This window comes from Corapipo altera, unplaced genomic scaffold (assembly GCF_003945725.1).
Source record: "Corapipo altera isolate COAL_440 unplaced genomic scaffold, ASM394572v1 69, whole genome shotgun sequence".
NCBI classification, from domain to species: Eukaryota; Metazoa; Chordata; class Aves; order Passeriformes; family Pipridae; genus Corapipo; species Corapipo altera.
In genome coordinates, this window is record NW_020884908.1 from 8,192,568 (window position 1) to 8,336,746 (window position 144,179).

The following is a 144,179-nucleotide window of genomic DNA, read 5'->3' on the forward strand; positions in this document are numbered from 1 at the left end:
TAGGCAGCCTGGGAAAATAATGGCCAAATTTGTTTAACATACTTTACAACAATGGTTTTTCACATAATTTTAAGTGAATCTTGTTCATTAGAGGCTGAGCCTCTGCATTCGATGCTGTAGAAGGCTGAGGGAATCGCAAAGAATCTGTCTAATTGGCATCATGCATGAAGGCTGCTGAAGCATTGGGAATGGCTAGGTCTTCCGCACCAGTAATGATCTTATTGCTATAGTTACAGTTGTCTGACTCTCCTTCTCCCTGTAAGTTGACAAATCTCATTAAGAATATTTGCAAAAACTAGGATATAAGTAGTTGAACAGCTGCTTTAAAAGCCAGTTCTGTCTATGCTCATGCCCGATCCTACTTCAGCTGTTGGGGGAACCCCTTAATTGTTTGTAAAACCAGAACATCTACTCCCTCCTTAGTCCCGTGTACTGCCACCCCAGAGATCCTTGATCATTGTGGATGCTCGGGGCATGCTGAGCCCTATGGAGGGCTGTGAGGAAGAGCAGACATTTCTTATGTGCCTTCCTTCTTAGGGAAGGGAATAAGTATAATACTTGTGAACCTGTTCAGATCAGGAGCCTGGGTTAGACATGTACGACCGGACAAACACTGAGATCAGGGTGAGTTGGTCTTGACTTGTCTTGGCAAGGCGGAAATGTCTCTTCCTTCTATGAGGTGTGAGCACTGATTCCAGCCGCCTGTCGAGCCATCTTTCATTCTCTGTCAGGAAGCTGTGCTCTACCTGAACCATGCAGGTATATAAAAGTACCGGCTGTGAGCAAGAGCCAGAGCAAGAGCATTCATCACTTTTGATTAAAGAGCCTCAACTCTTGTTCTGTGAATTAAAGAAAAAAAGTCTCAAAGGAACATGGTTACTAAACATGTTAGTACTTTAAATGCCAAAACCTATTCCAACCCTTCCCATTTGTATCCTTTCCACCCCCCCCCCCCCCCGCATCTTCCTGTTAGCAAGCAATAGTAGCTTCTTTTTCCATTTTTTCCATTTTCAGTCCCTCTTGTCTCAAACTGGGTGCTAAACAGGGTGGCCTGACCTAGTCAGGTGCCTAGCAGATATTAAGAGGAATTTTCCCTTCCAAAGCACTTTGTCTCAATTTCCTGGCTTGTCTGTGTGATGATTTGGGTAGTTTCAGCATACTCTACAATTCACTGTCTGTCTCTCTCTCTCTCCATGGAAAGAGTGAGGATGTCATTGTCTCATGTGGGCAGCAACTAGACTCCAGGCATTCTTGCATGTATATTCTCCTTATTTTGTAAGCTGACTTGATAAACTAAGAGTGGGTTTTGTACAAACAAGTGGGCTAGCAGACTTCAGAAGAGGCCCTTCCCTAGGCTTTGCTACAATTAATGGGGTGGGCAAAGGGTCTTTTTGTCAAGCACACTGTCTTTGTTTTCATCTGCCACCTCCTTTTGTGGACTCATTTAAGGGAAATCTGAAACGTGTTTAAAGTTTCAGGAGAAACATCCATTTGAATTGAGATCAGAAAAGCAGAAGCAGAAAGCAAACTTGAAAATCTGGAAAGGGTAAAAAATGTCATGGATCTGAGGCAAGGCTTATTGTAAAGGGATGTGGGTCTGGTGAGAGGCAGGGCATGTCTTTGGCTGACAGGTTGCTGTAACTTTGGTGGATGGTGTCAGTGAACCTCTCCCTCCCTCTCAGGGACAGAACTTCCCCTCTGGACTATGCCTACTCAGGGCTCTGAGGCCACAGCAACTCTCAAAGAGGGAATTTTTCAGCATCTCATGGGAAATGAAGTCCACCAGAAGCCCTTGACTTTGATGGAGTCCCTGGCACAGAAATACCCATGAGGAGCCACAGCAGTATTCCCAGTTAACTGACAGTGGCACTTGACAGTTTTCAGTTTTCAACGTTCCATTAAAAAAAAAAAAAAAAAAAAAAAAAAAAGAAACTCTTTTCAGTTGAAAATACTTTTCTACTTTTTTTTCAAGCCTTTGCTATCATCTTTTGCACAATTTAACCTTATTATCCAGTGTGGAAGGGATGAACTCTATATATGTGCAACGTGCTCCACACTAATGGCATTAGCCTCTCCTCCTTGACCATATGGATTCAGGTTTTGGACTGTGACCTGTAGCCAATTTCATAATGGCCATTAATAATATTTCAAAGGGTGTGTGTACTGAAAAGGGAGGAAAGCAAGCACTCTCTTAGTTGATCAAACAGCTGCATCATCTGGGCAAAGTGACTATTTTGTCTAGGACCATGGGTTGGGTGGTTTTTTGCCTGTTGGGTGAGTTGACTAAGATTGCATCATGCATGATTTAGAAAGCATTAGACCAACAACATACAGTGACTTACACTGTATTTTGCCATTCACAAGTTCTTTGAACATTAAGTCAATAGTTATTAATAGTTTGCAATGAGAGATCAAACTGTGGTCTTTGATATAGTTTTTAAGTTGAACCCTACTGATTTATTTAACTGTGCATGCACAAGATATATCTACAATTGCATCTTCAATTTTGAGTTATAACCAAGTTGTAGGAAATAAAAACTCCATACTGATTAAATTATAGAATACTTTATTTTACCTAATCTTGCCCAGCAAGCTAAAATAAACATGCATCCTTAGATGTACCAGTAATTCATGTAACCTGTTAATTACTCAGTGTGCAGTCATTATATTTCCAGTAGCACTCATTACTCCAACAGTTCTGAAGTGTTTCTGCAGCAACACTTGGCTTGTTGTTATAATGATACCATTTCGCAAGTTTCTGAAGGCATTTTTTTTACCCTGAGTTGCATTGATTGCATTTCATTTACCTTTTTGCCCCTGCTATTGTTTATTAGCAAGCACTTATCAATTAGCTTAGTTGAGATCCAAAAAAACCCTAGTGTTTCACTCACTAAAAATCAATAAGGAAACTCAATAACTCCTTCCAAAACCCAATAAAGAAGCACCAAATTAAAGCATTTGCAGCAGATATGTGCACAGGGCTTTGGTTGAATAGTTTATCTGATGAAAAAATTATGGTTTTTGTTAACTGTAACTACCCACCCAATGCAGCCTGAACCTGCAAATAATTTGTTCCTGCCCCACCCTTTTGCTTTTGCTTCAAAATACTGAAATAAAGGTGGCATTTTCAAAGAGAAAGTATTTTGATCATTTAGAAATCATATCTTGAGAAATAGGTTATAGAAATGTGAAAGTACTACCATTTTTGAGGGTTAAAGCTGTGCTAAAACCAACCCACGATGTTGTTTGCAGGGATGGGATGGAAGAATCTTCATGTGAAGAGGAAATGCTGCTCAGCTCAGACCAAAGCAACCACTTCTTGCTTCTACTTCCAGTGTGACTTTGAAATTGTTATTTTGACCTCGGTGGACATACATTTCTCATGTTTAAAATAGGAGTCCATCTGGAGTATATTTCTGGGGACATAGACTAAAGCTCATTTGTTCTTTTTATGCTGAGACTAATGTAGTAACCTTCATAGCAGAAAGCCATAAGAAATTATTTTGTCTTGTAGTTCGAGATAAAAAAATTCAAGAGGAATATATCTGATGATGAACTAACTAATTCTAATGCAGAAGCAGTAGGGGTTTTCAGCAGAGTTACAGCAGGACCAGTTTTCAAATGCCCTTTAGATACGGCCAATAATTCTTACTCTTTATACTACTGTGGCAGCAAGAGGCTACCAGCCAAGCCAGGGTCTGGCATACTGTGCAATCCTGTATTGTTTGTGCATACAGCACAAGACATTCCTGTCCCAGAAGGTGTGCTAAAATAAGTAGATAAGGCAAAAATACTGAGGGAAAGAAAATATTTTTTATTTTTGCTTGATCAACTCAGGAAGATATGGGAGAAGTTAAGAGATACCTTCTGATTACCCATGGAGTTGCAAGCACAACCCTGAGGCAAATGCTAGTGCCTTCATTTCCAGTAGGATACTTTAATCTTGTATTATCCTTCATGTGCACAAGAATCAGAGCACAGCGATTGGGAAACATTATGCTTCTCAAATTTTAAAATGGTCCGGAGCAAGCTGCCGGTTTTGCGTAACAAAACTGCTTAAGGCTTGTCAACAGTTAACAACATGTGTAGAAGGGAAAACATATATTTTTAAAATCTGCTTCACTCTGATCAGATTAGAAAATAATGTCAAGGCAATTAGAGGAAAATAAAGAAGGATGAAACTGTTCTCAGAGTAATGGAAAAATAATTATCAGTGTGCTAACTGATTGCGTGTTTTCCCTGCTGGATGCCAGGGGAGAAACATCTATTTTCAAAATCCTCTTTGGGCCTCATCCTACATTGTGTTCAGCTTGCTCAGTTCCCATATGATATTGATAGAAATTAGAGGCACCCAGCACCTCAACAGCTGCCCTGAGCACCTTCCAGAATCAGCCCACCATAGACAAGAGCAGCTCATGCACTGGCAATGAGAACAACGCGAAGGAGTCGAAAACACAACAAATAAACATAAAATGTATTGAAAATGTATTGAAAAGATGATGGCATTTAATCATGATTTATTAACATGGTTGCTGCCACATTTCCAGTGATTATCTGTGGTTTTGGAAAAGTGTCTTCTTGGATGTGCTTACACATTTGTGTGTGTTTATTGTGAGACAACTCCACAGAGCAGTTCAGCAGCTGCGAGACTGCTGGTATACGGGAAAGTGCATGCATCTCCTTGAGAAAAGTCCTCTGGACTTTGGTGAGGAGAGGATGGAGGTTATTGTGGAAAGACTTTGAAACCTTGTCCTCCTGCTCACAGTAAGCTACTACTAGACAGGGGAACTGAAAATAAAACAGGAATATAGGGATGGCTCTCTCAAAAGGCCCCTAGAAAATCTCTAAATATATTCAGTCTCTATTGACAGGAAAAAGGTAGAGCTCAAGGTTTTGTTGTGCTAGCTGTTGTGTAAGCATAGTGATAGAGCCTCAGTAGATGGACTTTTCCTGTGCAGGCACAATTATCAGCGCAGGCACTGGTGCTGCACAGGCAAGGTAAAAACTGAGCAGTGAAATTACTTGACCCAGGGCCCTAGTGTCAGAGGCAAAAAGCATTTGCAGGTGAAATATGGGCATTACTGGAGTTAATGGCCCTTAGTTTGAGCTGCATCTCAACCCAGTATTCAGCAGTCCCACTCTGCCTTAGACCGACATGGATACTCACATAATGACCCTGACTATGATTTTAATGACAGCTTTAGAAAGGTTGACATTTGCTTGGATGGTCTTTGGTTAACAAACTCTTGCAGCAGCAAAGAGAGAGCTCAGAAGTAGTACCGGAAAAGAGAGCTAGCATAGCTGATATTTCTCATGGCAGGAAAAAAAATAGTGAAATCCATTAAGCAGTTGGGTTTTATTCTGCCTTGCTGCTATTTAGCAAAGGTAAATGCCTTGTGAAGATCGGGGCACAGCAGTCATATGCTCTGACCTGTGACATGAACACATATTGAACGATTCTGAAGGCTTCCCCTTCCTGGCTAAATAGACGATGGCAGCAGGAGAGCTTACGTCTTACCCTCCTGCTCTAAATGTTCTTAGACCTTTATAAGTACAGCCAAGGGGAGGACTTTCTTAATCAACCTCACTGGTGATCTGACTGAAGGTCTTTAGCAAGGTTTATTATTTTCTTCATCTTTGGCCTGAGTTGGTGAGATGGGTAATTAATTATAGTTTATCCATTTGTCAAGATGATTAAAGCAGCTCTGCTATGTAGCTTGACCTTCAGGTAACCACAGTACTCCTTTCACTTAGCCCTACCTACCACTGCATGAGATTTGTGCAACCTTCTGCACCTAATATTTTCCTCTACATTTTTCTGAATGTTTGTATTCCTCTAGTAGAATTTTTTTTTTTTTTAACTAGAAAATGCACAGAATAATTCTCATTAGGGTTGGGAGAATTCTGGGACCTACAAGAAAACTCACATTGAATATTGGTGGGCAGTCTTGTAGGTTTATCAGCTTCTCTACAGATCTACAACTCTTTTATTGAAACTAAAATATAAAACTTTCCTACCTCTTAGTGATTCATTCTCTCTCTCTTTACCAAAGATAAAGATATTTCTTTTGTGATCCTACTCTCAGAGATTTCATTGAAAACTACACTTTTTCTTATAGAGGATCCTGAGAGAACAAGTTTAAATGACTACCAGAGTGGTGGAGGGTAATGAGGTTTTTGTGACTATGAGTCCAGACTGATGCTGGAAAGGGTATTCCTTCAGTCAAACTCTTGCTTGTGCTGAAACAGTAAAACAAACTAAGAATGCCTTTCAGATTTTCTTTGTCTTTTCCATTACCTGACTTGAAAAGTATCTCAGTTTCTTTCTCTTTCCGGATTCTCTCTTTTGACTTGCCTAGCTAGACAACTCCAGCAGATGCTCCTGTTTCTGTCTTGGGAAGGACTTTTGGTCTAAGATCCTAAACCACAGCAATACAGAATTGGCAGCATGATGGAGGACAGTAAACCTGATTCTTGGCCACCTTCCTTCTGGTGTGCTCTTGAGAAGTGCCTGCTTTTTATACCCTAGTGACTTTTCTCACTAAACTATTGTGTGTTAGTTCACTGCATGTCAAAGGAAAATGTTCTAATTTAAAATACAATAGTGTCTGATGTTGATACCGTAATTGCATATTCATATTCATAGATTACTTCAGAAAATTCCGGTACTTACCAGAGTAGAGAAACTGTGAGCAAAGATTCCGTAAGTCATGAGATTGCCTTAAAATCCTGAGACTCCAGGACTTTGTGTGTGCTTGTGTATTTCTCTTGGGTATTTCTTTAGGGTTTATATTTTCAAACTTTCCCCTGCCAGCTGAAAAGCAAGTCACTTATGAATAAAAGAAAAGCTGAGAATTTTTTTTCCTGTTAGAGGGCTTCAGGAGCCACAACTTGAGCATGAAATGTCACTGGATTTGTAATGCAGTCATAGGAGCTGGCAGGACTACCAAATTCTGTCCTTTGCCTACTCCTTAAAAACAAAACCCTTTAAAACTGAACTATTGTTCCTGGAAAATTAAATATTACTGTCTTTTAATGCATTCCCCCTGTTCTGTGAACTCATGTTTAATTATTTTGCAGTAAACCTAAGATTAACAGCAGAGCAGAGGTGTTTAATAATGATAAATAGCTGAGAATTTAGTGTATATCATAGATGTGAGTCCATCTCTTTTTTTGTGTTGTTGTTTTTTAGCTGCAGTTACACATCTGCAATAAAACTGTAGTAAGTACTTTGAGGAAACATTTGCATTATTCCTTCCAAAAAGATTTTTATCCACAGCCCAAACTTTTGTAATTTAAAGCCAAACATGTGCATTGTCCGCACATTTCAAGAGGCAGCTGGATTAAAACCTTTTGGATGAGATTTTAATGAATTACTGTGTTCTCTCACTGAATCAGTGCAGGGAGTAAATTTTTAATGACTCATCAACAAAGTTAATAGTTTTGAAAATCATTACAGTGCTATTCTATTATTTTGTTTCTTTTTACATTGTGCGACTAATGCTCCATGCATCATAGTAATGTTTTCCTTTTGGTGCTTCCAGCAGAAGTTGTTCTGACTCAGAGCTTCCTCTAGGAAATGTGTTACGAAAATGGCAATTTAGAAATAGTCTGAGATGTTCAGGAGTTGGATTTAAGATCCCAATAGACCTACTTGAAGGCCAGACATCACAGACCATATGGGCCCTTGAGGAGGAGATACATACCTACTATGAATTTCAAAAGTATTTTAGTAATCTAACATCTTGATTTAAGTATGAATCAGAGGCCAAATCTCTGTAGGTACCCTATAAGATGCCTAGGAAAACTAGCTTAGTTTTCCTTCCTTCACTGTCTGAAATGTTTCAGATGGTCCTAGGTCTGCATTCGTACACCCACTGACCAGCAGCCCTTTGCCTGGAATAACAAGAGCTTTATGCTCAGTACTGTATATTCCCTTCTATCTACAGGCAGCACTTTATTTTAGCTATATTTTATGTGCAGATATATCTTTTATAGGAGCCTTTTTGCTACAGCTGTCACCATGAAAATCATTCTGTTGGATTCAGTTCAGATTGACTACTTCCAGAGGATAAAAAAATACCTAAAATTATTTTCTGTAATTTATCTCTTAGTCAAATGTCTGTATAGTCCATTGCCCACTGAGTGAAGAGAATTTATAATAAGTGTTAGCTAACAAGCTTCTTCCTTGCTAACTAGAGCATTAAATTCATTGACAAATGTTGTCATGACTTGGTTTGTGAGCAAATAAATGGAGTTCACAAGTAAGGAGAAGAAATATGAGGCCACAGAAAGGGACCTGGAGAAATGTGAAAGCTTAACACTTGTCAGCCTTAGAGAAGACCTTTATCCTGACAAAACCATAGAGGGCAAAGTTTTATAAAGTGATTAATGGAGGAGGTAGTATGGTCCCCCAGCCCATACTGAAAGGTATATAGGTATTCAGAAATATCAAAAGGGGTGAGTTTAAAACTAAAACAATGATTCCCATTGATTTGAGAACAATTTATGATGCTAAATGAGACAAACGTAGCGGATCCTATTTTTTATGAAGATTGTCTCCCACATAGGCTCATGGCCAGACTTCCCAAGATGTCTGAAGGTATCAGGAGATGGTATTTACCATTTTGCAGACAACACCAGTATTTAAGCCTGCACTCAGGACAACTTACTTGGGCCTAAATGTAAAATAAGCATAAGCAACTTCCCCATTTGGACTCCCCTCTTTCCTATCTAGCCCCACCCAAGTATTGTGCAATTTTCTCACAAGATCTTTGGAGTTGAGGAACCTATGCAGCCCATACCTCTACTGAGGCCTTGATATGCAGCCATGGGAGCATTATATTTCTGAAAGATGCCAAATTGTAGGACACCTTGTTTCTGTCTTGCACGTTTCCTGCCGTTCCTAACAGTCTTACTGCAGGCCTGCATCATTGTCTTCATATATATCTTTAACATGATGGGGACCGTCATTCAGGAGATCTTCATGGATGATACTTCCTTAGTCTGCAGGCAATAGACCCTGCAATAGTCTCAGTCTGGCTGTTTTGAAGTGACTAAAGCCTGCTGTCATAAGAGTGAACCAGGTCACTGACAGAAATTAAGTACTTTCATGGTCAGGACTACAGGGAATCAGGGTTTTATAGGAATTTTTAAGAAACACTATATCCATTTGCTTTTACTTACTGATAATAAAAATATGTTTCTTTGGCTGCAGGCATATAATCTTGCTTGTCAGTTATGTGTGATACTCTATTAACCAGTGTATTTAGGGTTGCCATTAATTCAGTACTTTTGCTCTCCTTCCAGTAGTAATATGAGGGCACAGTACCTTCTCAATGTGCCTATGTATGTAAAGCTCTTTTGAGCTAATGGAAGATATATGTGGCTACATTCATGCTAAAAGCACCTGAAGCTCTTCTACCTCTTGATTCCCCACAAGAACAGGAGACCCCATTTATTTAATGAGGTAATAGAATATTTGCTTATGAACCAGGGTGAGAGAATCTTGTGGTTTATCACTGAGCAGGGCTGGGGAAGCTGGCTCCCAGGTCTGAGCTGGGCTACAGGCTGTTCTGGTCTCTGGGTATAATTGGTGTTGGCTGTGTCCTGTCGCTGTGCTGCCTGTCAGAACCACGAGCTCAGAGCAGTGAGCTACTGCATAGGCAGCGTTGCCACCAAAGCCTTGCCTTTGGCAGCACCTTCCATTGTTCTTTGTGTCTTTGATTAGACTTTGTGGGGCTGGAGGATGTACAGAAACACAGAGTAACTGTTCAGAAGGCATCTTTCAATGCATCAGGCTTGCAGTAGGGGTAAGGTATGGTCTGCATAAAGAGTATATGGATTTCTCCAGACCTTCCTGAGCAGGGTCTGAGCAGAGCACACCATGTTTCCTACCTACCCAAGAAGTGCTTGCAGATCCCACAATGGCGAGTCAATAAACTAAGCAATCCCAGTGGAGATGAGAAACTGGAATCGTTTATTCATACAAAAAGTGGTATTTTATGGGTCTGGGGTACTACAGATTCATGGCAGGCTTTGCATATTCATCGGAGGGTTGGCTTGTTACAATTAGGGGCTTTACAGAGATGAGGTAAAAGAGGAAAACCCAGGTTTACAAATTTGGGGGTCTTAACACTTACACCACAGGGGGAAAACCCACTTTATCTTAGGGGAATTACAAGGGGGTGGGGAAAGGTATTCAGATTTACAGAATACACAGGTTTGATGGAACTCAAAAGGAGAGATAGAGCACAGTAGATCTTCTACAGAGGCTTGATAACATCAGGGTATGGTCTCTCTGTCTTGACAGGGCACTTCACACAGTGAATATCACAGAGAATATCTTATCTGCTTCTCAAACTGAGGGTTTTTTCCCAATTTTCGAAGCCCATGGCTTTTTACTGAGACCGCTCAAATTCCTCTCTGCAGATATTATATTTTGGGATCCAACATCCCACCATTTCAGTCATAAATGGGAAGGTACCTATGTGTCACTTATCCAATCTCACTCCTGCTCCTGATGTCCCCCAGGTTTGTTTCCTTTTGACAGAGACACTGATTTCCTTATCAGGCTCATGGTGGCAGTGACTAAAACTCAGAGCTGGCCCTACCTCTACCAGGAACTGAATGGGTCTTCAGGTAGTTTGGTTTCAAAGGAAAAAGTTTATTTTTTACTTTGGAAATGTCCCCTGATGATAAAGACTAGAAAGAGATCCATGGGAAAAGAGATCCCTTGAGGTGCTAGACAGCATGGACAGATAAGAAAGGGAACCCATATTTTTGGGCACCAGTCTGCAACCATCAGGCCTTGCTGTTTCTGCAGGTGCTCTGTAGTTACTTTTCAGGTTATTGCTGAATTATTGTAGTTGCTGATACAGGTTACAGTCAATCTACGTAAACAATCCTAAAATTTGGATTTAAGTGCATGCATATTTAGGTTAATGTAGAGTCAGCGTGAGCAGCATGGAAGGGAAGCTGCTTAGTGTGTGGTGCCTGTTACCGGACATTTAATTCCAGGGGAAGTTCAGTGTGCTTTGTCCTCATAAGAAATCAGTGAAGTATGCTGTATACTAAAAATGCTGTGTAGAGTTCTTAGAAATGAAAGTGCTGAAAAATAAAATGGACTGATGGTATTGGCTCATTCGGCATTGCAGTATTTTTAAGACTACTTATCGCTAATATACAGATTCTAATTGGTAATTCCCACTTTTAATTATCTTACATTTAGTTACAGCAAATGGTCCTCTTGTTCTTTAATGTAAATGAATTTGTGTGAGCATGTGTTTAATGACCTCTTTCATATTTTCCTTTTAACCAACACTGGAATTTATTCTACTTGAGCTGAGCACCTCCATATTTTGTGGCAGTTTACTTATATATCATTCTATCTGAAAGTATCACAGACAGGATAAATGGATTGGCACCAATTTGGTACTTGGGTGATTAGTGTGAAAGCTATTTCTAAACTATTAGCTTGTTATACATGGCATTTTATCTTTATTTAGGAAAAAATGCACTAGGTGCAGATGCTAACTATAGATTAAGCAAACTTAATTCATTTTGAAATGTAATAAACTTTGGAGAGGAGATTGCCTCCAAAGATAGTGTCCTCGCTCACAAGTACTCAGTGTTAAATAATTTTATTTTAAATGCACTTTTACTCATAAGTTTGAGGTGACTGTCTGTCTAAATAACAATGCACTTCAGAAACATTGATTTCTGTTTTGTTTAAAAAAACTAACACCACTACCACTACTCAAAAGACGTTGTTAGTCCTGCACATCCCCAGCAACTGAGGGGACTGAATAATTTGATATTCAAATTCTAGTATCAGATTTTGTATATATCACTTCTGAGTGAAGATATTTCATCCCCAGCAAAAACTGAAGGCTGTCTTTTAGTGCTCTTTTTATTGATTTAAGTTATGTATGTGATTTTATGCCTGTATGCACCCTGGGTAAAGGCTGGGGCCTGGGTCCTACAGGGCCTTCAGTTTTACCAGCTGCAGTTTCTACTGAAAGAAGCAAAATTTCCAGCCGGTTTATGAGAAACAATCTTCAGTCCTGAGTGTGTAGCTGATCAGTGCTTGTCACAATGGTCAGCTAAGAGTAACACGTATTGGAAAACTTTTGGGAAGGAATGATTCTGAGTGATACAAACTGTAATACGGACACACAGTCAATATTTACAGTATGGCACGTGAACTTTCAGACTAATAAAACAGGGAGATGGTACTATGAATTACCATGGGGAGGGAGAGATGGTCAATAGTGTGATATTAATGAGATTCATGGTATAGATTTCCATTTGTGGCCACAGTGCTGCTGATAGAGAAGTAATAACAACTGTGATGTCTCTAATGAAGGTTACATTTGTATGCTGTCTATTTAAAACACAAGGTTTGTACCCCAAATCAGTTTTTGGTAACTACAAAGTTATTCAACAGCCCAAAGAGAAAGATGTGACCCTAGTCATTAACTAGCTGGGAAATTTAGCTTAGAGTGATGTCCATGGCAAACCAATGTTGTAGTTTGGAATAGCACACTGTGTTTGGGCTTCTACCCTTAAATATTAGTTTTTTCCTTCCACATTGTATCTACAAAGTATTTTATGACTTCACTCTTCAGGGATTAATATAGCCTGATTCTTGAAAGTGTTCTCCTAGCAGCAGCCAGGGAGATTGGAGAAGAGTGCCACATAATTTGAAGACGTATAATTAGCACTGTCAAGCACATTTCCCCAAGGACAGGCCTTTTTAAAAGCCCAGATTTCCAGGAATCCCTATGGAGATCAACTTGTGTGTCCCAAGCATCTTTGCAAATTAGGCTGCATATGTTGTCAGCGAGGTATCCTTGTGCAAATTTGAAATGTTGATAGTCATGTATATCAGGTTTCTGCAGAGTTTACACAGTGACCTCCTGTGGATTTTGGCCATTCAAATAACGCAAGAAATATTTTTGTGTCCTATGGTTTGTCTGTCATGTGGCATCTCATATCATAGTAACCAAGGATATAATTCTTCAACTGAATAGAAAATAATTTTGCAAAATGAGAGCTAGTGAGAAAGAAAACTTGACACAGGAAGATAGAAGACAGCATGATGGAATTAATAGAGTAATCTGTTCATCAATTATACTTTGAAGTATATGTCAAGTTCTTTTCTTTTGATTTGTATCAGATGGATCAGTATTACTTCCAGGAATAAACACATCATCATTTTGTTCCCTTTGCTTTCTTTCCTGCCTAAGGCACATAATCAATATCTATAAATTTCTTAATTTTCATTTTTCCAATATGAAATCTTTTTTTAAAATGCTTTTAGGTAAGACTTGATAGGCAAAACGGTGGGTTTGTTTGCTTTTTTTTCCCAATGAGTGCTTGAAGGAATGTTGATCTTCATTCCTACTCAGCACTTGCAATGAAAACTTCATCTGATAAGAAAGGAAAGACCAATCAGTGATCAAGGCATACCTTTATCTTATACCTCTACGCAGAAACCTCTTTATTCCTGGGTAGGAAATGCTGCAGGTTTGTTAACCACACAGATTAGAGTATCCTGAAAGCACCAACTTAGTTTGGATTTTGACTCTGACAAGGCCCGCTGTGCAGGTGTAATGAGTAGCCTTTTCCTTTTATGGTGTCTGGGTAGAAGTGGTCCCATTCTCCCAGACTGAAACTTTCTTTTCCTGATGAACTGCAAATCTTGCATAGCTGGGACCACCTTTCTGCCTCATTTGATGTGATGTTAGCTAATGCATCTGGATTTGTGAATGGTTTTCAGAGGATGGAGAAACTATTGATAGGCTCAACTCTGTATTGCAGGAGCAACAAGACTGGCTCTCCTTTCTGTCTCATCCCTCCAATGTGCCAGTGAAGGAAGAATGATCTCTGGGCTAAAATGTATGAGGAAAATAATAGATGTGAACAGAGGACATGCATGATGATGTGGGCCTGTTATTTATAACTAGATTCAAGATTTCAAAGCCAAATAAGATGGTTCTTTTGTGACCTTCAGTATTACTGATAGATCAGAGCTCAGAGTCTTTAGTTTTGGCAGAAATACTGTCTCTCCTGAAATGAGACACTGGATCCTCATGTAAATGCTTCAAGTGGCAAAGAAGCCCATGTCAACTTTTAATTAGGTTGCATTTGTTAGTTAAATTCTCTGCTAATTAGTAGCGTGCAATTCTCTCCATCATGCATGCAGCTCAACTTTCAGCCAAGCAGCCCCACTGTAGTGTTGCTGGCTACATGGAGAACACCCTAGCAACCAGTGATTTCCTCTATTGCTCTGTGATTAGGAACAGCAGAGGAACTTGTGTCATGGACCCTAAGATGCAGTTCGCATTTCCATCATTCACTACTGGTTGCTGCCTACCTCAGCATTTCAGTGTGGGATTTGGTACAGGGGAACAGCATGTTGTATGGGCATACCCCTTACTTTGTATTGCCTCAAGGAGTAAACTTGAGCAGCTGTTGACAGAAGTGGGATCTGTCAGTGCTGTGAAGCTTGTGCTGTGACTGAAGGTTGGGAGATCCATTGTGGTGCTTGAAAATGTGTCAACCAGTGGGCTGAAAATTATTCATTGACATTAAACCCTCTGATAAAATATCTTTTGTCATGTTAAAGTAGATTGATATACTAGAAAAAATTTTAATAATATTTTTAATAATATTTTAATAATGCCATTAGAGTAAAAAAAAACATATGTTTCAGAAGATTGATGCTTCTTGTTCCAGGCCTTTAGTGGCATCAGCGTTACTGGATTTTTCTGGTTCTAGGTTAGCCACTTAGGTGAAGAATTTTTCTGTGACAAACTTCACAGAGGAAAAAAAAGAAAGAAAAATAGCAGGAGAAGGTGCCACAAGGATTGAGGGTTGTGAGTAGCCTTGATTGTAGTCAGAGCTGTCAGTTTGATTGTATTTAGTAAATAATACAAATGTGTTACTTTCTGGACCATTCTTTTTCCATCTTTTAGTACAGGCTGCAAGGGTAATATATCCAGGCATAGGCTTGTGATACTTTGGTTCGTACTGGCACAAAAGTGAAGGTGACATCACCTGTTTCCTGCAGGATCAGATTCATATTAACAGATCAGAGTGATATTGAACTGAAAACACATTTCTGAAGGGTGTTTCCTGTTTATTTAACTAATTTATTTATTATCTTTTTTTTTTTAAGAGCTGACTATGAAGCCACATTCTCTTGTTCAGGAAAAGAAAAGGAGCTGTCAGAGTCACGCAGTCAGTTGTCCTTTGGTGAAAAAGCACATGATTTGCATACCAGTGACAGCAAGGAGGCCTAAAAGGCCTGGTGAGTCCATGACTACATAGCAGGCAGAACTGCAATGGCAGGTCATTCTCAGCATTTAAAGTACATCTGTGGATAGTCAGATGCCTTATTATAAACACTATCAAGTAGATATGGAATTATTTTTCAATGAGCACCTGGATTGGCAAAGAACACATTACTAAATAGTCATAAGTATTGAAGACTCTGCCTGAAAGAGTTGGAAATGTTTGCAGATTCTGAAACTACAGCACATTTCAGCATAAATTGAATTACCTGCATCTTTAGCGTCTTTAGTGTCCACTTGCTCCTTGTTGTTTAAGATTGGAATATCTACTACTCAGAGTACTGCAGCAGAAACCTGTGAAGAGATACACTGAATTCTGAAAGGCATAAGCTATGAAAAAATAAACAAAGATGCTATGATCAATATTACAGGGCAGAAAAACAACAAAGCTAAGTATGGAGCCAATATTTCCCTTCAGTATATCAAATAGCAGCTCTCAGCAGCACCTTGTAAAGTGCCTTCATTGTTGTCTGCTATTTAAAATGTGATAGACACAGTCTGCCAGCAGCAATGCCCAGTAGTTCAAATATCAACCACATGGACAGGCAGCAGCAAATGTCTGATGGGAAACGCTAAGAATCAATGAATATAATAATAAAAACTTTTCTCAAAATTTTTTAGAAACAGGAAAGTGAGCAGAGGGATATCAGGTTTGCTAACAAAGATACAAAATATTTGTGTTGATTAATATTTGTAATAAAGTTCTGGTAGTTATAATGGTAGATAACAGTAGATAAGAACAGGCAATTTCAACATCCCAAAGACCTTTTTCTACCTTTCTATATTTTTATGAAATGACTGTGCCTCCAAAATACTTGAATCACTTACCCCTCCACTGCTTGGGTAGGACAGGAAACTGTTACTTGCTGTCTGGCACACAGGAGAGAAGCTCCATGCAAGAACATCAGCATGAGAAAAGCTTCCTGGCTATCATTTATGTGTTTTGGGCATGATATTCTATTTGTAGAAGTGGAAAGAAGAGTCTTACAGAAGAAGTTTAGTTATCAGATGCCACATAGTGCCCTACTGACTTGACTTTGATTTCTGTTGTCATGTTTTCTATGGCAGCCTACAATGGCTGAAGGAGGTGGGGTATTCTGAGTCTATTTGCTTTCATAGTATGTGACTTCACTGCCTTCACCTGAGCCATGTTCTCTATGGCAGCTGAAATGTTATTGTTTAACAGTAAATTTATCCAAATTGTATGTTCTGCATCTACGGCAGGGCTTCTTTTATGTTGTTTTAGAGAGAAGGTGGTTTTTTTCTCCCTGAGATGGTGGCATACTTGTTAGAGATAAAAGACAATTACAGTAGATATCTTTTCTTAGGCATGCTTCCCTTCTGAAATTATTTTGAAAGCTCTGACTGTACTGAGAGTTACTCATATAATCAAATCTATTGACTTCAAGGGTTGAATTCTTCCTGCTAAGAATTATGCTCATTACCTTTGGATTGGTGTAGTTTCAACATTTTTATCAGAGGTGGTTAAGAAATTCAGTGCTCAGAATAATTTCAATTTCCACTATTTTTTCTATTATATTTTAGGATTTTTATTGACAAACTGACAACCAAACCATATTTGCCTCACTGTATGTATTCCTGCTTTTGGTAGGAATCATACAATTACAGAATAATTTTTGTTCAAAGGGACCGTCAACACCCCTGCCATTGGCACAGACATCTGTCACTAGATCAGGTTCCTTAAAGCCCTGTCCAATTTGACTTTGAACACTTCCCTTGGGACACCTAGAGCTTCTCTGGGCAACTTGCTTCAGTGTCTCTCCCCACTCATTGTAAAAAATATCTTCTTTATATCCAATCTAAATCTACTCTCTTTCAGACCTGGAAGTTTTGAATCTTTGCATTTGCATTCTAAACTTGAACACATTTAATTAAAATAAGAACAAAAACATATTAGCACTTTCAGTTACTTGAGAGTCATTAATCTTTAGATTAATTTTCTTTGAGCAGCTATAATTTCTATGCCATGCTATTTGATTGTGGTTGTCTGGACTGTTGAGTCTAACTAGGTAGCTGCTGCAGGTGTGTGGTAGATGAGAGCTGGAGCACTGTTTGGCTCAGTGAACAAAACCTGAGTCATATGCTTGGCCTGTTGGGGAGAGGAAATCAAATTGAAGAGCATGCATTTATTGCATTGTGGAATAGAAAAGGGGAAAATAAGAAAAGAGAGAGCATGAATATGTGCATGCCTGCAGGTGTACTTGCATTCATAGACCTCTAACTCTAGAACTACTGCATTCTTTGGTCATGATTTGGATATTCAGGAGATCTTGGAAACATCATCCATGTCCCAGCTGTGAGGTAGCCTGTGTTCATTGCATCCCAGTGGAGAACTTGACCTACCAACTTGAAAACTGAGTTGCTTTTTTCCCTCATCCCTTTATGTACAGCTGAATGCATCATTAAATATTCCTTGGAACAGAGAAAGCCTGTTGCTCCCTGGCACATCAGGTCATTCCTAATTCATGCCATGAGAACAGCTGGGAGACCATTTGCCTGAGAAAGGACTGCAAGCACACAAAAATTCTCTAGTTACTTTATTTCGTGACTGTTTTGTTTGCTTCCTGTCCTGTGTTCCATCAATATTTGAAGTTTTCATTGGGCTCAGTTTCCACTCAGGATTTTCCTCAGTGTAAAAGAAGCAAAAATTACTGCAAAGTTGTATAATTTCTTATTGATATTTTCTTCTTGGGGAGGCAGTAGCTTCAATGTGAATTACTTGGAAAAGGCAAGATCGTGACAGTATGCCTAAGGGCTGACTATCAGACTAGAATGAATGAGAGCATAAATGCATTAGCTGTGTGAAACACTGTAGGCCGAAAGTATATGCTTGTGAGTTTGTACAAGATATACAGCAGGCTTGCCTGGATAAGGAATTACTGAGATTTTGTATGGGGAGCTCTTATGTGCACTGATAGCTGGCTCTGAAGCTATACTGGGATCTTCTGGTTTGCAGTCTGCAAGAAGTTCCATATCCTGCTTTATCCTGCGCTGGAGCTGCGACACCACTGAGATTATAAATGCAAACATAAATGAAAAGGGAGGTGGAGAAGTTCTTTGCTGTAATTACGTGGTCTTTTTGCTGCAAGGGCTGGTGTCAGGTCAGCGTGAGGGTAACACTTTCCTCTTTTCGCTATGTGTGTCCAAACACAGTCCTCGTCAGTGGCTACATTACAGGACTTCTCTCATGAAAAACTAATTCACTGTTGCCAGTCCCAGTACATGGGCTCTGAAGGTGGCATTTACTGGTCACATCTTCTGGGATCTGTGGGGAGGTCAGGTGCCACAAAGGAATGCATTTAAGTAGTAAAAATAAAGATCAAGTTATCAAAGGCGCTTTTTTTTTTCCATAATATAACTCTTAACTGCAAATACAGACTGTACCATCTGAGTATGGGGAGGTTCATTTATATGTCTGTGTGAATGTACCTCTTAAGTAATCAGGTCAGCTGCACCTTGGGTAGGCATGGCTTGGTTCCAGCTCACATTCGAACAACCTTCAAAACAGACCTAGGCCAAGAAAAAAGGGGGACTTGAACAATCTAATTTATAATTGGATCTGACTTTCAGGTGCATGTGGACGTATGACATCATTTTTATCATTTTATATGTGGGCTGATCAGAGAAGTGATAGATCCCTTACTGTCATTCATGGAGCACAATTTCAGGATGCAGCTCAAGACACAGTGGCTGCTGGGAGAGAAGGTGGGTCTCTGCAGCAGATGAGAATCAAGCTGTAATTTTAATTTCCCCATCCCGGGCCATCAGCCCAAATTGCAAAGGGAACCACCACAGGCAAAGGCTGCAGGGCCATGTGGCTGCTGAATTAAGAAGGGCTGGAGGAGAGATCAGCTGGGACAGATTCTACATTACACCTCCCCACACTTTTTCAGGGGGTTGAGTAATGTTTTTTGTGTGACTGAGGCCCCTATACAATCTTGTTCAGAGTTTTCAACTTTGATGTAGTATATTTACACTGGATCCTGAGAAACTGGTTTAGAGCCATATTATAGGAAATATAGTTTAGAATTCCATATAAATAAACCACACTTCTGGTATGGTACCAGTTCATAGGTGCTCACAAGACACTTCTGCAAAACAAAAAGAATATGGAACCTTTTTTAGAAATACATGGTTTTGATCAAGAAGAGAATGCAATATACATTTAGCAGCATTTCATTTCTCGATTTGTGAAGGCTGATGAGATCATTTCAGTGTGAATGTTTTTCGAATAGGCAACAATTGAAACAAGATCAGGTTTACAAGAGATTTATGATTCCAGAAGTAATTATAAAGAGTGGTACTAAGACAGAGCACCTAAAATAATGCAACTGAATTAACTCAAGATATATGTATAACAAATCCTGTCAAGAATAATTAAGGTCAACAAACACATTGAAAAATCTCACTCAGGTAAAAAATAAGAAGGTTCTTTAGTCATTAATCCCATTCTAAACCTGAAAGATGTTATAAATTCAACAAGAGAGGAGGGCAGAAAGTACAGGAATGAGTTACCCACAGAGCACAGAAGTTACAACGTGGAGTTTGAAGTTTTCAGTTTGGAGTCACTTTCATGACAGTCAGAGTGAAGCATTTCTACTCTTAACATTGCAGCAAACTTTACAAGAACTGAAAATGCAGACATTATCAGTATCTTTAAAAAGACACAACTTTTGTGGGTAAAAATACAATGTAAAAAGGTCTGAAAATAGTGATCAGCATCAGTAATGATGTTTGTCTGCTGTCTTGACTGCCTTTTGCTCTCCTGGAGTCCACCCATGATAGTGCCATGTGCTGTAGCATCCACTCTCCTATCTCTTCTCCATAAAACATGCCTGGAGATGTGGAAGCTCCTTTTTGTCATTCAGGTCAGGGCTGCCCATTGGTTAAGAGCTTGTGTCTCGGAAGGGACAGCTGACAGAATTTTTGAGGCAATTTCCTAGCATCCTGGGATTCAGAGTCATCTGGGGCAAGCACGTGGCAGCCAGTTCCTTCTGCGTCTTGTTTTCTTTTGTTCTGTAAATTGAAAGTCGTGCTATTTGCCATCTCCTGCATTCCAGGTGTACACCCAAGTAATGCACTGTGTAGGCGCCAAATATCTTGAGTCAGTTGCTTGGCTATAAATATTAATAGACCAGAATACTTGACTTGGTGAACTAATATGGGCATTAACTCAACAGGTTCACTGCCAATAGCATTAAAATATGAACTCCTTTAAAAGCTTGACCTCTTAATCAAATACAATTTTGCAGGTTAAATAGTAACCTTATGATGGGTGGGAGAGACTCAGGATGATCTAGGTTGTAAAATTCAAAATTGTGTCTTCAGTGGCAGCTTTTCATTGAGCTTAGCAGATCCTCACCTGCCCTAGCTGACAAAGAAATTTTTTTCACAGTCAGAGGACATTCACTTTGTGTGTTAAAGTGGTCAGAAGCTCTGCAGTAAAAAGCAGTCTGAGAACATCACTGAGATACTTGGATTTATCAGTGTAGTGTTGCTGAATAATTACAAAGAGCCTCACCTGAGTTGACAAGTTGCAAAAGGAAGTAGAAGGTTGTAGAAGAGCATTATGATAGGCTGTGTTGTGCTTAATGATGTTATATTTTGAATTTGGGAAGGTCATAATCTGATATAGACTTTTAGTGATACTAGCTAGGATTGGTGCTTCTAAATCACCGTCAACACATCTGAGTTGCGTCTGGTCCCATCAAACATACTGTAGCTCTCGAAATGCAGCTAAACACAGAAATTTCCCAGACATGATCTGAAGATGTCATTACAATTATTTACACTTCGAACTAAAAGGAACACCATTTTCAAAAGACCTCACCACCCACCAGCTTAGATAAGAGTTCCTCAGTAAGAGTTGCAAAAAAAAAGAACGTCATACTGTCGTAGCCAGTTTGATACCTGTGAACAGTGGAGTCTCTTTTTTTGCAGCAGACTCCATATTTTATATGTACAAATAAGAAATGTGTCAAAATGTGTTTTTTCCACTGGAATAGTGCAGTTTCAGCAAAGCAGAAATTTTATGGGTACATTTACATTTTGATGGCTTTTTTCAGTTGGAAGGGGTGGAAGCAAATAGCTTGTTCATGTCATTTAAGTAATGCTGAATTGTTTGTCTCAATTAGTTAAAACTTTTAATTTTCATGCTATTTAATTCCATTGGGACTTTTATACTATAACATTCATATTATGCTAAAATGTTCTCTACTTTCTTTTATATTGCTTCAGTGTTGACTTAAAACATTCTCTTCTCTTTTGAAACAAAAAAGATTCAACTATATGAAAACACAGCTTTTTGGTCTTTCACAAGTTTCACAAGTATTTTTAAGTGTTTTTAAGGTTCACAAGAAATATCAACTTTTGTGCTATTTTGCAATACAAATTCATTTCATAATGACATAAGACTTCACTGAACAGAAATATTTTCTTCACGGTTCTAGTCGATAAATTGCTTTTGGACTGTTACAAGTACTGACAGGAGGTATTATTACTTCTGCTGGGTGGTATTTCATCATTATGTCTTCAGTCTGAGTTCTGTCTAGAATGTGTTTAAGTACTCATCATATTGATCTTGTATCACAGGCTTGCTCTTTACATTTAAGAAAAAGAGAGTTATGCATTATTCAGTGTTTCAGTGATTGTGACCTCACACTGTATATAAAGGAGGTGGTTGATTACTTTCCAAAAAGACATTTATGCAATTCCTATTCAGGTTATCCTAGCATAGCACTCTTTGCTGTTGGGTTTTTGTGGTTTGTTCATTGTTCTTTTGATTAGGATTTTTTTTTTTTTGTCTCTGGATGCAAGTTATTATTTCTATTCACAAACCAAACAACTATTTCTATTATTCAGCCATCTGGATTTTCTGTTTGTTTGAGGGTTAGGTTAGTCACTCTTCTTGGAAAGGGTTTGTTTTTGTTGTTCATCTACATGAATTTCTTAGGATACCTGGGGTAAATATGGTGAATGGGCTAGTTCAAAGCAAACTTAGGCAGCACAGCCAACAGGTTAGCCTGAGCTAACATCCAGACCATCTGGATGTGTGTGGTCTGGAGCCTACAGTCAACTCAAAGCCAAAGACACACCATTATCAGCAACACAAGTAGCTTCTGTAAAATGAGCTTGATAAAACATACCCAAAAAGTAATAGGTCATTTTAATACCTATGATGATTGTGATGGTGATTGTGATTTTTTAGTTTCTTGTCTGTAATTTATGCTGGTGACATGTGGCCTTCATTTGCAGATGATGTTTGCTCCATCCCTAAGGACATGACTCTTGATTTCAGTTTGCTTCTACTGCAAATGTCTTGCCTTTGTGAATCACGCTTCTGTCTTAGATAAACCTGATCAAATGTCTTTAGTTTCTCACTGAGGCATGTGATCTACATCCTAAGCAATACTCTTTTGTCCTCTCTCAGATCAAAGATAATCAGGAAAGCACTGAGACAGAGTTGAGACACAGTGCTTTACACAATGCAGCTGTGCAGAACCAACCGTAGTATGTAGGTATGCACTAAGCTGAACTGGTGGGCTCTTGGTAGGTTGCCCAAGGTTAGAGCCATAAAAATAACTTTCTTTTGGACTGCTCACACATAACTTTTTGACGGTTTTAACAGTTTCAGAATTGATTTTAGGGTTGCATTTTGAAGTTTAGTCTTCATGCAGTAATTGTGACTGAAGATTTCTGCACTGATTTAGATTTGTGGTAAACAAGAACATAGACTTCTCCCTTCTCCCTGCTGCCACAGTGGTTGATGAGAAGCAAACCTAAGTGAGGTGTGCTACAAGTATACTTTCTACCCTTACTTCTACAATCCTTGTAGTATGTGAACACATTATGACTTTGGGTGAGGTACATTTTGATCATACTGCAATTATCAAGAACGGATAGATCTGCTCTCCTGTATGATTCCCAGAACGAGAAAAAACATTACACATTTGTTTTCTCTAAAACTTTCTCAGAGCAGTACAATAAACCAGGCTTTCACAGAAATGTATAGCTAAATGTCCAAGCTTCTTTAGGTAGCCTTTCCCCTGTATTCCTGCTGTGAATTCATCTCTAAGCCTGCTATGTTGAATGGTAGGAAATAGAACGGGGAAGAACAGTGGCTATGAATGGAACTGCTTAACAGAATTTGCAAGCCTTCTCTCCGCTGTCAAAAACCAAGAATCAGAGGTGATATGCTCCGTGGTTATTGGGAAATTGTTTTCCCATTTATTTTATGCCCTGAGTGGTCTTAGAACTGTATCAGTACCGTGCATTAAAAAGGAAGACTAAAGAAAGTTACAGTATTTTGCTTGACTTGTCTCCCCTGCTAACAAAAGAAGCAAACAAGAGGTCATAGCGTGCATAAAGCCCACAGAACAACATGTCTCTTACTCCTGAGGTTCTGCATGCAAACCAAGCATAAAAAACCCAACAAACTGAAATGTTAAAATAAGCATTTCTAATGGTGGTGTTAAGGGATCGTTTGCTGTTACTATGACATTTCAGCAGCAGTTCTGAAAAAGGTGAAAGATTTCTTGGCCATGCTGGTCCAGATATTTTGTGGCACATTTTCCATTGCAGATGGTCATGTCAGAGCTGGAAGTAGTCAGGACAAAGAAAAAGAATGTGCTATCCCCCCAAATTATAGTTTCCAAGGCTACAAAACTGAGAAATAAAATTAAAGGCATGACTGTCATTTGGTGACACTGAAAATGTTTGCTAAGTGTTCCAGTAAAGATGATACAGTAATGGTGTCACATTGTGCATTTATATGTCACAATGCTTTTTACAGTAGCTATAGACTTTCAGATGCACTCCTTGATAATCCGGCAATTTTATCATCAGGGAGTGATAACCTCTCAGATATGAAAGCTGATGTCAGCGTCTTCTGCCACTTTGATCTGCTCAAGCTGATGCCTTGAAAATTAATGAGAACACTACATATGAAATCAAAATCAATCTACTGTGGATTTTTTCCTCTCTCTGCCTTTCCAGGAGAGCTGGCAGAGGGAGGGGGTTGGTGGGAGACATGCGTTATCAAATCTGAAGCGTGGCAGAGTATAAAGGCTGTAATCTCATCTCAGGATTCTTATGGCTTTAATAAACTCTTCATGCCTCACTCTCGCAGTTTACTGCATCATGGGGACCCCTCTGCAAAATTGCAGCCATAAATTTTTGCTTCTTCTGGACAGATTTTACTCCCTTGCTTTGGTATATGTGTCATCCTGCTTTCAACAGAGTCGAGACATGACAAAACTGATTAAATATTTGTATTATCTTTTTCAAAATATACAGAGAAAAACAATTTCTTACAATAAGGGAGAGAAGGCAAAAACATTGTTGAGTATAGTTTGCAAGGACTTCTTTGTGCTTACAAACACACAAAGAAAAGAAAAATTCAACTCCTGTCACCCCTTGGGATAAAAATTCCTTGTTACTGGATTTAAGATTGGCAAAATATCTTTATTACCATTGGCATTAGTCAATCATCCAAAAAAGCATTATTGTCCTGCCATCTGTTCCCACATCTGCTTAAATCCTGATGGCCCCCAAGAAACTGTCTGCCATTAGCAGTGATCCCTAAAAATAAAGTCCTTTTTACTATGGGTAAGTGAGCTAAGTAGACCGTGTTCTCCCTTAAGATGGTCGTCTGGCTGTGATTGCACATTAATTATGTTTGGGGCTGACAGCTGTAAATTGCAGTAATTGTTTGTTGGCTTCTGCTGGAGGAATATGTAGGGTGGAGGCTATTTCATCTCTGTTCTTTCTCTCCAAGGCCCAGGCACAGCCTCAGCTCACCCTGCTGCTGGCAAAGCTTCCTCCTGTGCTTCATGTACAGCTCGCTGGGGCCAGCTTATGTGGCACAAGGCTGGCAATAGCAATTGCTGTTGAATTGAGCACAGCAAGGTGTGACACCTCTGTGCCCCTGCTGCTGTCACCCAGGCTAAGCCAGTGATCTTACTGCAGGGCCCATTCCCAGGAGGCAAGCTCCGAGGGCTGCCGTTTCCTCAGCCAGGACTGTCAGAGCTGTGTTCTGCAATGATGGGATATCTGTGCCTCCTCTGTTTTCCAGCAGGGAAGGCCTCCCCAGAGCTGCCAAGAGAGGGAAATTGCAGAATGCAATTAGAGTCAATACAGCTGGCAAGCACCTATGACAGCAGTTTGGTACACTCAAGTGAGCTAGCACTTGGAACTGGAGGAAGGCATCTCAGAGCACTCTGTGCATGCATTTAGGTTGAGGTCTGCACTATAAGGAAACTGTACTTACAGCCAGAAGTTTTATGTGTTTGGTCTTCAGTGGATACTCTTTTCAGCGTTGAAATGGGATGACATTGTGACACTAGTAAAAGATTTACTTTATAATGTTTTGGCCGCTAGGAAACAAACTAATCAGAAGCTTTTGTGGGGGAGGAGTTAGATGATCAGAGAAGCTTTTACCTGGACAATTACTTTAAGAGCTTCATCTCTCTTTTCCTGAAATTCGCAAGTAAGATGCAGAAAAAGGTAGGATACTTCCATTATGAAAAACTGCTTAGTACTAAAACTAAAGAGTTAAAAGCATTCCCCTTACTTTTCATTTGTTTCAGGGACTTGTGTTCAAATAATCATGGCATAATATATTGAAGGCTCTTTTACTGATAATGAAAAATAAATTTAAATAACCCTCGTGCCTTGGTATAAATGGCATGAAGTTTGAAAATGCAAGTCTAGTGTACCAAAACTCAAAGGTCTTCAAATTAAGAACCAATTTTAAATTTGCATTTATCATGCTGGTTTCAGTGGGAACAAGTCTAAAAGGATGTAGTGCATGAATTGAAAAAGTAAAGATTTACAATCTGCATTACCATTGCCAAAAGACTCTTTTCCTTTTTTATTCTTAGTGGCTCATATTAAGTCTCTACATTCCTAAGGAGAGGAAGAAAAGACACTACACCTTAATATGAAGACGCATGCAAAATAAACATTTCATAGTTAAGGAAGGATGTAAGATGAGAAGGATGGATAGACAATTACTGGGAGTTTCTTCTGCCCTTATTTCCTCTTGTCCTAAAAATCTAAGAACTCATTCTGATCATCTACATCCATGGTGGGACCCATTAGTGTGTATGGCAGCAGAGGTGCTTCTGTAGATTCCTGACCAGGTCTAGTTTTATTTGTAATTTGTAAATGAAGATCAGTGATTAAGCCATTCTGTTTTAGCTGGATGTAACCCATACTGAAACAGGTAGCTCAACAGTTAGCTTTATGTATTCACAGTGTTCCTAGAAGCTCTGCACTTCCATAAAGGTGAATAATTCAGTGTGGGGGAGAGAGAGGTTGTGGTGTGGTTGGTTTGGGTTTTTAATTATTTCCCAGTTCATTATTTTCTTGCTATTAGCCTGGGGAAGATTTTGAGGCATACAGTTTTCTACAGCCCCCTTGCTCAGCTCGTTACAAGCATACCCACAAGGAGCACTTTTGCAGTGTGTTGCACCTCTGGTCTATAGGACACTCTTGTTACTTGTAATCCAGAGTGCTGAAGATGGAACATAAAGCCCTCCTACAGTGTGTGTGTCAGCTGTATTAAAGGCCCTGAGATGTGCATGATGAAAAGACCTTGAGGACCTTTATAGTGTCTCACTGATGTTTTGCCTAACAGGTTGTAACAAAAAAGATGATTGAAATATGGAACACCAGATTCTTGTTCTCAGCAGATAGAAAAAAATAAAATGAGGCTTTCCAAAATACTTATGGGATTTAGGAAGACTGGTCTCTTAGGAATTCATTAGGAATTCATAGAGCTGGACAGGAAATTGATATCCAAAAGATATTTCAGCAGCAAATTCCTGCTGGATTGTTAAAGGCATTCTATTTCCAGACAAAAAGCTGAAAAGTCCATTTCGGGTCACTTTTCATCTTTGAATTTTAAGGATCTATGGAGTTTCATTCCAAGCTAATTGGAAAAGAGGTTAGGGTGTACATTATTCTGGCAACTTGTATTTCGAGCCCTCTCCATCTCCTCTGGACAGGATCTCCTGAAGTACTGGTATTTCCAGTGTGACACTGTGCTAAAAGATATGTGACCGAGCTGTACCTCACAACCTGTCACCAAGATTGACACAGTGCTTTAGGGAAGATGTAGTTCACAGAAGGATCTTGGGCCACAAGCAGGGCAAAGAGCTACAAGTTCCACAAGCCACGTTGGGGATCTCAAATGAAGAAGCAGCCACCGTAGCATTGTTCTGTCAGTTTTAGCCACACAAGGACTATGCTCATTAACCTTCACATCACTTTGCAAGGTCTGTTTGCTCAAGACTTTTCTTGAAGGAGAGAGGTTATATGCTGAACCGATCTGACAATAAAAGCATCAATGTCAGTTCTGCAATCCTTTATGAACTCATAATGTTTTAAATTGAAATACATTTGTTCAGAGCCTGCCCTGGATATATATCCATCGGAGAGGAAAATAAAGTATTGTGCTATTTCTGATTCACCAGCAGCTGTACAGAGGCTGCTGTTCTATGCCAAATGTGCTACTTAACCAGGTGGAACAGGGGAAACAAAAGTTTTCACAGCCATATCCTCCTTCCACTGTCCTGCTGTGTTGCACTTCCAAGACATTGGGTTCCTAGTCAAAACTTGCCTGTGCACTGCAAATTTTCAAAGATATCCAGGACAGCTCATTGTCCAGCTCCCACAGCAAACCCTACACATTTCAGGATCAAGATATGAGTCTACCCAGTTAATAAGATATTGATTCTTGTACGTTTCTTCAGTTCCTGTAGCTGTACATACAGGAGAAGAGCAGGATTCCAGAACAAGTCAGTGCAGGCGCCAAGGGAGAAATGGACGGATATCTGCTAAGTAAGAGGGTGTACAGGAGAATGTATTAGCCCATTTACTCCCCAGTATTCTGATCATACCTGTTTTAGTGAGATTTGTGATCTGTGCTGTGTCCTAGAGCATCAGGACATCAGAGGATTCAGTCAGTGTAAAGCAACTTCTTGTTCACAGGAAACATTGCACTATCTGTGCTCTTGAGCTGGATATCTCAAGAGCCAAAGGCAGGCTACAGATGTGGTAGCAGTGTTTGGATTGTTTTCTTTTATTGCAATGCATTGTCCCTGTCACTTGGCATTTGCTAGTTTTCTGCCCATTATGCTTGCTCAGCTACTTAATCAGTTCTCATAGCAGAGCTGCAAGAAACAGGTTAAGCTACATATTAATGTTTCAGTGCAACACTGCAATTTGATAACAATAAACAGAAGCTTTTATGAGGCTGTAAATGTCTCTTCCATTTATAAATATTGTACTATAACTGCAAGCTCTAGGGTTATCAGGCAGTCAAACCTTTCACCAAAGCCAAATAGTTCCTAAAGTACCACTCTTAAAAACCTTTTGCAGGCATTAATGTTTCATTAGTTCTCTCAAATGGGTCTCCTTGGGAATTTGTATGGCAAGTAAAATCTAGTTCTAGCCCATGGAAAAATTAACTGCATATTTAATTCCTTTCTTCAGAATGTACTCCACATGGCTTGTGGTGGTATGTAGCTAGTATTCCAAATGCACTCAGTTTAAAGGGTAGCTGTAAAATTAATAACATATGTATAGATGTACACTGTACCAATGTGCACTCACCCTCCAGCCAGGTTTCTTTCTGACTATCCAGCTCTCCATCTATCCCTTGCTTTTTCACTGAGGGGGGCTGTGTCTACCCTGAATATGTGCATACTCAACAGAGCATATTGTCAAACCTGCTGAAGCTGAGTATGCTTATACTACCATGCAGCACCCCAAGGGGGTAGTCTGCATCTTGGAAAGTGTGTCATTTAGCTAGTGAGATACAGCCCTGAAGTCTGAAAATCTGTCTATGCAGGATATGGCTCTGCTGCTGCTCGTTCTGGATCAGTCTCATTTTGCCCAGCTGGGCAATCTGCATGGGGCTGGGATGTGCATGGACGGGCAGGTCTGCATGTGAATCTCTCCAAACCCAATGCCTCCTGTCTCTGTTCAGCCAAGCCAAATTTACGGAGACTACACTGAAATTGCACCCACAGTGCAACAACCAAGGAAGCACTGTCCAGGTATTTGATTTATTCACAGATTTTCAGGGAAGCAGGGACTGCTGTGATTGCCATAAATGCACATATTTTCTGTCTAATGTGCTACTTGAAACAAATTGTGCCAGTAGCACACACAGCCTGTGTATTCGCCATTCCTTTTTACCTCTAGCCTCGTAGAGTGCATATCCTCAGGTCCTGCCCAGTGTTTAAATGTGTGTAATTGGCAACCTGTTGTTACCACACATTGGCATGGAGCTTTATAATTGGTGTGAAAGAAAATCATTTGGACATCTGTAGTGGCTTTGTTTTTTCCAGTTCATATGTGGCCTTCCAAGCAGTGTTTAATTTTGTGTAGCTTACCTGGTGGACTTTTGATATAAAGATCAGCCAGAGTGCAAGTGGGTCAGATTGAACCTGTATCTTTCAATTCACAAGTGACTGATTGTTTATCCTCTGTGGGAAGGCTTTTGGGGGCTGTCAAGGCCTGAATTGATCAGCTGATATGCTTTGTAAGCAATTGTGGTCTTATAAGGCCTCTTAGAGGTAGAAAAAAAAGGAAATGCCAGCATGCTCCCTTTGTTGGGATGTTGGGATTTGGCGTGATAGGCACTGGAGGGAGGAGAGAAGTAAGAGAAGGCAGGAACATGTCAGGGAGGTGTATCTCTGGGTGCCTATCTGCAGGTGTGGAAGTGGGCATGAGCATGTGAAGTCTCAAGGTTTATACTGCTGTCCACATCGTTGGTTTGAGTAGGGTTGTAGTTCAAACTACAGTGAGCTGAGCTGTTCCTTACTTGGTAGCGTCCAGCTCAGTACGACCTTGGCTCTTTCACTTAAGAGAACCTTGGATTTGGGGATGAAATGAACTGTTAGCACTGGGCAGAAGGGTGAGTCTGGTTTTGAGAGTAAGCTCCAACATGGTTATCCCTGATGTCATCATGTCTGTAGATTTCTGCAAAATGTCTACATTCATCTCATTCATCTCACATCTCTGTTATTGAACCAATTGCAAATATGTCTACTGATACCCAAAAGCATTAGTAACCAGGGAGTCAGCAAAAAATGGTCTCATATCTGAAGGGTCCCCCAGGAACCTGATTGGACTGATTAGTCTACAATATCTGTTTCTATGGTCTGGAAGAAACTGTCCAGTCTCTCTCAGGAAAAACAAACAAACAAACAAACCAACAAACAAAAATGATCAAAACTGAAAATTATAGAATTAGTAGAATGAAAAATAGTAATGGATATGACCACTTTGTATGGTCCTGTGAGACCATGTGGTACCATTGCTTGATTTGAACTACCCCTTTAGCATAGTTGACAGAAGATTATACATCCAGAAAAGTACACTGTAGGTCCTACTGGCTCAATGGTATTGAATATCTCACAAAATGGTGTCTCAGGAAAGGAATTGAGCATTGCAAGAGTAGCAGCCAACACAATGTGAGCTGATGACTTCTGCAAATATCTGCCTGTGGCAAATCATTATAATAGGGCACAGGAATGCTTTCCTGGTCCATGTGTTGAAGGCACTTGTCCTGCGATATCAATGATCATTTGCAGTGAGTACAGAGTCTCAATTTGTGAGTTCACTCTCCAATTTTTCCCTCTTTTTTTCTCTCACACTTCATAAAATTGCTGTCTGTGGCAGTGACAAGGCAACATGTAAATACCTTTCAGAAGGGTTATTCATCATTAATGCAGGCAGTTTGAAGTCATAAGCAAACAGTATTTGGCAGAAAAACTTTTTAATGAGAATGGCATTAAGGAATTTAATTTAAAAACTGTTAAGGGATTCTTCGCACATGCCTCTGGCTTCTCAGCCTTCCACTTCTTTTTCTGTCCACTAAAGATTTTTTTCTTTTTTTTTAGAAAAAGAAAGGCAATTTGGGGTTCATTGATTTCACATAGCATCTTTACCACTCATCTCCTCACAAACAAAAACTGTAAAATGACTTTAGACTCAGGGAGAAGTGCATCAGGGATTTTTTGATACTAGAAATCTCTAGGGGGAAAAAGGTATCATGAAAATAATTGGCTGGAAAATGAAACTGGCCAAAATGAGTATATAAATAAAGTGGAAATATTTAACAGGGAAGGAACAGCAAACCTCAAGTTGGGGTGAATGATCTTCCTGTGTTATTGCTCAGTCAGGAATTACAGGGTCAATGCAGAGATTATTTGGTATTGATCTTTGGCCTGGCTTTATGCGGAGCATAAGTCTCTAAAATTACAATGGTCCTTGCAAATTTATTACAATAGGTTAAAATTTGTTAATCACTTTGGAAATGCAGGTCATGGACTCTGAACTAGAATAATAAAGCTCTAAGCCACTACCAATTATCTGAGAAGTTTGTACAACACGATGGTTCAATTACCCTGTGTGCAGGTTTCCCAACTAAACTGCAGCCAGGCCACAATCACCATCTGTCCTTTCCTAAGTAAATGACGTTGCCAGCCCTCCCCAAATTAACACCATATCCTACCATTAAGAGTAAATTCTCATTAGTGAGGTATATCTGCAAACTGTTACAAGGATATTTAAGTATAATATTATTAACAGAATCAAAATATGCCAGACATGAGAAATGGGAGGCATTAGAAAAAGCTATGGGTATGTATTACTGTTCAGAGGAACAGCAAGGGGATGCTTTCTTATCTACACAGTAATAATGGCTGTGCTGTCATATCCCATTGCTCCTGATAAAGGAAGAGGTCATTGTTGTACATATTTTTTGACAGAATGAGGTCATTGACGTTATCCCTGATTAGTTGAATAATGGTCATGACAGATTCTTAGTTGTCTTACCTTAGAAATGACAGTCTGCTTTCCTATCCTGACCTTTTTTTCTTAAAGGGAACTATACTTGCAAAACAGTAGCAGAAGTTAAGAATTGTGGGGGATGGGAAAAACCTCTCTCCTTGTGAAAGAATAGTGGAAACAAAAGGTGAAGAACCTCTACTGGCTGCTGTAGCAACAAACACTCCTGTTTATCTTGTGGTGCACTGCATATGAAGGATATGATCTCTGTGGCAGAGTTGCTGGTGGCAGAAATTCCTCCACTTCAGCCATGGCAGATTGTTGCCCCCCAGATGAGGAAGAAGAGACCCTTGCAAGGTTATTTTATTAGATCATCTGCTTTGCCCTCCATAGCATCTCAGCCCTGTGCCCTGCTAGCAAGCATAACAACGTGACTAAAACACCTCTTAACATTTAACAGCCCCATTAATTTTCCATTGATGCACCACTCAGGCTAAGGGATTTGCACCCTTGACCTTGGGCATCTAACACATAAAATATTAGATTATGTTTTTGTAACTCTCTTGTAACTTTCAGTCTTTCAGTGCTGGGAGCACAGACATTTATAACCAGCTTAGTCAGACAACATAAAAATTTAAACTTTTCTGGCATAGGCAAGGCTAGAGACACGGGAGAAATTCAATGTCCTTGTCTTATTAATAAGTCTTCAAGCTTGAAAGTGTTATTAAGCATTCAGAAAACAGAACATGACACACTTCGAGAAAGTTTGTGGAAATTACCTTTTCTCTTTTTTTTAATTCCTGTTGAAGTCTCCTTGAGAAATGAGAACTGAGAACAGAATTCTCATTTTTGGTGCCTTACAGTAATTTGGATTGAATGTGAACTGTTTTCTTTTCCTCTCCATTCATTTAGCCAGCAAATGGAAAACATATTTTGTTTGAAAAACCTTTAGGGAATGGATGGAAATGAAGTTATTCTAAACAACCACTGCATTAGAGAAGTTATATAAATGAGGTTCCATTTTGCTGTAGAACTTTTCTTGAATTTGACCTGAAATGCAGTGAACTAGATCAGAGACACACACTTAAAGGAACAGATAAATTATAGAGAAGAGAAAGGAATGCTAAAGTTAGAGTTAGAGCTGACCTGTACCTATTCTCTGGATCATCCTCCCTTCCTGCCCACCAGACTTGGATATATTTGAAGTTTTTAGTGTATGTTTTTAGCTATTCACTTAAACAACTCATGGGAACTAATAAATCACTGACTTCATGAGGGCAAACTTCAGTGAGTTAAGTGGCTGCTTTCCTAGAAAACTCCTTCAGACACTTCTTTATTTCCAGCAGGGAGAAGGGTGAGATGGAGATACAGGGTGTCCATAAAGCATGAAGAAGCTTTTAGGTGAAGTGTGATGCCGTATTTCTGAGACTGTTGTGCCACATCTTGGGATTTGGCAGGAAAGCAGGGAGGCTCTGAGACCCTCTGCAGTGTCTGTGCTGGGTGGTGTCTATCCTAATCTCTTAGGCACTGTGAACCTTCAGATGACATCCCAGTGCAAGGGTCTTGGCATTTACAGGGTTTTCAGATCACTTGCAGTGGAAGACTGTTAATTTGAAGATGGTAAAATGCCTTCTTTAGGAGCAGGTCTGTTTTCCACCTTTGGGGCAGCGTCAGAACTCATCTTTGGTGTGAGATGCGGAGCACTGAGATTATGGGATGTGGGTGCAGGCATGTGAGACAGAGATGGCATCAGTGACCTGTGAGGGTCACACAGGCATTTCCCAGACTATAGCAACACATTTTCTGGGGTGGCACCAGCCAGCATCTTGTCTTCTGCAGCAGGGCTTGGTTTGCTAGCCCAGGCCAGGCCAGGCCATGCCAGTCTCCAAGTAGTAGCCAATAGGTGGAGTCCTGGAAAGGGAGAGATGTACCTGCCATGCCATGGGAGCAGGGTGAACTTTGAGACAGTAGGTCTCCTGCTGCAGGTTTTTTAAGGCATGTTCAAAGCAACAACATCTCTGTTTCTTTAAATTAAATGACTTCTCATTTTGCATCCTTTTAGGAGGCTAACTCAAAGAGCTATAGAGTATCCAGTTCATGATCCTCTATCATCTGCTACAGTGAAAATGATGAACAAGCCCTTAGTAGAAAAAGAGAGGGGGCAGTCTGGGATGGAGCAAAAGTAAGCTGACAATCTAAGGTTATAACCACAAACAGTAAGGCAAAATAATATTTTCTGAGGTTGTTATCAGGGAAAGTTAATAGAGTTCTAATGAACATTAATTTGTATTCATATAGATTACTAACTTCTGTGCTTTTGCTGACATGGTGAGCAGTCAGTATTTAAATGTCTGGTATTTCTTTTGATTTGCCACAATTAATGTTTCATGGCATGTATGTGAGCTTATAAATTAAAAAATTTAATTACAAGTGGTTATTCTTGGATGTTTTTTGTAAAGACTGGATGGCCACAAAGCCATGCCATACTCAGAATCGGAATGCTGATGAAATATGAGTAGCTGATGCTAACAATTCTGAGTTATTTTTTTAATCTCCTCATATTTTGAATGAAAACATGGTTTTAAATGAAAATGCTCATTATACAAATTAGATGGATGTTATTACCAAGCACATTAATCATTTTTTTCCTCCAAATGTTCACTTTACAAATGTAATTATTTTTAATCATACTGGTTCCACTAAATTAGAGATTTGGATCCCTTTTTACACTCAAATTCAAGGTCTCTGTTTTTTAAACCACATTATTTTTTTATAGATTATTTCCTGCCATTTTACTTCAAAAACACCTAGTAAAATTTCAGTAAATGTGATTAAACAGCACAGGAAAGTTGCCATGGTATTTTTCTTCCTTTCATCATCATAAAATAGCTGGTTTCTCTACAGCAGGTTTGCAGCTTCACAAGAGTGTGGATATATAATTAATCTGAGTTCTTAATGTGTGTATTAAAAACATATTTTCTTGCAGTTCAGTGACTGATAGTAAGCTATTGAGTATTTAGCCCTGGCAGAAGATCAGGATAGGGCCTCTATGGCAATCAAATGCCACCTATAGCTTATTTTAAAGAGTCACAAGGTACTTAGTAGACCTTGTTATCACCTCAAAAATAAACGTGAATATTATCCCATACTTTAAAAAAATGTCAAATCCTCAAATCCATGGGAGATTTTGTGGCCTGCTTTTCCCCTAGTAGTTTACAGCAGAAAAAGCAGCACAACATCTTGTGTTATCAACAACCATCTGGCAAAATTTCATTGTCTGAGCTTTTCAACTGCTTTATGAGGAACAACAATTAAACTCACACTGAAGACTGTGCAAGCTCACAACCAGATCCAGTCATTTTCAGTACTGCCCCTCTGTTAGTCTGTATAATTAATATGGACTTTGAGACATTAAGCAACAAATTCTGTAATTGGAAGATATTTCATGTGCAGATTAAGAAGCGACCATCTGCCACCTTCTTTGTGCATTACTGTGCTTTATTTTAGAAAGAGAAGAAAAATCCCAACATATTCACTGTTTTGCAAAGACCAAATATGTTCCCAAGAGAACCCGGCTTTGCCTTTGTTGGAAAAGTAGTTCAGCTACAAATGTAAATACACATTCTCTATGCACATTTTCTATGGCAATTTTACTAATGTGTTAAGGAATAGTACTTCTGTGAGATTCTGCTTAACAAAAAGTTTAGCAGAAATAAAAAAAAAAAAAAGGAAAAATGTTACTTACATTGGCATCCCATGCTTTAATTGCAATGTTGTGTTCAGTGCAGCAACACTCCATGTCTGATCTTGTACTCTACAGTGGTTTGGTGGGTTGACTCCCAAACTGCACTTCCCCATCCAGCTTATACAGTCTCCGTACTTTTTCCCTTTTTAAAAACAAAACTCCACCTAGCTCCTATGGTCCCTGATTTTGATGTTGGTTTTATGACCAAGTCTGCCTCTCCACAATTTGTCTACAGAAGGGATCATGAAAAAATGCAGATGAAGGAAAGAGATTAATCAACGGGCAATTGTAATTTGCCATGAAGCAGAGATGTCCTGTAAATATTTGTAATAGTTAACAGGAGCATAGGCATTCATAACCATGTGAAAGAGAACGTATATTCAAAAACTATTCCCTGAGAAAACACTGCTCATCTCGTTGTGTTAGCAATTTAATAGACTTTGAAAAATAGTATGAGAGATTGTTCTTTTTTCATTCATTGTACAGCAGGCTGATGATGTAAAGCATGGTGATGTAGACCACGTAGAGCATCATCGTACTGATGGTTTGTGATTTCAAAGGCATTTTTGAAAATTGACAAAACATCTATACCCGTTCTGTAAAAATGACCAAACATCTGTCAAAAAGCAGGATCAGGAAAAAAAGACATTAAAGACATTGGAAGGAAAGAGGAACAGTGGTAGCTATTACTTGCAATGGCCCACTTGTAAACTGTTAAATGCAAGTCCCTCCACTGCGAGAAGGTGGGAGAGAGTCCCAGAGGAATGGGCACTCTGCCTATGTCCTCATCTATGTTCTTCTGCAAGGACCTCTTGCTGTCAAGCTCAGAGGTAGAAACTCACTCCATAAACCTTGGAATTGATCCTCAAGGGGCATGAAAGTAATTCCTGGTTTGCCTTTTAAAGGTTTTTCTGAGATAGTTGTCTTGGATTTCCACATGAAGTTAAGGAGTCAGGGAGCTGTGTTTTACTGAGTTATGCTTGTCTCATAGGCTTTTGTAAGACCCCAGGAGAAGTATTTCTCTTCTGCAGTTTTACTTACAGTGTAAAAATCAATTTTCTCTTTCTGCTCCATAGAGGGCATAGAGGACTCATCTACTCCTTGTAGCTCGAAATATAAAACCTCTGGTGAATGACCACAGAAATCCAGTACCATGAACAGTCAGTGCAGTAATTATTTTGCCAGTGTTTTTGTACCTCACTGGCATGTTAAAGAGCTGGCAGCTCCACGGGTCATGGGATGAATTTAGTTTGGTTTCCTATGACTTTTTGTGCCAGTGTTGGCTTCTCAGAGGCTGATGAGGGTGACTTGTCCCTATCTGTTCCTTCAGTCAGAGACTGCTAACACATCTCTCTATTAGCTTTCCCAGTTCTGTGAAAGCTTTTAGGAATTTACTGTCTTAACATCTCTGCCTTTTTGTCAAATTTGATGGAAATATTTACATTTACTGCAAGTAGGATGGAGGCGTAGATGCGCACACACATGCAGCACAGTTACCTAGCCTTTGTTTCCTTAGGGAAGCTGGATACAAAGTGTCCATTGCATCCCCAGTCCCCCTCAGTGTACATCAGTGAAATGGTCTTTCTTGAAATGCGTTTAATTATGGCACAATTTTAAAAGAGCATGAGTGATGTGAGTGTGTAGTAAATGGGCTGGGGGGTTTTTCAGTCTTCAGAATCCTTGACATATAACCTTTTGCTTATATAAAACACTTCAGCTGTTCATTCATATGTTTAACTATGCTGAAGACTATCCAGTGGAAAGAAATCTTATTATCTCCAGCTTAATATTTCATTATCTGGCACAATATGAGGATATTAGACTTTGATTGCTGGTCCTCTTCAGAGATTACAGCATTTAAGTTCTTATTCCCATCTGCATTTTAAACTTTATCTTTTTTTATTTTTTTAAAACTGGTCACAATTATGTTGCATTTAAATCTTGTCTTTCAAGTTTTCAGGGTAAAAAGTTTAGGTGCAAAATATTCTAATTAGGTTTGTCTTAAACTTCCCAAACTATTCTGGTGTTCGCCCATTCATTTTATATCCTAACAATATGTAGACAAAATAATGGACATCGAGGAATTACAATGACCATTCACTACACACCAACATCACACATCTGACCAAAAAAAATCCCTTCGAAAACAATACGATGACCTGATGCACCTAAACGTTTTACAAAACTAATAATCTGTGACAATGTCACCCAAAGTTACAGTAAATAAGTTATTGAAGTAGTTTTACGGGTCACAGTAATGTTTGGAATCTGTTGTACTCAAACAGACATATACTTTTGCTGTAAATGGATCTTCAATCTCTGTGAATCATTTTATTCTTTTTATATACGCTATAAAATTGCCATTTTTATGGCCAGGCTTGATGTACGATATGGCTGAAGAACTGTACGAGTTAATTAAAGAATAAAGGGCTGTCCCTTCTGCTGTATATTTCTGTTCATGATATTAGTATCTTAAAACCACTGTTTTGTACCATGTAGAGATCTGACTTTAAGAGAATCATATAGGTTGAGGCATGTGTACTCTCACACTGTGCAGGAGCATGAAATTTGGTCCAAAATTCAGAGGCTCACCTAGTAGGGCAAGCATCTGCCCTACTAGGACATCCTTACATGTCTTTGAAAGCATCAATAACATCCCAGACTGCAAAGCAGAGTAGTTTCTGTAAATGGTAATCCCACCAAGAAAACGAATGTGGAAAATAGGGCAGGAAAGGATCACTTAAATTCTGTCTGCTGCTATCACAGATGGCCAAAATGTCTCATCCCAGTTAGGCATGCATCAGAGCTCAGTCAGATCTCTCTTGACCTCTGTTTTGCTAAGCTAAGTAAGACAAACACTCTTAGTTCACTCTCAAAAATGAACTTGTCATTTCTTTGATCATCCTTTGCCTATGCCCTCTTGGGTTTATATTTTTGCACAGAGATGGCAAGAACTGTCCCCTGAACTTCAGTCAAGGTCTCCCCAGGTTATCTTCTAAGGAAGATGGTTCCTCCTGGAAGGAGGGAATTAGCATCACCAAAATGGCTTATATTGCATCAGCTTTCAGAAATGGATGTATGTACCCAAACACCTGACCCTGGACTTTACACTAGCCATGTATTTCCAGTCAGTAGCTCTTATCTCATAACAGACCAAATATGAGGAAAAATCCCATAGCCAGGGAGTATATTCAGTTTTAATTCTTTCCCTTTGAATCCTGGCTGCTGTGCATTAAATGAGTTATTTTCTTTCTTTGTAACCATGTGATGGAAGTTCCCATGAGCACTTTCCTTTTCATCAAGAGGATATTATTTAGACAGCCAAAAGAAAGGTAATTGTAGCACAGGATAGTCATTGGAAAGAGAAAGGAATGCCTCCTTATATTTACATTTTAGAAAGCATGACATTCTGTTTCACTTGCTCATCATTATCCAGTATGAGCTAAGACACTTACAGAATATGCGCTCTCGAAAACAATTTTAAAACGTAAAATATTCTAATTGCTGTGAAGTGTAGAACAATTTTTTTTCTCCATATTAGTCTTAGAAAAACAGCATGAAAATGTCAGGAACTGTAACTCATTGCTGTTTTTTCACATAACTTAACCAAGCACCTTCATTTTAAAGCCCACATCCAATAATGCAAGTTCACTTTGAACAACACCTTTAAGAAATCATCCTTCTTCTGCAAGGTCTATATTAGTGCTGGGCCCCTTCTGTAATTTTTTTTCTTCATGTAATGCTATTATACACGCAGATCTTTAATATCACATTGATAACTAAGTTTATCCTTGAGATAATTTTGTTCTAAGAAAAGAGCTATAGTCCTTAGTTTCTGTTACAGGCAGATCATCTCATTCACATCAGGCACTGGTTTGCTGAAAACAGGCTAGAAAAGCTGGAAGCACAGTTAGAGAAATGAACAATTGAGATGGCAAAACACTGCAAGAAAGGTTTCAAATGCCATACAGGTTATAGGGTTTTAAAAGGTATATTCTGTCATATTCCTTCCTACAACCCAATTTTGGCTTCAGAAATATGACATATTACTATCATTCCTCTTACGTATTAGGCTTATCATCTCCTTGCCCTTTATGACTTTCCTCATGTCCTCAGCTCTAATAAAATTTAATCCATAAGAAAAGGCTCAAAAGACCAAGCTCAATTAGTTCTTTGATTAACTTTATAATTGAGCAATAAGCCACTGAGCCAGACCTTCCTCAGCTGAAAGGGACAACACTCGTAGTGACAACATGTAGAGCCTGCTCCACGTGCATTTCAGCACAATTTTATTTATAACACAGTCTCTTATAACTTAAAGCCTTTGTTCTTATTACCTGAGTCTTCATGCATTTTTCTTTTCTCTCACTCTGTCTTTAAGCCAACTGTAAGGGCACTCTTATAGCCTCTCTGTGTCTCATCACATGTGGACTTCATTTAACAAGGATGCCAGCCCTGTCCACATGGCATGAGCTGCTTAGGACCTGTAAATATAACTTTGCAGAAGTGAAAACCATTTGGGAAAGAAGCCCGAAGTTTCTCCTCACACTTTTCAGCACAGTGGGAGGGCTTTGTGTTCTAAGGAATGCATACAGAGCTTAGGGGTGTATACCTTGGTTAACATCAGGTAGATAGACCAAATAAGACTACAGTTTGTTTCTCTTGCTGTGCTTGGAATTGGGCAGATGTGTGGCAACTGTAGTCTGCAAGATGCAGATCTTTTAAGCAGAGTGTATTTGCCTGGGTGCATGTGCTATTACTGTTATGTGTTTTCTGCCCTAGAAATGTTTTGGGGTTAACTCTGGATTGTAGAATGAGCCTTGCCTTCTACCATGTAGATACACCTGCTGAGTCAGTCCAAAGTCATATGCAGTCACTTTGTCATTATGTTTCTCCTCTGTCCTCCTTTCTGGATGCTTTTGAAAACAAAATGCCAGAATAAATGGACCTTTCATATGATGCAGGGTGGCCATAGCCTTGTGCTCTGCTCTGGACCAGGCTGCCCACAGCTGTGCCCCAAGCCTTTCATGGGCTCATGACACTTTGTGACATCGTCACATTTTCATTTGTAAGGTAGTCTGGGTGTAACGTGGGCTTTTATTAGGAACACCAAAAGGTACACAGCCAGAACTAGACATTATATTTTAAACCTGTTTTTCTGGGGTAAGAATATTCCCCTGCAATGTACTGCAGAAATCTCATTGGTTTTGAGGTAGGTCTGTAAAGAAGCATTGTATTAAAGAGAGTGAGAAACTCAAGGATTTAGGCTGGTCCAGGGATACACCAGTATTTGCAAGTAAAATCCAGGTGTTTGTTCCTGAAGGGGGAAATATGTCTTTCATTAAAATATGTGGAGTTTTCCACGTGTGTCTCTATGTTGAAATATCCACATAGACAAGACACTACAGGTGTTTGAAGGTGAAACAGAGTAATACATTTTTAAGGACTCTACAAACAACTCAGATTGGTTTTCAGAAGGTTCTCTGCAACTGAATATTCAAAAAATTCTCTTGCAATAAATGTATGCCCGTCTGTGATATTCACAGCTTGTTTTAACTTTATGATACTGGAGGCAGACCTCTAATCTCAGCGGGTGCATTCTCACTGAAGAAATGTTCCTATAAAAGATAATGGGTAATTAATATAATAAAAAAATCTCTCAGTAATGACTGGGGAGATCAGAACTTGGTTCATATTTCCTTTTGGGACCCTGGAAATTAAATGTTATACTCTCCAGCAAAAAGGTTGATCTTTCTATTTTGAGTACTTGTATCTCAAAGTATACATGCAACAGCAAGTAGTACACTTCCACAGTTATATAACACTCTTACTGGAATTTGATTTCTTCCTTTACAAGTTAAGGAAAGAAGATCTGAAACATCCTCAAAGTCTAACAAGATGCTAATGTGCTGAAAAGAGCCTTTGAATGAGCTTGTTTTAGTCAAAATATTGCAAGTTTGTTAATTCTAAGACCTTTAATGGTACTAAAAACACTCATTGACAAATGCCTCATTTTCTCTTAATAACACTTGCTTTAATGTTGCTGTAAATGGCATCAGCTCCACCATAATGATACAGCACTAGCGCTTACAGTCTACCTTCAGTGGTTATTTGTATTTTAAATGTTGCATTTTCATTTGAACCCATATGCTTTTGACAATGCTGGATTGATTTAAACCCAGGTGATTACAGAACATCGAATTAAAGCAGAATCTCAGGTACATTACAAAGGCAAAGGAGCAGCTATAGTTTGAGCAACACCTGAGCTAATGCCTCTTTTCTAATTGAGTGATAGTCAGGCAGTTTGCAGTGCCAGCAAGTATGGTTAAATCAAATTGACTTTTAGTGTTAGACCAATGGTGCTAATAGACTGGGTTCACTGTCTATAATGGATATGGAAAGACAAATACATTAAAAGCAAAGGTCATTCTTATCTTTTGCTTTTGACAGCAAAGACTTAACTGTACAAAGTTCGTTTCCCCTCCAAGAAAATATCGTTCCTACAGTTTATCTCAAATGAGATTGGTAATGAAAATCTAGAAGGATTTTTTTCTTTCCACATTATCCTCCATAACTGAAGATTTATCACTCTCATACCTGGTTGCGTTATTTGCCTTTTCTCCTCATGCTCAGATGGGAGTAAGGGATTGTTTTCCTTTTTATTTTTGTTTACAGAGCCTAGCATAATGATGTCTTGATCTTTGCTTCAGGTGCTAATGTAGCAACTAATAAGCAACAGCGGGTCTAAGTATGGGAAACAGGAGGAGGCTTTGACCGGTCTGGGGGAATGGAGCATGTGGTAGGAAATATGGATCATTGCTTCCTTCAGCAGTCAACAGAAAGACAAATAGGCATCTTGGTGAACTTGAAACACTATTCCCCTGATGAGCTCATGAACTTTTTGCCAGTGCTAAAAGAATGTCTGTTTCACATAGCTGAGTACTGTGGGCAGGGAAAGAGTTTTAATACTGCTTTCAGTGTTAAATGTCAGATCCTGAGGGCTGCAGAAGTCTTAGCCCATTGATTTGTGTGGGGCTTGCAGTCTGCTTGGGGTTAAGTATGTGTGTGACTGTGTCTTGGCTCAGGATGGCAACCAGAGTGCTCTGAATGCCCATGTAATGCAGGTTAATAACAATGCTGGTAGCAGTTAGGGTACAGAATAACTACCTTCAGCATAGTGAAAATCACGCATGTTTACAGCTGAGTGTTTGTGGATGATGATAGAGTTGCATTTCAGTAGGGACCTCAGCAAAAGACAGCAAAAACATTTCATACTAACAAGTAAGAGCAAGATTTTGTCAGTAGGATCCTCTACCTATTGATCATGTCTGAAAATCCTGCCAGCATTTTAGCAATGTCTAATTTGTGGTGTTATGTATCTAGGGCTTCCTGCCCCATAACAGCCTGCTGAGAGCCATCTGGGCAGTGCATCCCCCATAACAAGTCAGAAATGCAGGAGAAATTCTCCTGAGAGCCTGATCCCATCAGGGAATCCGTATGGGATGTGCTTCAAATCCTGCCAGTGCCCATAGGGTGGGGCAGGAAAGAGTTCTCTTACTTCTGGCTTAGAGCTATCCGATGTGATGAAGTGATGGCCATGATTCAATGGCAATGCACCCCTAAGTGCTGACTTAACTAAGTGCTTCTTTCTGGTCTCGAACTCCATGGTTTGTGGCACTGTAGGGTGCACAAGGAGGGAGAGGCTTCTGCACACTTGGGTTTAGTGAGCTGCGAACTCACAGTGCTCTGTGCAGTGCTGCTGCATCCAGGAGAGGTTTCGTCATCCTGCCTGTCCCTGTGACTTTGGACAGTGTACAAATATAAGTACTGGGGAGAACAGATGCAAGAGGTCTGATGTTTGAGAGCACGTAGGACCAGAGGTTCGTGTACTTTTTACCTTCAGCTATCGTCACTTTCCTCAGAGCTGGCCAAAGTCATTTTCTGGAATGATTTTTGTTGGAAAATGCTCTTTTGTTGACATCTGAAAATTCTGTAGGAAGATATCCAACAGAAGAATTCAGACAGAGCACTTTTTTTAAAATAGTTTCATTTTACTCATCAATAGTACTGCCTATTTGTATTAGTTTGGATGATTAGTAATTTTTAAAGGCAAATGTCATACTCTGCAACCCTGTGAGTAGCAGTGATTTTACCATGTTGCAAGGAAACATTTTGACACTATGACAACTAAACTTTCAGTCAAACATTTTTGACATTCACAGAGGTAAAATTTTACTATAGTTTTCATGGTTTCACTATAGACCAGGTATAAAATTCTGCTCTGTAATATATTGCTCAGCGAGCAACAAATGTTTCTTACCTGATTTAGGGAAAGCAGAGTAACAAGCCAACTAAATACCAAAAATCTGGAGTTTCTTGCAAGGTGAAAGTACCATGGTTTGTTTTCCACTAATACCAAGAGAAATAATGTTTATCTGAAAGTACACAGAAATTCACTTTTATAAAATCTGTTCTCCACAAGGCCATGAAATCCTTAATTTGTTTATTTCTCTCAGAAGAATATAAATCACTGTTGCATCACCCAAATGTTTGTGAATTTATCAAAAGGAGCATTTATTCAGCATTCGTTCCACTCTGTCATTAAATCCTCTGGATTATATGGCTGTTGTTTTCTTTTAAATTCCTGATAAATATGTTGCCGACAACCAGCTGTTCTTTTCAATGCATCATAACCAACCTTCCTAGAGTAGATCATTAGTCCGCTTGCATTCATCTATTTTATTTATGTCACTCAGGGAGATTACAATGGCCATCTGCACTGTGGACAGCTTTTGTTCTGGAGAAATGCACCATCAATGGCAAGAGAACATGAGGGACAAGGAAGACTTTCCAGGATATTAGCTCACTTGGAGTGATAAGCTTTGCTTGATCGGTAAAGGGACACTTTGGTGTCTCTACTGCCTTTGGCCCTTCTTGCCCTGAGGTTGCTCTGGAGCTGTGCAGACTGGTGACGGAACGAGAAGCCTCTTGGGGCTGGATCCCCAAGTAAGGCGTGGGGAAATGTGTGAACAATTGCACCACCAGGTTATCCCTGGGAGCCAGCAGGTCTCTGAGACCTTCTGCCTCATCAGACCCTCTGCTTCTTCCTGGCCCCTAGCTTGGGTTAAGGAGAGAGGCAGCCTGTTTCTTACCCATTTCTCTTGCATCCATCCCACAGATGGAACAACCTGGATAGTGGCCCCATGTCTACAGTTCCATTTTGAGTATAAGGGTACCCCATTTTCAGAGCAAAAATTTGGGTATACAGTAAGTCTCAGTTATGGCATACTTTTACCCCTCATACTCTTATGCCATATTACATTTGTTAAATAAAAGGTCAGAGCTTTCCAGCTACGTTTGTTTTCCCCTTGGCAGCATGCTGAATCTTCCTGCTGGTGCTTTTGACTTTCCAGTGGTCTGAAACATCAGGTTTGGTTCACTCACAGTTCAAGCTATGTCAAACTCCCATGTACAAATCAGTCAGAGTATGTTTCTGATTGGGAAATCAAACATTGTGTTTTCCAGTTTGCAGCGTTCAGCCCACATGGTTCTTTCTCAGAAAACAAGGGAATGCTGCCCCTTGCACTTGTAATTTGTAGTAATTAGCAAGGAAATGATGCTTGATTGAAGAGAAAGAAGCACTGTGAGCAACTCATTCCTAAAAAGAAGGTTTGTAAAGGAGGCTCCCACTGGGAACTAGTACATTTTGATTCCTGGTATAAACATAAATATGCAACACTTTGTAAATCAAAAGTCAAAAAGGAGAAAAGTAGTGATTTTTTGATTGATTGAACTTTTCTCTCCTAGCTTACACTGAAATGCTTGGTACTTCATCTATGTGTGAAATGCACACAAGCTGATAGATTAGTTGTATTAATTAGAAAAAAGGAAAAAAAACCTAACCCAAAAAAATCCTAGCTGAGGCACTGCATTTTCAAAGAACAGATTGCTTTCTTTACTTACATCTGTAGAATATTTTGCTGCAACATAAAGACATATAGCATAGCCTCTGGGGATGAAGGAAAATGAGATAGAGAGAAAATGTGTTGCAGGGAAAATCATTAGAAGCTCTAGAAGTGATAGAAATACCAGGCATGAGTTTTGGTGCCGCTAACCTTCATCGGCTTCAAACGACAAGTCCTACAGGGCTTGCCTGAGATCAAGGCATCAGCAGGACCCCTACTTGCCCTGAGTTTTGCATCCTCCTGCTCATAAAGACACCAGCAGGAGAAGCCTCATCCGCAGACATTTCTCGTGGCAGAGGACATTTTTTATGTTTTCTCTACCAGCCTGTCTGGCTTAACCTCTTGACCATCCTTCAGCCTGCCTCTTAATGTGATGGTTTTATCAACAACTGCAGTTAAAATGGCAGTCGGTTTAGCCAGCTCTGCTGCTGCTTGAAATTTTTATGTATTGTGACCTTGTTTGTGCCCTTAATTTCTGCTGGAGATGCTCATCTCCTTGCACTGTAACCAATGAATCAATTTTATTTTCTTTGCTGAAAATGGGGGGAGTGGGAAGCAAAGTTTCTCCCCCAGCTCCTTATCTCGAATAAGAAAACTCCTGCAGTTTTTCTCTCTTTGTAACTGCCTATTGATTGTGTATGTCAACCATAGATTTGTGGGCCCTGAAGGATTTGCTTTTATTTCTGTTTGCTCAATGATGTCTAAAAAGTGAACTGCTTGAAGGGCTGCTGAGAAGTGGGGATCTTATCCGTATATTTTATAATGTGTTATTTGCATATAATTACAACATAACTATGTGATTACACAAGGTATTTCCTTTTACTTGCTTAGATATCCTTTCTGAATGACATATGCATCTGCAATCCCAAGGCCCCAGAACTGCCGTAGGTAAAACTGCCCCATATTGCCTTACACTCGCCCAGATTTAGTGCTTTTATATGAATTGTTTGTCAGTAAATAAAAGCAGTCATTTTTCCAAGTGTTTGATAGCAATGGATGCTGTGCTCACTTCTGTTGGTCTGGGCAGTCCTCTGCTGCTGATAGTAAGTCAGATGTGAGCCTTAACGAAACACAGGCTAGGAAGGACCACAAGAATTGCCCAAGGAATAAGAAATTACTGATCAATTACTTGCTCAAGGTAAAAAGATGTTTGGTGGGCTACTTATTTATATGGCTAAGCCCATCTTGCATTTGGCTTCAGCATTCTGACCTTGCACCTGCAGCACATCTCCTAGCACAGCTGTGGCAGACTCGTGACACTTCAGGTCTTGAGTAGTTCCAAGAGGACTTGTGCACTGAAACTTCGTGACAGGGCCAGGGCTGTCAGCAAAGGAACTCTGAGAAGGAGAAGGGCCTGAGGTGGGCTTTGGTCCTTCATGGGCTCAGGACCAGCAGCAATGGATTGGGGCAATCTGTGGGGATTCTTTTCTCCTATCTATCACTTCTGAACTCCCTCTGTGAAGATCACACACACTGACACCCTCAGTCAAAGTCTTGTGTCTGCCCTAAGGATTTGGTATTGCAATTCAGAAGGGCAGGAAAATTGGACACCACTGCACTAGCAGGAAAAGCACTTAATTTCCCTGAGAAACAATGAAGACAAGTATATATAAAAACAGAGTATGCAGTAATTCCCTGTGTAACTTGCATTAGTCTGTTGTTACGAGCTGCCCCTGAATGCAAGGGTAACTGAGATTATTGTTAATAGATCCCCTGGGGCAGATTAGAGTGAAATGGCCACTGTTTATATATATATATATAAATGTGTGTGTGTGTCTATATATATATGTGTGTGTGTGTATGTGTATATGTATATATATATGGCAGGTTTATTTTAGAACAATTTGGTTGCAATGGAGAGGGTGTATATAACCATTTTGGTTATTATCTGTAGAAACATAGCAATAAAAAAGTATAAAAATGTCACTTCAGAAAATCTATAAGGAAAAGAAAGAAAGAAAAAGAAAGGATAAGAGTAGACAGTGCAGTGGAAAGATACCACCAGCCATGGATCCAGTGACAAGACTTGATTGTTGCAATTTCAATGCTCATTGGTCAAAGTGATGGTCAAAGTCTTGATCCCTCTGATGTGGGGAGAGCCCACATAACATAAAGTTCAATGGCTTAATATACATTCAGGTTCAGGTGGGAATGCCCAGGGGCCTCCCCTTAGGTGAGGAGTATTACACTGTCTTATGCAACACCTTGGGTCACGCGCAGTCCTCTGGTGGAAGGCCCCAGAAATGAGTCTGGGAGCACCTCGGGGATCTTTGATGGTTTATGACACCTTCTAAGACATGCAGCTGCCTCTCTCATCAGCATAGTTGACTCAGATATGCCCCATCTGAACGGATGAATACCCTCAGGCCTACTCGTGAATGACCCAATACCTTACCTGGGGGGGGGGGGAAATTTACACCTGAGCCAGTCATGTAAGGGAGGAAGCTGACATGATAAAAAGCATTATCCCATCTCGCAGGATCTGCTTCTTATCAGCCTTTTTTCCCTTATCTGATTCAAAAATCCATCTTGTTGCTAAACAAAGGTCAGTCTCTCATGGTCATCCTCCAGTGGTGGGTGCACACCCACTCTGCACCTGAGCATTCTTAAGCAGATCAGAGGTTTCGTCACCACACACCCAAACATTCTCCTCCTCTCCTTCTGCTGGAAGGTGCAAACTTGGCCTCCACAATCACCCTTCTGCTTTTGCAAATGGCCGATTGATCCATTAACACTTTAGCATTTCAGTCTCTCACATTCCGTGCAAGTCCATCATGTGATTATGTGTGAGAATTATTCTAAAATTAGTATTTCCAAACCAAGTGCAAAAATGCTTGAGGTAAAGCTTCTAGCAAATATTTGCATGTGATCAGAATATATTACCTGCTTATTTAATTTCAGATCCATAATCAAGATCGCCTTTGTTAGATTGCAGTAAATCTTTATTGCGCTGCCTTCTCCTGGGATAGGTGCCCAAGGCACTGAACCCCTGAGGAGAAGCCAATTCTCTAATTACTACAGCCCTGTTCAGTTTGTCCCTGTATCCATAAAAGCACAATATCCATCTTTGTTTTATCTATTAGGGCCTGCTGAATAAGAAAACATGTCAAACATGTACTTGAGAGTGTTGCTGCTTCTGTTGTTCAAGATTTATGATTTCATAGTAAGATACTGATGCAAACCTGGAAGAATTACACCTGTGCTTTTGCAGAGAGGAGTCCTGAGTAGCTTCAGCCCTGCAGAGGTTAGGAGCAAAGGAAGCAAGGAGAGGTGTTTTGAAGTTAGGGCTCAGGTAGTGCCAGGTATTGCAATTCACTGCACCAAGATTTAATTCTGTACTTTGCACCTGGATTAGGGTGGGATGTTAGGCAAGTCTCTGAACATGGCTGAACGTTGTTCTTCATGTGGCTATTGGAAAGATATCTAAAAATGGCAGCAAAATAATCACATATATGTGGGGCAACACGGCTGAAATTAGTTTACAGTGTACAAATAGATTCTTCATCCTCAGTGTTTTGAAATCAAGTTCTTTTCCTCTGACATAGCTGTGTATATCAAAGCTCTAACAGGTAAATAATTACAAGTTTGAATGAAAGGCTTACAAGTCCAGTTCAAAGCACCTTCTGCAAAGAGATGATGTAAACCAGAAGGTGGAAGAATACAGTGTTTGTATATATGACAAATATTCCCTCTTGGTTCAAGAATAGGTACTTTGTTTTTCATTAGATGCGATATTGGAGATGTGTCATCTTTAATCCATTTCTTTCAAGCTTGGTTGTCAGAAAGAGTGAAATTTCTTTCAAAAAGACATAGCTGCTAATCCCTAAAAGCACACTGCAACCACAGTCTTGTTCTTCCAGATTTCTAATCAATGTTTCCTTCTGCATGGATGCCCTTGAACCTTGGAAATGGCCTCATATTATTAGTAGAAAAGATAAAAAGTACCTTTTATTTCTGTTCTTGTCTTGAGGAGAGGGGCACCTTTTTAAATATTTGTTTGCTTTGTAGCAGTGTCACAGTTTCACCAGCCAACTGAAAACTCATAAACTTTTCAGTATGAATAAGAGGAAGAAAATGATTGATGTGGTCTGTTTTCTCTGGAGCCTGTCCTGTAGTGCTTTAAAAGAGCCCCCAAATGGTGGAACTTGTCATTTTGAAGCAAAAGCCTTTTCCCATTGAGTATGGCCAGGTACTTGAAACAATGAAAGGGATCACTGGTAGAGATATATTACTTTTTCACAGGAAGAATACTGTGTATTAGGAAGAAACTGACTAACAATCAGATTTCTTTGACAAAAGAAGTGTTTTGCTTTTTTATACATAGAATTCATTAGTATTATTAAATACTCTTACACATTTCTTTTACCTGTAAATGATTTCCTCATACTTGGTTCCTCAGTCTTCAAAGGCTTTAGAAGTTAGATAAAAGCAGGTACATGTTAGAAGCCTGGATAGAAGCCTGGGAGGTGTTACTTTGTGGTAGATTTTTTTTAATCTAAGCACACATATTACAGAAGCCATTAACTTTTCTTTTTATAAGGAGGTGTTAGATTGACTAGTACATTCCAAGGAGATTCAATACGGATTATTTCAGTCTCACAGTGAACAACGATCCTCATCTGGACAACTGTATGTCCAGTCAGACAAGAGGGAAAAATGAATGTTTTCTCAGATGTCCTCACAGGGCAGAGCCAGGTGAGAGCCAGTCTCTGGTGTGCCAGACAAATGAATAACCAAACACCAGGACCACAACCAGGACCAACTGTGGGACAGCTTGGCTCTTGGTTCTGGTATCCACAGAAAGAATTTAGGTTTGAGTTGCAGACGGCTGAAGATGTGCAGAGACCATTAAAATCAACATTATTCTGTGATGCTAAACATGTGTGATGTGAGAAGCCCCTTAAATTGTAGCTATACGGCAGCCTCTGTGCACTCACCTATGATAAACCAGGCCTTTCATGAAAAAATATGGTTCATATAGATACCAATCTGTGTTCAATGACAGCACAATGCTTCGTCTACATTTATTTATCGAACACTGGGATAGGCATACAGTTGTTTCTCTAAGAGCTTCCATGAATGTTAATGACAGGGAATATCACTTGTAGACAAAACTTGTGCCTAGGAAAATATGGAAAAGGAAAGCCAATAAAGCATCATGTGAAAAATATTAGCTTGCTGGAAAGCTCTTTATGGTTTGAATTAATTTTTAGCTCAGCGGCACTTGTTAAAACTATAAATAGATAAATATTCTCTTGCTTTCCTATAGCTTTTTTCTTCTTATAGTGAGCTTTAGAAATCTTCACATTCAGTGATTTTTATTTTATTATATGTAGCTATCACTGCAAGCTCTCTTTCAAAGAACTACTTTGATAGCAGGCTGTTTTATCTCAGTTCCTAGTGTGATAAAAGCCAATTTAGAGTCACTTATTTTATACAAAACAATGGAAAATACAAGATATTTTGGTGATAATAGCATCTTTAAAAAAAATGATGACCATCTGCCTTTATTCACTTCTCCTGCTTTCAGTGTCCTTTCAAGCTCCCCTTTCCCTATGGAAAGACAAAATCACTGAGATCATTTTCAGACCTGTCAGCTGCGAGGGTATGGTAACCATCTTATAAGATAAACATATGGCTGGGTCTTAAGGGCTTTTTCAAACTGGGAATCCAAATATAGGCTGCCAAGTTGTGTACAGAAGCATCTGCCACCTCGGTTCCCCATCACAACGCCTCCCTGCACCACCAGGAATCCTGAGCTGGTGCCTGCTCTTTTCTAGGTTGGCATTTCATGGCAAGAGCTAGCCACAAATATCCAAGTGTGTATATCTGAAGGCTTAAATTTAGGCTCAGCTTCAGGCTCCTGAATTTGAAAGTCTTGGGAATAATTTGGGAAAGATGAGACTCGCCCATCTGGAGGGTCACAGCAGAAACACAGCTGTAAGCTGCAGGGTGACCTGACATGGAGGGACCTGGATATTGGGCAGTCTCTCCAGGTGGACTGGGAGTGATTATTTTGGAATATGCTTTGAACCCACTGGCTGAACAATGCCATTCACACAGCCCTTATTGGGCAGGCCAAGAAAGATCTGTTCATACTCCATCTGATTTATTTTTACACAGTTCCTGACAAAACTGTTGCCTAGTAGCCACAAAATATCTGTATCTTGCTTTATTTGTGGTTTCTTGGCTTAGATGGCTTAGCTCCTGAGGACTGTTAAGCAGGAATTGCTCCAATACATGGGACAGTACAGCTCCTCACAGATACCAGAATGTGTCTCCAACTTCAGCCACTCGATTGTTCTGCTGTACAGTGTTGCTGCCTCCTGCCTTTCATGAGAAATGCTGTAATTTGCCTCTACAAGGAGTTAGGAAAGCTTTGGTCCTGACAGAAGCCACAGGGCAGCTCACACTGCCCTGGGAGCAACAGCAAGAGTAGGGCACCATAGGGAGTGGATTCGCTGCCCTGTGGTCAGTCAGCTTTCCGAATACAAAAACTGAGGAAAGCAGCATCAGAAAGGGATTTAGCTCAAAGGGACAAATCAGGTTTTGTTGTAAGTAGTGGATTTCATGGCCCTCATGGAGAAGCAGTATTTCAAAATATAATTCACATTGTCCTGATTATTTTCCCTTCTCCACGGACACCAATGCCTTCAGTTCACCAGAGTGGTGCCATCCTTCTCAATGCCTTAGAAGCAGCTTCACATGAAAAGTACTGAGTTGCATCTGATGGCCCATATTGGAAGTTGACTCCTTCCCTCTAACCTTGAAACATGGCAGCATTCTGGCAGGGGGGTGGCCTTACCCATGCCTACCTTCTACTGAAGGCTCTGAAAAAGGTAGGTCTGTGCTTAAGAGGAAATACAGCCAAAGGAATTTGCAGTTGACCATTTACTTCCTCATCAACTCCTAATACAAGAAATACCAGTATAGAGAGAGCTTAATAAGGCATTCTTCCCAGGTGATCAGCACAATTATGACAAACTTTCTCATGAAAAAGTTTGTGTGAGGACAATTGTTTTCATTCAAAAGGTGCATGGTGCTCGTGGACTTAAATCACTGTTCATCGTAGGTTTTTATATAGTAATACTTATTTTTTTGCCTTTTTTTTCTTTTTTTGCTTTGCCTGTGCCTTTTGTGTTTTGGGTTTTTTGTAAAAGCAAGGCATCCAATGGGTTTAGCAAAACAAAGACCCACCATTTTTATATACTTTTAAAGCTGAACATGCCCCCCATGCCAGGAAGTTAACTTACCTGTTCTAATCACGTGAAACTTGCCCTGAAAATCAGAGAAGGCAGTGTAATAGAAAAAGATTTGTGAAGGTGCAAGAAGTTAGATTTATTGCCACTTGTGAAGCCATTTAACCCTGTTCAGAACAGTTTTAGCTCATCAACCCCACACTGATAAATCTCAAAATATCATGTGTATCTGAGACAGCCTTCTGCAGCTCATCTTCACTTGTTCTTACTTAGCGTTTGCTCTCACTCTTTACTTTACTTTTTACCTTACTTTAAAATTTCAGTCATTTACTACAAGAGCCAAAACCCTTCTCCTACCCACCCCATGTACTGAACAACCAACTAATGAACAGGGTGAACAATTCCTGAAGTACTTCCTTTGCCTAAGCTAACTGTAGGAACCATATTCCTAGCCATCAGAATCACACTGGAAACATGCTTTGAACAGACTTAAAGCTGCAGCCATTGCAATCAAAAGATAAGTAACTAATTTTGGTAAGTTGCCCTCCCACATGGACTATTTTAATTTTGAAGATTGATAAAATGAGACATTTCATAAATGTGAAATTAAAAGAATCCCCAGTAGCTTCATTAAAAAAAACAGACAACAGTCTTGACTCAAGCATCTAACACTGTCTGGAAAAAAAGTTTTAAAAATATTGTTGTTAAGTATGTGATTATAGAGTACAGAAAATAATTTTTCAAAAATAGATCTTTATTAGCACTCTGGGTTAGAGAAGTGGATATTCACTTTGATTAGGGTTTTCCGTTGAGAGGAATAAAAATTTTAGGTGTTCACAGGATACAAGTTTAAAAATATGGAAAGTGATCTATTTACATTACAAAGATGAAATCGAGTTACAGTGGCTAATAGGATAAGTGTTGCAAGTTAGACATTAAAAGAGGGATATGAACCCAATTTACTGGGCAAATTAACTTTGTCAGAACACCTGAGCTGGTGCAAAGATAATGGCGCCTTTAGGAGACAAACTGCCTGCCTTACCTGTGTACTCTACAGTGTTTCTCTAATGATTATAAAGTTCTTTAGGCAAGCTTTTTCACCAGCCTGAGGGAGCCAAAAGACATTGATAAATGTGCAACAGAAATAGAATGAAAAAAAGGACTTAATGCCCTAACTCTCCATATCTTAATACCTGCTGAAGCAGCTCTGGTTTTTCTGCTCTGTGTAACTAAAATTGTGCTTCTGCATGACACGGATGCCACTGATTTGCAAATGGAGCTACATAGTGTTTTCAGGAATTGAATACAAGCCCAGAGAATCCCTTAGAAATAATGTCCTGGAAAGCAAAGATAGAGCCTGACCAAACTTAAGGGGAGCTGAAGCCTTTCAGCAGTGTCCATCTGAGGCAGTTCAAACATGGAAAGAAATGCATGTGGCAGGATCTCTTTCCTTTTTGATAACAAGCTGTACTTTGGTTCACCTTGTGCCCATAGATTTCACAGTACCTGATACAAGTAAGGTGAATGGTGTCTGGACGCAGTCGGGCACTGAACAAGGGGATCTTATAATGCTTGTTAGTGCAGAAAGTCTTCTGCTATTTCCAGGCTGTTCAATGGGAAAGGGAGATAGACTTAAATGATGTACCCAAGGTCATGCCTCAAATTAGTAGCAAAATGGGAAGCACCTCACAAACAGTGCCCTTCTGAGATTGTGGAGCTGATCTGCCTATCTGAAAAGAAAAGAAAAGAAAGCTAGACCTCTTTGCAGTGACCAATTTAAGCCAATTTGTATTGAACAATTTGATATGAAATTTGATTAAGAAAAGAGAGAAAAGAAAGAAAAACCTTGTGAAGCTAGACTAAATGGTGTTCACAGCAAAGCGGTCACCCTTTGATGTGATGGTTTAGAGGAGCTGAGGCAGAATGTGCTGATTTTGTGCAGTTTAATAGAAATAAGGCTGTGAAACATCTTCTAATGCAAAAATCCAAGACTCTTGTCAACATATAACTCTGAACCTTAAAATTACCAGACCTGAATGCATGCAGATGAGTCGTGTTCATTAATTGCAACAGCATCTGTGCCCACTTACACCAGCTAAATATCTAACATTCAATATAAGCAGTTTTCTTGTCCCTTTCCAATTAGCTCCATTACAGAAAATCTAATTAAATCATATCTTTTAGCAGGAACCAAGAATTCAAGAGCTGTATTTTTGCACTTAATTAAAAGCTCTTTGTCGTGAATTGTTAATTTTCTGAAAAAGATATCCAGTAGTTCTTCCTCTGATCCACTTGGTTACTCAATGAAATGGCTCTGAGTTGGCTCTTGAACTGTACACTTGGACTCCAACTCTTATGAAGATCTCAGAAGATGATAGGAATCATAGCTGCTTTTCTCCGCACTTCTGGATAAAATCTCTTCAGATACAGCTTGTGTTTCTTTTGGGCCCAGAGAGACATCTGGATGACCATCAGGAAAGCAAAAATGCCAACTACCAAGGAAGAAGATTTAAAGAAAAGGATCATGTGTCTTCTTTCCATGTCTGTTTCTGTGAATGCAATAGGGTTTATGGAAATGTTTGCAGTCTCTTCTGTGGGCAGAGACAACTCTGTCCTTGCTCTCAGCTTTGCAGTTGCTCATATACCATAGCCTGAGGCTCATCTTCAGCATGAGAATTCACACAGATGATGTTCACATCTGTTAGACACACCATGTATCACCTACAACTGCACCATAACTCACAAGGCCTCCTTGGCCATGGTGCCATCTCAGCATAGAATTACCCACGGCCTCTCTCAACTATCTTTCTGGTTTGGTTTTGGACCATAACACTTCTTTGTTTTTACCTCTGGCTCTCAACCATAACAGGGAGCTGTGCTGTAACTTCCTGCTGTGTGGAGGGAGAGCTCGGCCTTGGAGCAAGTAGGCAGTAGCTGCCTGATTTAGCTGCCTGGCAGTAAGGTCTCAAAAAGCCCAAAATCTACAGACTTCCCAAGACCCTACTGTGCTTGTCAGGAGCCAGTAAGTGGATCTTAGGTACCTCTCCCTTCAGGCTGAGTGGCACCAAATGGGGGATGATTCTACTGCTGCATTTTGCAAATTCATTATCCTTTCTTCCTTTAAATGAGATGGTGAATCAGAAACATTCATTTGGCATCTGCTTGAGTTATGTCTGGGACAATTACAGCAAGGATGAGAGTGCTTCATATGTTACTGCTCCTGCCACTGTAGGGACAGCCCTACAATGTCCCCAGACTTTCAGATAATTTCCATATCAGAGCCTAAAGCACAAAAATGTTTCATCTTTTCACACAAAATTTAAAGTTTAATCTTTGCATGATATAGTTTAACCCACTTTTGAAATTCATTGCTTTTTCATTTATAAACCATGTGGGGCTACTTTTTGCAAGTAGTTTTTATAGGTTTCTATTTTGAAATGGAAAAATAATTAAAAAGTGACTGGTTTAGAAAGCTTAGTTCCAGGAACCATATTTTTATGAGTATTTAGGTCTCTAAGGATGCAGGAAAGTACTGAACAAGAGTCACAAATGCTACTAAGCTGCCTGCAGTTACGAGCTGGCTACCTAATACAAGTAAACAGGGAAATGCTACCAAGAATATGTTGTCTTTCCTCTTTTTGAAATACTAAGTGCATGGGGTTTTTTTTCCCTGTTAGAAGTATTATTCCAGGTTTACAATGCAAAAAAATTTTCCTATATCGAAAATGATTGACTGTAAATGAAGAATACTGACTTATTGTTTTTCTAAACTTCAAAATCTGCTTTCACTCTGGAAATGGAAAAAACAGTAATATGTCACAAAAAGCAGAGAGCTGGTTCTGATCAAATAAGGTGTTGCAGTGGTGTTCACGTTCTCCACAGCTTTCTGAGGGTAGCACTTTGAAGATTTACACAGATATCTCACAAGAGGAATTTGATGGCAATATTTCATACGCTATAAATTTTTTTTGGCAAATTTTAGATTTCCAGAATTCACTTCCACAAACACTTTAGATGCTGTCTTCATTCTGTTTCAAACTTACCTGGCAGAGTTTGTGTCATCACTGTGAAACTAATCCAAGACCCAGCCTGTTGCAAAGAAAAAAAGCACTGTAAGTTGTATATTTATGTAAAGCGAAACGGTAAGTTTTCAAAAGCTATCCCCAGAAAAAGAGTGTGGTACTTGTACTGGAAATGGGAGATGGAAAATAGCTAGAAATGACCCCCCCCCAGTGTACTGGATGGGGTGAAGAGGTGGGTAGTAAATCCTTGGATCACTGGGGAGTCTGTAGTGGAGGGAAATAAAAACAAGAGCCGTAATAGTGACATGAGGGAAGAGAAGGGTCTGGTGGAGAAATATTTGTGTGAGCAAGGAGACTCTGACATACAGAACACCATGATTGATGTGCAGAGGGATCTGCGTGGAGGTGTTGCAGATTTCTGGAGACAAAGGCTGAAGCACAGTAACCACCTACCCTTTGCATATAAGCAGAAGAAAGTCATGTACCTCATATGTATAGTTGGGACAGGATACCAGCAGGAAGAGCCATGTGAAGGGGTTGTAAGTTGGACTTGGAAAACAGGTTTTATTTCCTTATGAAAAGAAAAAAAAAAAAGGAGCAGGGAAAAAATCAGACAGAGCCAGTTTCAATACAGGGAGGGATGAACTGAGCCTTATCACAGCTTGCCTATGTAACAGCCATCCCCTTGGCCAATGCTCTCAGAGTACAACTTTTTAGAAAAGTTTTGGTGAAGTCTTTGGAGATAGCGAAAGCTGTATGTATCCCAGTGAGAATGCTGCTTAGCGAACCTTGCATCAGTTTTTACAAGAAAGTCTGGCATGTCCAGAGGATGCAACTTCTGTTCAGAGGAAGAGAGAGACAAGTAGTTTAATGTGTACTAGCTAGCAGGTGAGGACTAAGGGTACTCTACTGGGATATAAAGGATGCAGCTGTATCTTATTCAGCCTGGTTCAGGAATGTGAACCTGTCTGCTCCCACATCCTCACTCTACATCTCTGGTTAGAATAGGAAAAAAAGTCCAGGGCTAACAGGATTACCCTCACTGATAAGGCTCACACAAAAAGATCATAGTGTATACTTTATATTTTAGTTATTTAATATATAACACAAATTCAGTGATCTTGTAAACATGTGGGGTTGGTTGGGGTTTTTTTGCTTGGTTTGTTTTGTTGTGGGTTTTTATGTTTGGTTGGTTTTTTTCCCCTTTCCTTGCTGTCTTGGACTGGTGAGCAGGTAAAAATAATTAATTATTCTGAAGTTGGAATTGAAAGATTTTCTGTTAGGAAATATCTCTCAGTGATTTCTCATCAAGGACTAGCATTACCGTATGAAAAAAAGCAAGAAAAGAACTGCAGAAATTATCTATTATCGATATTTTTAAGTGCTGGCAACAATGCTATCTTTAATACTTGTAGGCACTGAGAATGTAATTAAATTATTTGGCTCCTGCTGCTTTTAAACTGAATTAGGCCCCTTGCACCAAACAATATAAGCACCTGTCTAATCACAGTGCAGGAAAAGCCTTCCAGAATAGAAACTGACTTCTGTGTGTGAAGCTGATCACACTGTGGTAAAGTAGTTTCTTGAATAGGGTGTTGTAGTGGAAAATTATACTATTAATGTCTGAAACTATATTTTACTTGTCAGTATACATAGTATAACTTCTATTCTCATGATACAAAAGGTCCTGAAAACCCTTTTAAGGAGCAGCCTTTTAAGAGCATAAGTGTACATTGATGCCTGTGCAGGTATTCATGAGTGTCTCTTTGTGTATTTGTATATATGTGTGTGTATCTTTGCCTGAGATGCATGTATCCAAAAACTCTGCAATACAGTTCAAAAGTTTTTGAGACTTATTTAAAATGGAATCTGCTATCAGTCACCAGTATGCTTTAAAGAAATGTGCTTAAATACGTATTTAAATTGCAGTTGTGTTTAATTAAGATAGATTTACTATAAGCTTTGGAACAACAGCAGTGTTGCTAATGTTTTCTTGTCACCACATTTGTTTTGAAGATGTTAGACTGATAGCATGGTACCTACTTCATCTTTCTTTAATCTGTGGATGTAGGTACATAAATTACTGTACACCAGCAGAAGATGGATAGGTTCAGCACACTTCAGTCTTAAATAGACAAACAGGAAAGAAAGACAGACCTGAATTAGTTTGGTGAGCTAAAGCTACGTTGATAAAGTGATTTCCAGCTTCACACATCTGCAAGACATTAAAAACATGTTTTCAGTTGTATGCCTAAAATGCTGCGGTAACTGTGTTTTGCAGTGCATAAGCAGAATCCCCCCACTACAACTCAAGTCTCTGTGTGCAGAAAATATGTACTCTGAAATGCAGCCCGTGATCTTTGTGAAACACACACGGTCTAATGAGCACCGTGGGTGCAGCCTGGGGTGAAAGCCTCTGGTTCAGCCACTGCAGAGCTCGGTCCAGGCAGGCCTTCAGCATGTGCCACATGCTTTGCTCTGGGGAGACCAGGGAGACTCTCTGGGTCTAAGGAATTCAGCGAGATGCTTTTCTTGATTTATTTTGGATTTAATCCAGGCTGCAAAGAAGCAGGTGAAAAGCACTGGCTTTGCGAAGAGTAAAGGCACCTTACCTTTGTGAGTAAGGTGCCTATACTCCTCCTACACACACTTTCAAAGGTGTTCAGCATAACACGAAGGAAAAAATAGGGTGAAGAAAAAGGCAGTGGTTCTCTGAAGGGCAGACTGGTGGAATGGATAGTAGTCAGGAATTGATAAATGAACAGAGCCAGTATAATTCCTGGTTCTGCAGCTCTCTGGCTCTTACGTTTTCAGCCCTAACCGACCTCTCAAGCTTGGTCATTAATATTTAAACATTTTAAATCTTTGGAAGAGGCATCGTGTCTCCCCATTTGGTTTTACAGCTTGTTGTAGTTGATGATTTCAGATTTTCTTGAGGCTTTCAGTACTTCCTCAGTTACAACTCCTGAAGAATCAAACCCAATATTTACCCATATTTAAAGTAGGAGCTGGTAGGAAAACCAGTTTCAATTCCTGAAAAAGAAGACCTGCCAGCACAACTATGTAATTTTATATGTTTCATTTTTCCCTTGCTCTACGAAGAAAATCAAAATGCTGCATACATTTCGGACTGAATTGAACTTTCTCATTCATTTCTAGGTTTGAAGAGTGATTTGTCCTCTCCAGTTGAAAAAAATGCACTGTTAAAAAGTTCTGTTTTCTTATATCATTTGACATTCTAAATTTTACAAGGCTGGAAAAAGTTTAAGAAATCAAATAAAAAGAAAAATGTTAAAATCTAGAGACGTTAAAAGGATAAAGTCCAAAAATTAATACAAAAAAAAAACAACCTTTAAACTTTAAAACTGAATTGCAAAACTAAGTAAAGCTAAATTGAAAGCTAAATTAAAAGTAATTGAAAGAATATGTAACTTCATTTTATATTGAAATGTACCGTTATCTGAAAGAACATTGTAGATAGCATTGCTGAAAAATTTTCCCCCTTTAGACAGAGGTTTTTGTGGGGTTTATTTGGAAAGTTTTAATCAGGTCTATTAGCAAAACTGTTATTCTGCATGGATAGGTAGTTATGGTTCAAATCTTGCTGTTCTTTTATGTTTTTTTAATTACAACTACCTGATGGTCATCTATTATAACTACCAGATGCAAAACAATAAATAGCCAGAAAAGGAAATTCTATTATAAAATACCATATCCAAAGCTATAACTCTAGCCATAGCAATAGAAGTAATTTTAATTTACATACTTCTCATTATCAGCTAGGAACATGATTTTTTTTTTGATTACTATTATTTCAAAGAAAAAGGTTTTGTAGTTAAAAGTGGTTTTGTGAAACACTATACGTACTGAAACGTACGATGCCCATACTGTTGTGGAACAGGAGATATTCACACACTGAAGTTAACCCCTACTAATTCTATAATCAATTCTAAGTAAAACAAGCAAAGGGCGTTTCTGCAGGGCTTTTTATTGGCTTACCTTTGACTCTGCAGCTGCTTTCTGCTGTAATTAACTCTTATGTCCCTCTCTAGAAGTGTGACTGTTAATGTTCTACATTGAGAAGTAGTGCTAAATGTCCTTAGTGTCTCAGATATAAAATATAGGGCAGTGGGGAACATCAACAGAAAAACTTACCATATTTACAATTATAAAATATTGAAGTCCACATATACACTTTTTATATTCCATGTGCACCCCATAAGAAAAACATCCCTGCAAAGCTTAGACTAATTTCTCTAAATATGACAACCTTTCAGAAGGGCCTGCAGACACTCTTTATATTACTCAGTACTGTTGTTTGCGGCAGCTGCAGATGTATACACTTAAATCAGTGTATGTAATAAACACAAGGTTGAAAAGAGGGTAAGAAAAAGAAATCTTCCAAATATTTTATTCATATGTTTTAGAAACCTGTGAAAACAGCTTTGAATTATTTTATTTTGTTTGTTGGTGTTTTAAAATCATTGTCTGGGAATCTGCCAGCACAGATTCCCAGAAAGGGAAAGGCTTTGAGTTTCCATGGGTAGGGAGTTCTCAAAAGAACTGTAAGAACTGAGACCACAGACCAGGTGCTGATGCAGATCTGAAGGGGATTGTCATATTTTATATCAAACAACCCTGACAGGACTCATCCCTTTGCTTAATGGCAGCAATTTCCCTAAAAGCTATAGCAGGGCATGTTACATTGATGCAAGGAAGGATGTTTCAATAGAAAAGGAGTCTCTTTCTACATAGACACTTTGACGAGGACGAGTTTTTCTGGTAGCACTGGATATTCAGCAGTTTTCTTGTTTTCAAACAACCCCTGAGCTTGGGAAGAGCACAGAGAGCAAGGTTCTGGGCACACTACTGCCCACCACTGCCACAACCTCCTGTCCCTGAAGTACTGGGTTATTGTTTTCAGCTGTAGAGCCTCATGGAGCATGTGAACTTCTTCGTATGAGTATCTTGCTTGTCTTTGCTATACCTTATTAGGGTTTGAAAAGCTGAGAACTGCATGGCCAGCCCCAGAAAAAAACACTGCCAAAATTGTGATCTTTAAGGGTCCCAATTTACAAAAGCATTTCAATATTTCTAAAGGAGTTTTTGAATGCTTTTCTGAGTAGTGTTTGCCTGAAAGAGCCTAGACTTGTTAATGTCCCATCTTCCTGTTTTACTTCTGGAAACTGATCTGTATCTGACTTTCAAAGAAGCTGACTGTTTTGGATACTAACCCGTGCTTGCTTGGGTAAGTCACCACCCAGCAGTTCCAAGTAAAGTGCCCTCAGAGGACAGGAAGAATTTACATTTCCATGTGAGAAGTGACTAAGCTTCTGTCTCACTGTGCAATTACGTTCATTCAAACATCAGTCTCAGCCGTCCTTCGTCAGCTGCACTTTCCCTTGGCTTAAGCCACTTTGGCAGAGATTGTTTTTATTGTTTTTTGTTGTTTAGCTGATGAGGTGAAGTTATTCAGGGTACAGTGAACTATTGCAAAGCCTGTTTAGGATGTAATTCTTCAATGTTTTCAAAATCATAAGTTTCAATCTACCTAAATAATTGTGTTTTAACACAATTACAATTATCAGTAGTAATAACGCTGACGATGTCCTCATGGCTCTCAGATACAGTACTTCACATTAACCTCTGTATACATAAGTAGTAGCAGAAGACGTCCTGACTGAGAAACCTGTGAAACCTAAATCCCATCAAAGGAATGGGGCTGTGGGCATGGTCATATATACATATATGTATATACACAGATGCATAACAGCAGTACTGCATATTACTAAATTGTGATTTACTCCTTTTCCACAGTCATTAATAAAACTTCATTTTTGTACGTACCAGAAAAGCAAGGGCAGCATAAGAAACTTGTCTGTGGCCAAATGCTAGAAAACAGAATGAAATGATAAATTGCATTTTAAAGTATGCACATGGTTTGCTATGGGTGAAATTAATCTAGTGCTGAGGAGCAGAAATACTTCTTTCCTGACAGGCTCTGCAGAAAGATTGGATATTATCACACAATATGAAGACAATACAAATAGTAACAGCACTCTAGAAATACCAGTCTCTTCACCACTGATCTCAAGTCAGGTTTCACCTAATGTTTTTTACTTATTTGCCATCTTCATCTATCCAATTGTTTTGTCAAAGCAGCTGGTGGTGGTAAATTGAAAAGGCAAAAAGAGTAAAGAGAAGTAAAGGTCAGTGGCAGAACCAGGCCAAGAATCACAGCCTTATCCATAGGCCTTTCTACCCCATGATCAGAGAACCCAATACATAAACTATCTGTAAGCTAAAACATACGCAGTTATTTTTCCCAAGAATGCCAAGGCAGTGGTATTATTAAAAAAAAAAAAAAGATTTATTTCAAATGGAAGGACGACTTTTTAATGATGCTGCACATACCTGGCCCCCAGGGGAAAAAAGGCAATGCCCTCCCTTCTCCAATGCTTTTTGTATCTTTTCTCTCTCCTTCCCCACCCTCTGTGGCCAGAGGAGGCCTTGTACATGTCTGCAAACTTGTTATCACTCGGCATACAAGGGAGATAGATAACTTGGTCACAGCTTCTCCCTGCAGCTTTCTCTGAAATGCAGAAGGAAGGAAGTAAAAACCATCTAACCTGTTTGAGAAGGCATTTTACAGTCTTCCTAAGCGAAATCGAGTTCTAACTTTCTGTCACAAATTCTTCCAAAATTGTACCTATCCCTACATTATCCACTACCTTTTTTTTTTTTAAGTAGTGAGTCAATAGTGAGAATTACTACATAGCTACAGTATGCTTCAGTCTCACCACACAAGAAATATATTTAGCCTTTGTAAATTTTATCTGTCGTTTACCTGCCTTCTCCTCTTTGCTGTTGTCCCCAGACCAGTGTAGGGCTCTATCATGTTCATCTCCAAAGGTCTGCATTTCTCAAGTAAACCTTGCTCACAGATGATGGACACAAACCATATGTATATACCTCATCTCCCTGACCAAGTCTCATCAAGCCTTTACTTTTGAGAACCTTTTTTTTCTGGCTGGCACATGACTCCTCAGTGATGCCAAGGGCATGTGCTAAAAGGTGTCCTTGGAATCACCAGCACATGTCAACTTGTGAGCATGCAGCTGCTAAACAGATGTTCTTCATAGGCCCTTTGTCAGCCTGGCTTAACTTACCACTCTTGTGGTAAATTCTGCAACTATCTTGCCTTTCCTTGCTGGACTCGAGACCAGTCATTGCTGGAAAGGGCTGTGGAGGTTACCTGTTCCTGTGTCCAAAATAAACCATCAGTATTTTACTGATTCCACTAACCATGTCAGAGGGCTGGTGATCTCCATCATTAGACCCAAATACCTATAACTGTCATTTTAAGGCAGTGGTAAGCAATTGGAAATATTTCTTCTAAAAGCTTTCTCTTCTATATTTTGAACAAATGATTTCCTCAATAAAGAAGCTGCACCTACTGATTTGATAGCCCAGACCGCTAAAAACTGTGTCTAGGGAGTTTTCTATATTGTCTGCAGCTTTGTTGTTAAAGCCACAGCAAATTCAACTGTCTTTCAATGAATCACATAGTTTTGAAACAGAACTTCTGTGCTGTTTTGAAAGAAAAGCAAGTGTCATGTAAGAAAATTTTTTTATTGAGAAAACTTAGCAATGTACCTGAGTGTAAATAAAAATGACAAAGCAACTGCTTTGTTCCCAAAGCTCATAGATAAATCTAATATACAAAGGAAAAGAAAGACTACAGTGTAGCAAGGGAAGTAAAACAGCAGAAAATAAAACCAAAGCAAATAATGCTCGAAAGAAGCAAAGGCTCAAAGAGTAAAAAAAAAAAAGTCATGAAGATACAGTAGTGCAACAATCAAATATGATTACAGGGAACAAAATGATGAATGAAACCTGAAAGTTCAAAAACCAGGATCTTTTTGTTATCAGCGGTATGGGATGGATTTTTTCTGATTTCTCACAAAAAAAAAAAAAAATCATGAAAAGGATGTATCTTTAGCAAATAAATATCTCCTCCAAGAAAATGCAGACAGTTCTAGTTTTCTCCAGTATTCTTAATACAAATGTTGTGAAGAGGAGCAAAATTTTTGTGTTTTCTCCACTTGGCCAATGTTTCCTCCACTTGGCCAATGTTTCCAGTTGATAAAACTGGACAGTGATTGCCCATTGTTGAACAGGCACATACATTTGGTGGCACAAGCAGAGGTGCCTCCAACATAAGAATCTTCCTTCTGACAGGGTGTAAAGGCTATTTTCTGATAGATTAGTCATATGATCTCATGTGGGACCATCTATTGATTTTGGAGGACTTGAGGTTACATGCCAAAAACTTTTTAAAACCAAGGTCAAATTTGTGTTCTACTCATACATACATGGTGGAGTATACCATGGGTGGTTGATGTAGTAGGCGATCCAGGATGTGAATCCCCAGTAAAAGGCACAGCCCTGGAAGAGACAAAAAAAGATAATCTTTTTGAAAGGGCAATAAGCAAGTACAAACTGTAACTTTATAAACATAAATTCCGGTAAGTACAAAACCCAGGTGACCATTGAAAGACTTTGCAGTGGCTTTGTGAGTCTCAGAATATATATCTTTTTTAAGATGCTGTGAAGCTAGGGGAAAAGGAAAAAAAGGACACAACATAGATTTTTATTATTATTATTATTGTGTTAAATGTGTTTTATGTCTGTTGTAGGAATTGGGGTTTGTTTTCTCATTCTTTGATTCTACTGCTGAAGAGCACATTTCTCTAAGTTGTACTATTAAAAGTCTGGGGCTGGTTAACAGAGCGGAGCTGTTACTGTACCTTAAATTCAGCATTTCCAAGCAAGATAGAGCTAGACAAACAGAATGCTAAACCAGACAAAACAATAAGGAGTAAAAGTGAATAAGCTTGCTTTAACCCTGTCAAAAAAATAAGGAACATCCTTCCTATAAACATATTTGGCCTACACACTACATCTACTCCCATAAATTGCACCCCATTTTATCATCTTGCTGAAAAACAGCACCCCAACTGCCTTTGCTAGGTGACTGAAGTCATGGGCTTAGTAAAGCCCAAGCAGAGATAATGTGATTATGTTCTTGATCTGTGTAGGAGTCACTGCTCCCATCCTTTCTGCAAGAGTAAACCAAAATCCACCAGCCAAACAACCAAAGCCACCCTGGAGACTGGATAAAACTTTTCTGTGTGTCTAAGTTAAGGATCCTGTGCTCAGTAGCTGTTGAAGAAGAACAGTGTGCAGGGACTGGATGCAGTTTCATGCCATAAATAGGGCTGCAAGTCAGGCTTTCTCTTTTTAATCTTTTTATGCAATGTCACTGTGGTACACAATGGGATAACAGTAACTGTGGGTCTTTAACTCCCACGTGCATGAGTCACTCTGGTTCCAAAGCCATTTGGCTTATTTAGCTTATACATCTCTATATGTGCATCTCATTAGCTCCTTTCTGACTGGAATTGAGTCAAGCCTCTTATCATGGCCATATGTTTATTTCCTTTACTAAAACCCTAAATGTATTCAAAACATTTAAAAGGAAGGTCTTTAAGTCACATTGAATGGGGTGGGGGCGTAATACAAAGTGACCGAGATAGAGTTTGTGAGATAAAAGAAAGGAAATCGTATGAGTAATGACACACAGTGGACATTCGGGAGGCTTTGGGAGACAAAAGACTAGGCCAGCTCAGTATTGTCCTGCCTGAGGCCTCCATCTATAGAAGGAGAATTTTTTTTTTTCTACTTGTAATTTGATTTTCGCTTCCTAATGCAAGGTCTGTCTCTCTCTCTGTATTTATGTTGCACAGAGGTAGTAGTGCGTGATTTCTATCAACATTGCTAGATGTTGCAGCAGCAGCTCTCATAATAAAATAGGATTCAGTCTCAAAATTATCCTGGACATGACAGTCAGCCCCTTGGGTGGATGAGTCAAAGTGGACATTGACATGCAGGAACTAAAGCGGACATTAATTTTAATTCATGTCCTTAGGGACATGGCCCTGAAATTTTCCTGTGTCTGTATTTAGACTAAACATAGTTCTTGGAGCTACAAAATAAATGTTTATTTCCCTATCTCCTTCCAAGGACTCTTTGATATGACAATATTCTCTCTTACACAAAATGATAAACATATTGGTACCTTTATCATATTTTTCAGAGGAGTGTGCCCTTCCGAAAACTTGTGAACAAATAATGTCTCCAGAAGATGTCTGATGTAGTGTAAACAGTGACAGAAGCAGGCCAAGCTGGAAGAAAAAAAAAAAAGAAAGGAAATTAGGGTAAGTGAAAGATTGCTTTTTATTACTTCACAGTTAACGTCATGAAAGGAATAAGAACTAATATTCCAAATCTGCAGTCACATTGAAATAGTGGGATTTAAGTTATTGTGTTAATTGAAGCATCTGGAACCAAAGATTAATGGAATAATTTTCAATGTTATACAAAGTTGCTTACATTTTGCAGGGCAAAAAATTATTTTTTACTAGCCTTGAATTAGAAAGAGCTCCTCAAGCTCTGAATGTGATACATAGCCCTGACGAGACATTTAGACAGGACAGCTGTGTATACAACCAGGAGTCTGATGTGCTTTTCAAAAAGAAGTCTCCCATGTTTTAAGGCCACCTTAATGCTCCTGTAGGATGTGTCTGACATTTAAAAACATTTTGAATATCTTCTGAATGGTTTCCTTGTCCTTTGCCAACTCAAGTAGCTGCATGGAGGTAGTTTGTATTTCATTTCCTTCTGGACGCAAAATGGGATTTTTTTGCAAAGTTAATCCATTCTGATGGCTTTTTTGTTGCCTGTTATAAAGAAATGAGGTAATTGTGGTAGAAATTATTATACTGATTCTCTTTTGAGGACGATTATGAAACAATAACAGGCATTGCTGATTTGCTTCCGAGAATGAGTTGCAGCTCATAGTGATTGAGTTTCTGAAACAAATGTCAAGAGTGATTCCTGATGGCATTTTATCTTGGTTACATTTACCACACTACCATAGCCCATCTTTCTGCAAACCAATTATAAGACATAAATGAAAAGTGGTTTTCAGCATGTAAAATTTCAAACACTTTTATTATGCATCTTGTATGGAAGCCAGAGTCAAAGATTAAACAATTTCAAAGTGATTAAACCAGAGAGAGTCGAGTTAAAAAATTTTCAAACAATTAATGACTTATCCAAAGCCTGGAGCAAACTTTCAGCTTTGCTGGGAATTTTAAAATTAATTTGGCTTAGGATGGGGACCTCAGATGAACCCATTAAGGAGTGGCCACTGGAAGGATTCTGTACACTCCTTGCCTACATAAAAGAAGGTAAAGGTGTTTCTGGTTCTTCTGTGCTCTCCTTCTAAGCATATGAGCAAGAGAAGGAAGACAAACATCTTGCAGCTCTGGATTTGACTTCAATTCTCTGTTCTAACTCCCCGCTCCACTAACCCCCTTAACGTCTCTCCAGGTGTTTGTTCCTCCATCTGTAAAAGGTATTATTACTCATTGTATTTCTCTACTGTATACCAGTTCCCTTGATTCTGCAATCACAGGGTGGAAAAAGTGCTATGGGAGAGCTGTACAGTCCTTTGAGCTTTCTAGTTCCCTGTGTGCCCTCCAACAAGTAGTCCAACTTACACAGGTGACAGGCTTTTCTTGGTCACATTTTACCCTTCTGACAGGCACTAACCACCCAGAATGGGGCCAATCACACTGAAGGGAAGTTCCTTAAGTGTGAAAGTTCCCAGTCTTCCTGGTGCATTATACCACCATCCTGTGGAGATGCCCCTTTAGAATTTCTTGACCTGACTCGTGACATGCACACCTGTTGAATTTCCTCCTTCTTCTGCCTAGGTGAGTGCTGCTGTGGGGGTAGTTATCTTCTGTGCTGGATGCTGATGCTACTCATCTCATGAGCAGGAATGTGCTATAAATAGAGTGGGAGTAGCACACCTGAAGTCTTGTCCTCTCTTCTCTATCAAGCTTGACTTTGAGTCACTACCCACTGTTTTTATTATTTCACTCTCTGTTGAGGCTTTGTGTCTAGAGTGCAAACTATTTGGAGAAAATACTGCATCCCCCATGGTGACCATTGCAACTGGGATCCCATTTTTGGCCAGGCTTATGAGTTCTGCTAAAATGCCAAACTGTCACTGGTAAGAATTGAATCTTAAACCTGGTATGAAGCCCCATACTCCGTGTAACCTCCTCCACTCTGGAAGTGCAATCTCCATCCCTCTGGCTCCTCATGCTCCAGGAAAGTTGTTCACATAAGTGTCACTTACTGAACCACTGGGTGGCGGAAGTTCTTCCTACTTTCCACTTGATCATAAATAGTTGAGAGGCGAATATAAAAGAGCAGATATATTAGAAGAGGTCCGGTGTATTCTGTTAGAAAAAACTAGAAAGGAAAAATAAAATAGCTGTATCAGAGTAGAAAATTGTACCAGTAAAGGTATGAGAAAAAAGAATACCCCTAGCCACAACCCTATTCATCTTTCAAATGGCATTTTGGCTTCATTTTGAGGACTTAAATGACATATTGAGGTTTTTTTCTGCTATCTCTTTAGCAAAGGAGTAAAATCCATCTAGGAAGTGTGAGAGAGGTTTCTATGCAGAAAATTAACACAGTCAGGAATGCTTCATAGAAGGTGGTCAAAATCGTATTTATCTCCTCTTTATACTTTTGGCTGTGACATCAAAAGCCCATTTGGAATCAAAATAGCACTGAAAACTGAGGCCCAAAAGCTAAAGGCGGCTTGCTTTCTGCCAGAGTTTTTTGCAATTAAGTGCTAAGTCAGTTAAAAGGCAACCAAGCATGACAGAAACAAACATAGCCTCAACTCCTGGTTGCTAGCAGAGTCATCTGGAAGGGAAGGATCATTGCTTGAAATTTGGTGTTGGGTGGAAGAGCAGGACCAGCCTGCCTGGTGCATGGTGCTTTGAGCCTTTGTTCAGTGACTGAGTGGTACTCTGCCTGAGCAGACTTATATACAAGTAAATTACCCTGTTGTGATGAAAGTAAAGCAGGAAAAAATCATTTCATCTTCCCACTGTCACCCCTGCTAGACACTGAGAGCTGAGAGGAGGGGCAGGAAGAGAAGGCAGAGTCATAGAGCTTCCATGAGCCTCCTTCAGTTTTAAGTCCTGGCTTTGGTTTGGTACAGTCTGCATTGACTTTTTTTGGGGAACACTCCTAGGCCACAAACAGCTGGAGGAAGTAAAACAAGGTTAGAGTGATGTGAGGTCAGGATTTGATCATCTGTCTCCACTGGAATTAATCTCAGAATAAAATAGAAGCAGTATAGTCCTGCACATTTACAAGCACTGGCAAATCATAACTCAAGTGCATAGTATTGCTAAAGGGGTACAGATTTATAATTAATAGGCCATTTGGCTTTAAAGTGGCTATTCACACTGCTATGGAATTGTAATGAATAAATACCTGTGGCTTAAGGAAGCAACACTGCATTTAGACTACCTGTCTCAAAATTAGTATTTGGCCCCCCAGGAGGCTGTTCTTCTAATTACTCTTCAGAAGAGCATTGGAGAAGAAAGGTTTTCCTGCAGAAACATCCTGCAACTAGGTTCCCTTCATTTGGGACCCCCAGTACTATTTCTTTTCTTCTGTTATAGGGGGAAACTTTCTGAAATTTTAGCCTTTCATAGCAGGACTGTCTCCAAAAGGAACAGACTGAAGTGTTCTCTACCGAAATTTTCTTTTGTTCCATGTAACATCATGACTTCTGTGCTTCATTTAGACTCTGCATGATCCCCAGAGCAGGTGTGTGTGTAAAAACATTTAATCTGGGAGAGTCTAAGAGCACACTGTTGTGGAATACTCCACAATTAAGAGCTCATTAGTGTTTTGTCCTAATAGCAGTTGTATAGGTCTGTTCCTAACTGTGAGCACATTGCTTTAGGCACTCTGCAAATCCTGTAAGAGATGACCTCCACTTTTAAAATTTGATACACTAAATATAAACAGTGGTGGTATAGAGGACAGAGGTGCAGAAAATATGGCCTGGGCAGGTCAGCGTAAAAGCTTGGAATGAGCTGCTTTTTTCAGTGTAGCTTTTTCTGTCATCCATGAGTTGCACCACAAAATACATCCATAACTGCCAGCTTTTATCATCTGTTTGGCACAAGTATATTACAAAGCTGCCAGGAAGAGTTTGGCAGGACTTAGCACCAAGTTGTGCTTATTTGTCACTGCACCAAGTGTTCCCCCCTTGTCCCTTGACTGATTTCAGAGGCTGAAAGAAGGAAACTTTCAAAATCCAGTCTCTATTTAACAACCAAAGCTACAAGCACATAGTACCTGAATGTGATGAGGTTTGTTGTAGGAGGGGGAAATGCAGGGTGTCTCATCAGAGCAGTTCAGAGAAGCAGCTCTTGAGTTGGGGTTTGTGGAGGAGAGCAGCACCATGCTCAGGGTGCTTCACAGAGACACCTGTTGTGGCTGGGGACAGGGTTCAGTCTTGTCTGTGTGTCAGTCACATCCGACACAAAGTGTTAATCACCAAGGTGGAGGAAGGTGGTCCAGGGTCAACCATGAGATTAGCAATCAGAGTAGGTACTGTCTGGCAGGCAGGACTATATTTGCCTTTGTCATAACTGTGCCACACTGCTGGAACATAGTTAAGGTCGGTAACATTCTGTTTTAGAGGATGAGGTTCAAATTTTTGTAGTGATTTTTGTTGTATTTTATTTTATTTTGCTTGAGTTTCACACTGTTTCCTTCTGTTGCATCTCCCATGCTGCAACCACTGCTCTAGTTCTCTGGCCCACTGATTTTAAATTCATCAGAAATGAAAAATGAGTTCCAGAAAGCAGGCAGAGAAACTCTGCTAAAAATTCCCATGAGTTCAAGCAAGTGAAAGGGAAAGCAGTCTTAAATTAACACAACATTACAATAATTTCAACCCATTGGCAATCAAGGGCAAGCACCATTTTTTGAACTATTGATTCTCAATGAATGTATTCAATTAAGCCTACCTAATATCTTCAGACTCATCCTACAGATGACTAATTGGGGAGTTATTTGTTGTGTCAAGGATCAGTTCAACCTATCACTTTTATAGGTGCTCAAAATTACTAATTCCTGCTGACATGTCCTGCAAAAATAATAATCATATTTTAAACTAATGCATGAAAATAATAACATTGTAGCTTGTTGTTTCTGAACAAAAGAAATACCATTTCATTTGAAAAAGTGATCGTTTAAAACACAGAGCAGTTTTATTCTGTAGAAACATTAAAAAAAAAATACTTTTTCTTTACCATCTTGTGGTCCTGCCTAGATTATTTTGATGTATTTGGTGCAACCAAATATAGTAGTCTATAATAAACACAAAGATCTTTTCCTGCAGGAGCATTATGTTTCTGTAACAGTGCCCTGCATAGGTCAATAGAATTTAACTTTTGGGCTTATCATTAACTCTCTGAAGAGAGAAAAGAGGATCTTTTTTCCACATCTGCACAGTTTATTTCGTAGCATGCAGAGTGTCCAGTTCTCTTACCTTCCTTCTCTCCTCTCCACTGTCTGGCATTATATACTCTATATACCTCTCATTCTCAGTAGCATAGAGAAAGTGTTCTTGAATCAAAGTATTTGTGAGTCAAAACTCTCACAAGCATGAGCTCCATACAGTGTGATAAACTCAAGGTTCTTTAACTTTCTCAATTGTCAATCAGGTCCACGGGGATCTGAGTCAGTAACACATAAACTGGAAATACCTACTACATAAACAACAAAACTGAGATCTGAAACATGTCAAAAGAGAGCAAAGATAGGATTTTCCGTCGTTGAAGAGAAGATGGGACAAATGGTAAAATGGTAAAACAATACACAGTAGCTAATCTGCAAACCAGCAAGGTATCTCATCTTACATGAGCCAGATTGTACCTGCTTCTTTTATCTCTGTTCAGCTGATCATGCCAGTAACACCTTGCTGAACTGAGTTACAGCCAGGTCAGGAATTAAAATCCCAGACCGTATAGGGCAGAGGGTTTATTTAGGGAGGCACAAATGGAGCAGAGGTGAAAAGAGTTTTTCAAAGTTATTTGAGGGAAGGTGAGGTGATTTTCTGGTTGGTAGGGGTAGCTGACATTACCCCAACAGGTCTACTGAAGGGAATGGAAAGGATTTTGATTTGGTTAATAGTACCGTGTGTACTGGTTGCAAAAAGGCAGAAAAGGACAAAAGGAAGCTATAAACAGAGGCAGTGGAGAGGAGGGAATCTGAAAAAATTCCAACAGAATCTTCATAAATGAACAGCCCACATATTTGTATCTTCACGAGGGCATCAGCTAATTCCTCTCTGTAATGTTTATGACATGCCCTTTCTGTAATATCACACAACACACCCTATCTTATTGCCTCTTGGCATAGTCTCACATTATCTCATCCATGACAAGCAGCAGAGCTGAGGAAAGGCCGCACAGCCTCTTCCATACTGATCCATTCCTGCAGCTCTTTCCATGCCATGTAGGGGCAGTTTCCTAGTTCATTGGTGCTGGTTGTGATGTTTTCTCTTCTGCTGTCCATGGGATGTCTGGGTTCAAGCAGGGAAGCAGAGAGTGTGGGACGAGGATAATACCCGCAACCAGGACAATAACTTTGGGTCACTGTCTGTGGCTTTCAGCACAGCAAGAGATACAAAACAGCTCAAGCATATCCTGGGTAACTCTGATGGAAAAGCAGCTGTAGTTTATAAATTATCTAATGGACAGGGCTTAGTTTCTCTGATAAATGTGAGACAAAGGCACTAGCTGCAGCTCTGAGCCAAGGTCAGACTGAGGCAGTACATACAGCACAAAGAGGAGAATCTACTGATATCAAACAAACAGACCATTACTATGTGTGAGTGTACAGAGCACAGCTTCTGAGAAACCCAAGAGATCAGGCAGTTGAATCCGCCCAAGTCCCCAGATCACATTAAACTTAGCATCTAACTACCTTAGACTCCTTTTACAATCCCAGACCTAAGTACTCTTGAGCTAATGATCATTAAAAAAGGTTATTAATTTCTAGACTAATTTCTGCTTCATACGCTTTGTTACCTCATTAAAGGCCATACTGTCACCTGGGGATGATAATGGCATAATTTTAGCGCCATCTCTAAATCTTCACCTTTGTAAAAGTTTCATATTTTCATGTTTGTAAAAATCCATGGCAACAGCAATTTTGTCTCAGATAATACAATTCTTAAGGGCTGATTGAATATTCAATGACTTTTTGTTCCAGTTCTCATGTAATACATTCTGCAAAACTTAGTACATGCAGGGGCACCTGAAACTTCCCTTGTCTGGGCAGACTCTGCAGTGACTCGGTGTCTATGAATATTTCAGGCTGCAGCTCAGTATTTACTGCAAATACCAGAAATAGGGATGGATTTGCTGTAGGATTTTATAGGCAAATTGCAGCTGACTCAGGACAGCTTCAGGAGCTGGAGAGTGAACAGTGTTGGACCCTGTTTGTCTCTGAGTCAGACCTGTGCTTGCTCTGTGGAAAAAGGGAGGTGAAATCCCAGTTTCCTCCTGTCTCTTTTCTTAAGACTGAGCTGTCTGAAACCTTGGCATCAGACAACTTCATACTATGGTCAAAATTCTTCCCTGAGACCACAAGCCATTTCATGTTTCTTATTCAAAATGGAAAATTACTGCAAAATAATGAATGTTGTTCTTATGTACACATATGTATGCATGTTGTATATGTTTGTACTTATGAATATTCAGCAAAACACTCAAGTTCTGTTTGTAACCAAACACTAATGTGAGTTCAGATTTGCTGCCAAACCTTTACAGGGCTTTGACAGCATTTTGAAATCTGCCATATAATGTGCATCATTTTAAAATGTATATTTATCATCTACTATTTAGATACATAAATGAAATAGTGCTTTTTAACACCTGGTTATTATAAATAGCCTCATCTAGCTCTTCAGAGTGCTTTTCATCCAGAAGCCTCAAAGCACTTTGGAAAGAGAAAAATACTGTTATTTTCTTGCCACAGATCTGGAAAATAAAATACAGAGAAATTCAGTGACTTGTCCAGGGCATCAGACAAAGGTGGACAAAGAATGACAAAAGGGCCTCTCAAACATTACTTCAGTCTCTGGTTCACTCTCTTGAACACTGCTTCACTCTATGGTTCACTCTCCTCTTTGTGGTCTCCTTACACTCTGTATGGGGTGGGTCAAAATTCCCCATATAAAATAATTTTGCCAGACTTACACATTCTAGAAGGACTAGAACTGCTAAAATTTGCATAGATTGACAAAATGTCAACCTCCTTAGTTACTCTGAATACAATTAGGAAAGCATCTACACTTATCAGCAGCATACATCAAGTAGCTCTTTGTTCCTTAAGTAGCAGGAAGGGTTTAAGCATAAGGTTGTGTATAACTGAAAGAAACAGCTTGTTCTGTTTATGCTTTGTGAATTCCCTCTACCTTCTTTTTGCACTGGAAGTGGTAAAAATTCAAGGGTATTCCTATAAACACTTAGGCATACGTTCTTTTAGCCTGCTGTGCTCAATGGCAACTAAAACATTCACCCCTCAAAATTAATTTTTCTAGTAGCTCCCTAATTCCATTTGGCACCCGAAAAATGGACCTACTGACATGGTTCATCACGAGCTAGTGGCTTTTGTTGCTGAGACCAAGAGAAATTGTTGCAGCACGGTTTGGATTATTAGAAGCAGCATCTGAGGAATCCAAATCAGCCAGCTGGGCAGTTTCAGAGGTCTCCCCTTCCCTTATCTATTGACTTCATGTTCTCACTGGGCAGTAACAAAGAGCCAAAAGTATATGTGGCCCAAGCAAAGGCACAAACAATATAAAAACATGGCAAGAAATAAGGCAAATGCAAGCTGTTCTCTCCTGATAATCCTGGAGGTTGAAAAATATTAGACTTAATTAAATGAAAAATAAGACCAATTTTGTGTGTGTAGTTTGCCTTTGTGAAAGGTCACAGTGTTTCAAAAGTCCATAGCTTTTGACTGGAATCAGCTCAAGACTCGGCCAGCTGTACCAAGGTAGAGCAACACTTACTGTGTGTTCAAGCAGAAACAAACCTCTGCCAAGTACAAAGTGTTAGCTGTAAAATAGAGGTGCTTCGAATTACAAGTAATTGGAGTTGGAAAAGGTGCTATCGAGGAAATAGTGAGTTCTTTTTTTCCTGGTGATCATTTCTATGAGCAAATTATCTATTGATCCAAGAGGTTTAGCAATGAAAAAGCAGTTGGGGATTTTTCTCTCTTTGGCATTTTGTTGTAGCTGTTCTTAAGCCACCCACAGATTTACACAGATTTACACATGTTCTGTTTACTTGGCACTGCTGCAAAGTTTTTTCAGGTACCCACTATTCCCTAAAAGTGTTATTCAATTTGTAGGGTCCTATTCCCACAACTAACCGTGAATTGGCCACAAAATATGCAAACCTTGATATGTATCTGCTGAGAATTATAGTCAGTTACATTCTCTGATACATCCTACAGATCCTCAGTTCCCTCTCTTACCTGGATCTCAAATTCCTTTCTAAACCATGGTCATATCAGCTTTCTTACATTTATCATCTTTACACTGGCTCACTAGTTTTCTGGGACTCCCAGTCCTCACACTCCTTCAGATTTCTCAGATCCTCTCCTTTTTTTCTGTTGTAATTGTCTGTACTTTTATATCCCATTGAGAGGTTATAAACCTTTACTGAAGTCTCTTCTTCTGTTCATGAATTAGGGAAAATATCTTAAGTTGTTCCCCATGGGGAGCACAAAGCTGACCTCATTATAGAGAAGGTGGAAAAAATGAGTCTGCAGCAGTTTGGCTGCCTCTTTTCCAAACCCATCCATATGCAAATTGCTACCTATCACAATCATCCCACAGACTTCATGGGATTGTTCCACATTTACAGGACCAACTCACTGTGTTTGACAGCCAGAAAAAAACCTGCTCCTCCCGTATACACCACCCACCCACACCCACAGGACAGAAAAACTTTGGCACACTGGCACTGTGTGAGTAAGAGAAGAGAACCACGCTGGCTGAAACACTGCCTTCCCCTCGAGAGAACAGGCACATCTCATTATTGCACTTCCCCACTGTGTACCTGCTATACATAATCACACAGCTTCAAACATAGATCTCTTGGCTTCCCATTCATTTTCCACAATGTCTAACTTGGTGATAAATTTGCCTGCCAGCCAGGAGGGAACAGATTAATTAGCAAAAAAAGTGGGGTTTCAGACTTCAAAGATGCTCTTGGGTTTAAATAAGTATTAGTCTCCACATTGCTAAATTAAGCAGAGGGTTTTTTTCGTTGGGAAATTTGAAGTGGAGCACTTCTGCTGCCAGCCATACTATTTTAAGGCCCTCAAGAGTCAAAGTGTTTAAGCAGTCCCTAATCTGAAATCAAAGTTACAAAAAATATTTGCTGAAGTACTGTGTTTCAGGATTAATCTTCTGAAATTCACAGACTTGTAGGTAAAATATATTTTCTACAATTCTGTGCTGTTTTTTTAGTTCTATTTGGATGCTTCTGATAGCCAGCCCAGGTGGCAACAGGACAACAGAAGCTGATAAATCAGAAATTGCAATCACTGCTCAAATGAAGAAGGCTTTAGCAGAAGTGTGAATTTGAGGATGAAGAATGGAGTTTTTTCTTCCTTTTGACTACAGCAGCAGTGTGCATTATTAGTAATAAAACACCAACCATGTGTTTTACTATGCTGCATTGCAATGTGTAGAAAGAGGTGTCTGTCAAACATGCTTAGGCCCAAAATTGAACAGAGATTAAAAATACAACCCATCACTCCAGTGGTGGGAATTTCAAGCACCTCTGGGGTAAAATATTTGCAGGGCCTTATAGAAGAGATCTGTAAACTCATATCCTATCAGTATCTCTGCAACATCAGTCAGCAAACCTCAACTAGACCCTCCAGGTAGGGTAAAGGAATTGATAAGTCTTGTGCAGAAGTAAATTATGTGGGTTTGGAAATATTTGATATAAATAAGGTAGAGTAGAGTGAGAGTTCTAACAAAATCGATGATACTAAGACACAGGTTTTGTTTTGTCCCTGAATTGTGTTCTGCAAATCAGCCCTGAGGGTCTCCTTTCTTCTTAAAGAGCCAACTGAGGCTAGATGTCTACTGAAATTGTCCCAGAAAAGGATCACATTCTCAAAGGAGAGTGACAAATAATTATTCCAGTGGCAGAGAACTGCAAATTCCTCACCCCGGTTTGTCCTCTCTCCTCCATCAGAGAAACACAGTCTCTAGGAATTGCTGAAAACTGGTCAACCAATCTCAAAGCTGTGGAGCAACCTGAGCCCAGGGGATGTCTGGCCTTTCACAGCACAAAACACCAAAAATATTTTGATCACTGTGCACCCTGTTTTAAGAAGGTTGAGGAAAAGGAGGAAACATCCTTCCTACAAAGTGTCAGACTCTCACGGAGGAGCTAAGTAGACAAGATGAGACAGCAAACTCTTGAGCCACCAAGGTGGAGTGTGACAAGGGCTGTAAATCAGAGATTGTGCGTGCTCCAAAAGGGAAGCTGAGGTTTCTTTATTCAGAAGACTGCTCCTAGGCTTATTAAGACCCAAATTCTGTCTAGGAATAGACCTTTTATTTTACCACATGGTTGGAAAGGGCACTGCTCCCAGGAGGTAGAGGTGGAGGTCAGTACTATTTTCCCCTTTTAAAAACCACAAGTCATTGTCTGGCTGTAAATCCCCAGCATTGGGGGTCTTAGTGTTCTTGATCCTCAAATGTGATCTCCAGTGAGGTGATAGAGCCCCAGAAGACCCACCTCTGTGATTAGTGTTTCCCTAGACAGATCCATGCCCAAAGCATCGACCTCTGGAGCCACTAGCATGTCTCCGTGTGCTTCTGCACCTATTTTTGGAGTCCAGAACTGAATGTGGTCCTTTGTACCTTAGCTATCCTTTTGCTGACAAGATAAGAATATTTTCATTCTGCACCTTGTTTATTTAAATGTCAACCCTTTAAATCAGAAACATCCCTCTCTGTATGCATAAATCTGATAGAGTATCAAGGGGGATGGGAGAATGGGAGCTCTAAGCATAGTAAAAATGGCAGTAAAACTACACATACTGTGTACAAATGCATTCTTAATTGCTATTGTTAGAATACAATCTTCTATGAACTTTTTCTCTGTTGCTACAGATTAGTTATAACATAAAAATCTCCTGGCTGTTTAAATGACGTGGCTAGGAAGAAGATTTCTTTCACTAAGAATGGAGACAATTTAGAATATGGAGCAGAATGGGATAACATGAATATTCAGAAACTCATGGAGTCAACTTTTTGCATGTAGATTAAATCATAAAAAAAATGCCACTGCCTGCAGTATCAACTCCTGGTCATAACTGCACTATTTATAATGGGATATTAAGCTTTAGTTATGTTACTGTCTTAGGCTACATAAACCACCAGGAAAAGAGAGAATAAATAAGATTTTTGCAGATTACTTAATTGTAGCAAACAGAAAGCTGCACTAATCACAGTTTTGCTTTGCAAGGAAATTCCACGGTTGAGAGGTGGTGGGATGGATTCAGGGGGGAAACAGGACTGGCATTAATCACTGTGGCCCCAGTAGGCCAATCAGGGTGGGGCAAAGCCTTGGCAACTTGCAGACCTCCACTGAAACAGGTAGGTGTGAAAGTCTATAGCTCCACTGAAGTAAACTGCCTGTCACCACCTGAGGATTTGGTCCTGTTGGAACTGGGAAGGATGGATACAGGTCATGTTCTTCTTCAAAGGGGCTAAAGCCTGTCGGAATTCGTGCTGATCAGGGCAATCTGCTTCCTTGGAGAGGGGAAATGTACGTGAGCTTGAGCAGGTGAGATGGACATATGACCTTACAGAACTGATCCAGAGGCTGACATCCCAAGGTCAAGGCAGCTCAGGCAGTAACACTTTGAGTGTACCTTCCAAGAGACAAGGAATTGTAAATTAGCATGTCTACTCCAAGTGTCTCATAGTAATGCTTCCTAGCCCATAGTGACCTGTTGGAGAGATGAACAGGAACTATCACCTCTGAGCTGCTCAAAGACCTGAGGCTCACAAGCTTCATCCATATAGGCACTGCCAAGGAAGGACAGTGGCTTGTCAGTGGGTCTTGTAGTCCCCCTGCACGAGCAGGGTGGGATCTGTGTGCTGCCTGAGCTAAGAATTTAATAAGCTGGCCAACAGCCATGATGCCAGTTAGGGAAAACTTGCTTACTTCATTAAAGGAATTGAAAGCAACTGGTGGTATGTTTTCCATTGCTACGAATAGTCTTGTCAGTGTTTTTATGGCTTTCAGAAACAGTAGTTCTGTCTTACTCATGTTTCTCACTGCAGAAATTGGGAGTCTCATTACCCAATATACAGATATGGGCTATGTCTTACCCCAGGTAGTGCAGTACATGCAAACTACAGCAAAAGCTGGGTCAGTCTAGTAGTGAAACTACTTTCAGCTCCACCACATATGCCTGGTGCAGGACACTGGAAAAGTCTCTTCATCTCCCATTCCTTCACTGTCCTTTCAAACACTTCTACTGTCTTCTGTCTTTGGGCTGTGAATGCATTGAATCCTTCTCTTCTTCCTTTCCCAGAGGAGCCTGTAAGGTTAGAGTTCCCCAGAACCCCATTTGAGTGGAATGTGCTGCCTCTCTCCCACCACCCTGACCTTCCAACTGTGTTCTTCATATTGATCATATACTGTATTCTGAAAGCTACTTACAGGAAAATAACTGAAGTCAGACTGAGACCATGCCTACCTAGACCATAATACAGATATTGTTGCTCATGGCAAATACTTTTGTTTTAGAAAGAGATTCAAAAGTTGTGACTCCTGAGCCTGACTGAACATCTTCTGCCTGGAATCCTTAGCCTCTCTATCAGAACTGTGCTTTGGGTGAACAAAGAGGAAGACATTTTCATCCAATAATTTTCCCACATTAGTAATAGGATTACTAGAAATCCATTTTTTCTTTTTAATATCCTTCCACTTTCAAAGCTGAGGAGTCTTGCAGCAAATTAATGTATTTGGCTACAGGTTCTGCACAGGCATATAAACCCTAGATAAGCTAAAACTGTTTTTTAAAATTGATTTTTTTTCTCAGGCAATATTTTTATGTCCACCTTCTAATCTTTAATTGGATGCCAGAGTTGGCATATTGATAATTTGGCTCACTATCCATTTAATTCTGTTTTGACTGCTGATAAGTAATTACACCATTTTACATAGGGAAAGACTGGCTGGGGAAGTTGGAGTAATTTGATGCTAAAACACATTGTACATTAAGACATATCCTGTTGATTGTTACAAGGACATACTTACTGTGGTCCAACCGACCTGCTGACCCAGGTCTGTAAAATACAGTGTAATGATGGAGGAAACAGCAAGACTTTGAATGTTAATTGAATCCTTCAAAAAGGGCCCATCTGCAATGACAAAAAAGGAAGAGGAGATGGCATGAACAACAGGTATCCTCTCAGAGATTCAGCACAATGCATAGACTGCCCTGATAATGGCCCAGGTGTCGGCCCAGCTTGTATTCTGATTTATTTTGGTGACTTGGTACTTATTCTCCAGGTTAACAACTTAGAGCACTTCTGTGAGAGTTATTCTCATCTCATTTTAACAAAAGCATCAGGCTGACATGACACTGGGCAGCAATGCGTGGCAATTGTATGATGCTATCTCTGTTAATCTAACCCATTAGAGACATGCCAAGCAATCACACAGACAACTCCATAGAGCACTCTTTGTTCTGTCTTGCAAGACTAATGGCAAAGTCAATGTTATGCAGCATCTCCCTCACTGAAGTATTTTGCTGTAACATTCACATCCTCAGGCTATTTCACAATAGGTGGCACTTCATGATGAATGCAACTTCTTGGGCAAAGGCCCACTGTCCAAGATTTCTTTGTAAGCTCTGACCTAGGCAGACCAGGTGTACGTGAGCACTACATTATTTTCCCAGCATTCTGAGGCATCTACTTCCAGTCCTAATGGACCTAGAGTGTACAGACAGAGAGATAAAATGGCAATATCTGGTTCTCTTTTGTTTTATGGGGGCAGTGAGCTGGATATTAGGAAACTCCAACAGCCACTGGCTTGGGATGTTGTCATGGCTGCAACAACTCTTTGTTCTTTTCTGCTTTATGCATTGTGCCTCCCTTTCAATTCATTTGTTGACTGTTTACATCAGCAAGGATGCTAAATTCCATCAGCTGCTGAGTCCTCATTTTCTACGGCTTTGCAATTCAACATGTCCACAGACCAAATACCACACAGCCCGTGGCAGCTTTGCCTCCCACTACCACATCCACCAAGAACTTATGTACTGGCACAAAAAAAGAGGCTGCCTCCTGCAGGCAGCTGCGTCTTCTGATGAGGCTGTGAGCAAGTATTAAAATAGATCATGCACTGAGTGAAAGAAGTGAGCAAATGGGTTTAAAACTGCCTTGTCTTTCTTATTTGATCATATACTGTATCCTGAAACATTATGAAAAACATTAGATTCCTTTATTAACGAGAAGACTAATAAGTTAATAATTGACATCTGTTAATGAAAATGTGCTAACACTTCACCCAATAACACATATAGAGAGAGCAATACTGTTAGGAGGAGAATCTGCCAGAGGATTAGTAATACATTAGGTGGCTGTATTCAACCATATGAATACTTACTGCGTTCTAGTTGCAGGCCAACACGGGAAGGGTACCACTGGGGACCTGTTCCAATCACAAAGCGTGGCTGTTAATTTCATGGTGAAGGATCTAAATTTCTCTCAGTTGGGTTTTTTTTCAGCTGATAGGTACAAATGTGAGATGGAGAAAAACCCCACCTTTCTTTCGGTCTTAGCTCTACGAGGAGAATACAAGAGAGCTGGAGGAACATGTAATATACACATTAGAGCATAAGTCCCTTCTCCCTTCTTAAGTGTTGTAAGGGTCAATCTCAGTGCTGAATTCTCCATCAGCACATGAAAAATAGACTCGTATGTGCAGCACTGGGAAGTATAAAGAGGACCCTGTTTATTACCATATTTGCCAAAACTCAGTACTAAATGTGTCAGCCTTGTCCCTCCTTCTAAAATGGTGCTTGTGCTACAGTGTGGTCCAAAGGGGTGATGCTTCCTATTCAGGAATATAAAACCTGACTAGAGATATGCAGCTTGTATTCATTCTTAATCATGGACTAATCAGGGAAATAAAGATACAAAAAGTAGAGGCAAATGAGTAGCTAATACTGAGTTATGGATAACTTCCATGATACCCTCAACTTAAGGATGTTACCTAAAAGTAGATTTTTAAATGCACTAAAGGTCATCCCTAAATGCACGATAGCTCTTGGCAGTGGTTCTTGGATGCCCTTTGATGATTTTGGACCAGTTTGGTCTAACTGGTACAGTTCAAACTGTTAACTTGGCCAGCTCTTTGTAGTGCCTGTAGTGCCTCTACAGCTGTGCTGATGAGTGGACAAAATAAACACTCCTCCTTTTCATCACAAAGACACGTAACTTCGCTTAACCCATACACACTCTTCAGTTTGCTGTTGAGGATTTTAGGGCTGAGCTGGCACATTTCTGGTCTGACCTGAGGCAGTCTGGGGAGACCTTACACAGCCCGTGGTGTTGACTGAGATTTCTGAGCAGCAAAGACTGTCAGAGGAAGGCAAGGGAACTGCTGCAGTATTACCACCCTCATCCATTTCTACCACATTTGCCTTCATTTCCTTTGACACACCTGAGGACAGTTGATAGCCTGAAGGAATTATAGAATCACAGAATATTCTGAGTTGGAGAGGACCCACAAGGATTATCAAGTCCAACTCTTAAGTGAATGGCCTGTACAGGTATCAAACCCGCAACCCTGGTGTTATTAGACTTGCTTTGTCTTTTCATTTCAAAGTCTTAGTGAAATTGGTCAAATATAGCCATGGTTTTCTTTAGATCTATCTTACAATTCTTAGTGATCCTGTATTTAAGATACCAATATTTCCGTATCTTCAACAAAAGGAAAAAAATTTATCACAGTGACTGTGATCAAATGTGGGAACATTTGCCCTGAGAAGCTGTGGGATCTACTTCCCTGGCAATAGTCGGGCCTCAGCTGGGGATGACCATGAGCAGTCTTACAGGACTTGAAAGTTGGCCCTACTCTGAGCTGGAACCTGGACAAGACGAGCTCCAGAGGTTGCTTCTACCATAACTTATGTCAGGATAATCAGGATAGCTGGAGAGCTTGTTCACCCACCAGCTGCCAGCTGGAGGGGAAGAGGACCTGTACAAAGTGCACTGCACAGTGACAACCAGTACACTCTCATTTCAAAGGCACTTGGTCTGACTTTCGTCAGCAAGAACAGGCATTAGATGAACCCGTGAACCAGAGCTAATAGCAGGAGGGGAAACATCTGTCAAGTAAGTTGCAAATATTTTTTTGAAGGTACCACAACAATCCATGACTATTAAAGATAACAAAGGGAAGATAGAAAAGGAGCAGCTGTCTGACTTGTCAAGGAAGATATGATTTGCTCCAGGACAGTAGATATCAATAGTTATTTGGGAGCCTGAAATGCAATGTATTTGTGTTAAATTGGAATCTTCCCCCCTTCATATTACAGTATGTTTCAATAAAAGTCAATTTACCTGATCCTGTGGCGATGTGCTTTTAGGTATGGCTCATAATCTTCACAAGGGCAAACAGAGGTTGTGCGTTTAAGCACGTCATCCCACATTTTCAGTCCTTTAGCCTCAGTACACCATTATGTTCAAACATACTCAAAGATTTAGATAGATAGAAGTGTGACTTTGCCATTGCTTGTCTGCAGTGACCTTGTTATCACACCAAAGTGTCTCTTTGTTTTTCAGACCATGCTTGGCATGCTGCGTGTATTTTGCTGGAGTGACCTGGAGTTATCTGTTCCTTCCCATCTCTTACTATAGGATGGGGGGACACTAGCTAATGTCAAGTGGAAATGCTAAACAGAGGGGGAGACAAAATCAAAACAAATTTCTATGTTGGTTTGAGTCTGAACACAAAAGTTTCTCGCTCTCGGTCTTTACTAGCAGCAGAATAGCAAGGCTGTTCCCAAGTCTTAGCTGCCCAGGGTCCTGCAAAAACCAGCATTGCTTTCGGGGGAGAAGTGTGACCTCCACAAGGAGTCTGCTCTCCCAGCTTGATAAGACTCATTTCAGATAGGAAACTCCAAACATTCCTAGGCATCCTGCTCACCACTTGATGGCGGTCAGCCAAAGGGCCCCTGGCCTCACTTGTCACCATTTACTTGCCTTCCTCCTGTGACTATTTTCCGCAGGGATCCTCCAGAGATCTCACTAGGACAGCTCTGAGTTGCTACTCGGCAATGTGAGAAGTCATTCCAATACAGCCTGACTCTGACAGACACATATTCATCTCATTCCTATAGGAGAAAAGCTCTCTTTAAATAGTGAAAAGAAGCCAAACAGAGTAACTAATTATCGCTTGTATTAATTCTTGTTACTGCCTGTCAGAACAAGGGGTTGATGGCTCTCTTGGATATCTAGAGCCAGTACTGTCTGACAGATTAGCTTCACCTGCCATCAGCAGGAGTTCAAAAGTGCATATGGAGAGTGCCTGCTCCCAGACAGAGTAAACAAGCACTGGCTGAAGGCAGAGGCCCTTGAAGGCCTCTCTGCATTCCCACACCTGGCAGAGCTCCCCTTGCTTCCAATTTAAAGTTGAAGAGTTTCTCTTTCACAGGGTTGTTTTGGGGTTTAATTCACATTTTTTTCTTATTAACATTTTCCATTGTTGCCTCCTACTGAGATTAATGACAATCCAAGACAACAGGTGACTGAAGTTTATCCTGTAACTCCTTTTGCATCTAAGATCAAGCATGTATTGCTATTTACTTTCTGACATTGGGATGGTGCATCAGAGCTCAGCCACATGGTACTTAGTAGGTCACAATCTCTGTAGATTCCTTGTGATTAGCAGAGCTGTTCAGCTCCCTTATACAGGGTTATGGGTTGGAATATACATTTCACACTTGGAACAAAATTGTAAAGATAACATATCAGCTCACATTCCAGACTGGTTTTGACTGGGAAAAGTAGATATAGACTCTCCAGAAAATAAGAATGGCCATGATGGTTCAAACCACAGCTCTATTTACCCAATATTATATCTTAACTTTATTATATTTAAGGCATCATAATTTTTCAACAGAGAATGATGTTTTCTTGTAAAATGACTCAATGTTTACTTTTAATAATCTGTTTTAATAAACAGATATGAGAAAAAATATTTAATGTTGGTTGGGTTGGTTGTTTTACCTGCCCAGATTTAAAACAGAAATTAAAATATAAGCAAACTGAAAGATACATAAAAACTGATAGTCACCTTTAATTTTCCCACACCCAACTATGAAATGACCTACTAATAGTGGATATAAAAAAGAGATGTAGTGCTGTCAAACACCATACAAATACTAATTAAAATAAAAGCCTCAGTGCCATAGCCAGCTGCCAATACCACTATGCAAAAATGCACAGAAAACCAAGTTGTACTGGTCCTGCTGCCCACATGATTTGTTTTTTCACTGCATGTATACTAGAATCTCAGTAAATTAGTCGACTGACAATCCCAGGAACCATGGACAGTTAGAAAAGCCTATATGCAGTTTTTGAAAGTGTCCAAAGGTACTTTCTATCCACATGGCTCAAATTGACCTTAATGTGTGCTCCACCACTTAAATATCACAAGATGTTATGAAAATTTAACAACTATGAAATTCAAGTGCTGAGTACTTTCCACTAGTTAAGAAATTGAAGGAATCAGCCTAATTTTTATTGTTTTATGAAGAATCTTCTATAAAAAATTAGTGCACTATTAGTGCAGTAAATTACACAATAAAATGCCTATTTGTCACAAAAATCTTTATGAAATTATGTGAACCTGTATGAGAACAAAGGTGTAACATGATGAAAACCTCTCTTAATGGGGAATTCAGTTTGTTCCTTAGAATGCAGACCTGCAAAAGCTTTTCACTGGGGAGCAAGGAGTCTAAGAAATGCAAAACAGAACTGACAGACACAATTTGGAGATAATTAGCAGATTGACTTTCCATGATCAGCTAATTTTATTACCAGTTAAATTGTTTGCTTCTCATTGTATTTCACCGCCCATGCATCTCTAATAACAAATAACCTTAATAATTACAAGCAATACCTGCTGTGATATGAATAGGATGATATGAACAACAAAATTACTGTAATCAATCATCAGCAGTATGTTGTTTAAATTTGCAGAAATAAGAGGAAATTCCAAGGAACCACTGCAGCAGCAATGGTCTGATCTGATCCCTGATCTGATCACAAAATGTTACACATGAGCTGAGAAATGTAACAGCACTTGCTTATGTGAACTGAGCACGGTTGAAATGCGTTCCACCACCTTAACCAGATGGCAGTTTTGATATCTATGTAGCAATAAGAAGAGATTGCTGGAAAGATTCAAGTATGTGTGGGGATGGCGGGTTTGTGCATAATATATAGAGACAGACAGATTATCTGAAAACTTGCTGAGGTCTTTCCTTGACAAGCAAATGCTGAACAAATACAGCTGTTCCTTGTCCATGACCTTAAACAAACAGTGGTCATAGTGTTGTTTCTCTTGGTTTCAGCCAGCCTGTCTGAGTGTTCTCAGGAACACTTCTGAGAAAACAGGGATAGAGATATCACCATGCTAACAATTCAGCCTGGGCTGAAGTTTGCATACCCTTGCTCCGCTGAGCTGCCAGCAGGAAAGCAGGATGCTAAAATGACTAGAAGCTACTGCTTTCTGCTTTTATTTGGAAGAAAAGGCTGTGAGATTTATTGTGCTAACACTGCACTTGAGTGATTCCTGAGCATGATGGCAGAAAGCAAAGCACACCTAAGAAACCACAGTAAAACTAAGCTTGGCCAAAAGATCAAGAGAGAAAGTATCTGAAGTGATTATTTACTGTGCTTGCCCCCACTGTAATAAATGACAGCTGCTGAGTACTGCAATCTGAACAACCAGCCCGCTTGAAGAATTGCAGCTCTCAGCAGCAAGTCTGGGGCAAGCAGGGCACTGGCATCTCTTCAAATGGCCCCACTCAAAAGGCCCTCTTTGGCTGCAGATCAAAAGATGTTTTGTTGCTTTGACCCACTAAACGCCAACACAATCACCTGGGTCTATTTTTCAGGGCTAGTGCAGAGACCCCTTCTAGTCAGGCCCCCTCCAGGTACACTCAGCTATACTGGCCTAGCACTGTACTGAACTCCTGAGCCCAGCTGGGCTCACAAGGTCAGGCTACCAATTGTACACTGCTTCCATCAATTTCTTAGTCTTTAAGACAATGGGCTGACCTTGAGAAGGCACTTACTGGATCCAGAATCATTCAGCTAAGCTTTGTTTTCTTGTAGAAGACTGCTGAGAGGTGTATCAGAATATTTAAAGAGCAGTAGCAAGATCTCGAACTAGATCCGTGTTTTTATGGGAAATTAGTGCAAAGAGCAGATCCAGTGTGTCCTGTTCAGTAAAATCGCAGCAGAGTACCCAGATGGATGTTGTTTTTAATGGCTCTGTAGCCAGGGATAAATCCCTTTTCTTTGTCAGCTTTTTTCCCTTAGTATTTTCTCTCATTTGTTTCATTTGTAAGCTTTCCAGGGAAGATCTCTGGCCATGTGTTTTACAAAGGCACCTTGAACTCCAGTTGCTATGGGGACACAAAAAAGTTCTTTCCTAATGGCATGTGGAATTTGAAAAATGAGCTATTTGATCATAAGCATCCATTTCTTTCTTCTGGTTTTTGCAATACCTGAATTCATCTGCCTACAACCATAGTGCTTGGAGAGGGAGAGCAAGCAGTGAGCTGGCTGAACTGATGTCTCCAAGCATTTCCAACAGTGTTAAGGACAGGATCTGGCCTAGAGGCAGGACAGTACACACTTCCCACAGACTACTAAGCAAGTAAGCCCCAGCCTGACTAAATGCCTGATTAAATGCTTCTGGTTTAGCTTTTCATTTGATTGTTCTCATTGGCCTTAGAATCTGAGACCTACATAGGTCATGTAACTGCCCCCCTGGTGCCTCCACTGAAGCCCCACAGAGCCCACTCCAGCAGGTTTCCCAGAGCATACCTAATGGCTCTATAACACATTGCATACAATGCCTGCACCCACTCCCTTTAAAAAAAGTGTCAGGTTTTTGCTTTCCTTGCCCAGGATCTGGCAAACAGCATAGCCCTGTCCATATGTTGGTTCCTGGGAGTAGTTAAGTTGCTATGACTGTGCCCAGATGTGAAACTCCAGCACTCTCCAAGACTCTGCACTGCACCTTGGGTAACAAATTTACCTGGCTGCATTTTCAGTGAAAAAAACTTATATAAATGCCTTAACTCCTTGAAAAACAGAACACTCGTCTCCCCCTATGCCTTTATTTCCCACTGAAAAAAATCAAATAAAAAATCTCAGACTTCAACTATATTCTGATCAGGCAATGATGGACAAATTTCTTAAGAGTCAGCATAGTTTTTCTTAATTAAGATTGATTCTTATTACTGGTAAACAGAATATTATTTGTCATTTACAGGTCAATTTATGTCACTAGCAGATTAACCTTTCAATATTCCTTCTGAAACGCCTACAACTGAAAGCAACTGTGGAAATTCAGACAAGCAAAAAGCATGAGAAAATAAAAGCAAGCAAGCATTCAACATTTGCATGCGTATTTCAGTATGTTTGGTACATTGTTTTTCTATTGCTCTTCCAAAAAAAAATGAAAAAAAGAGAAAGGGGAAAAGCCAGCCCTGTGCATTTCAATTTTCCATGTAGCCTGCTGCAGAAAGTATAATTAATTTTGATCTTTCTGTGTGAATTTGCATTTAAATTAATGTGCGTGGGCAAAGGAAGGGAAAGGGAATGAGGCCCACCTCTTATTTCATTAATAACAACCACAGAGCAGAATACAGAGAAACAAGAAAATAGATACTCTGAGAAGCCTGGAGCTTGATGGAACTTTCGTTTAGGGGGCTGCCCATTGTCAGTGCCAGGGGGTGAGGAGGTGCTGAACATCCAGCCTTTGCTCCCCCCAGGGCACACAGTCACAGCAGTGCTGCTCGAGGTGGCCGTGGGCAGGGTGGTCAGTGCAGCTGGGAGGGTTTGGGGAGTTTTTTAACCAGGGAGGTCCCAGGGAGGGCCGTGTCCTGTCATCCATGCGCTAAAACAGCACAGAGTTTGCTTCCCTATTCGCACACAGTTGTGTTCTGGCTCTGAAATGCCAGCTCCAATTAAGAGAGAAATAATTTATGCCAACTGAGTATCTGTATTCTGGTAGTTATCTTTGCCTTTGATTCTCGTGTCTCTACAAGTCTGGAAAGGGTGACAAAGATAATGGTTGAGGTATTTGGGGGAATGTGAGAATTGCAGCAGGATTCTCTTTCTAAATATTAACTCTATCAGTGAAGTCTTCATAAAAAGGGCAACCCAAACCTAGGAAACTGCATGTTAAGGAACATACTTTTGCTGAACTAAATATTCAGGGACTAAAAATATCCCTCCTTCTCTTTCTGTTTGTCCATATTCTAACATAGCATTTTTAAAAATGTGGCTTAATGTTTGGTGGCTTATGAAATCATTTGCTGTCTATCTCAATCCATAACAGCTTATATATCTTTACTGCTGTGGAGTAGCCAACCCAGACAAGGTTTCTATAGGCAGCAAAGCAGAGTGTCTAAACACAAGTATCTGTCCATCCTCATGATCTTAGAAAACACACAGAGTAAAAGGCCTGTTTTAAAATGTTGTTTCTTTTAAAACCTTTGTTCATGTTCATCCCGTGCCATGTTCTAAGAGAACAAACAGTGCTGTGCCTTGCAGTGTTGCAGATATGCTGTCTTTCAGGACACTGATAACACAAGTCATTGCTTCCTCACTTCAGAAAGCTCTGGTGTGGGTACTGCCGCAATCAGCACAACTGCTAAGTACATTTAGGTAGCAGCTCTCCAAAGAGCTGCAAGAGGGACAGAGAGCAGAGAACTGGCGATGTCACTGTTTCAACTCTGTATTGTTTGCATGCTGCCCGAATGAGGTAAGGTGCCAATACACGTTACAGCAGGATCAGGGCCCTGATGATTTACATTCCAGCATCAGAAAGTACATGTTGGCCCAACAATCACAGCTGATATAGCAATGATTCCTCAAAAGTTCATTTGTGCCTCCCCCTCAGATGTACTGGGCAGAGGAGAGTCCTACCCCAGGCTCTAACTGTGTTTCTTTAAAAGTATTTCATAGTCAATTAGCTATTAAAATATGCTAATTAAGTATACTTTTCTTTCAAAATTTGACTATCCAGGGAATGGTGTTCTCTCCAGCCACTAATCTAATCAGGATGTGTTCCCTCACTAACCCCAAAAGCAATGTGGTTTTTGTATCTAATGGCCACACCAATGCCATCAACAATTAATTGAACACATTTGAATTGACATGATTTCTTCCTAAATACAAATTAACTTCTCGTAAATTCATTGGTAAATTCACCACACTGAAAATTAATCCCCACTAAGAACAGGGCTAAATTGTAATTTCTCCAGGAGCAATGAGGAAAAGGCAGCAGAGATCTGCCCTGTTCTGGTATCAGATCAGACACTAGCATGTGAGCCAGAGGCTGTCATGTTCCCATGTCCTTCCTGGGAGAAGTTTGTTTCAGCTGGTTTAATTCTCTTATCCCACCACCTTATTTAGGTTGATCAAAAGCTTCTGTGCCTCAGAAGCAGCGCTATAAGGCTTGGGAAGCTGCTCTTCCCATCTCAGATCTATGACAGAGGACAAATAATTTTCCCTCTGCATACTGCAGTTCCCCTGCTGCGAAACAAGGCTATAGTACCTTTCCAGTGAATAAAGGCTCTGGCCAGGCTGGATTGATGGACCGAGATCAACGGTGTAAGGTTCAACAGGGCCAGGTGCCAGGTCCTGCACTTTGGCCACAACTATCCCAGGCAGCGCTACAGGCTAGAGGAGAGGGGCTGGACAGCTGCCTGTCAGAAAAGGACCTGGGAGTGCTGGTTGACAGTGGCTGAACATGAGCCAGCAGTGTGCCCAGGTGCCCAACAAGGCCAGTGACATCCTGGCCTGTATCAGAAACACTGTAGCCAGCAGGACCAGGGCAGTGATTGTCTCCCTTAACTCAGCACTGGCGATGCCACACCTCTAGTCCTGTGTCCAGTTCTGAGCCCTTCACTGCAAGAAGGACATTGAGGTGTTGAAGTGAAGAGCAACGAAGCCGGTGAAGGGTCTAGAGTGTAAGTCCTATGGGGAGTGGCTGAGGGAGCTGGGGTTGCTAATCCTGGAGAAGAAATGCTCAGGGTGACTCATCACTCTCCAGAACTACCCAAAAGGAGATCGTAGCAAGGTGTACTAGCCTCTTCTCTCAGGCAACTAGAGACAGGACAAGAGGTCATAGCCTCAAGCTGCACTAGAGGAGGCTCAGGCAGAACATCAGGAGGAATTTCTTCATGGAAATGGTTGTTAAACATTGGAGTGGACTGCTCAGGAAGGTGATGGAGTCACTATCCCTGGAGGTGTTCAAGAAAAGCCTGGACATGGCACTTAGTGCCATAGTCTAGTTGACAAATCAAAGGTTGGACTTGATGATCTCAGAGGTCTTTTCTAACCTAAATGATTCTGTGATTCTGTGAGAGTGCAAGACCCACCATCTCAAGCTCTTCCAGCAGGAAATGAGCCCAGGTAGGCTGGCTGCACGTCAACCATGAGGCAGCCACATAGAAAGAAGCATAACATGCTTAAAGCTGATCAGCAAAGTGCTTTTCCACAGTTATACACAGGCCGTGAGGGACATGACAATGGCAACACTGTTTGGTGAGTATTCATTCTCATAGTTGAGGGATGATGTTTCATCCCAATCTATATGACAAACACTTCATGGCCTTTCAACTCCTCTGCTGCTTTCCCTCTGTAAATCCTATAGTCACAGCTCATCTAGACTGTTTGTGTGTTCTGAGCTTGCACTCTAATGGCAGAATATAAAATAATAGTGCCTCCCCATCAGTGTGTATTTAAACCAGAGTAACATACATTGTTCCTGTATAACCCACAAATCATTTATTTCAAAGGTGAATAATTTTCAACAGCAAATATATTCAATATCATTGCAATTTGAGGGCAATTTAGAAAGAGGCAGAACACCACTCTACTACATTATTTTTATTCAGAATCATTTGTTCAGCTTCTTGTCTTTGATGCATTGCTTTCATTAACTTGAAACTCACAAATACCAAGTTTTGTTGAAAAGCTTTCTTAATTTGGTTGTTCTGAGTGTTTCTTTCCCTTCATGTCCAAATAGAAAGATAAATAAATAAACAGGCTACAACTGTGAGTGAGAGCTCGCTTGTAAACAAATGCAAAACAAATCACCATCACAAACTGACATCCTTCACATTCAGGCCTGAACAGCCTCCCTTGCTCTTGTCCTGCTCACCTGGCCCTGACCCCAGAACTGCAGCTGCTTGTTATGTCACATCTCTTGGTCCTGAGGAAGTCAGGGGCTCCAGAAGCACAGCCAGGGAAGGCATGAGGCAGAGAAGACCTGGGGGGAAGTCTGAACTTAGAAGCTGAAGCTGCTGCCTCTTACCTAACCTGTGTAGAAGTGATACCATGAGGCTTGTAATTTTTTTTCTCAAGTTCTCCCAGGGTTTTTTAGAAGGTTCCTCTCATTTTGGCAAGGGAGATTTACTTCCTCTTCTGTTATCCAATGCCTGTTGACTGTCTTTCACAAGAAGTCCTGGTACATTTCATGTAGACCTATTCCATGCATCTCCTCCTAAGAGAAGCTGTTGGACCCTTCAGTAAAGCCATCTGCCCGACTCAGGTGTTCAAAAGCACAGGGACTCCTGTGAAAAACCTGATGTAGATGCAGAGCACTTTTAAAGCCTGAAGTGATCTTGACCCTGCCATAATCAACAGACACCTGTCTTATTAATGGACATGAGATTCTTTTCACACTAATGAAGGCCCATTGGGGCTTTTAGTATCTTGAGTTCTTTGAAAGAACATTAGGCCCACATGAATCTGGTGGTGAACATTAGGTTAACACTGGAACTCAATCTGTTCTTCAGACCAAAAATGTATTACCCGAGTTTCAATTGATGTAGGAGCTGTTTAAAAACCAAAACTACCTTGACATCTTCTAATGACAGTTCACTAGGCTTTAATTCCTCATTTAATTCCTGAGTCTGGATATTCTCTAGGGCCTGGATTACTTCTATAGGGTCTTCTACTGTAGTTTTCTCAGTTGAACCACAGACACTAATAAGACACATTGTAAATAATAATAGTCAATTCTGGTAAACAAACTTTGCTGTTTTTCATCTAGATCTGTCAATTAATTCTAAGGCAAGAAAAGCAAAGAATCTAGCTATGAAATTTCCTTTTCTTAATGATGCATTTAAATAGCATCTCACATTTGTTCTCCAGTTGTTTACATAGGATGTCATTTGTGATGCATTGTTAGAGCCCTGTAAATCTCAGCTGGGGACAATATCCCAGAGAGCAGAAAGGGACAGTTCTGCTTCAAGCTACATCTCAATAGATTAGCTGTCTTTTCTTTTATTATGTTAGTCATCTGAAATGATATCTGTAATCCTGTTAATGAAATGCAATAACATCAGATGCAGAAGCTACCAAAAAAAGAGAAATAATGTGCATTTCCAATTAAGTTTTTTAGTTGATCTTCACTTTTTCCATTGCTGTTTTAAATGTTGCTCTTTTTCTGAAGGTCATCTTATAAGCATTTAATGGATAGCCTGGCTTTTGTGTTTTAGACACCTTACTCCCTCTGGTTCAATAGGTCATTAAACATATATTTAAGTCATTCTTTGTCCCAAATGTTTCTTACAGGATCACAGGCAAAACAGACAATAGATCCCAAGATGGATGAAAGGAAGGTTAATTATTCTGGTGTCATAGATGAGAAAATGAAGCTCGAAAGGGAGAAAGTATCTAACACACAACTCACCCCAGTCAATAGCGTGACTCCCATTGGTCAAGTCTTAAAGACCTAAGTCTTAGTCATCACATTCATTTCATTGTGAATCAGGAGACTTGAAAAGTCCCAGGTAGCCTTTTGGCTTTTACTGTTACCTTTAGACAACCAGAATGCTTTAAAAATCTGACTCTAAAAGTCTTCCTTAAGGTCCTGTGTGCCCTGCTTCTAAACCAGCTGGGTGAGCCAAACCTCAACCATACTTTCCTAATTCAATACATAATGAAAATATTCTTTGTAACCATGTGTAAATTTCAAAGAGCAAAACTTCAGGGATATCTGATCAGATGCTTTTCAGACTACTTTAATATCTCTTCCTCCACAACTTATAATGAGATTCAAGTGCTCAGCAGAGAAGCAAACTGCAGGTGCCTAGTCTGGTGCTTGCTCTCACTATTATTATCTTAGCCCCCCAGCTAGAAATGTCAAAATGAAAATTCTGGGCCTTAGCAGTGTCAACAAGAGATGCATGGCTTGAATTGGGGGGTTTTGACCACAGCTCAGGATGCAAAATACGGTCTGTGAAGTGCACAGAACCTTCTGGAGGGCATATCCATGCATTGTCTTTCCCTTTTGAAAAATGGCCAGAATTGTTTTTCTGTAACTCCAAAACAGAATGGGGTATGGGGGTGGGGTGGAGTGGATGTGGTGTCTAAGGTAAATTTTCATTCACTTTGAAGATGAAAATCATTAGGCTAATTCAGTTTGGCTTCTCCTTCCTTTTAACAGTATTAGGTCAATGATGCCATTCTCATTTCCTGACTGGCTGTTAGAAAAGAAGTGAAAGTATTCCCAGCTTTCACAGGAGTGCTTTGGTTATTTTGACAGCTAAGCCATAAATTCAAGTCACACAAATCTGTACCAACAGACAGACTCCTGTATTTTGTATAGAAAGATTTGCACAGATATGTCACAAATAGGCTGAGAGGAAGTCATCCTCCTGATGCTTCTTCCTGTACAGATCAGAAATGAAGGCTACCAGATAGGCTGGCCCTGTGGCTAAAGCACCATGCCAAAGCAAGAATTTAGTGTCTGTTCTGACAGGCACGTGCTGCAGAGGCAGGAAGCAATTTACTCACGGATTAGATCTCTGACTGTGAGCTGGGGAGGAAGATGGTAGCAACTGGTTTGAGTTTTGGGGAAGGATCTGTTGCTTACTTTGTGCTTTGTGAAGCAAAAAATAAAGAATTTAAGTATGTACAAGCCTCACTGTGGCAGTAACAAGAAATTCAATGAGTTTCTAATAAACTGAGTTGTGTTGACAGGCATAGAGAGGTAAAAGATCCTAGAATTCCTTCATCATTCACCACTGAAATTCATCGTAAACTGACGTTATACTGATATCTGCTGTGTGACTAAGTCAAAAGAAAACTTATAAATACAAGATGAAACAAATACCATGTTTCCTTCTAACCTAGTAATTTCCATTTACAAAGCCAACACAGATGAATGCGCAATTTACCCTGATGAAATCACTGTAGTTCTTAGTGCCCATTTGTAATAACTGCCCATCCCCAGTGATTCGCCTTCATTGTAATTTCCAATTGAGTTGTTATGAATGCAGAGAGGGGAGAATTTAATAAAAACAATAGTTAGATGTGACTGCCAGCCCAACATGCTCTGTGAATCTGCACTGGGGACGTAATGCTGGGCCTATGAGCTCTGCAGTCAGACGCCTGCACAGCAGGATATTGTCTATCCCTTCAAAAACTCATTCGTATATGGATTCTGGGCTAGTGTGAACTGCTTAGGACACAATTAGGGAGGAAGGAGTTTGAGATCTGATAAAAGCCATAGACTTAGTAGCTGCCTTTCTGTCCAGGGAGTACATCCAGCTCAAGGCAATTCATGGTGGGATCAGATTGTGGCCCTTTTTCAAAAATTTTGGCTTTTTCTAAGCCTGATCTCCTAATATAGGGCAAAAGAAAGATCCCTCTGAAAGGCTTTATGCCCTAGATATAACTTATTTGGATTTCTTTGATTTGTGAGACACATGGTTGATTGATAGGCCAAGACTGTGAAGTCAACTTTGTAGAGCCATAAATAGCATAATTCAGCTTCTCTGAGTCCCAGCAGATGTATTCACCAGGCACATGAGTCTCTCCAGGCATCAAAATTGACAGATTTCATTAACTTTCTGCAACCTGAGAATCCAGCTGTAATAGACAGTGTGGAGAAATCAGAGGAACTGCAGGTTCTCAGCAAGACTGTGTTATCAGACAGTCCTGATTATACAGAGCCAGCAGGCAAGGCACTGGCTTAGCAGTCACCGTTCGCCCTGGTACTGCTCTTAATGACTAATCCCCACAGCATCCTTTCTCACCTCTCTGAGCCTTGCAGTTTAACATCACAGCCAGCCTCTAGAAGGGAATTATGTGATGCAGTACAAACAGTCATCCTTTGCAGCAACAGCTCTGCATCCTACTCTTGTGTTTAGGCAAAATACAGAGTTATTCCTTACTTATGCTACTATCTCTCAGATGTCATTAAAAGCAGGAAAGTTGCAGATTCAGAGCATGAAAACCCTTAGCAGACTTTCTGAAAAGGAGAAAAGAAAGAGGACCTCCTCCACTAAATAATTTTAGTACCTCATTTGCCTAAAGCTCCACTCACAAGGCTTGCCTTGTGATATCTAAGCAATGAGAGATTCTTCTCCTTGCTCTTCCCCATGTCAGCTTGACTCCTGTTGTTCTGTGTTTTGAAGATCTTCTTCAGGGTTTTGGGTGAACAAGAACCTGTTGGTTTTAAAATGCTACTCTCCCTCCAGCTGTTGAGCGCTGCCTGAGCTGAGCACTGCTGACAGGCAACTGGGGGCAGAAGCAAGCTCAAGGCAGTAACAGGTCATTTTGAAAAGGGAAGGAGGTAGAATATGCACAGGCCTCCCATGCAGCTGGACAAGAATTGTATGATGTGATACTTCTGCTCATGTTTGCCCTCTGATATGGTATCTCCTTGCATTAGGCAATAAGCATCTTATTCAAGCATTTGGAAGTCACTGGTAGTATTTGATGCACTTGGTGAAATGGCATGTTGGAAGGGCCTGCACAGGACCCTCTGATCCTGCTTTTGTGCAGGCAGTCAGACGGGAAATGCTCTGACCAGGATGTCTGCAGTGAAGAAATTTGCAGGGCTGCCTGTTCTCCTACGGCTTCTGGGGAACATGCAGGATGAGAGCAATAGGTAAAACCTGGCAGATGAATCCTAACACACTGCCCTGCAGCCTATAAGGAGGAGGCTAAAAGAGAGACTTGTCCCATCATGAAGGAATTGCGGGTTTTTTTCTTGTCCTCTCTCTAGAGAAAAACAACAGAAAATATCTCTGCAGCTTTCTCAGGAACATAGCTCCTAGGATCACTGTAGAAATACTTATAAGGAGCAGTTGTAAGATGGTGTAGCAGGATTCTAAAATTTCATATTTTCCAGAAATTATGCTGTTTATTCTTGAGTGCCATCTACTGACAATTTCTGGTTTAGTGATTTACTTTTCATTCATATTGCTTATTTTAAATGCTCTGTGCAGCATCTGTTATCTTAGATGGAAGTGCCTGCAATTTTGGAGCTAAATGGTTAGGAGTTAGTATTTTATTGGGACAGCTGGCAGTTTGAATTGTTCCTTATTCCTTGAGCACCTCATTCCCTTCTGCAGACCAGGATACTCATGATGTTTTCAGTTCTCTCCAACTTCCCTTTTTCCTTCCACTCATCACCAGGCTTCCTCCTTCCCTGCCTGCTCCTTCTGCCTAGAAGGCAATTTTGGGTTCCCTACACTCACTCTTCTGGCTTCAAAACAGTTCTAGTTGTGCTGTCCCCCTTGTGCAAGAGGTTGCCTCCATAAGGTTGTTACAGTACTGCTGAGGTCTTATTTCCCCCTCTCCTTTCCACTTTTCCTCTTCTTTCAAGAGATTTTTCAGCAAGTTCCAGGCAGTAACCTTGAAAATATTTAATGATCACTGACTCCGCTATATTACCTGTTCTAGAGGTATTTTATTTTAGTTATGTGATACATGAATTAGCATTATTATTACAGTTTTTCATTTTCTATCTGTAAGATTTCCTCCCACAGCAGTCCAATACATTTTGCAAAGATAAAAATAAATTAAAGGTGAAAAGTTATTGCCAAGGACAAGAGCCCAGGAAGTTTAGCCTACAAGATATTTCTTTCTCCACCGAAAATATAATCTGTATAGATAAAGAAAATGCCAAGTACCTAACTCATTATAAGCAACTGAGAAAATGGGTCAAGAGACTTCCTTCTTATACACTTAGTTTTTGGCTTAGTTCCACCTCTGCCAGCTAGACAAAGGAATGAGGAAAATAGTAGAAAAGTCACCTGCAGCACAGCACCAATTTGACTGAGACTTCTTTGACCATGCCTTAGACAATACAGCATGATGGCAAGTGACACCCAGACGCTCAGCTGCCACTCAATTTCAGGCAGAAAATATCAAGTTGTAGAAGTGTAGACATTTGTCCACAACATACTTATACTGTGGAACTCCCTCCCAGAGGATTTTGCTGAGGTCAAAACTGCAAATATGTTTCAAAAGGATTAGACAGATTCATGGTGGGCAGGTGTGATGTTTGCTATTAAGTGTGACAGCCTTGCTCTAACATCTGTTACAGAAAGCCCCTGTAGAGCTGATGGCTGGAGGGCTGCAACAGGGAAACTACTGTTCTGGGCTGACCCCGGTTGGTGCTGCCAATCCCTCCCAGGGGCAGCAGCTACAGCAACCAGGGGATGATTCAAAGCAGCCATCTTCAGTCTGGGCAAAGCCTTTGAATTCCCATGGAAATGGCAGTCTTAAATGGTTATTCTTCACTAAGATCCCTCAATCTCCAGTGATAAAACTGGGATTGCCCCCCCAAACTCAATGCTACAGAAAGCACAGGGTGAGGCTTTGCTGGGGTTGTTTCAGTAGAGACAGTTTTGCTGAAGTGAGGGCTGAGAAGTGTTTCAGTATTTGTTCCTGGATTTCTAAATCCATATTCTGCCTTTTGTATAAACACAGATCCAAACTAATATTTGACTGACTTAGACATTACTTAGCAGTAAGATGGCACGTGTCACTTGCATCCCATTTCTTTTATTTTAATGTTTAATAGCCTCCTGTGCTGCAATTCGTAATGTAGTCTTTATCCTCCTTTCTTGAATCAGGCAGCAAAACCTGCTCTGTGACAGAGAGGACGCTTGTGAAATTGCTGCACAGGGGTTCCTGTCATTGAAGGGCTGACAAGACACCAGCTGAGGAGAAAGCTTAATTGCATGGGTGATCAAAGGAGAATGTATGAAGTCAGGGAGACTGTAATGGGGTGTTGCGTAGGAGTGTGTTTTAACAAGGGATTATAGGGGAACATGTGAGTCTGGCACACACAAAATGACAGAAATGAATGCATGAGCTAGTACAAAATAGCATGGTAACCAAAGGCATCCACAGATCAGCTTCAGCCCCTTCTCAGCTCTTGCCTAAAAGAACCATATGCTATTAGCTGTCATCCTCCAGACTATGTAAAGAGAAAAAAGTGAAGATTTTGTCTTTGCAATTGGGAAAGGAGGAAGGGATGGGGAGGGGAAGAGAGGGGGGGAAACCTCATGAGACAACAACATCCATAAGTCATGAACTGGAAAAGAGAGATCAAAGCAATGAGCTGAAGTAAGAAGAAAGGACACAGGACACTGCTATGGTGTACTCCTGGGAATGGGAGAAATTGACATAAAAAACTGAGGCCTGAAAAAGCACTGAAGGCATGTGCCAGCCTTTCCACGTGCTGTAAAATGCTGTGCTGTCAGAGGTTTGGTTCACAGTGTATACTGTGCTTTGTGGTATGCTGTCTTCCTTGATAGTAGCTCCACTGACATCACTGGGGGTACTTGAGAAGTAAGGTACCTCTTAATATCAAAATAGGCACCATTAAAATGGCTTATACACAGACTTGCACCATTTTAGCCCAAATCCATTAAAAATCTCATTGCAGTTGTATTGGCATAAACCTCTATGCCAGTGTTCTTCAACTGATTTAAACTGCATCAATATAAATCCAGTTGCAGTTGATTTAAGAGATTCTAGGCAGAAATGCACTGCATTTCACAAACTGATGGGAGGACATACCCTCATTGAAATATTAAAACACCTGCACTCCATCTTTCTGTACCCAGCAGTGCAGTTTTTGAACTTTTGCCATTTTGTGTTTTACGAGCCCTTACAGGCAGTGAAAATTAGTAATTTTAAAACAGTCAGGTCAACAGCATTTTGCTTCTTTGATTGAACCTGTGTGCGACCACAGAAGCCTTAAGCTTTAGTGTTTTATAAAATTCTAAGGACAGAGTAGAAGCACAATTCTTCTTCTACTTACGCTACTCTGAATTCAAGAGCTTACTGACTGACAATTTTATTTTTTTTTTTTTCAAAAGGCATCTAGCCTTTAGTTTAATAAACACTTTTTTGTAAAAATAATGAAAGCTCAGCATCTAAGATGCCACCCATTAGATCAGGATGCTCAGGGCCCCATCCAACCTGGCCTTAAACACTACCAGGGATGGGACATCCTCACAGTAGATAATTTCTTCCACATCTCTAACTGAAATACCTACTCTTTAAGTTTAAAATTGTTTCCCCCATATCCTATCACTCTCTGCCCAAGTAAAAAGTCAGTCTTCCTCTTCTTTGTAAGCCCCCTTTAGGTACTGGAAGGCTGCAGTGAGGTTCTCCCAGAGCCTTCTCTTCTCTCGGCTGAACAAGCCCAGCTCTCTCAGCCTGTCTTCACAGCAGAGGTGCTCCAGCCCTCAGATAATTTCCTGCTCCAGTAGGTCCATGTCTTTCTTGTACTCCAGGGGGGGACTCATGAGGGCAGACTAGAGGTGCAGAATCACCTCCTTCAACCTCTTGGCCACTCCTTTTTTGATGCAGCCTGGGATATGATTGGCCTTCTGGGCTGCGAACACTCATTGCCAGCTCATTTTCAATTTTTCATTCACAAGAATCCCCAAGTTCTTCTCCACAGGGCTGCTCTCAGTGACTTCTTCTCCCAGCATGTACTCATTTCTGGGATTGCCCTGACCCAGAAGCAGCATCTTGCACTTGTACTTGTTGAATCTCACGAGATTCTCGTGGGCCCACCCATCAAGTTTGTCCAGGTAGTTTTTTTGTCTACATGGTCTATTTATGGCCAGCTTGGAGCAGTCTAATGTTAATGAAGTTTATCTAACATAACACTGGAAGAAAAAATACAATTATGGCCTTGGATTGGCACTGTGTAATGTTAAAAGGAAGATGGAAAACTACTGCCCCTCACGTGCCGACAGTGACAAATTATGCAGTTCTCTCCTTCCACTCTCACATCTGCGATAGGTACAGTAGAACCTTAGTTCAAACACTGTTCTTATTTAGTACTGGAGCTGTCAAGCCAGTCTCAGCTTTTGTGTGAGATTTCATGAAAAATAAATTTGACAGTTTGTCCAAGCTGAAAGGCCTCTAACCATGCCTCCAGCCTGTTAGCCATAGTACTTACATGCTTTGTGAAATTTGTGTTTCACGTCAAGAACGGTAGATGCTGGAGGTACCTGGAAAAGAAAGCAAAATGCATGCAGATTAATTTTCTTGTCTTCTTCACTCTGGGATCCCTTCTCCATTCCTCTAATGAAGAGATGATTTTTCTTGTCTGCAAGTTCTTTTGGCAAAATTGAAAGAAATCAGGAAATTTATTCTCACAGGTTGATATGTTATTAAGTATTGTCCACAGTTGACTTACACATTACCTGGACCACCTCTGCTTGATCAGTGGAAGGTTAAAATCATGAGGGTTGAGGGAAAGCTTCTGGTCCTACTTGATGCAGTAATTGCCCCCAAGATCAAACCAGTGAGAAAACTTGAAGAGTTTAGCTTTAAAGTTAGGTTCAAGCATGGTGAGGCCAATCTCCTAGAGACATGAAATGGATTTCCTGAGAAACCAGTAGCAAGGTGGCAGGTTCTGTCCTTTCTGCCTGAAATGAGTTTGCTGCTGCATGGTGTTGTTCATGTGCACTGACGCAGTCCAGGTGTCACAGTATTAGATGGCAGTCTGGAAGCCTTTTAGGCTCTATTTTATTTTTTATATTGATTTCTTAATATACTTTGTACAAAGTATATGAGAAACACAACTTACCAGAGTGAAAGACTTAGATTTACAAGGAAAGGCAGTGGGACACTGCAGGAAGTAGTATGTTGAGCTTGAGATCAATGTGACATCAAGGTTTCAACTTGACACTGATTTAATATCATGTATTGTTCATTTAAGCACAGAGACTGAGAAGTAAATTGAACTGTGTCAGCTATGCTTTGGTTCTAGCAAGAGACCTCATCACTGCAGTCACACAGCAGCATAAAGAAAACCCCCTTCCCTGAAGACTTTAGGCATCTGTGCAGCATAGGTTAATACCAGTATGAAGTGGTGGTGACTTATAGCAAAACCTTGAGGAGTAGCAGAATATCTTTGGGTTGAGGTAGAAAAACAGCCATAGCACCATTTTCCCTGTCTGGGCACTCAGCACTTGGCTCACCCCATCCCCAGCTTCCCTCAGTTTAACCAGAATGCAGCAGTTGCCTGGCGTAGCCTTCTTGGCAGTTACGCAGGAACCCAACAGTCCTGCTCTGCAGAAGCTTATCTGTCTCTGCCCACCTAAAGATTTCTATGGGATATGCAGTTCCTGTTCCATTGTATTAGTTAGAACTCATACACTTAAGCATTAACTGACTTACTGAGCCTTGCTTGGATCTTGGCACCATCTAGCTTATAGCCCCGCTTCTTCCAAATGTGTTTATTGATATTTATCTGTCTATCTGTTTTACTTACTAGTGATTTGTGACAATAATCATGCAAAAGAATAGAGAAGAATGTAAGAAATTCTGCCAGTAGAGATCAGTCAGCACCTTAGCTGACTAGGTTGTTTTGTGGAAGAGACTGAGTTTGTAGAAATACTGATGTAAGAAAATAAAAATTCTGACTCTGAAGTAACAAATCACTACAGAAAGAAAATTTTACTCTTATATATTTTGACACCCCACACAGATATACAATATGTATGCCATTAGTACTTATGAGTAAGGCAACTTGTTTCCAGTAATAATATGAACAGACAGGGAGGTCAATACAGATTTGAATTATCTAGAGCTGTAAAATGACACCTGTGCTAAAAGGTTGTAAAGTACGGATTTTTTCTAGCCTTTCCTTTGGGTTTAGATGAGAACACTTTCTTTTCCATGGTTACAGAGGGTTTTACTGGGCATTGGAAAAGTCCTTATTTGCAGAAACTGCTGTAGGTGAACCTCTGCTTAAACCTTGACTTGTCTCTCTGATGTGCCTGCCAAGCAATGCCAACTCCACCCAAATCAAGGGCTGGGCTCCTTGAAATCAAGGAATACCCTTTCCCTGGCCCTGACATTTGTGTTGACCCGAACCGTGTTGAATAGTACCTCACCAGGAAGGAGACATTGCCCTTGGAGTTCCTGATGCCAGCTCGATCTCTTTTCTTCCTAGCTAAAGGGAACAATAGAAGAAACTATCTTATCTTTCTTGGTTCAAAATGGAAAGAAAAAATTTTATCTGTATTCATTGCACTTAAGCCATTCCCTGCAACATCCATTTGAACAGCTCATCTCCCATAGTCTACATGTGCTTTTTCTCGTAATGTGTACAGCCTCTGTGGACTTGAATACTAGAGATGGGGGAGTTATCTTCTCAAAATCTCTAAAAATCTCTGAAATCGCTTTCTCACACCTTGTAATCTCACACCTGTGAGGCTTGGATCCCAGAATCTGTCAGATATGGATACAAGTGCCTTTAGCTGGCAACAGCTATATGGCACACAAGCCTGCAGACCAGAATCTGTCATGTGCCCTATCACAGAGCAGGTTTGCAGGTATTCAGAGCTGGCATTGCCAGATGAAGGACAGGGATAGTCTTTTCCAATGTGATGGAGGATGAACTGCCTTTCCAAATACAGAAAAATCTACATTATTACAGGGTCTGCATCTCTAGAGGAGATCAGCATCTCACCATAATGTGTTCTGGGAAAGAGGAGCCAGGGCCAACCTGTGCTCTGGAGAGATGATCATCTGATTAAGTCAAAGAAAGCTGGAAAAACTGTTAAGCTTAGCACACTTACAGAACAGTGTTTGCTTGAAGCAGAGGCAGGGTCTCCATCTCCCGCACTCCTGAGTATGTGCTGACTTAGGGCAGAGTTGCTCTCAATCAGTTCAAAATGTCTAGTCCAGCCCTTCTTAGGAAATCTACCTTTACATCCCTCTCCCTTTTTCATCCTGAGACATTCAGTGCTTTCTCCCCTCCAAATGGCTCCCTATGTCAGCCATCACCTAACTTTAGCTGCTAAAAAAATTTCTCTAAGATAGTGTTTTAGATCTACCTGTAAAACAATTCACATGCCTTAGGTATTTAAAAGTGACAAAGTGCCTGCCAGGATCTGTGCTTACAATGGTCTACTGCAGTAGAGGAACCAGTGAGTGTGTCCATAGCATCCCACATGACACACCACCTCCCCTACCTCCAAAGTTGGTGCTTGAACTATGTAACTGCAGCTGGGAGGATCGTGCTCTGTGTGACACCTGTGAGAGAGGCAGAGCTCATTAGCAGGAGCACTGCTGTGCCTGAGTACATCCAAGATGCTTTAGGCTAGAGCTGGTTTAAATCTTACCAGCTGGGGCCCAGAGAATGTGCTTGTTTGGTTGGTCGCAGGCTGGCGGCTCCACATGGCACCACACTGAACGGGCTGAGGGTGCCCAGGGAAAGCAAGGAGCACACATCCAGCCAGGAGGGCAGGAACACATTTGTTTTACGAGCCAGCTGGCTTAGAGAAAGACCCTTCCACTTGAGATAAACTACGCAGATCATGAGTTGAAAAATAACACAAATACTTTCCTCTTCAGAATGGGCTATGACATAGAAGAATCGCAGTGTCCTTTTCCAGGCAGAATAATGAGGCTACAGGCCACAAAAGAATGAAATACATTTTTTTATGATCTTGATAATTCTGTGTCCTTTTTTAAAGATCTCATAAAACAACCAGTGAAGTTATAGTTTCTAATATTGATCAATGTGAAGATGGATGCTGAGACATCGGCTTACTACTAAGATTGTCTTCTTTGTAGACCATTAATTATCTTTTGTTCTTTTCATTGTACATCAAGACAAGCTAAAGAATTGTAAGGACTGGAAAAGCATCTGCTCTTATTACCCTTTGTGCTAACTGAATAAAACACCTTGGAATATTTCACTCTAATTATTAGTCTTAATCTCCTTTCATTCTTTTGAATTATTTGTGAAAGTGTTATAACCTTTCCTTTCCTCTATTTCAGCACTTTTCAAATATGCAAACGGAAAACAGAGTGAAAGACCATTCTTAGCTTATTTAAAGCAAGATGGATTTCACTGTAAAAATACCCTCTTACTTGGCACATATCTTCTATAGTCTAATGGTCAAGCCTGCTTTCCCTACTTCTTAACTCGTAGTCTAACAGCAGATTTTAAATATAGTTAGTTTCTAGAAAGTTTACTGTCATGCATAAGGTTCAAAACTACTTTTTCTTCAAAAGAAAATGTTATGAAGAAATGCAGATTTTACAGCCGTGCGTTGCATTGATTACAATTTTCATTCAGAAAAGGGTGATTTAAAAACCTCAAATCCTCTTTTTCCTGTACCTTCATAGCAAAAATACTTTCACTTTCCCATTTGAGGCAACTTTTGATTTTATAGGAATTCAAGAATGAAAGGACCTTCTGGGTCATCCTACCAGTTCTATTCTTCCTTTATGCACCAATGCACAAAGTATGACATTTCTTTTTAAGATTTAAAATACCAAATTAGTATCTTGGGCTATGACCCAAGGAAGAACACTAAGTAGAAGATATTAAGGGAACTTAATACTGCCTTTTGTGAGTGCAAACTAGTCAGATAGTTATCCACTTTCCTACCTCTTTCACATTTGTAAGTCAAGGAATTACGCCAAATCTGGTGATCTGCTTGTAATTGTATCACACAGTTCTTGCACTAAAGAATTATTGTAGGGGTTAGAGGTCAGCAGAATATCAATAGGAATTTGAATAATAGAATTTCAGCAAATAAGTGATTTTTCATTCAAGGTTTCCCTTTGCATATTTTTTCCTCTTTGTGATATGTCAGTATTACTGCACTGCTGAGTCACCTACTTTGTAACAGGCAATCATTTTCCATAATTGCAGAAATTCAGACATTCTGCCACTACAGCTGCTCATTAACCACAGCCCCATCTTCAGCCAGGGTAAATTTGTTTAAAAGGGTGACATCAGCTTATTGCAGCTGAGGATCTGGCTGCAAAACAGATAACCAGCCAATGGGAACGCCAGGTACTTTCTAAATTCAGCACTCAACAAATACTTCCTGCTTTTGCATGGTCCTGCTTTTTTGGGACCATCATGGACCACTAGAAATCAGCAGCATTTCACAGAAAGTTCATCAGGAAAACACCTGTTCTAATTGATCTCCTTGTTTTGTGAACTTGACTTCTAGATCAGATTATTTTTCCTTGTCAATTTTCAAAGACTATTAAAAATTGGGTATTGTTTTACTGTAACCTTCCTCAGTATGTCCTACATTGCTCTCTTGTTATCTTGGTGAACCAGTGTGCCAGTCATATCCAAAGAGATATAAATAAATGAGCTCATCATGGAAATGACATAGAAGTACCTACATATAGACAAGTGTTGTCAGCAACCACACAAAGGCTTTATATAGAATTCAGTATTTTACTTGGTAGACTGCAGTGAAATGCCTACCAAACAGCTGGCTCTGATCTCAAGCCAGTCTTTGCAGAAACCAGGGATATGCAGAACTACCGTTTTAGCTCCAGTAATTTCCAGTACACATACGTAAGTAGAGAGCTGTATCACTTAGCAATCTTCTAGATTATTATCTGGTCACATGAACTTTGGCATATGAGATAATCCAACTGACTAATATTTCCAGTGATTATGGGCCAAATTATCTAAGAATACACATAGTCACACGGTTGTGGGTTGCTGTCATGTCAATTTACACTGGCCAAGTTTGTCTCTAAAGATGATTAATTGCTTTTGTACTGCTAGCTGGGTAATTACATTAAAAAAAAACAAACTCTTTCTTTGCAAGAAACTTCCTGAAAAAGTGTCAGACACTAGAAAGAGCTTTCTCTCTCCCTGCTAAAGATGAGAATGCAAGTAAAGAGAATGTAACCCATTAGCTGACAAAAGGTGTGCGGGCCATCCCTCAGTTTACAGAATTCACCATGGTTGCCTATTTCTGAGCAAATCTGACTAGAACTAGTTCTACCCCATGCCTTTTGACCTTTTGTTAAGGGGAGCTGAGTAAGGTTACTGTATTCTCCTTGACAGATTAACAGCACAACCAGTCAGGAAGCCTCTGTCACAGCACTTTTCTACAAGGGAAATGGAATTGTTCTGGCAAAACTCTGGATGTGTAAATTTGTGTTGACTTCAAATTTTTAAAATGGAATAGGAATTAAAAAAAAAAAACCACTGCTTCAGAAACATGCTGAAAATTCATTTTACTGTGTTATTGTCATTACTTTTTATTTCTCATCTCTATGGAACTTTCATTACTTTTGCATTATTTTCTGACACATCTATCATGATAGTGTAAAATAATATAACACATGGCTCTCATGTCATTGAAAATAACCCAATAGGAAATAATATGCAAATAAATGCACTATTAAGTTGGAAAATAAATTGCACTTGAAATGTTTATTGTGTCATAACAGATTGAAATGCTTCAAAATTTATTTGTAATGCAATCTTTCCCAAATTCTACCTCATAAAAATTCAAGACTCATTTTTTTCACTGTCATTTTCAAAGAAAACAACATTTGGGATGGGCATTTAAAAAATACTAATTTGATTAAAAAAGTAATAAAAATATAAATAATAAAACAAAATTTAAAATAAATATTATATTAGTTTATTGTAAATAACTTATTTTATTTTTAAAAATGGAATAATATATAAATAATTAAAATAATAAAGAATAATTTTGACCCATACTTCTCAGGAATAAAGTGAGGCTTATAAAGAGGCTTAGATTTTTGTTTGGATTTTGATTGCCGGTTCTAGCGCAGATTAAGTATATGGCTTAGCTGTAGAACCTCTTTGAATTTGTCTTCCTTTTTCCATCAGATGGCTGTAGATATTTGTGTTTGCTTTTTTATATCTACACAGACTGCTAACACCTCAAATCAAGAAGTGCACCCAAGAAACTCAACCAGTGCTTACCATAAGATGGTCACAATCTATTTGGGGAAAGTGCATGAAAACAAAACTAAACCAAAAACAAACCCTAAGATCAACCAGTTAAAAAGAAAATTCACAGAAGAATATGCATTGGCAAACAAGTAGTTCTAGTAGTGGCAGAGCTAATAAAGCCTTACTTTCCACTAGTAAAGGATCTCAAAGGTTTATCTAGCTGCCCCATATCTCTTCCCTGTCTCCTAAGACGTTTCCACTGGAGAAGAATCTGGGGCTTTTTTGCTGCCATGCACTTCCTGGTTGCCCTGAGGGCTGAGCTGCCTGTGCTCCCTGCTACCAGGAACTAAGTAGTCTTTTAAAACTTGGGGGTTCCTTTCCTCTATCAGATGCATTTAAATTTGGTCAGTAGGTCCCATATTATGTTAGGGAGAGCAGGCAGGGAAAGATGGAGTGACAGCAAACCCCCTGTGGTCCAGGAAGGGAAGGTGGAAGGTGAGAAGTGGTAGAAAGGAACAGGAAGCAAGAGTGATATGTGAGAACAAGTAGGCATCATTAGGTCAGTTAGAAATACAAGTACTTTTCATAATACCAAGTGCAATGAAGAGATGTTGGCTGCACTTCTGATAGTCAGACTGACACAATTTGTTCTTTTGAGGCACAAGAAGTGTAGCTGTTAAGAAAGTAAAGCTTGCATTTTAAGGACTTTTTAAAATCCAAAATTGTTTAAACGTAGGTAGGCATGTTACAGAGATAGAATTCATATATACTGCTAGATATTTATAGATCCGTGACTACATGGCTCAGGTATTTTGTGAAGAATCACAGGTCTGATTCAGAAATAACCTGAAGCATGTTCTGATGGACCAATAAATCATATGCAGGAGTATTTTAATGCTACAATAATGCCTATATGAGATGCCATTATACACCTAACTTTCCATCATGGGTTATGCTGTTAACTATTAGACTAATAAAACACCTACAGCTCCCTATGGTCTTACATTGCTCCAGTACATTCATATTTTTCAATAATCCGTGAATTATCCTTGATGCAATAAGGCAAATGTGCGGCAGGGGTAAAATGTCATAACTGTTGGGAAAGACGACATTTTCACATTGGCTGGGAATCTGTCTCTACAGATACAATTTTGGCAATATTCACTGCTCTGGTAGCACAGCTGTTTTTTACTGTTCACTAGAACGGTTTACATTTGTGAAGAGTTGGAGCACCACTGGTGTCTCAAGAACTGACTCTCTTGTTTTTGCTTTGAATCAAGCTTTAATATTTTGGAATATTTATTATATTTGTTTCTTTATTTCTTCCTCCAGGCTTAGACTTTTTTATCTAAAATAAGAGATGTATAAAACTTGTCATTTAAAGGCACTTCTATACTTCGATTAGTATCAGCTAAATCATTACTCTTCTGTTGCAGCTTCTGTAATTCTTTAATTATCCCTTTAAAAATGCTAAATGTCCTAAAGTTACCAGCTTCTCCTCTCCCCAGTCTCTGTTTTCTAGAAAAATCAAAGGCCATTTCTTCAGGTATTCCATTTAAAAAGCCATATTGAAACAAGAATGATGACAGTAAAGAGCAAGCAGAAAATAATATAAATAGCTGTCTCTTCTCATCTGAAACTATCTGTAGCTATATTGACACTAAAATTATATGAATTTCTAGTAGAGTGGGAAGAAATAAGTGTAATGCATTGCCACTACAGAATTTGAATATGTTTACCTACTTTACCAAGTATAACTGATAACTGAGGAAGAAAATTCTACTGTCATCACCTCCAGCAGTGGGGGGTAGGCATAAGATTCCATTTTTACAGGCAAGAAAACACACAGATTTTATAACAAGTTTGTAAATGTAATGTATTTTTTTGCAGTGCCTCCCAGCAGGGACTAGATCCCCGTTGTGTTGGATGCTGTGGAAACATACGGTGAAAGGCACAAGACACCATGAAATCCTCCTTCCAAAGGGAAGTAAGAAAAAGGACTTCCACAGCAAGGAGCCTATGTCCAGCTAGCACTGTGTCTGTGTTCCGTCAGCCGTATTGCTGTGGGAATTGCTAAGCACTGGCAATTGCAGCACCTATTTGTGGTCTTACTATGAAAGCCCCCTCCTTTGACACAGCTGGTCATTCAGTTCCTTTGGGCATCTCTGACATCAGAGGCAGGACATCTCTAATGATAGATTGCTTGAATGAGAAAAATTATAATAAAAATCCTACCCATGGAATGAGGCTGCTGTGGATATTCACAGGTTCCGCTTGTTCTCCACAAAGAAGAATATATAATCCTCTGAAGTGAAATATTATAAAAATACTAAAAAAAAAGCAATGAAAATATTAAACTCTCCTGGGAAAGGCCTTCTTTACTTTGCTTCCTTATAATGAGGCTAATGAGGAAAGTCTGATGTTAGAGGCAATGTTCTGGTACTGCAAAGAGTTCCTTTGCAGAGTTTCGTTGCCTACTTTAGTGATTGCATTTGCTCACCTCAAATGAATGTGGTATCTCTAACCTCCAAGTCATGATGTGAGAAGTTATTTTTATTTGCTAGAGCTGACTATGCAAAAGAGAGCCGGCAATGACTGTTCTTCGGCTGCTCACTTTCTGTGACAGAGCTGCAACCCACAGGCCAGACTAATAGATTTCTGATACTAGAGATACCATTCTGCTTTGCTGACGTGCCAGTGTAAATCCACTGTATTGTTAAGCCATAGTATGCAGATACAAGGACACTACTGTTTTCGGTTTTTTTCAAACAAAAAATGGCTTGTGAACGCCTTCATACAAAGACAGACCTTTCAGAGTAATCAGAATAAGCCCTAATTAATCTTTGGCAAAGATGTAATAATACACACAGTGTTATACTTAACTGCAAGAAGAGTTGTGTATATACAAGTGATGGGGTTGATGCACAGACTTGTGTCAATGCAATGGTCTTTTAATCTAATAAAAATAACATTCACATGACTTTCATTATAGACATTGCACAGCATGTCCATAAGCACAAACATATAGTTAAATGTTCCTACAGTGTATATTCCTAACCATAAGCATTTAACTCTCAGTAACTGGGTTTTACAAAGAGATTTCAGGAGAAGACATTGTGTAGTGCACAGAGAGCTGGTTTAAGGAACAGCAGGAAAGTAGTTTCCATCATCTCTGAAGCACACCAAGAAAGGAGGCTCTTCCTGAACATCTTAGGAAGCAAGATCTCTTCAGTAGAAATTAGGAAGTTTTCTGAAAAGAAGGGTCACTGCATAGTAGCCAAAACCTGAATTTGCACCTCTGTTTACAGCTTAACTTGCAAAATCGGAGAGCACAAAACTACTGAGGTCTGAGGCTTTAGATGGGAAAAAGCTTTCTCTGCTGGTTTCCCCAAAGGTGATTTATTCTGTAAAAACTATATTGTGTAACACTTTCTGCCTTAAAAGCAACTCATGCAAAGTTAATTACATGGCACTATGTTTGTGGGAAAATACATTTTACTACAAGTTAATTTGAAGAAAAAAATATTATACAATGAATGCTATAAAAAACCAGTTATGAGTTACCTTAACAGCATTTATAAATCAAATCATTGCACATCGATAACTTTAAAACCAACCTACATCAGCCTTTTGGAACAATGCACAAGTAAAACATTTTTTGAGAAGCTATGTATTTTTCATAAATTGTGGCTGGCAAAAAAATGTAGAGTATTTGTTAAAAAATACAAAAAGAAGTTGTTTTCTTTGATTTCTAATACTTGATGAATTTTGCTAGTTCTGTTGTTTTTTATGTCTTTTTGGAAGCAATACAAAAGCCAAAATCCTTAGACATCTTAGGACTTTTTTTCATTGAAAATATTTCTAACAAGAAATCACTAATTACATGCCCTCTCTTCTTTGCACAGAGACAGGAATTTCATCCATAGAAATTAATCAATTGTAAGGGAGAAAAGGGACTTCTGATCATCTAGGCTCACCTGCTGTTTTACACTGGCCAAAGAAGAGACTTATTCCTTGCTAAATAGTCCTTTCACTCATTGAGCAAGAAACCTTTATGACTCATGTTTCAACTGCAGAATATCTTTTAAAATGCAGTATTGATATGAACGTTGAAGAGACTGAAGATTGACTCACAAGACACCCAACTGTTCCTTATCACCCCTTGACTGTCAAAATATGGGCCAAATTTCTTGGCTAAATATTCCTAATTGTGGCTTTCAGGCGCCAGCTCTTGTAAGGCCTTTGGCTGCTGATTCCTCCTTTCTCTGCCCCGATCCCCCAAAATCTGAAGCCTCTTCTCCATGGCCTACCACTTCAGAATTAATTTCTATGCCAAGAGCAAATGTGGAGGGAAAGATTACAGAATCATAGAATTGACTGGGTTGGAAAAGACCTCTGAGATCATCCAGTCCAACCCTTGCTCCAACACCGCCGTGGTTACTAGACCATGGCACTAAGTGCCACATCCAGTCTCATCTTACAGACCTACAGGGACGGAGAATCCACCACCTCCCTGAGCAACCCATTCCAATGTCTGATCACTCTCTCTGGAAAAAATTTTTTCCTAATATTCAACCTAGACCTCCCCTGGCACAACTTAAGACCATGCCCTCTTGTCCTACTGCTGGTTGCCTGGGAGAAGAGACCGACCCCCACCTGGCTATAGATCTCACATTACTTATTATTTCTCTTTTAAATTCTTTAAGTAACTCCCTGGAAAAGGTTGTGTGCACCAAACTACTTGCATAATGCCATATCCATGCAGAGAAAGTCCCCAGAGCAGGTTTACAATATTAAAGAAATTATATTCCTATGAAGAATTTTATGTTCACAGTGTGCATGTGCAAAATGAACTGCCAGTGTTGCTGACTCCTGTGAATTTACTTCAAGTTTTGCAAGATTAGGTAATTTTCTTCAAGACCTAGCTCCTGAAGAGATGACTATAGGACAAAATGTCTGGGATTTTCCTCTCCTACTGCTTCCTTTCAGTATTTTTTTTATGCCTTTCCCGACTGTGGAAAAGCCTGCAGTGTGATGTGAATTTGTCTTGCGGGCTTAGAAAGCAAATATGTATTTATTCTGTTTCTTTATGTTAAAGATGATCAAAAACTCATAGTAACCACTCAGTTCACTTAGTGTAAGTGACTGATCCTTCCCAAAAGTATAAGACAGGTAAGAAAGCCAAAGAAAATAATGTTATTTTCATTTTACAGATAGAGAATTAATTTACAGTTACTTATGCTGGATTCAAAACCTATTTATACCAATTGATTTCTTGAGATCACACAGCTAAATGTACCTTTTCTAAATCCCTGACATTGCATTAAGGACAAGAAATGATTTCTTTCTAAAAGCAAAACTAGTTAAATGTATCACGATGTTGCAGACTTTATGAGCTCCCACTGATCTGAATGGATTCATATGCAGAGTCTCATAGAAACTGAACCTCTGGAGGCAGCCACTGGTATTTAACCACATAGCACTAATCACTGAATCACTCTGCCTGAGTTTCTATTAGGTAGAGAAAGAAAAGGTTGCTCTCTCTGCCATTATTTGTCCCTTTAAATTTATTAATCTGAGAATATTAGAAATGTATTTTCTAAATCCTAATAGTCTGAACTACTAACAATATGCAATAAGAGTGCAAATGCATACATTTTAAAATCTATGGTTCCTATTCTTCCTATTATAAATCCTGACAAGTAATAATTACATGCAATCTCAGGAAACAATGTTAATCATAATTATCTTAAAAATAGAAAAGCATTAGAAGGGTCATGTTGGGCCTGTATCAGTTACATTTAATTAAACAGAAGATTATGCATAATCCAGTAAAACAGTCTCTTTTTTGCTCTAATAACCAACAGAAACGAAGCTCACCGATACTAACAAGTGTTCATGGAAGTAAGGAACTCAACTTCTGTACTTTCAGGATTGTCTTAGGAAGGGACTCTCACAGCAAATTAAGGGACCTAGACAGCCAGGTGAATGAGCATTCAAAAAACAGATTTTTAGGCAGTCTTGGAAATCTCAGCCTTGTACTGTACTTGTACCAATCCCTTGGTATGCTGGCCATGTAAATTGAACACAGATTCCTGTTTCTGAGTAGAGACTTTCAGTTTACAGCTGTTATTGCTCCCTTGTGTGTATTTTACCTATATATGGAGAGTACTTCTCAATCACCACTCATGTCTCTCTTTCCACCACTGCAGGGGCAGAGTCCATGGTTTGGATAAGGTGTAGAAAATTTTAAGGCTCATCAAAATTCAGAATAAAAATTAAAACACAGGTCTACTATCATTCCACCAGCAGGCATCATGGAAAGATTCCTGAAATGTGGCTCTTTACCTAATTCTGTTTCTGTAATATATTTCTTTTAATGACACTACAGGAAAGCTCAAGATAAAGAACAGACTCAGTCTTTTTTTGGATCAAAACCTAATTCAGTATAGTATGTAGATAACCTAACTGTGTAAATATCACTCAATAAAGTAATGTGAACACTATCATTAGAACTGGTATTAATAGTCATCATATTTATTTGACCATTTTGTATGTATTCCCTCTTTGTTTAGATTAAAAAAAATCAAAAAATATTTTGCCTCATAAAGAATGAACAAATGAGACATTTACCTTTAACTAGGCATACAAATTTCAAAAACACCCTTTAAATGATCAAGAACACTAGAAATCTGGTAGTATTCCACCTTACATATTTCAAAGGCATTAAACACTTGAAGCAAACTTATCTACCAGTTCCAGCTGTTGCCAGTGAGGATAAGGGAATTTTTTTATTTTTATTTTTTTCTCTTCTAGCAAAACAGTAAGTCTCAAAACTCGACTACATTACTGAAAAATTCTATAGTCTAAATAGATTAGGATTCCCATTTTCATGGCATGCAACAGACCAGCTCTTCTGCTGAGAGTCACAAAATGAATCACGAAAACTGCGATGAAAATATTTGTGAAGCGTTTTTTAGCTGTTTTTTATGGGTTTGTAAACTTCATTCCCACCCAGTCCTCTCAACCTACTTATAAAATTTGGCCGTAGTTTATATTTTTACTCACATTATTAAAACAAACAAACTAACCAAACAAAATCTCAAAATACCTCTTTTAGATAAGACTCCTTTTTTAAAACTTAAAATTTTTTAAAAGTGCCAGGTTCCTGCCCAATCTAATAAGTAGGGTGCAGTTGAGTGTGTGTGGATACCAGCATTACTGAGCTGGTAAGGTTTACAAATATATTAAAACTGAACATCCACTTTGAAGCAGACATTTCAGTATCATGCTCTGAAATAAACACTGTCAAGAGACAGCCTAAGGACAGATCTAGAGTCCACAGAACAACCAGGAGGTCTAAAACAGATCAGTGTTGGATTATTTGTAAAAACCCTGGAGAAAAACAGCCCAGAATTGTGACTAACAAAAAGTTCTGAGTATTTCCCAGAGAAAAGAATGAAAGTACTTCTACTACAGAGTTAAGACCACAAAACAGTGAAAACAGAGTCCCTGAACTGGCACTGTGTGAACCAGGCACATCCCCAGCCTGCTGGAATAATACACTCACCTTGTCCACAATGCAAATCTGCTTCTTGCTTTGCACATCAAGAATTTCTACTTCAAAGTATGTGATTTTTGAATGTTTGAGCGCTGGTGACGGTTTGATTTGGCCAGCAGAGAGCATAAGCTGAGAGAAATTGAGAAGAGAGCGTGAGTCATTGTGAGACATGGGCAGAGCTCCTCCATCGGCTGCAGGATCGCTCGTGTGTTCTGGAGCGCTGGGCTTCTGCCTCTGGTGCATGGCGTGACCCCGCAGTAGCGATCGTCATATCAACAGGGGACAGTTCCAGGGGAAAATGTTTCCTCCCTGCATCGGTTAAATACAGTCACAGACTGATGAGACACAAAAGGTCAAGTGGCATTCCATTTTAAGTGCACTGTCTTATTTAGCAGGAGTGAAAACAATGACTCCGTAATCCATGTCTATATTTAACCTGCAATCACGATGTGCTGTATTAGTGCTGCTAATTATTTTTTTGTTTTGTTTTATTTAAACCAGCATTTGAAACAACACAACTAGAAATTCTCTATCAGAAGATGTCAGATCCTGAAATTCCAGAGCCCCAGGGGAATCAGGAATGAATGGAGTAAATTCCACTGTTACCTACTGAGACAGATATTTAAAGTGTCCACATATACATGTATGTATGTGTGTGTATGTATGCTCCCTTAGTATGCATCTACAAAATCACATCAGATGTCATCCATTCTAGAAATATCTACTAACAAAACACCAGGAGTTCATCAGCAAAATTTTGGGGCTCCTTGCAAATATCTGCTTGTTTTTGCACTATGGATTTTCTGTTATTTGGTGAGATAGAACTTTTCTTAAAGCTCTGCCAGGGAAAAATCAACTGAAGGAAATTATAACCATAAAGGCATTAATTTGGTATTGAATCATTTTACTATTTTCTTATTCTTTCCTGAAAATTTTCACAATGCATGTCTGCAGCAAAACAAAAGCAGCTTTAATGGTAAAAATAAAAATTACATAAAACAACAGATTTTCTCTAAAAGTGCTTCCCCAAGCCTTGTTTAAACTTCATTTTTCCATTTATGACATTTTAATAGGATTTAATAGAACTAGCAGCACTTTTCCATCCTGAGATTCTCCCTAAATTTCCCTGGGCTGCTTAGGATTACAGTGTCAGAAGGGCACCGCAAATTCCTGCAGACAGCTCTTTTCAGTGGAGACAGATTAAGTTCTGAATACATTTCTCCAAGGTAAAACCTCAGGAAAACTACAATCAGTATTGCAAAAATCATATTGGTTTGTTACACTGAGGAAATTTAATTAAGTGGAAAAAAAAAATCCCACAAGATAAATGTTACCAGACAACTAATACCCCGTTTGGGATATAGTGTGGGAATAGAACAGGTCCCTTTTCTTTGATTCTGTTATAACTTACAGAAAATTTAGTGGTCACTGCATCTTATCTAGAGACACATGGCAAGAAGCTCTATGATTCTTTAGCCAGTTGTTCTGACTAAAGAGGCTAATTCCAACTCACAGCTAAGATACTTTATATCCACATGACATGACAAACTTTGGTGTAGCTAAGTCTGAGAGAAAAGTCCCTGTTACTTGTTGATGCAGTCATGCAGCCTTTGAATGCCTTCACTGGCTTTGTTAATGGAAAGCCTTGACCGTGGGAATGCAGATGTATAACAATATCGATCACCTACTACAAAAAAAGATTAAATTTTGGCTATACTGAAATCAGTCATTATCTTGTCAAGTCAGTATCTAAAGGAAAAAATTGTTAGACTGAACAAGATTATACTGTGATCATTATATTGTGAAGTACACCTGTCTCTGAGTTTAAATGAAAGGTGTGCAAGGAACCACCACCTTGGCAGAGTCAATATAGCAAGCAACAATATTGGTATAAGCTAATCAGAACATGGAGAGAGACAAATTGTTGGCTACCTGTGAGGGGCTTGCTAAAAACAGGTAGGTAAAGATCACAGAACACATGGGTCCTAAAACCCAAGTGTGAGATACACTTATTTGAATGGACTACTATAAGGAAACTGTACAAAGTGCTGTACAAGAGATGAGATAAACTGATACAATATCCCTTTATAGCCATAAAATCTGTGAATCAGTGTGATGTAATAGCATATATTAATAAATTTCTAAATTTATTTCAATTCAAAGGCAATAAAGATTAATATTGATCATCATGGCTAATTTCTATGTATATAAAGGAACTGGTGTTACAGTCATTACTGTGGGTATATTTATAACATTTAAAATTATAACATCTGAGCTGCTGCTTCTGAAAAAAAGCTTTTGATTTACCTCAGATATTTAAATGATCAGAATTCTATTACTGACCAATAATCACTTAAATATCTGTACCAATTCCAGGAAAATGCTTAAAAACTATACGCCTATTTTTTCAGTCTAAGGTAATCATATGCAATTTCAATATTTTGATGAACAACAGTCTTTACAGACCCAAAACCTTTGCTGACATAAACTATGAAGGCTTCTCTAAAGGTGACTGGCCCTTTCCTCACTCTATTATATTATGGGTCTAGGATTAGACTGCAGCACCATGTCTACAGCAAATATATTGCTTGCATATAAGGTGGGTGAGAGTTACTCTACCAAAAATAATCGGGGATAGAGTTACCACTGATAACCTAAGCTCTAAAAGGGAGAGGCATAAAAGCCATGGAGATTTTGCCATTAATGTAACAAGTGCTGCAATTGCTTGAAATGTCATCAACGAGTTTGAATGTTCTGGCTCAATGTGAGGTAATCCAGCCCATTCTGTGTAGAAGTGTACATGGAAGGGAAATATTAGTTACTGGACAAAAGGCACATCTTCCCTTTCAATGCAGTCATTGTGCCTCATCTCAATCTCTAACACTGGAGATGGGGAGTCCCAGCACATGGCTACAAGCGATCAGTCCCATGGTGAGATTATTGATCTGCATTACATGGACATAAGCTTCTGTTCCCAGAGCTGTGACGGGGCTGGCAGCCAGCAGTCACTGAGTCCCTGACCTCAACTTCATTCTGGGACTCAGAGAGGAGTCAAAGAGCACTCAGCAAGAATTAAATCACCTCTGACAGCTTCAACTTGCACTGAGTTTCCTGCCATATAAGGGACCTATATTTTTAGGGGGCTCAAGAATGGGCATCACTCTTCTCAAACAGTGGCTCTGCCTCCTCTCCTCACTTGGCACTTGGCTGACATGAGCCGCTTTGGAGGCAGGCAGGCACTTTGTTAAGCCATCGTTTTGAGAGGTGCTTTTTCCAGGAGGGAGGGAATGTCTGCCCCCAAAGCATGCAGCAGGGACATTATCTCTAGTTAACTGAACTGCTGATATTTTCGCAACAAAAGTAACACCTGTAGTGGATTTTTTGGCACCCTTCTAATCAATATCTGGAAACAAGCATCAACCTGTGCAGGTCATGACAAAATAGGTAACAAAGCACTGGTCAGGGACTAAGACTTAGCATTCAGTTTCTCCTTATGACAGTGAATTCCTGTGAGGTGTCAGGGAACTGCTGTTTTTCCTGCTTTTCCTTTCCATTCCACACACCTGCCCTGTGTGAGGCTCTCTTGCACTGTGCATTTTGCAGACAGCCTGGCACAAAGGGATTTCAAAGGATCTCAACTGGGGCCTTAAGGCACTTCCAAAGCTCCTTTTCATCTTTGGTTATGTTTTGTACTCTTCCATCCCCAGAGAACTGGTCACCTCCTTTCAGTCTGCAGAATGTCAACTGTGAAGTCAACAGCAGAGGGTCATCTCTGTCATTCCAGATGCTTGTCAGCAGCCCCTCACATAGCACTTTTTATCCCACACACTTCAAATGCCTGTTGGTAGCAGGGTTATTCCTTTCCCACAGGCTTTGACCCCAAGATACAAAACTCCAGAGCCCAAAGTATGTGCAGTTCGGTACCATAGGTCATGAAGCCTAAAACAAAGCAGATTCCCAAGGTCACACACACTCACCATTTTTGGAGATTCTGCCAATCATTTTTCTGGGGAAGGAGATGCTGGGGTCAAGTGCTCAACTGTGTTGGAAACAAGCAGTGAAATCCCCTTGCTAAAGGAGGTCTGAACCAGTACATTCACATGGCACATACCATCCCTCATGGCCTCATCACCTTGTTTAGCAGCTGTGCAGCCCTTTCACCTGGTATTGTGTTTGATCCAACCAACACTGTTCACATCTCCCCATTTCAAACCTGAATTTCATGTTTTCAGGGCCAGGCAGGAGCATAACTGTGCTTTCAGACTCTTTTTACTCAGCTGTCCAAGGAAAGATTTAAGAACCTGATCTAATGTACTCATTTGGAAAAACGCTAACAATAATTTGTGTGTCTGGCTCCTGGCTTCATCTGGCTAAGAGTTTAGGAATAGGTTTACCGGATTATTTGGGGGGCTAATGCTTTTAAATATTTGGTTTGATTCTGTTATCCATATCAATTAAATAATTACTACAACGTATTTCTGAAGCACTGCAGAAATTTAAGCATGTGAGCCTGGCTGTTAGATATTAAGAATATAGATCTAAGATTGCAGTGTATAGTATGTGAAATTTGATAGGGTTTATTCCCAAATGCTGCTTATAAAGGCTGCATGGTAAAAAAAAAATAAACAACAACAATAACAAAAAGACACTAACCAAACCAAACAAAAAAAACCTGCATGAATATCTGGCGTTTCTTTGCCTGCACATGCCTACCCTAGCAGCCACAAAATCAATTTTAAGCATTCTGTCTACATGTGCGGACACCAAAAAAAAGCTGCTTTGAAGAAGCTCCACAGAATTACTACTAAAACTACCTGGATAGTTTAATTTTATCTCTTTAAGCTAAAGCTCTTAATAAATAAGTAATGGACAAGGTAAAAAGGCACAGAAGGCGAGTTCCCTGACTCTAACACTAAACCATCCTAAAGCTATTTTAAATAATGCTGCAGTCAGGACTAAACCTCACCAGCTAAGGGACAGGGTAAAAGTGATATACACCCAAGTTTCTCCCCGTCAGCTATACTGGCAGGGCTCCTTGGCAGAGGATGTCAGCCTTTCTGACCCTATGAACTGTGCAATGGAAACATTACATGGCCAAAAGCCACAAGCCTCAGGCCACATCCTTCAGAGGTTGTGAGAAGGGAGAGTCCAGGGAACAGCTTGCAAGCAGGGCCCAGAGATCATTAGTGCCCACCTTGTCTCTGCAGGAGTTTTTACCTCTGATCACAGCAATGATGTTTTGTGAGCTGTTTAAAAACTCACTGCAGTAGCCTGGCATTATCCTTCTGGCTTTGAAAACTGAAAATGTTTACTTTAAACTTTGTTGTGGGTGGTGCCAATTAGAAGCAAACTCACAGTGCAAAACAAATCCAAAGCCAGTGTTTATTTTATCCCCCACAAATATCCACAAGAGACACAAGGGAAATAAGCGAAGCTGAAATACAGGCACAGTAATTCTATCTGCAAGCAGTACAAAGTGAAACCTCCACCCCCAGCCCCTGTAACACACAAACCCACACCTACTTCTCTACAAAAATAAGTACTGCATGATACAGAACTCAAATCTGATGACAGGCAGGATATATCGTAACAGACAGCTGGTGGACTGCAGTTCAGAAGTACAAGGAGATGCTTCTGGTAATAAAGAGGCCCAAATGAATCTTTGTAGGTGACCAGTCTTTTAAGGTTACTGACAATAAATAGCATATTTACAACTGTGCAGCTGAGAAGTTTCAGTTCTTGTTTAAATGAAATTAGTGAAAATTGTGCTATTCCTGATGTTATTAACTCTCATTATTTTAAGCACATGATGTTCTTTTCCCCTAAATACATGGCATCTGGAAGTACATGACTGTGGGAAATGCCTTTTTTTTTTTTAACTTATGTATTTTATTATTCTTTTGCACTCAGGTAAATGTGTAGCTCTTAGAAATATACAAGAATGCTTGAAACTTCACCTCAAAAAGTCTAGGTAAAAAGGCTTTTTTTATATATATATATTTTCCAAAACAAAGTCTATGATTTTTAAGCTATTCTTGGCATTTTGCAGACAGACAGGGAGATCAACACTGTACGAGTTTAAGTCCTTGCACAGACAATATGCTTTGTACCCCGTTGTTTCTTTGAGGCAAAGATTAGAAAGCAGTATTAGAAAGCAGACAAAGAAATGTCACACAAACTTGTCCAAGAACGACTTTTAAGGAAACCTCCACTGACCTTTACCTGCAGAATTTTCCCTACGGCATTACACTCATCCTTTAACATGTCCTCAAGCAGCATCTGCCTTCCAATGGCAAGTGTTTCCATACATTTGCCTTAATGTAGTGTGACTCCCCTTACTGCATCATCAATTCTGCCTAATAAAATGGCACCTCAATTAACAAAGGTTAGAAACTGGCCTACAAATGTTTGGCTTTATTTCAGCTTTTCACAACAGGCTTTGTGTACTCTAACGTGCCACTGCTTACTTGAGGAAAGCCATTGTGATGAGCTCCCTGTCAATCTCAGCCCAGCAGCAAACCATTCTCATGTCCAGCAGCAAAACTAGAACAAGGCAGCATCTGGTTATATGAGACTCCTCAAAGCATGGACAGGCAGCAAGTTTCCATGCATTTAATTGTGGTTTTATGTTATCATGCCACTTCACAGTGTAAAGAGAAAGGGCTGAGCAGATTAATGAAGGACAGGTGCTGATACCCTGTACTTCGCAGCAGTGAAGCTTACTTCATGTCCTCACTTAATTTAAACTGAGTATAGGTATTACTGACAGCATTTTTTTTAAAATCCCCTCTGACAACATATCCTGATGAGATAATGGATTGTAATTTTGCAGGATAAGATCAAGTAACCACATTATTGGAAGCTGATCAGCCACTAAGTAAGGGTAATGAAAAGAAATACAGTAAGGTAGAGCCATTTTTCACAAATGACAGCAGTACAGAACTAGGAAATCCGTGTTCTTACAGCTGAGATTAAGTGCATCTTTCTTTTGGGCAAAACTATTACATGCAAAATGAAGTTGGAATAACTTGGAGTAGTTTCAGGAAAACAAAATGGTTTTTAAATATACAGTTTTTAGTGACACTGAAGCATTTAAAAAGATTTATTCATCTGCATGCAAAGATTTCGAGTTTCAGAACAATCTGGTCTCCAATAATTTCTGACCAGTAGGAGGGAAGAACAACCTTGACTGGAACACCTACAGATTCTTAAAGGAGCTATTCAATCATTAAAATATTCAAAAGGTTTTGTTTGCTAATGTAGAATGTACAAAAATCCTGAAAGCTCAGTAATTGTCACAAACTATGATCAGTCTTTCAGACAGTTCAGAGATACATTTAAAAGTTCACAATGATGAAAAGAAACCTAACTGCTATTTTACAATCATTCTTTATTGTCTGAAGTTCTTGGGATGATTGGTCTTTTATTACTTTTGAAATGTTACGTGGTATTTCTTCTCATGAAAGAAGCCAAATTGTACTTTTTAATTTCAGGGCTTCATTAATTAAGTTTCTGAAACATCTGTCATCATAACCTCCCTCTTTCACAAACTTTCAAGTTTCCAGAAAAGTTGCCATTTATTATGACATTTTTAATACTCAGGCTCAGCCCAAAAATTATTCTTGAGCTAAAAGAAAAATTATCAGTCCTTTTTTACAATCATTTTGTGACTAAAAAATATTCTTGTGACATTTTTCTCTCAAAGCCAAAAGATTTTGAGAAAAAATTCCTGAAAACTTGGAATTAGACAAGTAAACAAAAAAGGACTTTATTTATTTCACTAGAACTGTTGTTCAGTGACAGTTTTTTTCAAGCTTTAAATGTTTGGAAAAAATTTTCCATGCAGCAAAATTGAGGGGAAAAAAAGGAAGCATGTTCATCAGAGAGAATTAATAATAATAACAATAATAATAATAATTTCATTCTCCTGTTTAGACCCTTCTGCCTATACAGATAAATCATCTGCCCCCAGCCTACTACTATTCTCAGTAACAACCCTGATAAAGAAGTGACCGTTCCCCAGTTTGAGTATTGTCCTGGTTTAGTAAGTGCCTGCTGGTTTGACCAATATTTCTGACAAGACTGCATCAGAGACCAGGGTCTCCTCATTACTGTTGTTTAAAACAGTACAGGAAATCTATCATATTTAAGGCACTACAAGAAACCCACTCCTTATTTATACTTTAGAAGCAGAAAGAAGTTTTACCTGAGAACAGATCACTTTTCTGCTAGGCTGGGGTTTGGTCCAGCATGGGAAGTAATACCGAGCCAGGTAATTCTGCTAGCAGCGGGCTTTGGTGGAAATGTCAGTGACTTACTACCACAAATTTATCAGGTCCATGTGCTCTAGATTACCACCTCATCAAACCTGCCATCCTCACAGCACCTGGAGCCACCATATGCCCTGAAATAAAATCTGCCTGTTCCTGGAAAATTCAGCTAGACTGGGTGATGCTGACAGAATCATGGCAAGTAGTGGTTCTGTGGGGTGTCCAGTAGCACACCCACGAGCTGTGCTGAACTGTAAGAGCTGGCTGTCTCACGAACTAGTTGAGCAACCTGGTCCTTTTGCTCATGACTAAACATGATACAGCTGTAGAGCACAGGCACAGAAAGACCTGCCTCCTGACTACCTCCTGCTTCTTGGTGGACAAGCCCGAGATCAGGCTCTTGACTCTGTGTGTAACTTCCAAGGTTAAAATTCAGATGAGGACCCCATGTTGAGACACCTGCCTCCCTGACACAAAGTACAGTGTGCCCTGGCAGCAAAATGCCGGACTTTGAATACCTCTCCAGGACCCACCTGCCTCAGAGCAGAGGGCTGTAGCACTTGGATCGTGTTCAGGATCCAGCCTGTGCACTCCTACTCCATGCCACAAGTTTGTACTCTGAGGACAAAGCAGAACTGACCTGTAGGGGAAGTGATCTACCCACAGACATAATGTTGATGAATCTCAATACAGCATCAGGGCATCCTGCCATACACAAGAGGATGGAGCTCATGTGAGCTCAAGGCTTCTCCTCTCTTCCATTGTTAACCACCAGAAAGAAATGCAGACATAAGTGTGCATTTCATCTCTGTCAGGGTATTATACCACACAGCAACCTGAACAAGTTGAAAAGAACACAGTTTTAAACTTGAGCGCCAGGCAAAATGATACTGTTAGCTCCAGAAAAGTTCCTGTGGCTTCTTGTGAAACATCTGAACCCCTAGGGAAGAAAGAATTTTCCACCTGGCTCTCTGTTGCTGGCAAATCCCTGTTTATTCTTGCTTTGTTTTATCACACCAACATCAGCACAGAAGCATTTTAATGTAAAAAAATTTCTTCTCTACTGCACAGTTCACAGAGAAGAATGCACTAATTTGTGTGAGGTTTGCAAAGCACAGACTTCCCTTGTCCTCCAGCAAGTCAAAAGGAGAGAGGCTTGCTGCTGCTTTTATTAGTTAGCATGTGACAAGTCAGCGATAAGTAGTTTGGCTCTACGGACAAGCACAGCCAAAGCAAGCGATTGCCATAGTAGACTCTAAAACCTTGACAGAACTGATATGTAAGCTCGGGCTGCCAAAAGACAGCACTTGTTGCTTGACACATTAGGACAACAGCATGTCACTCAACACCTCTGGAGTCTGAGCTCCAGTTTAACAGCTCCTAGTCAGGAATGACTGTGACCAGCTTGCAAACAATGGCAGGACAACCACCACGTGGTTACATCCAGCTGTCAGAATTATCTTTGCTTCTTAAAAAGAGGAAAAAAACCAAAAACCAAAACCACTGATGCTGTTCATAGGCTGACAACTGTCTCTGTAAGGCGTTCGTGAAATTTCCACAGCCATCCTGGGGGCAAGGTCATACAGATAGATAAGACAAGGAGAGCCCTGACATTTAGCAGTCTGGGAAGGAACATTGGAGGACTGGAGGTAAGATAAGAACATGTTTCCCCACAAGTTCCTGTTGCAGAAAGCAACTTACATCCACAGACAACTTCAAAAATGCTGTAAAATAAAGCCCCTGGGTAGAAACAATGTACTCCCTCTATATCCAGCTGTAGGAAGTACTCTAAAAGACTGACAGTGCCGCTTATTTATAAGAGTCAAATGAAAGAAGATTCAGTATCACATCTGCAGTCTTTCAGTGCTAGAAATTAACTAGTGGAAAGGGAAAACCCACAGTTGCCTAGTGGGACTTGATGCAGTTATTGCTGGTTCGACAATCTGATGAGATATATAATTTTTTTTTTTTTTTTACAAGAACCCTGGCTTACATGTGCTACCTTCCAGCAGGAGACTGGAGTATGTCTGCATTTGAAAGGACCCACACCCAGCAACCATGTTGCTACACATCCTATACAACCTCAACAGACAGGATATGGGACCAATTCTTTGAAAAGCAGCAAGGTATAGCTTTTCTTTTTCATTTCTGACCATCAGCTATTTTTCCATGTGGCCAGCACCTCAAGCTGTCAGATGTCTGGCAAACCACGTACTGCTGCAAATGCACTTTGACATAATCCTTGTGTACTGCGCTGTCGTGCCGACTGGGAGGTGTGAGCTGACCAGGGCTCTCGCTGTGCGTGCGTGACAGCCACACTGTACCTTCACAGTCTCTCTCTTCTCTCTCTCCAGAGCTGCAGACGACTGTGGTCATCACTGCCATACAAAAGACACGGCTCCAACTGCTTTCTGCTGCAACTTTCCCCTGAGAGCAAACCATGTACAAGCACCACAGATGCTGTATCTGAGTCCATCCAGTTTAGCGGTCTTTGTGCCAGAGCTCTTGGCGTTATGTCAGCCCCAGGAGCAACTGTCTGTGCCTGCAAGTTTCTTTACAGATAAGGAACCTGCTTTGCTGCTGTTGTTGTTAATACAGAGGACCTGGGACTGTCATTCTGTTCTCAAAAAGAAGATGATTTTGCATGCAAAATACAGCATGGAAAAAACTACTAAAGACACTTGATCACTGTCTGTTGCAGGAGTATTTTTGTAGGTTTAGCTATTAGAAACTCAGGCTTGTAATGAACACTTGAATTCACAGGTTTTCTCTGAATTCACAGCATTTAGAACAAAGCTGACTGACCACTAGTGTCAGGTTGTTGTAAGCTAAGCACAGGACACTACCTACACAGAGGAAACCAAAACTCCCTCTGGCAACATTTCTTTCAAAACACTTCCTTGCAGACTAACACCCATTTAAACCTAAATACTTCGTTCTTCATCAAGAATAAAAATACAACTTTAATGAACAGAGCCAAAAAAAAGTTTCTCTTGATGTTACTCCCATAAAAATTTCTGTTTTCAGCTAGATGTAGCTCTCAAGGATAAAAAAGAATCCATGAATCTGTCAGAACAGGAACATAACAGCCTTCTATCTTTCTTTTGCACAGCTTACCACCAGGTAAGGCTAAAATAATTTCTGCTTGTTCTGCTTTTATAGTTCTTGTTATTACATGCTAACTACTGCAGCATACCATTTTAAAAACACTCCTTAACAGAGGTTTTTTCGAGAACAGTAGAGGCCCCAGGAGAGCCACACACACAGCCCAGCAGGTCCCCTGTTATAGGAGATGCACTGGTTGGAGTCATTGCCAGTGGCACAATGCACAAACCTGTTGGATCAGGAGACAGGCTGAGCTCCTCAGGCCCATGCCTTAAGTTAGCACTGCTGAGACGGTGATAAAGAAGTAGTCAGACCTCTTCACCAGCAAAATCCTTAAAGGTTGTTTTAATAATGTTCTGTGTGTTGCTAAAGGGCAAGTTCTGTGCCCAAAGTTAATGGTTTCCTACTTGATGCCCTTTAGACTTTGAGAGACAAGCATTTCAGATTCAGTAGTTTCTCTCATGAATATACTTTTCCAACTCTCTCTTGCAAAATGCAATCCAGGAAGGCAAAATATTTAGCAGCAGAATGTGCCTCATTTTCAACCGCTCTCTCAGCTTTGTTTTAAAGAAGCTGAAGTACGGTTTACATCTCTCCCTCCTGAAATCCAACAACTGATGGAAACAACACAGGACAATATAAAAGTGCCAGTGGGGCACCTGTAACTCCTTAAAAACAACAGAACAAGCAGCAAGTCATTAGTAAGACTACTGAAACCCACAAATTAAATTATATATTTCTCCCCTGAGGAAAACGGGAGATTGAGCATCACAAACTATTCCAGAGGAAAAGACCATCTGGGCAGAATTTTGAAAATCACAGGAAGTGCATTAGCATGGACTGGGCATTTGGCCAGAGGGAGCTTACCAAAAACTGAAGGCCTCAGGGGGCTCAGTGGACAGTGACCTGAAGGCTTAGCTCAGAAACAACACAAACCAAAATGAAACTCTTTCCAACAGCCAGACGAAATTTGGTTTTGCTTGAATAACACCAGCATGTTTGTGTTCTTGATTAAAAGTAACCAAATGAACCCACTTAAAAAATGAAATATTGTGAAACCTAAAAAGGATAGTAACATTTTATGGGATAAAAGACTTCAAGAGTTTTCAGTTTCGTCATCTCATTCAGATGATTTTAGCCTAGAAATTAATAAAATACAGCTATTCACACCATTTGGCACGGGAAACTGCTTTTTATACCTTTCCTACATACACAGTCAGTGAACAGAAGGTAAATCAAGGCACCTTAATCGGGCCTGGGAAAAAAAATCTTCCCTTTTCCATGGAGTTGCATACCTAAGGTTGGGCTCTCTGAACATTTTTTAGATGCCCACCACCAGAAACTCACAAGGAATGAAAGCTCTGCTTTCTGATCTGCTTTTGTCACTGCATGGCCAAAATTTTGGGATTAGCAGACTTCTCATAAAAGGTAGGCAAGGATCCAGTCACGCTGTACATAATCAGAAACTGCACCTTAGATTTCAGCTACAAAAATCTTTCCAGCAGTGCAGGACTCGCACTAGGCTTAAGTTACTACCCCATTCTCAGAGAAGTACACGTGAACACCTGCTACCAGAGAGTGAAGGACAAGGCCACCATTCCAACATTAACATTTGCAGACAAGCTTTTCGTTTTGAAAACATCTGCATAAACCTGTTAGCCCCAGCACATTTATTGTCATTCCCTAGGGGATAACCAAGATCAAGATCTGGTCTTTCATTTTCACCAAATAGTCCAATAAACAGTAGATACATATTTTAAAAAAGCCTATTTTGAAAACTGATTTTTAAAGATGGATATTTATCATTTTTGCTGCAGAATAAATGAGTAGGTTAGGTTTAATTGATGTTTATTAAGGTCCATGAAAGTTGCCATATGAGAGACAAATGCAATTATCTTTACTATGGGAATAAATGTATAATGAAATCCTAGCTTTCCCTTGTTAAAATAACATACTTCACAATAAGTATAGATTTTGGCAAAGCAGTGTTCCCCTGCCACACAGCACATATTTAATGAAGTTACTCCTCAGCTGTTACTGCACCGAACTGAGCCAAAAAGAGATAAGCTGAGTTGGTAAGTACTGCTAGTCCATTAAAATGGAAACCTCCACTGAAGAAAAACACTTTACAGTTTCAATCTAAAAAGTATGTCAGCTTATTGAAAAGACAATCATTCTGTCTTTTCACAAAGTAATTAGAGCAGAAAGCAATCACAGAAGGGAATTAAGTATTTGTGGTCAGATTTCCCATCAGGATCACTCAGACCAGATGTATTTATACAACCCTTTACCTTGTCACATTCTGGCCAGCAGCAGCTCTGGCACAGGTATACTGAAAGAATGCCAATGGCACTTGCATGCCCTGCAAGCTTTTAATTTACATATTTTAAAAATTAGATTCCAGGAAGGTAATCAAAAGCCGTTTTCTTAACAAAACAAACTATCTTCTCTGGCTTGAATAAATGATCCCATTATTACGTAGCCCGCACAAACACAGATGGGAAGATTTTTTGGTTTCAGAAAAAAAACAAGACTTTTTTTGCATGGAAAACCATGTCACTGGAACAGTATGCGCTGCAAAATGGAGCTTTAATAGTCAATAAAGGCAGAAAAAAAGGCACTGCTTGCTACCTCATAGCTAGCAGGTTTTCAAATTATGGAATGCATCTGTCACACTCCACTTCGCATATCTGTATCACTTTATGAAGTAGTGCCACCATCAGATGGTTATTTTAATAGTAAACAGGTAAATGAATAGTGTAAAGGGTAATCGAATGGAGAGGAAAAAGAGACAAGACCATTAAGTCAAGATTTTTTTTTCTCTTTTTCTCTGACACTTAAGAGTAAAGATTCCTCTTTGATTTTCTTTGAAAGGGGAGGAATGTTTAAAAAAAAAAAAAAGAAAAAAGAGAGAGAGACATATTAACAAGGCGATTTAATATAGGAGAAATCTTCAAGCTTATTTCAGGGGCAGATCTCTAGTGGTGCTTGCAAGGTGCTTGTGAAGGGTCAACAGACACAAAGAACCTAACTGCATGGATTTACATAAAGAAAACTGTGGTCCAAACTTAAAAATTACTTGAGACTTGTCCCTAAAAATTCAAAGCCTCCATCTTTACAGTCTTTGTTCTCCAAAGCAGCTCATAAACCATGATCTCTGACAAGTAGTTCTCAAGGTCTAGGCTGCAAAGTCTGCAGCGCTCTCGAGTAGGCTGGCTGTGCCCACACTGCCTCCTGAGTGGGCTGCATGGAACCTGCATGGGTGGGCACAACTCAGCCCTTTAAGCCTCCACAGCAGAGGCAGAGGTTGAAACTGCAAAGAGCCTCAGGTAATTCTCCAAATGTGTGCTTATGCATTCCCTCTTTTCCAAGTGCTTATAACAGGACACCGAAAGGGAAAACCACCTCCCTTGAGGGTGAGGTGCAGAAGTGAGGATTCAGCAGGAAGATTGCTTGATAAAACATCTTGGTCTGTCTTTTTCCTGGTGGCAGCACAAAGCACAGCTGTATCCTGGAAGCTCAGGGCTGCAAGAATTCATATTTTGTTTTTAACCTGCTTTCAGTTGTTCCTTTCGATCACTGCTCCTACACCATGGAGAGCATGGAAACCTGGGGAGTGAGGGGGACAAAAAAAGAAGAGCTTCTGCACACAGGGCATGTTTTTCTGTGTGAAGCCCTAGACCTCTGATATGTGTAGCCCACACACAAAATCCGCCTCCTTATATATTGCTACACACATACTACCACATTTATTAAGCCCCCCACTAGAAAAGAGTTCTGAGTCTTCTTCAAGTCTTCCCATTCCTCCTCATAAAATACAGTGTACCAATTGCACGGGAGATTATCTGAATTTTGCAAAGATCTTCTGTTCATTATTTACTAGAAGACGATAGCATACATTCAGGGTGTATAAAAATGTTTTATTCACTATCTTCAACTGACTCGTATTTTTCCTCTACCCCACTAACAGAGTTAATACATTTGTACACATTCTCAATGTAGTATTTCAGATTCCACCTGCAGATATATCTTTTTGTCTTTGAAATATCTATGAACTGCATTAAATTATCAGCTGTAAGCCATCTTCTGTTGATAACTTTATCATTTTACTGCCCTGAATTATTCATACAAAGCCAACACCATATCACTATATTATTACAGGAAAGCAATTAAGGTAGAATGTATGGTTTTGAGAAAATGGAAATCCCTGTATTCTGTTTTACAGAGCAGATTGTTTCCATCCCCTACTTAGGTCAGTATCAGAAGTTTGCAGAGCTCTTTGGGTGTATGTGTGAGTAAAGGGAATGGATGTTTAATAGTGTTACCAGTTGCAAAGGGAAATAAAGACAGGTCATTTTTCTTAGCCCTGGTGCCTGGCTCCAGCAGACCACTTGTCATCAAAGCACATATAAAGAAGTTGAGTGCAATTTTTTCCCTGGTCACAGCTGGTGAAACAGAGGCATGGCACAGCCTGCCTCCAGTTATGCTCACAGCTTCTGCCTGCTGCAAGGCTCCTGCAGTGCTCAAATGCTGGCTCAGTGCATGAACTGCTTTGCCACACAAACACAGGAGCAGACAAAACCCCAGCCTCATCCCACAGGCTGGAACTGGCTGGCTTTAAAAATGTGGCCAGTGTTTTCAGGTGCCTTAATACCCGTGTATTACTTTCTTGTACTTGTGAATGCTACTGATCCCTTAATACCAGCCAGTAAATCAAAGCCTACATTGTGACTTGAAGAATCCGAATCCATCTGGGCACCAATCTTATGCCTGTTTGGAACCTGATTTGGTAAAGACACACTTCTTTCACAGGACACTCCTTAGATGAGATAAGAGTACCCAGTACTTGTCAGAGAGTGTTTTTTTTTTCTTTCAACAACTCTTGAAATACATACCAGTAATGGACAGAGCTGATTTATTGAAATCAACTGGGAAATTCGTATGGACAGATAGTAGAGTTTTTGTGTTTAGACCAGATTTAATCCAAACATGCCATACATGAAACAGGAATTGTCCCCACACAGTCTTGTGAAGCCATCATTATGGCCTGGAACAGCCAGTTCATGAAAAAAATTAATCCTGTTGATGAATGGTGCTGACAGAAAATGGAAACATTCCACAGTGAAACACATCCCTAAAGCTCCCTGTTCATCATCAAAAGCTTTTGCTTTGAGAAAGCATAAATACTATAAGACATACATACATACATATATACATATATATGTATATTTTACTATTTTTTACTAGTTCCAGTAATGAGTTATTCTTTCCTAGGAGCACCAAAGAAGTTAATGAAACATTTTCTCACTCTGTAGAGACCTATTTTGGGTAATAACTGTGAAACAGGAAAGGGAAAAAAAAAAGATTAAGTAAAAATAAGAAAATCTTGCCCAACAGGTTCAAATTCTGAGGGAGGGTGGGGGTAGCAGAAATAAAAAAGTCCCTCTTCTTTGAAAAGCTGAATTGTTTAAAAAAATGCATAAAGAAATTCTTCCTGCTTTGGTACTCTCCCCTACATCAGCAACTGTGTCTTCTCACAACTCTGGAAATGGTAAGGTGGGACCACAAAGCAAACTTGGACTGCACGGTCAAGTTAAAAAGACCAAAACACGCAGCAATTACATATGGAAACTGAAGTGAAGCCTTTTCCCTATGCCCAATGCTATGCAGCAGCCAGATGAAACCACAGCCCAAAGTGAATAACAAAATGGCAAGTCTGAGACTTGGACATGTCCAGCATGTCCTTGAGGTGTACAAGACATCTCAAGCCTGTCTGAAAATCCTGACCACTGGGCAGTGGAAATTATTGGGCAGAGAGGAACTATTCCTGTGAGCAACAATTAGGAAAGAAAAATAGACCCTCCTGCCTTTAGGTAGCTCTGTCCTCCTACTAATATGTCTTTTCTTATCAACTGGAAGCAGCCCTCATGGATGTAGAATGTAGAAAAATCACCTCTAGGTTTGCAAGAAACCACTTTAGGTTCAACAGATAGAAAAAAAACCCCTGTCAAGTCGCTGTCTCTGTCATTTGGACAATGAAACAATGGTCGAATTGGCACTATTTGTTTATTCACATTCAGCAACCCAGAGCATAAAAAAAACCAGGGAGCTGGCAGGTTAGCTGAACATAACATGCTGTGTAATTTATTATACACAGCTCCCTAATGAGCTGTGAAATAAATTCAGATGTGGCCATTTTAGCAAATTCAGAATAATCTCTGTCTCTCAAATATCTCAGCTAATGATTCTCAGTTTGTTCACAAACGGAAGTGTTACTCCCCTAGTCAGTCGCTACTGGTTTTAAGGTAAGGGGAGCAGCAACAACTCTGTGTCTCTTCTTTTCATCACAGAGGTACCTGAATGCTCCAGCCAAGCTCAAGTTTCTCTCCTGTTTGCAGCTGTACAGTCTCTTTGCAGTGCCCTGCAGGGGGGTCATTTTCTAAGAATTTTGAGACAGCTCAGAAAACATCTTTTAATCCGAGAACTTTGCAAGGCCTATCATGGCTACTCTTCCATATAGTTATCATCACTTTTCTCCATTTAACCATAAAACCAATTCTATACTAAGCATATCTTATAAGCTAGAGTTGTTTATTGGTTTGTGGGGTTTTTTTCAGATGGAAGAGGAGCAGATATTCATTCAGGGTAGCAAAAAAATACAGTGGATTTGCGTTTATGAGTCTCAAACATCTATGATGGCTTGCAACAGGTAAGATGCATATATTAGAGCTCAAGACTGAAAAACAGCTATAAGTCTGTATGCTATAAACACACAATCTTTCTCAACCTCCAAGACATTTGTATTCTGTCACACCCAGTTTTAAGACTCAGGAGAAGGTGATTTTCAGACTATCATATTTCATCAGCAAGAAGCTTTCTGGATACTCATTTACAATATTCCCTTTCTTAATTAAGTCCAACTACTTCTAGTTACACCTTTGTGTGCTTCATTAAATCATTTAATTTCCTCCTTGGTATTTAACAGCCTTCAGTTATTTGCAGACTGCTGAGCTCTGTTCTCACCCTTTAGGTTGGCTAGTGGCCAAAACGAAACTAGCCAGCTCAGATCCTCAGCTGGGATAAATCACTTTAGTACTTTTAATCTTTCTCATACTGTACAAGTTGCTCATCCCAAGTCAATGACCTGCTCATCAATTTTTTTCTCTTTCAGCTCTGACCTCTCCCTACTGATAACACAATGCCCAGACTCAGCATGATGTTCAAGAAATGAGTGCTCCAGAGAATTTCTGCGAAGGCGGCCCAGATTGCTACTGGCTTTTTCTAAATGAGTTGCAAATCAATGTCTATTTCTGGTCTACTATCAGAATACTAGACTCCCTGTCTTCTTCAATATTTTCTTTCCATACTGTATAAATGTGTGTGGTTTTGATAAAACCACTGGAAAAAAATATAATTTAATAAAACTTAACTCATTTCCACATCCAGTTTTGTAGTTTTTCTCCGCTCCAATGCATTTGTCTGTCTTGTTGAATCACAGAATCTCAGGTCAGGTTATCTCAGTGCGTAAAACATAAGCCCCAAATGAGTCTCCTTAGAGAGATTCCATTTAAGTGTACTGGATAGCTGCTTCCGAAATGCAATTATTATAATAACACCTATTCAAACCTGTTTACTAAGAGAGATGTGGGTAACACCTGTGGTGCTTACAGATGTCTACAGCACAGAACCGAGGGGAGAAAGTAAAAGCACTGTCCTCCAACCTGAATTATTATCTAGCTGTGCTAGAGCTGCCATGCAAACAGAAACCTAGTCCCTGTCTATGCTGCTTGCAGTGCGAGTAGTTCAAAGAATTGCAGGCCTGCCTGTGAGTAACTTTTACTGCCTGCTGCTGCAGGAACTATGCATACTGCTGTCATGAGGTGCAGAACTGATCTCTCTAATTGGATGTATTGTCCTCAGTAATTTCCCAATGACTTCAGTTGAATAACTGACAGAAGGAAATAGCTTCAGGCTTTTGTGTCTCTGAGGGCTCAGCTTCCCTCACAGCCCAAGGCAGATGTTGCTGTTTCTGCTGCTCCAAGGACTGTGCTTCTTTTGCTTCTAAGCATAAATGCAGTCACACAGCCCAGAGTGTTCAGAGGTCATTTTGTGCCACACAGCTTCTCAGAAACAACCCCACTAACATGTGTGGACGTGAAGAATGACAAATGGGCACTCTATGAACAGCAATGGCTCCTCACAACAGAGAAGGCAGGTACACAGTGCTGATAAAAGACATGAAAGGCATTTAACACCCAGGTTTTCAATGGTCTAAGTAGAGAGGCTATTTTCCTCAAGAAAGAAAACAATCGTGGCTGGGATATTTCAAAATAGTGTGAGCTGAACACAAATGCCAGGAAATAGTTTTCGACAGAACTGACACAGCTGAACTAGTGTTTAGCAAACAGGTCAGTAGCTGGGGCTGTCCCAGAGGGCTGCAAATGTCAACATGGCCAAATAATTTCTGCATGAGATGAAGGGAATTACATCCTACCCATTCTCTGAGAACAACAACATAAGGGACAGTGGTGTGACTGCCAGTTTCCAGAAAGATGACTGTAGTTTGCTTCTTGCCCTTCGACACTAAAATTGAACACCTTTTGCATCCGATAAGGTATATACATCTATCCCACGGAGGAATAACAGGATGGTGATCTGAGAATTACCTATGTGCAGATTAATGAAATAAAAACTGTCTTCTCAGACACACTGGAAATAAAATTAGTACCAAACAGCCCCTCACGCTCACCAAAGAGCAGACAGGGGATCAGATGTTCAGATCTGCTAATTAGACAATTCCTTGATATGTCTTACTAAATAACCAAAATTAATCATGACTGCTTTAAAAAATCCTGTTCTTTACCTTCAAATACATCAAACTGAACACTCTCAGCTTCTTGAGGCAGATTGATTAACACATTAGAAACTGCAGACTACAAGAAAGCTGTTTCCAATGAATTAATTCTCAAGACCAGAACTGGCCACATTATTTAAAGCTGCTCTGGGGTTGCTCTAGGCTACACCATACACATGGGAACTTAATATACACAGTAGTAGTGCAGAAAAACAGCTGTATATTTTTCTACATCATTATTAGATGCTAGCAATATTATAACGAGTGCTAATATTTGTCCCTTCCATGATCTCAAAGGTCAATTGCGCTCTCAGTCACTAAATGTTTGACCCTGATCCTATGCCCAGTGTGGATATAGCCACAATGATCCAGAGATTAATGCTGTTATTAACTCTTGACAGGAATATCTTCCATTCCCACATAAACCTCATTTCTCGCCAGCTGTGAAACATGAAAGAGCTTTGGATATCTTTCTAAATCAAGGATAATCGACACAAAAGTTGTAATTTTAATTTGAGCCTTTTGAGTAGCATAAAGCAGGCTGCATAAGGCAAAGCCCAGCCAAATTTCCAGTATACATGAAAGAATAATGACAGACAAAGATTAAGAGACAAGTCAATACAGAAAAAAGTTGAAATCTGAGAGGGTTACTCAGCAATTTATAGGAAAAGAAAGTTGCAAGTAAGGCTGAAAAGACAAAACTAGACCTGAAGTTGAGAGTCGAGCTCTCATCAGGAGTTCTGACAGGCTAGTGCACTGCAAATTATCCTGGACTTTAAAAGCTCCAACTTGAAACTAGACAATTTTCAAACTAATGAAACAGAGGGAAAATGAAATATATTTTCTATTAGAGAATTATTCCTTCCAAGGGATCATCTTTCCTTTGTTTTCCATCACTTAAACTGTTTTAATTCTGCTGCTCACAAGAACAGGAACCATTATGGCTACAGGACTGATTTTTCTCCAAAATTATCCGGTTCTGTAAGTCAGATCTGCAGAGATTTTAAGCACAAACCTTGCAAGTTTTGAGAGTTTTGAAGTTTCCTGGAAAAATTCTAAAGTGGTTATGCTTCAGTACCATCTTTCATTTATAAAAAGTTAGGTTTCTCATTTTTGACACCACGTGTGATATTTTTAATGTCCCTGTTTGTAGGGCAGTGTTCATATTAGCTGGAGCTGGAGCTCTGATTCTACAAAGACGCTTTGTTTTACATGTTATGATCAACTCCAGTGGGAATCTGACAATGAGATTTTCAACTATGTGTAGAATTCTTGCCATCACTGGCAATCAAATGTGCTGTAGAGGCTTGGCCTCACCCCCAGTTGCTTCCCCTGCCAGTCTGAATTTTAATATTTTTATCCATTTCTCTTTACCTCTGCAATCCTATAACTAATCCAAGAGTCAATAATGGAACTGAATTGCAAGCTTTTGAGGGCAGGACTGTGTTTTCATACTGTGCCTCAGCTCTTGCCAATAACCAACTTCTCACTCAGGTAATCCCTCTAAAAGCCTCCAGCAGCTACATGTGTGGCAAACCACACTGATCCCAACACAATTTTTTACATATGTACCTTGCCTGGAATACTAGCACTGACTTAAATATGTCCCGACATATTTAAGTGTTAGGGAAGTGACATGCCCTTTGCCTTCAGTTTTAGAGCAGTTTTACTTCAAGACCCTATCTAATGGGGATGTAGCCACTTCAGAAAAGAATGAATGTGAGTGGGCATTGTCAACAGTCTCCTGCAATGCCTTAATTAAGCTGTGTTGAGCCAACTGCACTTTGAGCTTCTTATGCATTTGTTCCCTGAGTATGAATCATATTCATTATCTGTGATTTCCTTTTTTTTTGCTGATGGAAAAGATAGCGGGAAAGGATTCCTCAGGATTGATTAACTAAGCTCTCACCCCATTGCCCTTGGTAAGTTTAAAGAGAACTGGAGGTTACAATCATCTTTATCACTGCACGTTGCACAGCCATGCAGATTTCCATCTCTCACTTTATCATGACTTTGCACTTAAAGGAACACACAGCTCTGCTAAAGCAACCATCTCCTCTCTCTCTAACCGACAGTTGCCAAGAAAGTTCTGGATAGATACAGTACGATGTTGTGATAAACAAAGTCTCGAGTTTCTATAAGTTTCGAATAATAGTTTATTATATGGTAAAAGCAAGCAGCTGGCTGAGTGACAGAAATGGGACCAGTTTCCCAAATCTGCACACCCTTACTACAGGGTACATTTAGTATTTATCTTAGCTACTTCATGCATATTAATTATATTATATACATATACATTCTACAGGTTTTTGCTAAGTATTTAATATATGGGTTTTCTTACAGCTAAAGCTAAAAGGGTTATCTCTACAACCAGTCATAATTCATTTATTCTTGGACGAACAGGCGCCTAAAGATTTAAAGTTCTACTATATTTCATTCTTAGGATAGTAAGGAGGTTTTAGGCCTCTTGGCCTTGTGAGAGTCTGTTTTATTTCTTTATGGGGGTGTAATTAAGTTTTACAATCCGTTTGTTTTATTTTGATGTAATCACCCATTTGTTTCACAAATCACGATTATTTATATATCACAATGTGAAGCCCCCTTCGGTGAGTATGGCTTTATAAAAGTGCTTATTGTGGTCTAGAGAACATAGATAAGTGTCCTGTGTGCTAGCGACTGCTCAGACTGGTTGAGAACCCCTTGTTCAGGGATCTGCCCATGCTACGGGTAATGAGACTTGTTCTGATGCTGGTCACTGAACTCTCCTTGCAGAGCCACGTGTGGTGCGAGAGCCCAGAAAATGCAACTGGGAAATGTGTGGGGCAGGGCAATATGAAGGCATGGGCTCCTTAAATTTGTTGGCAATAGAGAGACCTGGGTTGCTTTGTGAGAGCTCCTGGCCCATACTTGGGCACCTGGGTACCCCTGGACTGTGAGATGACAGAGTGGTGTCTTTAAGAGAAACCACTGATACTGAAAAAGCCTTGCACTGATACATTTTGGGGGGAACACATAACTGTTTGAATGAGGGTCGTGCAGCTTATCTGCTGTTACTTCTCTAGGGAAGGCAACTGATGAGAAAAGGGATTTTTTAAAAAAGGTTACAGACCTCTGGTTTTGTGTTCTTTTGTTGAGCTTGCTTTAGTGATACTGAAGAGATGGTCTGATGGATCTGGTGGAGCATTGATTCCATCTCCTGGTTGCCAACTGAAAGTCTGAATTGGAATAAGATTTTAGTGCCACTATAAAGCTTTGTAAGCCTCCTTCTTCTGAGCAGTAAAGCAGAACGGAAAAGAATTATAAAGAATAAACACATGAACTGTGAATTTTTTTCCTGAGTTTAAAGGTGAAGTTGTACAAATATCAGAAACTAATTAGGCTGACTGTGTGATATTTAGTTATCTTAGATCCTGGGAGAAAAAAAATTGATTTCTATTGCACTGAATTAAATTACATTTTCATACTGATTGACACAAGCTGACTTTGCTTCCACTTGTCTTGCAAAACTAACAGTTATCTGACTTTAGTTCTTGAAGCTAGGCTGCTGACCTTCTGCAGTGATGCCTTTTAGCACTGTAGTGATGAACAAACACTTTGTCTAGGGGTTACATTGGTCTGAAAGATCTTCTATGCATCCTACATCACTTGTTCAATTAAGTGCAGATTTCAAAAGGACATTATTTTTCCTAAGTGAAACAATATTTTTAGTTTGTACAGGTATGCTGTGCTGTTACTAGCCTCCAGGTGCAGAACCTTTTGTGTAAGAGTGTGAATGAAAGTAACAAAACCTCGTTTCCTCCCTGAACTATAATCAGCTTTTAAACAAATTTGGTGCCTGGAAACCAAGCACAAATATATGTTGGAGTTTCAAGGCTCCTTGCACCTGTCCCAGCTGACACCAAACATCCAGCTTTAGGAAGATGACCCTTTTCATTGCAGTTGCAGCCAGCTCTCGGGTGGGATCTTCCTGCAGAGTAGCACAGCTTGTGCCAGTCCCTTTGCTGTGAGTGGCTAATGTAGCTACAGAATTTGAGATGCTGCTAAAGAATAGGATCCTTGGTTTTGATCTCTCATTGTAAAGACACCTGGTGTTCTCATCCTCTGAAAGCTGACTCCACCAACAGCCCACATCACTCCTACAGCACAAAAGGAGAAGATGCTTGTACATGCGGATTAAGTTGCCAGTGTCAGGGAAGGAGTGTGTAGTACACTGCTCTTAAGTGAACCAGGAAGATGGAAAAAACAGTAAGATAGTTTTGGACAATAGTAAACCTGCTTTCCTACTGTGAGAAAACTTACCACCTTTTTTGCTTGAGTTGGGGGGGGGAAATATAGGAAGGTTAATCAGAAAATATTACGTTGCTATCTTGATGCACTTGGTAACGGATCATCTTTCTTTGATCTTGTAAGACAATTTTTAGAATCCCCTTGATTCCTGTGGAAAGCAGGTGCACCTGGAACTGCCCAAGGATTCCAGTTAGAATAATTTTCTGCATGCTTCACTTCTTCCACTCATTCATGCTTCTCATGGATTCCTGATGATAACTGTAATGGAAATTGCATGTGACATGTCTTTCACACTCACAGGCTTATCTAGGTAAAGCTGACAAGTTCTCTTTTCTCAGCCTCTGACTCTGCATGTCAGCCTGTAGTAAGTCTGACCACTTATAGACAGATGACTACTTCTGTTTTGCACAAGACCAGAAATGCTTTGTTACAACGATAAAGTGCATGTCACAGAGTGCTGGGGTTAACTGCTGCTCAAAATACACCAGAAGCAATGGGCAACTGGCACAAGAAATGACGAAAGGAAGAAAAGGAACTTCAGGCTAGACCTAAGGATTGTGAAGAGCTTGGTCACTTTATTCAGAAAATGGCTCAAATTGAATGCAGTGGACAAGCTTTGGATGGTAGACAAAGGTGAATGCACACAGATTTCTTAGGATACAGACATGTGCTGTGTCCACCTGCTTCCCAAAGTTTTAGATAGCTTTTCTAAGCACTGTGAACAATTTGGACACAGAAATCTGTGCCTGGAATCTTTGAGATGGCACATCAAGAGCTACATTATGTAAAGGCTGGCTAAAAACCTTTCTACTTATTTGGGTTATCGTTTCTAAGCACTGCAGAAAGAGGTTAAAAGGCTTTATTGATTTGCAGGCTGTGCTCTTTCATAAAAACCCGTCCTTTCTATCTCATCTTTATCCCAAATAATGTTCATAATATGTTCCCCTTCCTTTATGAAGACTGAAGTAAATGCTTTCTCAGATATTATTTGAAAAAAATGTGGATTTACCAAGTAATATGACAAAGATTTCTTATTTGTTTGCTTCATTCTTCATTTTGGGTTGTTTACATTAAATGAATGTAAATTTCCTTTGTTACCAAAAATTACTCCAGTTCCTCCTCACACAAGAACGTACAGAAACAAAAATCCCAATTTGTAAGACTAAAGTTTGTAAGACCCACTAGCAAATGTGAGATGTTTGCAGATGGTGTTGATAAAAAGCAGAAGTACCAGGATACGCAGAAAGGGTAGCAATAAATGAGGTAGAAAGGACATTCTAACAATACCAAAATAGCCTTCAAAGATCAAGAGACTGCAGCTGAGACAATGAATAATGGTGGTAGTACAAGCTGCTGATGCAAAACCAGAAGAGAAATGACGGCTATAGAGATGGCAATGGCCTTCCCCTGAATTCAACAGCTTACGTGGCCTCTGTTAGAGTAGATTCAGCCTCCAATCTGTTGTTTTTATTCTCATGCCAACACTAGCTCTAGAGCAGAGGTGGACACTGACTTTTCAGAGGGACACATAGGGACAGTGGTCACAGAGCAAAGCAAGCAGTCTTCTCCTGCCCTACACTATCCCCCAACCCACCACGTGTTTGCTGTTATTCTGCTCAGCCAGTTTCAGAAGTAGTACTCAAGGACTAAATTTCCACTTAATTTAATTGAGAAAGGCTGTAGGGCTTTACTGCTATCATTGTTTAGCCGTTATTTTTCCTGAAGCTGCAATTATCACTGCCAATGCAATTCAGTGGGTAATGGAGGAAGTCAGGACAGTATATGCCTCAAAACCTCTCAGGTGCTACCTACCCATGACACTTATTTATGAGGCTCCCACTCTGCTCTCTGTTGTTTCAGGCAGCATAAAAAGCATGAGCTCTCCCTGGCTTAAACCTCTAGCCCATCTTTTATCCGTGCATTTGAAGGAGCAGGGAAGGAGTGTTATGGGAGAACACATTCACAAAGTTAAACAAGGATAATTACAGAGCAAAGGCAAGAAGTATGCACTTGCTAATTTAGACCTCGAGGAGCTGATGAAGTGTCAAAGTAACAGACAGTTAAAGTCATGGCCAGAAAAGATTGTTAGCAACTGTATTATGGACCAAGTAAAGGTTTTTTTAAAAAAAGATGGTGGGATTTAGGCAATGTTAAATCCAAGGGTCGCTTGGCACCCAGGCATTTCTACTGTGGTGCTTCCAGTTGTCCCTTTGAGGTTCTCCTTCAGAACTTGAATCCCAGCCCTTGAATAGGTACCCTTATGACAGTCAGACAGTTTTCAACTCTGAAGTTTTCACCCCAGTCCTTGAAACTTTTTACCTTCAGATCCTGGTTTCATTACATTGTTTCATTGAGATTCTCCATATAAAGAGATAATAACTGTTTCAATACTTTCTTCATGAAGTCATAAAATCCAACAGACCCGCAAGTTGTTTCTATCTGCGGCCTGTGAGCATCTGCAGCATTCACTGGTATGTTTATAACCACTAGAGAGAAGTGGCATATGTGATAACATTTAATACTCATTACTAACCTTATATAGACCTCTGGAGAATGTAACTTTGATATGAAGTTGAATCTAGTTTTATTATTCAAAGGAAATAAACTAATTTCCACCTACAGTTTAGCCAAACAGAAGTATCGTTGTTTAGTTT

At 39.8% G+C, this 144,179-nt stretch overlaps 1 protein-coding gene across 12 annotated transcripts; it reads right to left on the reverse strand.

Moving 5' to 3' along the window:
- Positions 1 to 40,354: 40,354 nt before the first annotated feature.
- TECRL (trans-2,3-enoyl-CoA reductase like) lies at positions 40,355 to 117,365 on the reverse strand. Of its 12 annotated transcripts, XR_003529237.1 has the most exons (13): positions 117,019 to 117,365; positions 102,693 to 102,744; positions 82,809 to 82,853; positions 81,453 to 81,556; positions 69,389 to 69,504; positions 67,256 to 67,361; positions 65,490 to 65,562; positions 62,962 to 63,005; positions 59,272 to 59,329; positions 57,600 to 57,685; positions 57,136 to 57,181; positions 44,249 to 44,363; positions 40,355 to 40,412 (listed from the first exon to the last, which is right to left on the reverse strand). XR_003529237.1 is itself a non-coding variant. In XM_027652932.1 (12 exons), the coding sequence occupies exons 1-11, from the start codon at positions 117,250 to 117,252 to the stop codon at positions 57,154 to 57,156; spliced, it is 978 nt and encodes a 325-aa protein (XP_027508733.1). In that variant the 5' UTR covers positions 117,253 to 117,365; the 3' UTR covers positions 44,287 to 44,363; positions 57,136 to 57,153. The 12 variants fall into 12 exon arrangements, 11 of the variants coding, with proteins under 11 accessions (XP_027508733.1, XP_027508739.1, XP_027508737.1 ...); XM_027652932.1 differs by lacking the exon at positions 40,355 to 40,412 and having other exon boundaries at positions 44,287 to 44,363; positions 57,568 to 57,685; XM_027652929.1 differs by lacking the exons at positions 40,355 to 40,412; positions 44,249 to 44,363 and adding an exon at positions 54,277 to 55,584.
- Positions 117,366 to 144,179: the final 26,814 nt, after the last annotated feature.

Bases quoted from the DNA above. Each gene is read 5' to 3' on its own strand.
- TECRL (XM_027652928.1), bottom strand. From the start codon at position 117,252: ATGCACCAGAGGCAGAAGCCCAGCGCTCCAGAACACACGAGCGATCCT. The intron at 57,686-59,271 runs GTCTGTCTTTCT...TCTTTTCATAAG, and splicing joins AGCTCACCAAACTAATTCAG to GAAATAAAACCTGTTTTCCA. The intron at 57,182-57,599 runs GTACATGACTTT...TCTTTGCAACAG, and splicing joins GTCCCAACTATACATATGAG to GCTGGGTCTTGGATTAGTTT.